General features: G+C 41.3%; 8 protein-coding genes and 2 pseudogenes across 9 annotated transcripts; all 10 read left to right on the top strand.

Moving 5' to 3' along the window:
• Positions 1 to 1,789: 1,789 nt before the first annotated feature.
• Positions 1,790 to 3,023, top strand: LOC145430528 (sushi, nidogen and EGF-like domain-containing protein 1; the record flags this gene model as incomplete). Its single annotated transcript, XM_080305749.1, has 2 exons — positions 1,790 to 2,179; positions 2,564 to 3,023. Coding segments are annotated over 2 exons (525 nt in total), but the record flags the coding sequence as incomplete, so codon positions are not given.
• A 28,739-nt stretch (positions 3,024 to 31,762) lies between these two features.
• LOC113019363 (sushi, nidogen and EGF-like domain-containing protein 1) lies at positions 31,763 to 42,062 on the top strand. The gene is made up of 5 exons (XM_080305748.1): positions 31,763 to 32,210; positions 32,501 to 32,779; positions 33,192 to 33,287; positions 33,387 to 33,552; positions 41,992 to 42,062. The coding sequence occupies exons 1-5, from the start codon at positions 32,010 to 32,012 to the stop codon at positions 42,060 to 42,062; spliced, it is 813 nt and encodes a 270-aa protein (XP_080161874.1). The 5' UTR covers positions 31,763 to 32,009.
• A 231-nt stretch (positions 42,063 to 42,293) lies between these two features.
• Positions 42,294 to 52,132, top strand: LOC113019365 (IgGFc-binding protein-like; the record flags this gene model as incomplete). The annotated part of the gene is made up of 11 exons (XM_080305747.1): positions 42,294 to 42,942; positions 43,041 to 43,624; positions 43,741 to 44,293; positions 44,386 to 44,984; positions 45,157 to 45,314; positions 45,465 to 45,865; positions 46,038 to 46,234; positions 50,537 to 50,932; positions 51,030 to 51,313; positions 51,389 to 51,663; positions 51,751 to 52,132. Coding segments are annotated over 11 exons (4,227 nt in total), but the record flags the coding sequence as incomplete, so codon positions are not given.
• Positions 52,008 to 63,919, top strand: LOC145419383 (IgGFc-binding protein-like; annotated as a pseudogene).
• Positions 63,920 to 67,596: 3,677 nt separating this feature from the next.
• Positions 67,597 to 72,230, top strand: LOC145430526 (alpha-tectorin-like; annotated as a pseudogene). Its single transcript, XR_013911105.1, has 7 exons — positions 67,597 to 68,052; positions 68,139 to 68,715; positions 68,813 to 69,396; positions 69,514 to 70,066; positions 70,159 to 70,757; positions 70,930 to 71,087; positions 71,238 to 72,230. The product of XR_013911105.1 is annotated as an alpha-tectorin-like (transcript).
• Positions 72,231 to 79,515: 7,285 nt separating this feature from the next.
• LOC145430525 (IgGFc-binding protein-like) lies at positions 79,516 to 87,358 on the top strand (the record flags this gene model as incomplete). Its single annotated transcript, XM_080305746.1, has 9 exons — positions 79,516 to 80,152; positions 80,245 to 80,828; positions 80,946 to 81,498; positions 81,591 to 82,189; positions 82,362 to 82,519; positions 82,670 to 83,145; positions 83,243 to 83,439; positions 84,800 to 84,965; positions 87,288 to 87,358. Coding segments are annotated over 9 exons (3,441 nt in total), but the record flags the coding sequence as incomplete, so codon positions are not given.
• Positions 87,359 to 87,601: 243 nt separating this feature from the next.
• LOC145430524 (IgGFc-binding protein-like) lies at positions 87,602 to 95,444 on the top strand (the record flags this gene model as incomplete). Its single annotated transcript, XM_080305745.1, has 9 exons — positions 87,602 to 88,238; positions 88,331 to 88,914; positions 89,032 to 89,584; positions 89,677 to 90,275; positions 90,448 to 90,605; positions 90,756 to 91,231; positions 91,329 to 91,525; positions 92,886 to 93,051; positions 95,374 to 95,444. Coding segments are annotated over 9 exons (3,441 nt in total), but the record flags the coding sequence as incomplete, so codon positions are not given.
• A 243-nt stretch (positions 95,445 to 95,687) lies between these two features.
• LOC145430523 (IgGFc-binding protein-like) lies at positions 95,688 to 103,536 on the top strand (the record flags this gene model as incomplete). Its single annotated transcript, XM_080305744.1, has 9 exons — positions 95,688 to 96,324; positions 96,423 to 97,006; positions 97,124 to 97,676; positions 97,769 to 98,367; positions 98,540 to 98,697; positions 98,848 to 99,323; positions 99,421 to 99,617; positions 100,978 to 101,143; positions 103,466 to 103,536. Coding segments are annotated over 9 exons (3,441 nt in total), but the record flags the coding sequence as incomplete, so codon positions are not given.
• Positions 103,537 to 103,779: 243 nt separating this feature from the next.
• LOC145430522 (IgGFc-binding protein-like) lies at positions 103,780 to 111,627 on the top strand (the record flags this gene model as incomplete). Its single annotated transcript, XM_080305743.1, has 9 exons — positions 103,780 to 104,416; positions 104,514 to 105,097; positions 105,215 to 105,767; positions 105,860 to 106,458; positions 106,631 to 106,788; positions 106,939 to 107,414; positions 107,512 to 107,708; positions 109,069 to 109,234; positions 111,557 to 111,627. Coding segments are annotated over 9 exons (3,441 nt in total), but the record flags the coding sequence as incomplete, so codon positions are not given.
• A 243-nt stretch (positions 111,628 to 111,870) lies between these two features.
• Positions 111,871 to 139,125, top strand: LOC145430521 (alpha-tectorin-like; the record flags this gene model as incomplete). The annotated part of the gene is made up of 19 exons (XM_080305742.1): positions 111,871 to 112,507; positions 112,605 to 113,188; positions 113,306 to 113,858; positions 113,951 to 114,549; positions 114,722 to 114,879; positions 115,030 to 115,430; positions 115,603 to 115,799; positions 117,576 to 117,971; positions 118,069 to 118,352; positions 118,428 to 118,702; positions 118,790 to 118,909; positions 119,080 to 119,264; positions 119,353 to 119,513; positions 122,358 to 122,609; positions 122,740 to 122,899; positions 123,000 to 123,093; positions 124,586 to 124,757; positions 124,869 to 124,928; positions 138,981 to 139,125. Coding segments are annotated over 19 exons (5,433 nt in total), but the record flags the coding sequence as incomplete, so codon positions are not given.
• Between the last annotated feature and the right edge of the window lie 5,054 nt (positions 139,126 to 144,179).

Genomic DNA, 144,179 nt, shown 5'->3' with positions numbered 1-144,179 from the left:
AGGAAAGGAGAACGAGAGTCCACACCAGACTGCAGAGACAAAAAACATAAGGAGGGGAACATGGGAACAGATAGAGACAAAACACAAAGACATGACTAAGACATGGAGAGCGACAGAGAGGGAAATGAAACACAGACGGACCACTACGACACAAAGGGCGAGAGACACAAACCGGAAAACATACACAGAGGACATGATGGACTCTCATAGGACACATAAATAGGAGACAAAGACAAGAAAACATAAACCAGAAATACAAATGACCTCAGAAACATGAAAAAGAACTAAACTCAAGACTAAACTGTATAAACTTATTAAACATAACAATAAACCAAAGAAAGAACCAAATACAGAATAACTTAAAATGCTGGGTTGATGAACCAGATCCTTGACAGGGCAGGTATTGGCAGTGTGAGTCTTGCCTGCAAAAGGGTCATCTCTATATAAGGAGGTGCAGAAGAAGAAATGTGAGGTGATATCAGACATCAGTCCACCCACAATTGATTCTAAGAATTTAATAAGTGTTAACATTCATTTTTTGTAACCCGCAAGTGTTGACTGCCTGGGTGCAGCAGCTTTTGCCTCTGCTGTTATTTGGATGAAATTTTCCTCAAGTAAAATGAGAAATATCTGACATTACAGAATAGCTGCAGTTACAAACACTACAGCTGGAGTTTCTGTTTTGTATAGTCAACATGGACAAGAAGATGCCAGAGCTTCTCGATTTTCTTCATGCACCAAATTTAATGAGGAAAAAACATTTTTTCTTCCTTCACTCCCTCTTCCTGACTGTAAACACTGTGTTTATCATCACTAATAGTTTGAGAATGATTTACTGTGTCAGCAGTAAACCCTTTGTCTGAGATCTGTATCTATCGTTGTTAAAGTTACTGCTTGACTATTAACCATGGTGACGGTAACTGACATCATTCTTCTCTAAATATCCTTTGATGGAGTATTTGATTACATTTCCTAGGTAAATATCCCCAACTATATAAAGCCTTATGTGTCCCCTGCAGTCTCAAATGAGCATGAGAGACTCACAACTAATATTACATCAAGATTCAACAGATTCATCTGAATTTAGCTCTGCACTTAGGTTATAAATTAAATTTTTTTTTTCCCTTTTTAATGAAGAGATCTGATTTGACAAAATGACGGGTCAAATCGTGCTTTTTGTGCTGTTTTTGGGAATGACAGGTTAGTAATTGTATTTATGTTCCTTTAATCCATTTTATGGTGTGTTTATTTTTGCCTAAGTGATGACTTGAATTTTTTGGATCAGAAATAAAATCTTACAATCTTAAAAAACTTGTCATAATTTTATTTATCCGTGTTTTGTTTCATGTACAGGTGTAGTGACTGCTCAGGCTGTCAGTAAGTATCTTTTCAAAACTCTAAAGATTTGACTTTTAATGCTTTATCCTCAATTTATATCAGCCTCACATTTCACAGAGGAGTAAAGACTGAAAGCCTGTGATGAATATGTTTTATATTTATGTTTGCAGAATATTAACCATACAGGCCTTTTCTATCTTTTTGTCATGATCTACCTAATTGCTTATTAGGACCTCTTTACCCAACATCTGGAACTGTAAGCTCTGCGGTAGATGATGGAAGTTCTCCACCGATTACCCTGCTAAGACCTTTTTTCTATTTTGGGAGGACATATAACAGCATTTATGTATGTAAAATTAACAGGAACAATTCATTTACTACATTTGTACCATAAAAATATTTAGCTGTCTAATTAAACTTCCTGCCACTAATTACAATATAAAATGTGGTTTGCAAAACAAAATCCAAATCTGTTCATCTAGATGTTGTGACAGGAAATCTTTTTCTTTTCTATTTTTTTCAGGTCAATCATAATGGACACCTAACATTTACTGGTCCACTAAGGGACTTTACAAGTCAGAGGTTCCCACAACGTATCAGAGACATCACCGCTCCATTCTGGACAGATTTAGACAACAGAGGAAATGGTCAGATCTACTACAAACAATACACCAGTGGCAGTGTTCTCCAGCAAGCTACACAAGACATCAATCAATACTTTCCAGGACTGAACTTTAATGCCAACTGGGTCTTTGTTGCAACTTGGTTTGAGGTGGCCTATTATCCCACAAGTGGAACAGTAAGTCAGCTTCCAAAATTTGGAATCAAATTATGTGCTTATGTGTGATGTGTACGTGAAAGTCTGTTGCCTACTTTACTAATTCAGGAACAGTAGGTTAGTGTAATCTAGTGTCACCTTCCAGACATAAAGACATAAATTCATGTGATATATTTCATACAAAGATTATTTTTGAATATTGAGCTTTTTTTTTTTTTTAAAGTGATACCAGAAGATTACATAAAGCATTTCATACTAACAAACTAAGGTAGTTAATAGTATTTATCTGAAATCTAGATCATTCTAACCGAAGCACAACTTAATGTCTTATGAACTAATACATTTGATAAAGTGATACATGAAAAGTGTATCATAACAAAATTAGGTGTAAATCCAGCAGAACACTGATCAAACAGAACATATAATAACTGAATTCATATTTTCCAGCGCACTACTGTCCAAGCTGTGCTGATCTCTGGAGGCCACTATTCATTTGTGCTGATGAACTACGGTATAATAGCCTCAACAACACTGAGAATTCAGGTCAGACCTACTATAGTCAATACTCTGCATATTTACTAATGAAAAAACATTCATTATTTCTAAATGCAATAATCATATTTTTGTGACTCACATTTGCAGGCTGGTTATGATACAATCGACTCCACTCACTATTATGTCCTCCCTGGATCATTCACCAGTGCTGCATCAGGGAGTAACTCAAATTTTCGCCTTGGCAGCAACGTCAATGAACCAGGTCGCTGGGCCTTCCGGACAGACCATGGATCAACAGGCTGCACTTTTAATGGTAAGACTGCAGGATACAGGAGGCAACTGCTTCTGCAGCCTTTGTATTATATAACATTATAGTGATGTGCATCTGTGAAAGGCAAGGCAAGAATTCTAATCACAGTGCATTAAGAGTACAGTAAAGCAATGAGGTTGAGGTTATTAACGTTAAAGTGACTGTTGTTGGAATCAAGAACTAATGAAGGAATTTCAAATTGTTAGTTGGATGCTTAAAAACATTCGTCCTACCTGCTTAATAAAAACATTATTCTAATGTGCTCATTTTTTTGTACACCCACTCTGTCACCTTAATTTGTTTTGATCATTTCCAATTACTATCTGCAATATGTTCTAATTGGTGGTTGAACACTTTTATATGTAATTTCTTCTAGGCTGTATCACCCTATCTTTGTACTGCTGTTTATAATAAATTTACTTAAGAGTTAGAGTGCTTTTCTATTAATGCATTAATTGTGTATTTCCCTCATTTGTGTTACATATTTATGTATATATTTTGCTACAAACTGCACACACACCTGACCGCTTTATGAATTCCAAATCCTGAAAACATCTTGTTTTATCATGTTTTCCTGTAGCATTGTGAACAAGAGACTTCCATCTGGTCTGGGCCATTATCATTTGAGGATGATACCCTACCGGGACCCTGGCTTCCACTTCCCTTTGACCAGAAACAGAAATTTAGAAATGGAATTAGATGAGAGGTTATACATTGAGGTTCAGACGCAGGGAATCGATGAGCGGCAGATCTCCACTATCCTGGACTCTTGCTGGGCAACGCCTGTTAATGATGCCAGCTACCCCGTGCGCTGGGATCTGATCACCACACAGTAAAGACATTGCCTTAACTTTTCTTTTCTGATGGGTGAACTTAATCATCTTCTTATCATAACTAAGTTGTTTGCACATTAACACTGCAACTTTCACATTATGCTGTTACCTAGGTGTCCTAATCCAGCAGATGGCACAGTAGAGCTGCTTCAGAACGGCGTCTCCACCGTAGCCCGTTTCTCATTCAGGATGTTCACCTTTACCAACTTTTCATCTATCTACCTGCACTGCCAGGTCCACCTGTGTCTTTTGAGACACAATAACTGCACAGCTGTACGTACTATTTATAACGATTTGTATTAACACTGGGAAAAAATCTTTCATACCACTTATTGGATTCCTTCATCTGCTGAAATCACTCTGCTTTCCACAGCACTGCTACCCAGGTTACCATGCAAGAGTGGTGAGGGCTATTTCCTACCATGACAGTGAAGGCATCTCATTGGGACCGCTAGTATTGAACACAGGTAACATTTGTACAACATTGGCAGTCTTGTAGATGATACAGCTGCATAATCAGTGGATTGTGACAATTGGATTCATGAGCCAAGTTTCAATTCACTGTAGATTTTGGTTGTTTTCTAACAGAAAGAAGAATGAAAGCAAGCAGCTCTCCAGGCCTCTTGACATCTCTGGTGACCCTGATAATCTGTTTGCTGACTGCAAATATTCTGATCTAGAGAAATCAAGTTGATGCACAAATTACAGCAAACTCAGCAATCATATAATAACTTAGTATAGATTTGATTAATAAAAGCACTGAAAATAGAATCAGAAGACTTTTTTATATGCACAGAGGAATAGTGATGGTTTGAAAAGTGGATGTTACTGAATATTTGACATCTATTAAAATACTTCTTATTTGCTCTGAGCACTCCTATTTGTAATTTCTGCAGTTTTTCTTTGCAACACTGGAGGGCAGCATCTGATCAAAAACATATTTGTATGCTTCTGTTTCCAGTTCATGAGTTTTACCTTCAGGTCATTCAGGATTGTTTTAACATCGTTACATCATGATTTATTTTGTGGTATTCATCCATTCATTAGCAAATATAAAAATAATGAAGAATAAATGTATGTTTGAAATATTAATGCCTTGTAAACTGTGTCAAAATACAGTCTGAGTTGATTGATGGTCTTGCTTTCTTTTTCTGTTTCTTTTTTTTAAAAAAATAAAAATGTTACTACATTGCTTTTGAGTCATGTGGGATTATAATATTACCTATGCCATGTTAGACCCCTAATTAAAGATTGTGAATTATTATGTAGTTTTAGTTTGCATTATTCTCCTGAATTAGAAGAAGGTGATAACTATTACATTTGTTAAACTGATTTGCATTACATTAGACTGCTGATTTATTGTGAATGAATGATATTGTTTTACGATGCATTATACTGCTGAGTTATAAGAAATACTGTTCGCAGAAAGTCATCGCCTTATTTGTCTGATTAGAAAAGAACAGAGCATACCGGAGAGGTTTTCTGCCCCATCTCAGCAGGAGCAGATAAACAGGGAGCCAAGGTCGTAGCTTAGGCGCCGTGTGAGAGAAAGAATGTCAATGTTTAGGCTTTTATGATTAGGTGGGGGCCACTAGAGGCTATAAGAGTTTGATCAACGCTCCACCATTTTGATATCTGATGCTGTCTGCGTACGGTGTCCATCTCCCACGCGTGTACATTAAAATCATCGTTTGACTCAACCCGGCCAGACCAGTGTTGTTATTTTGGTTTTCCTCTTGTATCCATCCCCAATATTTGAATCCGTAACAGTTTGGGGGCTCGTCCTGTGGTATTGGGGTGGAAGTTGGAGGTTTAGACGGTCCGAGGTTGTCGAACGGACAGGCACAAGCCAGTGGTCTGACGTGAGTGGGCATAAGCCGGCTTATACAAAGGTAAGGCACTACCTGTTGAATCATTTCCTTTTTTTTTTTTTTTTTTTTTTTTTTTTTGTGTCCCGTTTGGATCTTTAGCCATCAGAATTGTTGTCTTAAGGCCAAGAAAGATGCCAAGCGGATTTATTTTACCAAGTGGATCATCATGGCCTTGCCATATTGGTCCATTTGATTGACCTTTATTATAATTATGAATTTATTTTGTTTTCAGTTGCTACAAATGGGACAGACATGACTGGGGGATAGGACAGGGAGAAAGAATGAAAGAAAGAGAGGGAGAGAAAGAAAACCAAAGGGGAGAAGAGACGGTGAGAAGGGGGGGAAGAAAGAAAAAAAAACAAACAAACAAAAAAAACAAAACACCTGGGTCACCTGTATGGAGAAACAAAACAGAAGAGAAAGCAAACAACAAAGAGCAACATAATAAAAAAAACAGCACCATCACAATAAACTAGCTAGCAGTAGATATCAGTAGATACTAAATAATAAATGATATTGTGCAGCACGCAAGATAGACAGCGCACAATGTGCTTTGAGGCAGCAGCCAAGAAAGCTGTAGTCCGCGTCTGTGAATACCCGTGTGTACACCTGTGTGCATACCTGTGTGGATCAGCATGCTTGCATTCCAAAGGTTTCTCCATGTAACGATCTGCTAGGGAGTGTGGGGAGCCACAGCCCCGTCCTCCAGGGTATGAAGCAGGTATGGAGGAGATCAAAACTCCAGACATCCAGAGGCCCCCAGAACACAAGAGACCAAGGAAGACCAACAGAGGGGCAGCTGCGCCACTGTCCCAGTAAGAGCTGAGGAGAGTCCCAGATGAGGGCTCACTCAGCAGCCGCGGAGCAGAAGCCAAGGGGAGTTGCAGTGACGCGCCCGTGAGCTCCGCCGGCAGCCAGCTGTGCCTGAGTGACCGAGCCCCAGGCCGAGAGGCCGGGGGCACCCCACCTCCGAAGTGGCCCGAGCGAGCCCCAGGCTCCAGGCCCCGATAAGCGGCTGCCAAGGAGTGAGCCGGTGTGTACCCGGACGCCCACCCCCAGACACAAAGAACCACCAACGCACCGACACCTGAGGGAGTCCGCCACTGGCAGGGGAAGTGGTGGTGGGTGGAGATAGGCCTCCAAACCTTGGAGGGCCTGAGATGTCCCCAGAGAGGTGGCGTCTGATACCCAACCTGACATATAGACACAGACATACAGGCACACACAGACACAAACATCCATTCCCAACCTCATGCTCTCATATGCACTTACTCCACACTCAACCAATGTGGAGACAGACATAAAGAGACGCTGTACACACGATCACACTCCCCAAGCGTACTCTACGAACCGGGTCTAGGTACCCTTGCCCCTGGAGGGGGGAACTGCACCCAGACCCAGGTGGTGTTACCCTTTTCCCTGCGGTGGGGAGAGGCAGACCGCCCCGACTCCGCAGCAGCAGGGAGGCCCCACACTCCAGACCGCAGTCGGACGGCCAACTCCTCCTAGCCCCCCCACTCCAGCAGGCCGCAGAGAACGGGGGTGAGAGAAGACTCCAAACCTCCCTCCACCCGCTCATTGTAGTGTTGATGCATGTGTGTTCTAAGGTGCAATTAAAACCCAGGAGGGCATGGAGCTACCTGCCAGAGAGTAGCAGGTAAGCGCATGGTCCCTCCTGATAGCCCTCAATGTCTACGTGTATTCAAAATTGAGAGGTGGGCAACGACGCCAGGGGTGAGGTGTACACCCTGATGGTAATTTGGACTCCGTGTATCGTGCCCACCCCCGAGATCCTATATGTATGTGTAATGAGAGTGTGAGTAACGTGAATGTCTAAGTTGTGGGATAAAATTGAGGCAGAGGCAGCCAGAAGGGGACGGGGGGGGGGGGTAGCCTCCCCTGCACCCTGGTGACATACCCCTACTCCAAGGCCCTGCATGTGTGGGTGGTTGTGGTGGAGCGGGAAGAGGGAGGCAGCTGGAGATGGGGAGGGAAAGAAGGGAGGGGCAGGTGACCCCTCCCTGGGGCCAGCTCCCCCGCTGACCCCAGTAGGCACTCCCATACTCCGCGACCCGCCAGGGAAAGGGGGCCCAGGCGCAGCAGCGCCCCCCGGCCCCATAGAGCCCGGGACAGTCCACCCAACCCCACCATCCACTCATCTTCCAGACTACATGAGACAATAGACGCCCAGGCTGAGATCTTCCTCCACCTCTCCTGTATCTCCCCCTCCTGCAGAAAGTTCCTGAGGAGAGGAAAGCTCCTGCAAGATGTTGAATTATTTCCAAAGTGTGCAAAATTGGACATGATAAAATTAAAGTCTACTCACTGAAATTACTGGTAGATGTCTGTTTTGATTTTGATGAAAAAATCTCATGAGAATTGAAAGTTGAAGTAATGATAATGGAAGTTTGTAAGTTACAGTACTGGGTTAGAGGCCCAAGGAAAAGGAAAACAGTGAAATTGGGTTAGAGGCCCAAGTAGTTTGATAGGGAATTGGTTATTTTGTGGGTTAGAGGCCCCATTGGTCATAAGGTTGGACCTGAGTTGGTCATTTTGTGGGTTAAAGGCCCCATTGGTCATAAGGTTGGACCTGCGTCAGTCATACTCTTGTTTTGGGGTGTTGACTGTTGTTTCAAAGTATTATAAATTATTATAGAACGGCGGTGGGACCGCTAAGAAGCGCAGTGCTCAGAGGTAACACTTGCCAAGGCCGGGGACGCCTAGGCCTTGTCCTCTTTGAGGGATGGTCAGTTGGTCACTGTGGAGCTTGGGGCACTCCAGAATAACTAGTGGTTGGACCACTTTACCGTTTGGAATGGTATCTGTGATTTTTTGGGCAGCAAAGGTTGGACCTTGGGTGTCGGACACTTTTAAATTGAGTTAGGGACTTTAGAGATGAGGCCAGAAACTGTTGGACAGATACTGGTTAATTGATTACAAAAAAGTTGGACTTTCTTCGGTTGGACCCGTTAACTTAAATTTGTCAAAATTGTGTAGGCGCTAAAGCTGTCAGGCCTGAGAGTGATTGTAAATATAAGACGTCTTTGTAATATAAAATAATAGAGTTGGGTGTGAAACGAGGCTATTTTTAGACGGTGTGTGAACATGCAAATGAGGTGGCTGCTGTGAAGCACACAGAGGACTTTCACTTCCTGTTTAGCGTGTTATTGAGTTTTATAATTATGATTTGCAAACAATGATACATGCCTGTAATTAAGATGCTGATTTTGCTGATTATAATATTACAAATAAAGTTTTGAATGACTATGGTGAATGTTTGATGTTTGGCTGGGTTTTGATATAGAAGAGACAAATCGTGCATGATTTAGACCGGCACTTCAGTCAGCAGGGTAAGATTGAGTAATAAATACGGGGGTGATTTGTTTCAGTTTTGTGGTGTGAAGCAGAATTTATAAGATTTTTAAGTGGTTCTTGTTTCAGTTCAATAATATCAGTGTCATGTTTGGCTGTGTCACAGGCAAGCAGAAGTGGAGGACCCAAAATAGCAGGACTCTTGGAGATGGGAATAAACTGAAAACGCAGCTTTATTGCTGGAGGAATGATTCACGAAATAAAACTTACAAAAACAAAACTCTAAACCGAGGTGCTGGAGGACAGGACATTACAAACACACAGCAAGTTGAGGGTACGACGCGACACTGACACAGAGAAACACAGGGCTTAAATACACAGATGGCAGTAATCAAGGGATGAGAGACAGGAGGGGAACACACCTGGGAGAAATCACAGCTGGGAAACGTAAACTGAGCACACTCACATACGACACAGACCTTCACAATAAAACAGGAAACTCAGACACATGGAACCAGACAAGACATTGAACTAAACAAACAGATTTACAAACAGACGGGGTGACACCATAGACAGACAGATACAGACGCAGACTCAGAGGCAGACCGAATATAACACGTAGAACTCAAACAATAATAATAATGATAATAAATTGGAAAATGATAATAATAAACTTAAAGCGCTGGGTCACCGACCCAGGACCATGTCAAAAAGCAGTTACATTTGATTTACTTTTGGTTTTATCATAATATAGGGTGTGATCAAGCACGAATTTCAGCACTAGATGTGGTGCAGTAATTTCATTTTACTTAGATAAAAGGCATGCTTATTTCAGGGTCGTGCCGAATTGAAATTTCACATACAGGGGATCTTCTTTACATGAATTGCATTTGTCGCAGTGAGTATGAATAAATGACTAAATACAGTGAATTTTCTTGAGGGCGTGTTTTTAGGGATAATTATTACTGGTTTTATACATTCATATTGAGGACGGAGGATTGTGGCTAAGAGTGTGGAGAGAGGACGTGAAGACGGCTTTGCAGCTGCTGGGGGTGAGTAGCTGTGTGTGTGTGACAGGAACTTTGCATGCCCATAAAAGGCAACTGCCTGACTGTGTGAAGTATGCACCCAGAGAGAGAGACAGAGTAAAATCTAGGCAGATGAAGTGAATGGATGTTTTCAGGAAAGAAATAGTAAGTGGATGTTTTCAGAAAAGAAATACTAAGTGAATGTTTTAGTGTGTTAATACACGTGGATTTCTCTCAACCTGGAAACCTGAGTACAGCGGCAAAAGGATAGATTAACAGAATTGGGATGACAGACAGGCCAAGCTTTGGCTCAAAATTTTACAGCTTGACCTCTCACTTTGTCCCCACTTTGTGACATGTTTTCTGCTGATTGATTAATACAAGTGATTAGTGAATGAAAGAAAATTCCTTTTTTGGGCTTTTAAACATGATGATAAGAATTTTAACATGTACCTGTGTTGTCCTGTCAACTTGGTGGGTTATGAGTTGATTATATGGTGAGAAAAAACAAAAAAAGGGGGAGAGAAGGCTGACACAGGGCCTGGTCCCGTTGTTTCTCCCCTCTCTGAATAACACAGCCAAAACAACATCATTTTCCTGTTCGTCTGTTTTTGTTTTGTTTTTGTTTTTTCTCTTTATGCTTGATTACAGGTTGCTCTGAAAGCCGAGGCTGACCTGGACTCCTGCTCTCCCCTCTACCATCTTTGATGTGACCCTGACCAAATGCTACAGCAGCTGGACCCACAACAACAACCTGAAAATGTCAACAGTGCTGCAGGAAAACGATCTCATGCAGCGGAGACGGAGAGCGTTAAATCCAAGGCCCGTTTCACTACACGAGGGAGATTTCCAGACAGCTTCAGCTAACAGAGCTGTGACAAGACGCCCATTAAGCCCGGATGAAAAGTGAGGGCGAGCAAAAGAATGCTGACCTTAACAACTCTGTATTAAAACTGTGCAGGACAGTGACGGACCAACACGGATGATTGGGCAGCAAAAAGGGCGTGCCAGAGACAGGAGGAGTAACTGAGGTCAGGAGGCACCTCAGAATGGACAAAAGCACCAGAAGAAAATAAGCTGAAGGCACAGGTGTCGGGGCTTGGCCAGGAGCTGACCTCTGAGAAGAGCCGGACAGCAGAGCTGCAGAAGGCCGTGGAGCAAAGCAAGGAAAACATCAATAAACTTCAATCTGATGTGTACGGAAAAGACTCTGAGGTTTCTGCCCTCAGTCAGAGCTCAAGGCATCAGAGCAGAAACTGAGCATGGCTCAGGAGGAGCTGGCTGCTAATCGAACCCATCAGTCAGGCTTGGAGTCCCAGATACTGGACTTGAAATCAGGCCGGAGCTTGCTGGAGCAGGAGGTCACCAAACGGAACGAGAAGCTCCAACAGCAGGAGCAAGCCCTGAAGGAGCTACAGAAGCAAAAGGGTCAAGTTAAGGAGGAGCTGGACAAGGAGAAGATGCAGGACACTGGAGAAAAGGACTGCCTCAATTGGGGCCAGAACCAGTATGGACAGAACTTTGAGCAGCAGCACCAATGAACGCAAAGGGACTGAAAAGGAGGAGGGCAGGACCCCAGGGCCCGCTTCAGGCCGTGGTTTACCCAGAACACCAGAACAGGAAAGTGATGAACACAAACACACACGAACACACACGAACACACACATCTACATACACTGACTCAGAATGAAGAGAAACACATATGAACACATATGCACTCGTTGATTGAGTGAGAAATGACACACACACACCCGCACACAAATCGAAATGCTGATTCAATTCACTGAGAAGTGATCCACACACACATGCACACGCTTGTGCAATGAGAAGTGATCCACACACACACACATGCACACGTTTGTGCAATGAAGAGTGATACACACACACACTGATGCAATGAAGAATGCTTTACTAACAAATGCTGCACACAAACATCCAAATACAGAATCTGTTACAACAACAAGAAGCCATTGATTGTTTATTGGCTAAATGCAGTTCATATCACCCAGAGGGCATTTGTGTAGATTTAAGGGACAAGGTCTAGAGCAGTTTGGTTATGAAAACAATGTCTGTGCGTGATGTCTGTTTATGGCTTAAGGCCTCGACTGAATTGTTTACTGTTCTTCACACAGCCTGGTAAGGAGCAGTGGTACAGAGTGAAAATGATGAATTAACGATGTGAGTTTTTCGGAGCGCCACATTTTTGTGATTGAGATTTAATTGAAGGAGGAACACACTGAAAAAAAAAAGAAAAAAGGGGCCAGCCCTCTGATTTACGTAAGCATCTCGCGTGTATTTAACACAATTGCCTCAGGCTTTAAAGATCTGTACGAAATTCTGGTTTCCAGTGTGAAAGAAAAAGTCATGCAGTTATTAGAGCTAGGTTAATTGATGATTCTAAATTATCCGTGAATGTAAGTGTAAATGGTTGTTTGTTTCTATGTGATAGACTGGTGAGCTGTCCAGGGTGTACCCTGCCTCGTAACCTATCACTTCAGGGTTATTTCCCAGCCCTCCTGCAACCATAGGAGGATGGTAGTTGTTGTAGACCCATTCAATTTTTATGGTAACCAGGATCTAGACTTTGTTGAACCGTATGTAATATGAAGACAACATGTAGTATTTAAGTGACCAAGTAGTATTTGGATAAAAGTTATTGAATAGTGTTGAAGCTACGTGTGCCCCTACGTGTGCAGCTACGTGTGCCCCTGCACACGTAGCTGACGGCTACGTGTGCAGGGGCAGGTCTAGCAAAGTTTTGCCAGGGGGCCAGGTAGGGCATTAACAGGGAAAGGGGGGCACAAAGAAATACTTTTCTTTCTTATTCTTATTTAAAATGTCTAGCTTTAATAAATAATTATCTGAATCTTCCAACCAAAGTTTTCATCTGATGTAAAATGTATAGAAGTCCATTATTGTATTCAGTAAATATTAAGTCTAGTATACACCCTAGTAAGTTATAGTATTCTTTCCTTTGGGAAGGTACCATCTGTGCAGTCTGCAATTCTGTTGAAGAAAGATGTTGAATCTATTTAATTACTGGAGAAAAATAATAGATTTCTGTGCATTTGTTTTATACGTGCATTAAATTAAAATTGGTTTTGTCAATTAAGCATCTTGAGGCAGAGGGTACGGGAGTGGTTCCTTTTTTTTTTCTTTTCTTTTTTTGCTGGGAGTTGGCAACCCTATTAGTTAGGTATATGTAATTATTAATTAGGTTGTTTTATATTTTTACTAAGTACTGTTTAGAATACCAGAATAGGGAGGATGGTGTAGGTTTAAGTTTGTTATAAAAGCTTTATGGCTTTTATGATTTTTTTGTCCCAATCCATCCCTGCCTGAGACACAATTCAAAAAACCAAGACATGAATAGGAATGTCTTCCAAGCTACTTTATTTTTAAATAAATAAAACAGAAAAAGAAAAACTACTGTTAAAAAAGTGGTCAGTACCATCAGTGGTGTGAGGGAGTACATGGGTGGAAAAATGGTGCATGTAATGGTGTTAAAAGCAAAAGCCAAACCAAACGCAGCCAGAGTCTAACATGGTGTCTCAGGGAAATGAGCCAAAAAACAACTATGCCCTAAAGGCTTTTTTATGGAGCCCTGGCACGCTGGCCCAGGTGTTACCAGTGTCACTGATTGTAAATGGGAACTCTGCCTCTCCAACGTCTGCAAACAAGACACACATAAGCCAAAAGGAAGGCAGGGTGCAATAGGTCGTCACAGTGCCCAAGAACAACAAGTCCTCATGCCTGAATGACTACCAGTTGCACTGACTTCGGTGGTAATGAAGGTGTTGGAGAAGCTGTTGAAAAACATCATCACCTCCTCCATCCCAAACACCACAGATCCGCTCCGACCCAACAGATCCACTGATGACCCCATGGCCCATGTCCTGCACACCACCCTTAGCCATGTTGACAAGAAACAGGCTAACTATGTGAGATTGCTGTTTGTTGATTACAGTTCAGAGTTCAACACAATACTGCCCGGCTGACTGTTCACAAAGCTGAGGGATCTAGGACTCAACAGCAGTCTGTGTGCATGGGTGCTGGACTTCCTCACTGGCAGAACTCAGGTTGGGAGGGTGGGTAGGTGCGTCTCTGACAGCATCGCCATCAACACGGGAGCGCCACAGGCGTGTGTATTCTCATCACTGCTCTACAACTTCTGTACTTCAGACTGCGTGGCCACGCATGGCTCCAATACCATTGTGAAGTTTGCTGATGACACAGTGTTGTTGGACGCCATCTCCAACAATGATGAGGCGGCCTACTTGGACAAAGTGAAGAATCTGGCATCGTGGTGCCAGGATAACCACCTCCAGCTGAACGTCGGCAAGACCAAGGAGCTGGTGGTGGACTTCAGAAGGAGTAAGCACAGCGAATACAAGCCCATTGTCATTAATGGAGCTCCAGTGGAGAGGGTGCAGTCCTTCAAGTATCTCGGTGTCCACATCTCCTCAAACCTGACATGGTCTGCCCACATTCAGGTCCAGTCCAAAAAGGCTAGGCAGCGCCTGTATCATCTCTGACAACTGAGGAAGTTCGGGGTCTCTCCAGTGATCCTCAGGACTTTCTATACAGGTGCTGTGGAGAGCATCCTCACAGAACGTCACATCCCGGTATGTTAAGGACCAAAAAGCTCTTCAGAGAGTGATCCATACAGGAGAATGCTGCTGCAGGACTGATCTCCCCTCCCTACAGGACATTTACACCAGGAGATGCTGGTCCAGAGCAGCTCAGATATTGAAGGACCCATCCCATCCCAGCAATAAACTGTTCCAACTTCTGCAATCAGGCAGAAAGTTCCGCACCATGCGGGCGAAAACAGAGAGGCTCAACGGGAGCTTCTATCCTCAGGCCGTCCATGTGTTAAATCAGGACTTTCAGCATTAAACACTTTGTTTTTCTGTTCTGAAAGGGCCCGTTGCCTGTGAATGTGTGGTTAATTCTTCGTCCACATATGTGGACATCACATTTTGGGTTGTCTAGACCACAGTACTAAATTTTAGTCTACATGGGCCTGCTATCCACTTACAAGGGCATTATACTGCCACTGCTCTATCCAAATTTAAAACGAATGTCCTCATATGTGGAGCAAAATCAGGTAAAAAAAAAAAAATATATATATATTTTTTTACATTCATCAGGTCCCAATCAGCCCAAATAAATTGTGTACTGTTGATAAATTCTAGAAAGTGTCGCAGAGCCATACGTGGACAGTGTTGGGGAATAACGGAATACGTGTACTGCCGTTACGTATTTAAAATACAAAATATGAGTAACTGTGTTCCGTTACAGTTACCGTTTAAAAAGGTGGTTGTCAGGGTTCCTGGGTCAACGACCCAGATTAGCTGAACTGTCCCCTGCCCAGGCACCAGCCTTACTAGCCCAAGCCGTAATTTTATCTCCGTCACTAGCTCAATCTGTAGCTCAGCCATTAGCCACACCCACCTCAGCTCCGTCGTCAGCCTCACCTACCCCTGTTCATCCCTTAGCATCTCCACTCCAGTCAGTTCCCTCACCTGCTGTTCAGCTTCCACTCCAGTCAGTTCCCTCACCTGCTGTTCAGCCTTCACTCCAGTCTGCTCCTGTCCAGTCTGTAGTCCAGTCTGTAGTCCAGTCAGCTCCTGTCCAGTCCGTAGTCCAGTCTGTAGTCCAGTCAGCTCCTGTCCAGTCCGTAGTCCAGTCTCCCCCTGCCCTCCAGTCTGCTCCTGTCCAGCCTGTAGTCCAGTCGCCTCCTGTCTCCCAGTCGCCCGTCCACCATCCTGTTCAGTTCCCGGACCTGCAGCCACAGCACCCAGAGCCAGCTGTGAGCTGTCCTGCTCCTCAGCCAGGGGTTTTCGCACCCGCTGGCCCGGCCGCTCTTCAGCCAGGGGTTTCCGCACCCGCTGGCCCGGCCGCTCTTCAGCCAGCGGTTTCCGCGCCGAGCTGGCCCGGCCGCTCTTCAGCCAGGGGTTTCCGCGCCTGCTGGCCCTGCCTGTCTCCAGCCAGAGGCTTCCGCGCCTACTGGCCCTGCCTGTCTCCAGCCAGAGGCTTCCGCGCCGCCTGGTCCGGCATCAGACTCAGCCGCTGCCTCGCCTGGTCCGGCCTCAGCTTCGCCTGGTGAGGCCTCAGCTTCGCCTGGTCCGGCCTCGGCTTCTGCTTCGCCTGGTCCGGCCTCGGCCTCAGCTTCTGCTTCGCCTGGTCCGGCCTCGGCTTCTGCTTCGCCTGGTCCGGCCTCGGTCTCGACCTCTGCCTCGCCTGGTCCGGCCTCGGACTCTGCCTCGCCTGGTCCGGCCTCGGACTCGGACTCTGCCTCGCCTGGTCCGGCCTCGGACTCTGCCTCGCCTGGTCCAGCTTCAGCCTCCGCCTCGCCTGGTCCAGCTTCAGCCTCCGCTTCGCCTGGTCCAGCTTCAGCCTCCGCTTCGCCTGGTCCAGCTTCAGCTTCCACTTCGCCTGGTCCAGCTTCAGCTTCTGCTTCGCCTGGTCCTGCGGCCGCCACGCCGTCGCCCACTGGACCCGTCTCGTCTCGGCCGCCGCCGCCTTCCTCGCGGCTGCCCGCCGGACCTGCTCAGTGGCCGCCGCCGCCTTCCTCGCGGCCGTCCGCCTGAACTGTCTCATCTCGGCCTTGGGCCACGTGGCCGCCCGCCTGAACTGTCTCTGTGTGGACTCCGTCCCTCCGTCCTGGGCCCCCTCCGCCCGCCCTGTTCTGGTTTTTTTTCTTTTGGCCGTCGGGTGCCGGCCTTTGAAGGGGGGGGGGGGGGTACTGTCAGGGTTCCTGGGTCAACGACCCAGTGATTTCAGTTTGTTCATGTTCAGTTTAGTTCGCCACATTAATGTTCTCACTTCCTGTTTTTTCCCCGTGTCAGCTTGTCTCTCGTGTCATTAGTCAGATTATGTTCAGCCCTGTACTACTCACCTGTTTCCAATCATTGTCAACATTCAACCTGTGTATTTAAGCCCTCTGTTTCTATTCGTTCACTGTCGTGTCATTGATGTACATCTGATGTTAATGTCGTCTGTATGTTCAGTTAGTCAGCCAGCCAGCCAGTCGGTCCTTTGTTCGTTCATTCAGTCAGCCAGCCATTTCCTCCCTCTGTACTGTTTGCTCACTCCATCGGCAATAAACATCCACCTTCACCTACCTGTCTGTGAGTCCAGCGTTTGGGTCCTCCTTCTCTCATCCATAACACTACTCCTGACAGTGGTATTCAGAATACAGTTACTTTGTTGAAATGAATGGATTACACGGCAGTATTTTCCCGTTTCATATGTTAGGCTATGCCCTCTCTATTTTTAGTTTCCATGCAGGTGGAAACCCAAACAAAACATGCATTAAGAGGCTCTAATGTCTGTGTCTCAATCTTGCGGCCCATGTCACCTCTACTTGCGGCATAATAACGTGAAGAAATATTTTATAAAATTATTCACAAAAATTATTTAATATGAAGGCAATAGGCAGAGTGTTACAGGCATTGCCTTAAATAATGTAGCCTCATGGGCAGTGTAGTCTGTGCTGCAGGGAGAATGGACTGCCATACCCGTTATGCGTCTGTGAGCACCAGGAAGGGAGAAAAAGAGTAGAAAAGTACGAGCTGTCACTGAGCAGAAATGGGAGATGGAAGCATGTAAATATAATAATAACCACTGCAGCCAAAAAGAGTGCCCGACGAGCCAAGTTGTAAGCAAGCTATTAAGACTCGACTGTACACTGTGTTCGTGTTTTCCTCCGAAACAATAAGTTCCGTTGGAGCAGCCTTTCAACGCCTCTCTCTGTCTCTCGCTAGCAAAGTTGACCATGACGGCAAAGTAAAGCTAGTTTTCAGCTATGAGCCCGACACGAACCCCGAAGTATTAGCCAGAGGTCCCTTTACGGTTTTACGCCTTTACGGTTCGGAGCCGCGAACCTGTTTTACAGGTGCGGAATAGTTTTCTATAGGAGATAGCTGCAAAAAGTGCAGCCTTACCTAATGCCAACCTACTGTTACTCATTTTATATTAAGATTTAAAATCTAGTTGGTATTGGTATGGTAAATAACCTTCAGTAAAAGTAATAAGTCACATAGTAATAGTACATTCATGTAGTTGTAAAAAGCATGATAACATATTAAGTAATCCAAAGTATTCAGAATACGTTACTCTCATTGAGTAACGTAATGGAATACGTTACAAAATACATTTTGGGGCATGTATTCTGTAATCTGTAGTGGAATACATTTTAAAAGTAACCTTCCCAACACTGTACGTGGATAACGTCATAACTGAAGGAGATTTTGAGTGTGTGTTTCCCATCTAACCACTGGCTACCTGACTGGCCAAATATGAAATGATCTGCCACTATGTCAGCTGTGAAAAAAAACCCCAAATTGGCAAGTTTTGCTTTGTTATAGTTGTAACACTGCTTACTTGCATTGATTCACAGGGAAAGCAAGTTATTTGCACGCAATGTACCATCTCTGCTGTCACGTTTCACAATCAGTGAACATGTGAGTGACTCCTCTGGTAAAATGTTGGTTCATACTGATCATAAACCACACCTGTGCTCATTTTTCTGGTAGTTAAAGAAATGCATCATTAGTGACATGATAAAATGTAGCTTCTCTGTAAGAAGAAATTACATATCTGTAATACATAGTGTGCAATAATATATCATATTAAAATGTCAGCCACCACTGCACTCGTTTACTGGAAAAGTGGAACCTTTAACAAAGTCCGCAGACCTGGTCAGCTGCAGTCAACACTCTATCATGCACATGAGAGAGAGTACACACAGCAAGGTGCCGTCATGCAACGTCTGAAACAGAAGTGGAGCTCTCCTTTATGCATTACCAAGAAAAGGGAGGAAGTCACAAACTGATACCACACATCACTTGGCCAACATGAAACCTAACTAAACAATGGTAATGCTGTTTTGTGCCCTTGGTGTTATCAACACCTGCAAAAGGAGTTGTTGTTTTGTTCTACTTTTGAGGCTGAAGTAAGTTCATCTAGTTTTAGACTGTTCAGTGGACGTTTCCATTGCAGTGTCACAACTAAGCAAATGCACAAGCACTTAAACACTTTCATTGAGAAGAACGGAAAATTTCCATCACACTATGATATCTGTGACAATTCATTATGATACACAGAGAGCAATAATATTTAATGCAATTATCACAACTGCTACTATTGTTCACATAAATCACATTATTACTGTAATCCCGAGTGGATTCACAGAGGACTTGAAATTAACAATAAACTCAGATGATTCAGTTATTATATTATATTATATTATATGAATATTCATATAATATAATATAATGAATATGCCATTCAATCAGTTTTATAAATCCCTTATCAGTGCCTAAATTTGGCCAAACACCTAACGGTTAAAATGCAATGTCTATTCATTTTATTTTTTAAATGAATAAAGATGCTTCTTTCAGAGCTACACTGATGATGAGTTGAAAACCAATGCTTACTGTCTTCCTGTACTGTGCCATAATGTGATATATAATACAGCAAATGCCTGAAATCTAATCAAAAGCAGAGAGCACAAGGAAGTACCACTGGATTTAACCACTGGAAACCCCCATTATGAAAACACATTATCTTTCTAAAAGCATCCACCAGAAGATTAGTAGACTGTAGTTATACAGGCATGAACATGATCAGCATTGGTGTTTAAATAATGCTCTCTGGACCCAAACCTGTCATGTTGATGAGGCCCTCAAATGCAGTCCAAAACATGGGTGTGTCACGAACTGACGAGACAAGAGGCAAAACTAGATAAAAAAAAGAAAAAAAAAGCATGGATTTATTATATCCGATAACAAAACTAAAAAGTAAATATATTAAACTTGGAATGCCTGGAAATCCCTGAACACTTGAGACATGGAGACACATCGACAAGGGAAAAGCGGGAAACTGACACAATGGCTGTGTCCAAATTCAGGGGTAGCATGCTTCGAAGGACCCGCCCTATGTGGGTCGGGTCCTTCGAAGGCTGGGAAGGCCCGGAAGTGAGCAGCTGTGAATTTGGACAGTCTTCTAGCCTTTGTTCAAGTCCGCCCTTACTTCTGCATTTTTTACAGTCACTAGCACCACAGCGCAAGAACTTTAGAATGGACCTAAAAATGTCACTCCGTTATTTTGTACATTTTTAATTCTCGAGGAGCTAGAAAAACTTGGACCTTTTGTCATGGTCCTTTTATATAGTCTGGGGTTTCTTCTTGGTTCATGTTTACTAGTGTTTTTGTTTTGTATTTCTTGTTCTTAGGTTTTGGTCCCTGTGCTCCTCATGTTACTCTGTGCTCCTTCCATTTAGTGTCCAGTTATCCCTGCCCGTGTGTGCCTTCCGTACTCTGTCAGTGTCTCTGAGTTCAGTCAGTGTATTTCCTGTTTTACTTTGAAGGTCCGTGTCTGATAACAGTGTGTTCTGTTTGCGTGCTCCGTCTCGTCACGTTAATTAGGTTTGTCTCCCTCCTGTGTGCAGTTTCCCCATTTCCCTCTTTGTATATTTAATGTGTTCTCCTGTGTTCGTTGTCAGTCCGTCTGCATATACATGTGTTTCATTCTCCGTGTGCATAGATGGATGATATTTCTGCATAGATGTAAAAATATCACAAAGCTGAAAACAGGGTTATTTTTGAGTTAACAAAAAAGCTTAGTTACACAGATGAAGTGTATAAAAATTAAGTCCTTTCACAGTGTATTAGTATAGTTTACTTAAGCTTAATAATCAGAATAATGCTTTGATGTCATAAAATAAATTAAATCATACCTTTCTACTAAAACTGTTTGTTGTTCTCCACCTTTTCTTTAACCAAACCAGACCATTGTACTGCAGGATTGACCTGAGTGTCCAAGTCCTGGACCGTTTTTTTTTTTTTTAAATCAGGAGGATCCTAAGCATGATTTTTGATGTATTATAAATATTCTTGTTTCATTGTTATTGTTTCTTTATTCTCATTAAATAAACATCCATTTAAAATTGTTCAAAGTTAGCGTTATGTTCATACATGTTAAAAATACTTGTAAATATTTTTGTTCAGTGACAATTACTGTTTGTTTTAATCAATTTATTCATACCATAAAACTTTTATTTTTTATTTTTTTTGTGTCCCGTTTGGATCTTTAGCCATCAGAATTGTTGTCTTAAGGCCAAGAAAGATGCCAAGCGGATTTATTTTACCAAGTGGATCATCATGGCCTTGCCATATTGGTCCATTTGATTGACCTTTATTATAATTATGAATTTATTTTATTTTCAGTTGCTACAAACGGGACAGACATGACTGGGGGATAGGACAGGGAGAAAGAATGAAAGAAAGAGAGGGAGAGAAAGAAAACCAAAGGGGAGAAGAGACGGTGAGAAGGGGGGAAGAAAGAAAAAAAAACAAACAACAAAAAAAAAATAAAACACCTGGGTCACCTGTATGGAGAAAAAAAACAGAAGAGAAAGCAAACAACAAAGAGCAACATAATAAAAAAAAAATGGCACCATCACAATAAACTAGCTAGCAGTAGATATCAGTAGATACTAAATAATAAATGATATTGTGCAGCACGCAAGATAGACAGCGCACAATGTGCTTTGAGGCAGCAGCCAAGAAAGCTGTAGTCCGCGTCTGTGAATACCCGTGTGTACACCTGTGTGCATACCTGTGTGGATCAGCATGCTTGCATTCCAAAGGTTTCTCCATGTAACGATCTGCTAGGGAGTGTGGGGAGCCACAGCCCCGTCCTCCAGGGTATGAAGCAGGTATGGAGGAGATCAAAACTCCAGACATCCAGAGGCCCCCAGAACACAAGAGACCAAGGAAGACTAACAGAGGGGCAGCCGCGCCACTGTCCCAGTAAGAGCTGAGGAGAGTCCCAGATGAGGGCTCACTCAGCAGCCGCGGAGCAGAAGCCAGGGGGAGTTGCAGTGACGCGCCCGTGAGCTCCGCCGGCAGCCAGCTGTGCCTGAGTGACCACCCCACCCCACCATAAAACTTTTAAACTAATGCAATACATATTATAACATAAATATATTCAAATACATAAATTTCTTAATGCATTTCTCATTTTGGAACAAATGAGGTGAATATAAACAACGCAACAACTCTTAGAAATTGCACATTTATTAACTTGTGTTCTTAAGAATTATCTTCTTGATAACACACGTACATACTTTTTTTTAAGTAATCCCATTTCTTTCTGGCCTGCAAAGGGGTGACTTTCCCCTGCAGGCCCATCTTCTCCAGTATTGTCCTTATCACACACGAAAAATAAGAGATGAGAGAAAAACATGACAACTATGTTTCTCCTCTCGTTTTAGTAAATTGAGCCATTTGGCCTTTGTTCCCTAAAGCATATCACAAAAAGGTTAATTCGAAAACATCTAAATTAGCTGTATGTAAGCAGCAATACATGACAAAACGGGACCCACCATACAAGCTCATTAACAGGCAATTTTTACGAAGATTTTTTTAATAAACAAAAAACATGTCTATACAAATGCCCAAAGCCTAACAACACAACCGCTATAAAAATGTAACTTTTGTACCACCAGATTTTCATATACTTTAATTTAAAAGTGTTTTTCTCTCCTGCATAAACCACGATTGTTATTAGAATAAAATTCTCCTGTATGGCCCGCACTAAATCCTGGGATATGTTGGGCCACAAAAGATGTGCCTGACCCGTCCTTCAAATCTGGGGAAAACTAGGACGCATTTGTTGCTGCATTTGGAGGAAACTTTGAATTTGGACAGCTTTGTTGCGTCGCTGCGACGTAATTGCTACAAATGCGGCCATCAAAGCATGCTACCACTGAATTTGGACATAGCAAATGTATATGCATGAGGAGAGTAAGTGGAAACACATGGGGAACACAGCAGGAATGAATTAGACATGACAAGACAGGGGAAGCAAAACTGAACACACCGAACGCAGGATGAGACTGTCAAAATAAAACACGAAGTAAAACAATGAGACCATGACTAAGACATAGGAACTTGACACAGGAAGAGGCGCACGGGAACGCACATCAGACTGCAGTGACAAAAAACACAAGCAGGGGAACATGGAAACAGATAGAGTCAAACACAAAGACATGACTAAGACATGGAAAATGGAAGTTGTTGAACCAGACCCTTGACAGGGCAGGTCATGGTGATGGGAGTGTTGCCAGCAAAAGGGTCATCGCTATTGTTGTGGAATTTTTAAATAAACTGCAAACACCTGGTGAGCGTCTTTTTGAAGTAGGTTTAATTACATACTGCAATATGGAAAGAAACATTCTGATGAAACGCCAAATTGGTCTCTAACAATGGCCACCGCCCTGATCTCTTATATTAACACACAGACAAAAACATTCCACAACACATCACGTGAGTCTATACCTTCAGTTTAGCTCATCCTTAAAACCTTCTCTTCAAAGAATTACGGCCATGCCGTCACCTCCCTACCTCCCAGAGACAAACACCAGGACCCCACTACCTATCAGTCCAACACCCCTGCACATACGGCACCTGGATGTCTCTGGCTTGCTCACAATGGCCCCACTGTTGTGTATGGAAACTTAAGACATAGATGTGACGGTATCCCAAGTGACAAAGTGATATTACTATTATTATTGCTAAAGTGATAGTGTTATAATATGTGATCAATGCATAGAATAAAGAAATTTTCCACTACAGTTCCACCCTTTGTGATTACCCAAAAATAACATAAAAATATGGGAATTTATTTTCTAGCTCCCCTACATCATTACACGCTCAAGGAATTTTCACAATGTGCATTCTCACTACAGTCAGAAGGAAAAAAAACAATTTCACTCTTTAATTTTTATCCTCACCCTCACTATCCTCTCCTCTGAGTCTGAATCTCCACCCTTTGGTCATTTCCAATCATCTTCATAGTCTAACCTTCATATGCAAAAGATAACAGTAATAATACAAAAAAAAAAACTTCACAAAAAAATATGAAACAGCATTAGTTGTTCATCTGCTAAAACAAAGCTTCAAGTTACCTTACATCAAGTTGTTCACTCATGAGAATCTGAAGCAATTCAGTGTGAGACATGTTTCTCCTCTTTATCATTAGATCCATCAACCCATGGATGTTTGCCATCTGGACAGGGCATGTTCCAAGTTTGTGTATAGATGCACCTATCTATAGATGCACAAACATAACATTTTCAGATATTTTGGTTTACAAGTTTACAAAACTCTGTTCACAACTACGCATTCTGATTTACAAGTACAAAATATTTATGACCACAATTTGAGCTCATACATGTCATCAGCCCTTCACAGTCCCCTCACGTGTATCATTGCTGATAGTGGAGCCTCTCACGCAGCATATTTAAGTATCCACTGAGACCAATATGACGTCATATCAAAAAACAAAAAACACAAATCTTTATGACTTTGGAATGGATTGACCCGCTGCAATCCTTTTAGACAAAGGGACTCACCATTCTATGTTATCTGTGGCCCAGATAGGTGAATTTCCCCGAAGCCCATTGTAATCTGGAGAAGCTCACATTACATTTGCTCTCAGTAAGATATTTTATAGCGCTTTTAGTTTCAGCCTTGCAGGCTTGCTTAAAAGAGAGCTGATAATAAAATTCTCAACACAAAATATCATCCCCTGGAGGGATGACACCTGACAGGTTTTCCTTTCAGCGCACTGTAAAAAAAAAAAAAAAAAAAAATTCGGCCTAGTTTAAGACATGTCCAAGCATAACTTTTCTCTGACGCTATCCCAAGCGATAACCCGCAATAAAAGTGTTGACATCCTGGGTGCGACAGAATTGCCTCTGCAGCTATTTAGACAAAACTTTTCTCAAGGAAAATGACAAATATCTGACATTAAAGAATAGCTGCAGTTATAAGCACTACCCCAATCGGGCCAGGAGTGACATGTTTAGCCGCACGTTCTCCTTAAATTGTTGGCTGTCTGAGTTGTGTCCAAAAACGATGTGGGCTTTATATATAATTGGGAAACTTTCTGGAGGAAACCTGGTCTTGTTAGGAGAGATGGCATCCATCTCACTTTGGATGGAGCAGCTCTCATTTCTAGAAATCTGGCCAAATGTATTAAACCCCCCAAATGACTATCCAGAGTTGGGACCAGGAAGCGGAGTTGCAGTCTTACACGTCTCACTGTAGCTTCTCTCCTCCTGTTATCCCCCAAAACCCCATCCCCTTAGAGACTGTGTCAGCTCCCAAACAGACAAAAAACAAACAAACTAAAAACCAGCAAAAAAAAAAGACTTAAAAGACAAAAAAAATCGCAAAGAAAGAACAATACAGTATCCACATCTAGGTCTCTCTCCTCCAAGTCTCTGTTAGTACATGACTTAATAATTGACCAACAAATCGATTTACTCTGCCTTACAGAAACTGGTTGCTGCAGGATGATTATTTTAGTTTAAATGAATCAACACCCCCGAGTCAGTCTAACTATCAGAAACCTCGAAGCACAGGCCGAGGGGGTGGTGTGGCAGCAATTTTTCACACCAGCCTATTAATCAACCAAAGACCAAGACAGACGTTTAATTCATTTGAAAGCCTGATGCTTAGCCTTGTCCACCCCAGCTGTAAAACTCAAAAACCAGTCTTATTTGTTATCATCTATCGTCCACCTGGCTACAAATGACTGAAAGATTAATAGGCTCTGTTTTGAGTTTTGTTCAAAAAACAATGACTTCAAATAGGGAAAAATATATATCACATATGCAGGACACCTTAAACTACTTTTTTAATTAAGCAGCAAGGCAGAACAAAGTCAGGGCTGTATCAAGACACGAGTACTAAACCCCAATTCAACCAGACCCAGAACCGATCCGGAATTAAAACAGGACTACAACAGTTCAAAATCAGGACTACTGAGGACTTAACCAAGACAGAACCAGAATCAGAACTAGATGATAGTAGCACTAAAAATCATCATAGACCTGCACTACACTTATTTTTTTAATTCTACCAAAGTCCACTATTTAGATTGAAAAAAGTTTATATAATTATTTAGCCTTGTTGTGCAAACAAGCCTGCATAACTTAATAAATGTAGAATTTGAAAAATAGCAAACCTAAAAAGAAACACTAGGTACGAGATACATGAGAACCTATGATACGGTGATACTTTTGGTAAACAACCATTTGACTAACATGTGTGTCTCACCTGCTCTTGTTCCCTCTCTGTTCCTCTCTCTCCCTCTTTGTGCTGACAATCATCAAATATACAGTTGAAACCAGATATTTATGTACTCTTCAGATAAAAACACAAACACTTTTTTAATTGTAACATCAAATCAGACTAAATGTTTATTTTTTTAGATTGATAAATATAAAAAACATATTTGTTAACTTTAAGAGTAAAGAGATAAACTATCTGTATTTCTTAATTGTAAATGGCACCAAATTGTATTCAAAATTGAGCCACACTTATGGAGCTCCACAATTCTTTTTCTGGTGTTTTGGTTGACATCTCTTGATTTTCCCATTTCAAAGAAACAGGCTCTGTGTTTTGCCTTATATGCATCCACAGCTGTGCCACCAATTTGCTCACATGGACTCTACTAACCTATCAGAAGCTTCTTCAGCTCAGAATGGAATCGTCTGGAGTTTTCTTATTAATTAACAATAAACTTAGTTTACATGTACTCCTAAATTTGATGAAAGTGATAAAAAAACAGACAGCTCTCTCTTTATTCTGACATTTAACTAATTCAAAAGATATTTCAATATTTATTTATCCAAAACAAAACAAGTTTACTCTAAATTGATGTTGTACAGTAAAAAGATGTTCTTGTGTTTTCCATAAAGTGTATGTAAATATCTGGTTTCAACTGTGGATATACTGCTATGTATTGAAGTTCCTCTTGTTTTGCATAGAAATATACTGAACAACAACTGAAAATATGAAATAAACACACATGTAAGCTAAGACTCTCTAAAGAAACAGCATTGTTGTTGTTCGGCTTTTCATTTCGCCATTTGTTGATTCACTTGAAGAGCAAGTAACGTAATATGGGTCAAGTGATCAGTTTGATATCAATCTTTCGTGATACACCGTCATATTTACATTATTTGTACAGTACGAATGATTTGCTTTGGTACCTGGTCGAACTTCAGTTCTCCTCTGTCTGCCTAGCTCCATTTCTCCAACAGCGCACTCATAGGCAGCAGCTGCCCCGCCCCGCTTAGTGCCTGAGCTCGGATCATACCAATATTAGGGGGGATTTAAGGTAACTTACCCAACACTGCTTGTAGTTATGGAACGCCAGGACTGCCATAATGAATTAATTAAATACACCATTAAATAATTAATTAAATGTGGCAATAATTAATTAAAATTGGAATTAATTAATTAAATAAATAGTTATGACACATGTAATTAATTAATTATTGACACATTTAATTAATTATTTATGTATTTCACATTTTAATTAATTATTGACACATTTAATTAATTATTTAATGATATATTTATTTATTTCATTTTGGCAGTCCTGGCGCCTGGCTCTCATCATGAAATAATTTTATCTGTCAGCCAAACCCATCAAACTCAGGAGGCGGGGTTAACGCTGCCCATGCAGCTTCTCTAACATTTGATTGGTTGCTGTGCAAAGTAAGTCAAAACAGGTCGATCCTAGATAATCGATTGCTTGTGTAGACTTGGGGCAGCCAGGTATCCCAGAATGCAGATCAAATCACAGGCAGCAATGGTGGTGGTGTAGTTTTAAAATACCCCGTTTTTCTGTCACCAGCTACACTTTTAACAGTGTTTTAGCCGCGAATGTCGCGCCGTATGTCTGGTCAGGTTGTCAACATAGAATATGTTTGCAAAAGTGCTCAGATGTTTTCAGAGATTTCACTAGCTCTGCTAACAATTAGCATGCAGAGTGCACCGAGGGGGTTACGTTAACCGGTTTGTTTACATATTCCACTCTCCGTGTTCCACATGTTGCATTCGCAGATTCTCATTTTCACCGAACGATCGTCTCTTTCCGCCTGGTCTTGTGTCTCTGTGCTTCTGTAACATAAATAACGAGCTGACATTTTTCTCACGAAACCAGCGATCAGCTCAACAGACCCTCAGTTTACCTGCATGCATTCTCCTCCTCATCTGTCAGCTGTTTAACACCTGCTGCTAATTCAAGAAACACGCCTACGTTACCTGGTGATAGTCACAGTTTAACTGGGCAGCCGGTGCTCGATATAAAGCAATGTCAGCGCATTTTTCTGCACAAGATAAGTAAATATAGTGTTTTCCCCGAGCGCAGAGCTGCTGGAGCTTGTTTCCTTACAGAGCACTTTATAGGCGAACAGCTTCATCAGCGGCTGATGTCCAATCACCGGCACACAGCTTTGAAACCTCAGCTGAGTTTTAGCTCTCAGTGGTTAAACGCTGGACTTCATTCACTCAGGTTCTGTCTGTCGGGTCACGTTTACTTCGCTGTTTTATTTACAACTGAGCAAATCGGTTTGGCTGAGGTTAAAGTTACGTTTCATAACTGCATAGTTTCACAGACGTTTAATGGTTCACTGGCACATGTGTTAGACTGAACTATCATCTAAATATCATCTGTTTTTTAATAGTTATTCAACTGTATTCTAAGCACCAGCTGTCTGTTAGAATGTGATTTTTTTTCTCTCTCTGTTGGCAGAGGTATAAAAATGCGCAGGAAAATCTGACGTGCATGGCGAACTTCACCGACGATATTTAGGGAGGAATAAACACACATCAAACATAAATGAACCATTTGCCTGTCTCCATAATTGAGAGCATTTTCTCTTCTTATGTCAACTCTCTCTCTCTCTTTTTTTTTTTTTTTTTTTTGCTTTTTCGGTCATGTTATGTTTACCTGTCAAAGGCTTGTTACAAACTATGAAACACATCGTGCAGACTTCTGGATGTTAGAAGAAAACTAATACTGCTCATGAATGAGACTAAAGGCAGGAAGGTGTCCTTTAAAACTAAACATGTTAATAGGACCTCCCTATTTATATCATAGTTTATGATATAGCACGTGTATTTCAGTAATAGCTGAGGCCACTATACGTGCTGGCCTCATATCAAATGTGAAGGCAGACTGAGTCTATGTTTTTTATATCTAATCTTCCTTTTCAAACATTTAAACAGCAGCGAGTCTGCAGCTGAGGGAATACAAACTCAAATTGTCGGAACAGGTTTGCTCGTTTCTTGGATTCATTTGGTGATTTATTAAATCTATAACTGTTATTCTAATCTGCTGCTGAGTCTCTTACACTTTTCTTTATGCTGTATATTTTCACATCTCTGGAATAGTTGGAAGTTAGATAGTCAGGTGGGAAACTTTGTGTTAACTCATGGAGCTGAGGATATCGTGGATATCGTGGACATGCTGACCTCGCTGCGTGGTGTACAGAGCGAGGTCAGCATGATTAATATTCACAATAAAAATATTAGCCGAACATCATGAAGTCTGTATGTGTTTCATAGTGTCGAACAACCTTTGTACAGTTAAAGCCAGCAGTTACTACATGACGGAAACACCAACGTTATCTCTTTTATGCGTTTATACACAGGTCACGCTGATTACTGAACAAAAACCCAAAGATCAGATGTTAAACAGATTTATTTGCTCTCTCTCCTCCTTAAACATGTTTTTAATGTTAGTTATAATTCAGAATTGGCGACTGAAACACGTAGGACACATAAGAACATCAGGAAATAAAACACCGATAAATATAACCTCAGTAAAAGAAGTCAGCGGGGGTTACTACAGCTGTGTACCGGGGCCTGCGCTTTGTCGGTGGGATTGCTTGCGAGGCGAGCGGGTCTATCCCACGCTTTGCCGTGAGACTGGGCAGACATCTCCGAAATCATCGAAACACTTTTGCAAAGAGGCTGTATCTTGACAAACCGACCAGACACATGAAGATTAAACCACTACATTCTTGGCTAAAAAAATATTAAAACGGTATTTGGTGACACACAAACAGGGTTTTTCAAAGCTCAGTTCTGTTAGCTTCCACATGCCGGTTGTTGTGTGCTAGAAACAATGGCCACCAGGCCAAAACAATGGTTTTGACTCGATCAGCGTTAACCCCGCCCCCTGAGTTTGATGGGTGAGGCTGACAGATAAAATTATTTCATGATGAGAGCCAGGCGTCAGGACTGCCAAAATGAAATAAATAAATATATCATTAAATAATTAATTAAATGTGTCAATAATTAATTAAATGTGTCAATAATTAATTAAAATGTGAAATACATAAATAATTAATTAAATGTGTCAATAATTAATTAATTAAATGTGTCAATAATTAATTAAAATGTGAAATACATAAATAATTAATTAAATGTGTCAATAATTAATTAATTACATGTGTCATAACTATTTATTTATTTAATTAATTCCAATTTTAATTAATTATTGCCACAATTATTGTTGGTTTAAAATGGAGCACTGTAACAAAAAATAATTTCCCCCAGGGATCAATAAAGTATTCTGATTCTGATTCTGATTTAATTAATTATTTAATGGTGTATTTAATTAATTCATTATGGCAGTCCTGGCGTTCCATATGTAGTGCCATATCACCACATTAGTGCACTTCGCTCTCGCACTGCAGGCTTACCTGTTGTTGCTAGAGTATTTAAAAGTAGAATCGGAGGCAGAGCCTTCAGTTTTCAGGCCCCTCTTCTATGGAACCAGCTTCCAATTTGGATTCAGGAGACAGACATTATCTCTACTTTTAAGATTAGGCTTAAAACTTTCCTTTTGCTAAATCATATAGTTAGGGCTGGATCAGGTGACCCTGAATCCTCCCTTAGTTATTCTGCCTGTGATTCTTCTTCAGTCACCTTTCTTACTCACTATGTATTAATAGACCTCTCTGTGTTGACTCATACTTGCTGTTAAACTTTGGCTCTCTTCCACAGCATGTCCTTTGTTCTGTCTTCCTTCTCTCTCCCTAACCCGTTGCAGCAGATGGCCGTCCCTCTCTAAGCCTGGTTCTGCTGGACGTTTCTTCTTGTTAAAAGGGAGTTTTTCCTTCCCGCTGTCGCCAAAGTGCTTGCTCATAGGGGGGTCATTTGATTGTTTGTTTTTTTTCTGTATGTATTATTGTAGGGTCTACCTTACAATATAAAGCACCTTGAGGCAGCTGGTGCTTTTGATTTGGCACTGTATAAATATAATTTAATTTAACTGGAGTCCACTACTTGACTTGATGAATTTCAGTGTTTCAGTGTGCAGAAGACACCCATACATTTTTTTTTCTGTCATGTAGAGTCAGCATGGACAAGAAAAAGCCAGAGCTTCTCAATTTACTTAATGCAGCAAAACTGATGAGGCAAAAACATTTTGTCTTCCTCCACTCCTTCCTCCTGACTGTAAGTACAGTATTTACCATCACTTGTATTTTGAGAATGGTTTACTGTGTCAGCAGTAAACCCTTTGTCCGGGATCTGTTCTATGGTTGCTAAAGTTACTGCTTGACTATTAACCATGGTAACGGTATCTGATATCATTCTTCTTGAATATCCTTTGATAGAGTATTAGATTACATTTCTTAGGTAAATATCCCCAACTATATAAAGCCTTGTGTGTCCCCTGCAGTCTCAAATGAGCGTGAGAGACTCACAACTAATATTACATCAAGATTCAACAGATTCATCTGAATTTAGCTCTGCACTTAGGTTATAAATTAAACAAAAAATAAATTTTCCCTTTTAAATGAAGAGATCTGATTTGACTGAATGGCAGGTCCAATCATGTTTTTTGTGCTGCTTTTTGGAATGACAGGTTAGTAATTGTATTTATGTTCCTTTAATCCATTTTATGGTGTGTTTATTTTTTCCTAAGTGATCACTCAAAGTTTTTGGATCAGAAATAAAATCTTGCAATCTTGGAAAACATAATTTTCTGCTTTGCATTTTATTTATTTGTGTTTTTTTCATGTATAGGTGTGACTGCTCAGGTTGTCAGTAAGTTTGTGTCTTCTCAAAACCTTCTCTAAAGATTTGACTTTCATCAGTTTATCCTCAATTTATATCACATTTACACATACATAGGAGTAAAGACTGAAAGCCAGCGATGAATGTTTTATATTTATGTTTCCAGAATATTAACCATATAGGCCTTTTCTGTCTTTTTCATGGTCTACCTAATTGCTTCTTAGGACCTCTTTACCCAACATCTGGAACTGCAAGCTCTGCGATAGATGATGGAAGTTCTCCAAAGATTACCCTGCTAAGACCTTTTTTCTATTTTGGGAGGACATATAACAGCATTTACGTATGTAAAATTAACAGTAACAATTCATTTACTACATTTGTACCATAAAAATATTTAGCTGTCTAATTAAACTTCCTGCCACTAATTACAATATAAAACCTGGTTTGCAAAACAAAATCTGAATCTGTTTATCTAGATGTTGTGACAGGAAATATTCTTTTCTTTTCAATTTTTTTTTAGGTCAATCATAATGGACACCTAACATTTACTGGTCCACTAAGTGAATTTATAAGTCAGAGGTTCCCACAACGTATTTGCAAGAATGTTTTTATTTTCCCTTTTTTTTTCAGGTCAATCACAATGGACACCTGACCTTTGACGCACCATGGTATAGCTATGTACCCCAACTGATTCCAATGCATGGATTAAGAGACATCATCGCTCCATTCTGGACAGATTTAGACAACAGAGGAAATGGTCAGATCTACTACAACCAATACACCAGTGGCAGTGTTCTCCAGCAAGCTACACGGGACATCAATCAATACTTTCCAGGACTGAACTTTAATGCCAACTGGGTCTTTGTTGCAACTTGGTTTGAGGTGGCCTATTATCCCACAAGCGGAACAGTAAGTCAGCTTCCAAAATTTGGAATTAAATTATGTGCTTATGTGTGATGTGTACGTGAAAGTCTGTTGCCTACTAACTCAGGAACAGTAGGTTAGTGTAATCTAGTGTCATCTTCCAGACATAAAGACATGAATTCCTGTGACAGATTTCATACAAAGATTATTTTTCAATATTGTGCTTTTTTATAAAAAAAGTGATACCTGAAGATTACCTAAAGCATTTCATATTAAGAAACTAAGGTGGTTAATAGTAATTATCTGAAATCTAGACCATTGAAATTGAAGCACAAATTATGAATTAATACATTTGATACGGTGATACATGAAAAGTGTATCATAACAAAATTAGGTGTAAATCCAGCAGAACACTGATCAAACAGAACATATAGTAAACTGAATTCATATTTTCCAGCGCACTACTGTCCAAGCTGTGCTGATCTCTGGAGGCCAATATTCATTTGTGCTGATGAACTACGGTATAATAGCCTCAACAACACTGAGAATTCAGGTCAGACCTACTATAGTCAATGCTCTGCATAGTCACTAATGAAAAAACATTCATTATTTCTAAATGCATTAATCATATTCTTGTGACTCACATTTGTAGGCTGGTTATGATACAATTGGCTCCACTCACTATTATGTCCTCCCTGGATCATTCACCAGTGCTGCATCAGGGAGTAACTCAAATTTTCGCCTTAGCAGCAACGTCAATGAACCAGGTCGCTGGGCCTTCCGGACAGACCATGGATCAACAGGCTGCACTTTTAATGGTAAGACCGCAGGATACAGAAGGCAACTGCTTCTGCAGCCTTTATGTTAGATATCATTACAGTCATGTGCAACTGTAAAAGGCAAGGCAACAATTCTAACCACAATGCATTCAGGTGCAATGAGGTTGAGGTTATTAACATCAAAGTCTCTGACTGTTTTTCCCTAATGTTGTTGCAATCAATAATTCATGAAGGAATTTCAAAGAGAAATCAGCTTTGAAATTATTAGTTGGAGGCTAAAAAACATTCTTTTTACCTGCTTAAAGGATGTTTAGCCCATGAATTCCGAGGTTTTGAAAGATTTTCAATGGCAACATATGGCAAGCAAAGAATAAAGAATGCTAGAGAGAGAAGCCATTCCCAACAAAGTGACTTATCCTAAGGCAGACCTACCCAAAGTGTGGGACCCGCCCCCTAGGGGGGGCGTAGAGCCATTGCAGGGGGGGGGGGCAGTGTTGCCAACTTAGCGACTTTGTCGCTATATTTATATATATAGTTTTCAGACCCCTTAGCGACTTTTTTTCTAAAAAAAGTTGCTAAAAAAAGACGTGAAAGCGCGTATCGCTTTTACTCTCAAAAAGCAGCGGGTGCTGTAACGCAGTCAGTTCTTCTTTTACTCTTTTACTCTTATGCTGTTTTGTGGATCACAAGGTTTAAAACTACTTATAAACACACACACAAAGTAACTCCACCAGAGTGCCTATTTCGTGTCACTTTTGCCGGTCCAAGCCCGGGTAAAGGAGCAGGGTTGGAATTGTGACATTAAAAAAAACAATAATTGCTAAAAGAAATTTCATTTGTAGTTCTAAATAAACTCTAAATCCATTTAGGACGTTTTTTACTCACTTTATGTCTCTTCCACGATGTTATTTCTCTCTCCAACAACATAGGTTACAATTAGATTAGCATGACCAATTATGCAGATTAGGCGATGACGTCATTTAGCGACTTCTAGCGACTTTTAGGACAGCCAATAGCGATTTTCCTTACTAAGGAGTTGGCAACACTGGGGGGGGCACGGTATGAAAAGGGGGAAAAACACCCAAAACGCTTGGACACTGCTAGCACGGGGCGCCAACACAAACGCAAAGCAGGAGATGAAGCATCGCTGAATATGTTTCCAAACCAACTTCATTCTAAGCCAAAGACTAGAAAATATGGTGAAGCATATCTTCCCTTTGGCTTCACCTGCACAAGTGCCAAGGTAGGTCTCCCCTGCATAACTGGTTTTCCCTTCGTCGGGAGCACGCGCTGGGCTCTCCAAATCACGGACAAACAGTATCCCACATTCTTGATTTTTATTTCACAAACACTTGTTGTAATGACTAACTACTCCTGACATTTTGGAGATGTTAGCTCTTTATACAGTAAAGTTACAGCGGGATAAAAATAATATCAGGCTGATCCTGCCACAATTTGTCCCCCGGTTCAAATTACGAACAAACAGTATTCCACAGTTGTTTATGTTTTTGAACCCATTTTTCACAGAGAGGCATTTTTTGAAAAATGTATTGATAGCAATGTTGAATATTATTACACAGGAAAAAAACAGCTACACGTAAAATAATTACACCATGACGCCTCTGCCTTTCTAAATGGAGGGACAGTAACTGCATGTGTATATGTAAGCGTGTAAAACCTGAAGATAGTCAGATTAACAGTAACAGTATTAGTACAGTAGTAGTACAGCGTGACGTGAAAGAAGGCACATACCTTTGACGTTGCGTGACAAACTCTGTATTCATCGTCCACACTTAAATGCAAAAAAGGAGTTTTAAAAATCTCAGTTTTTGGTGATTCGAAACGCCGTTTACGTGTGAACGAAAGGCCCAAACGCACAGAAAGAGCTGCGTTTTCAAAAATACCCGTGTAGGTGTGGACGTAGCGTAAAAGAGTTAGTAGGTTTTTTTTTTATTACTACCTGTAATTTATTGCAGCTTACTTGTATTTGCTTAATTGTTTACTAAATGTTTGAGGTGTGAAATAAACAACAATGGAGCAAAATATGGCGGGGGGGGGGGGGGGGGGGGGCAGACATTTTTCTTGTAAAACACAGGGGGGCCTAGCAAAAAAGGTTTGGGAACCACTGTCCTAAGGCAAGATTCACATGGACACATTGCTTAACACAGATTACCTATCACAGTTGTTACCGTATTTTCACAACCATAAGGCGCACTTAAAAGTCTTAGATTTTCTTCAAAAAGTGCGGCGCGCCCTATAGCACAGTGCGCCCTGTGTGTTGTAAGGAGGACGTAGTAGAGAACACCATGAGAACGCTAAAGGGTGAAGTGTGTGCGTTGACTTTATTGCACATACCTGTATAAAAGAACAGGTATGTGCGTTATGCAGGACATCGTTGTTTTAACAACCCTGAAAATGGCAAAGAGACACGCTTACGAAGCACAGTTTAAACTGAAGGCCATCAGCTACGCGGAGGAACATGGAAATCGAGCAGCGGCGAGAGAATTTAAGATTAATGAATCGATGGTTCGCAAGTGGAGGAAGCTGGAAAACAAGCTCCAGCAGGTCAAGAAGACGCAGCTGAGTTTCCGCGGACATAAGGCGATCATCGAGCAAAGAACGAGCGGGAGAAGCGTTTCCACGGTCACCATTCGGCTAAAAGCAGTTTCACTTTCACTTTTTATGAAACGGTGCCATTTTTCCCTCCGGACCAGGACTACGGTAGCGCAGCAACTTCCAGCGGATTATAAGGAAAAGCTGGCCATCTTCCGCTCCTACTGCAGCAAACACATCGGCGACAAACACATCCAGCGATGGATGACCGATGGAGACCACAGTTTAACCAAGAGTGGAAACCAGCGCCGGGCGAGTTACGCCACAATTTGCCAATGGATTGTAGATGCTTGGGCTAACATGTCTGCTGGCACTGTTGTTCGAGCTTTCGCAAAAGCCGGCATCATTTCCGAGGAGCCGCACGGCACGGAAAGTGACTCTGACAGTGAAGAAAGTGAACCTGGCATGTTTGATGAAGATTTAGCGCAGCTGTTCAATTCAGACACAGAGGATGAGGACTTCGATGGGTTTGATTGATGATAAAAATGTGAGTACCAAACTTTGTTTTGCTCCTGCTTTATTTTTAAATACGCACACTTGTATGCTTGTGTGTTGTTGATGATGACGATTACTGGTAATAAAAATGTGAGTAAGGTACCGAACTCAGGTTTGCTCCCGCTTTATTTTTAAATACGCATACGGTACTTGTATGCGCCCTATAATCCAGTGCGCCTTATGTGTGTGTTAAATACAGTAATGGCACACATAACTGAGACTGCGCCTTTTAGCACAGTGCGTCTTATGGTCGTGAAAATACGGTAACTTCTTCATTTTGGTGCCAAACTGCATAAGGAACTATCTCTCTCACTCAGGATTTCCGCTGATAATGTGATCTGATTCGGTGGCGCCTGCGCTGGTGTTTGAAAAGTTTCATATTTCAACACAAGCACTGCATGCAAAGCAGATGACAAAAACTGAAGTGGATGCGGTTTCTCAGTACATTAGAGTTGGAGCCTTTCATGCATGAATTATGACAACCTCAATCGGGATTTTTACTTTTCTTAAGTATTTTTATTCATATTTAGGCATGAAAAAAAAGATTTTTGAACTAGCATGTTCATTTTGAACTTCATTTTTTTAAACATACGTTTTTCATGTTTTTTAAACATGGCAGGGTATGGACTGACACATCAGTGTCCAATGTAGTGGTTTATGTGCAAGTATACCATCAACACTGACACAAATACAAGAAAAAAACCTTTGAATAGCTGTCCACTGTAGTGACCACCAATGTTCCCTCTAATTTTTCATGTGTCTGAGTGAACACACAAACTCCCTGAGCAGTCCCTTGGACCACTGTGAGCAACAGCAGATGTGTGCACTGTGGTCACGCCAGCATCTAATCTATCCAAGTTACATGGTTAATTAAAAGAATCAAATTACAGCTTTTACATTTATGTTAGACTACTTTTAATTGACTGCTTTAGCCCACTTACAATGAAAATTAAAATAAAATCTTGTTCATGACCTGTGTAGTATGTTAACACTATTGGAAGTAAAAAATAACTTGAACTCCAATTTTGAAAACACAACTTTCCTTTTTTTTTTTTCTTTCTTTCTTTTCTTTTTTTTTAATATAAAGCTCTGACTTATATTATGAGTATGAGTCTGTGGTCTGGGAGAGAGTCCTGTAACTCTGTCTGCAAAATACAGGATATAATGACCAATGTTGGGCAATTAATTATATAGTTGCTTCTTCAAAAAAGTAACTGAGTTATGCAAACAAGACATTTTTTTAAAATAAACATTTCAAATTATTTACAGAACTATCAGGTGTTCTGCATCAAATTTGATGCCACACAAATTATTTGTGCCACTCCAAAAAATAATTTCTGTCCACTATGAGATAAAGGAGAACATCACAAGCCTGATACCTGCAGGCCTGACAACAGGAGATGTATCACTCCTGTAACAGCTGTAACATTTAGCAGTCGCTTCATTGTTCTGACACACACAAGAAAACTATTGACTACACTACACTACACAAGATTTGCGCTAAACTTTGCAAATCTCTCACATCTCAAAACACCGCCATCACTCCTAAAACTTCCCCCCTTCCTAAACAACTAAATGCCATGTTGCCATATCATCTTTTGATTGGTTGACATGGTACATTTTTCGACCAATAGGAAAGGGTGGGTTTTTAATTTTTTTTTATTTTATTAGTATTTTCCTTAAATGTGTCAAATATATATTTTCTCATGTAAATGTCCACTGAGCTGTGAGCCTGGGGGCAGTAATGCACCTTAACATTGGTTGCCAACCAAGAAGAAGAAGAAGCTGTGAGCCATGAGGGAGAGGGTGAGTGAGTGAGTGGGTGTATCCCAATTCAGGGTCTGCAGCCTTAAAGTACGCAGCCTCAACGGTCCTCAAGGGCCGTGTACTCAAAGACCGTGTACTCAAAGACCGCTAAGGCCGGAAGTGTGAGGCTTGTGAAATGGGACGGTCTAGCCTCCGTCGCGCTGCCCAGGTTGCCTAGCAACCATGATAGCGTGAAACGTGTGGTTGACAGAAATGAAGGAGAACATATTTTGTATATTTGTTTGTTTGTTTCTACACAAGCTTTGTGTGATTTAATAAGTATCTGAGGCTGAGACCACAGGACTGTAAAACATGATTGTTGGGCTTCATATCTGTACTGAACAGTCATATAAGATTAGCTAGTAAATAACAAATAGTTAATGTTGTTCATGAGGCTAAAGTCAGTGTAAATATGAGATGGCCAATATTATAGTTATTATATTAATCATTATTAGTTATTACAGCAGTGAGTTTGAACTCTCAAATCAAATCACTTCTATTGTCACATCACATTTGCAGGTACACTGGTACAGCACATGTGAGTGAACTCTGTGTCTAATACTGAGCTTCAGTAAAGATTCAAGTTGCAGCTATTCATATGTCCTATCATCTTAAACCTTCACTCAAAGACACTCAAGTATCTTTGACAGTGTATATATAGATGTATTATATATAAGAGACAAATGTTGTTCCTTCAGTATGTTGGCATTACTAAATTTGGCTCATTGCTTACATATATGTGTAAAAAGCAAATGTACAAGCTGTGATAACTGTTTCTGATAAAAATGAAGAGTAGACTGAAATATTAAATATTCCTTTATTGGGTGAGAAAATCACACCATGTCTGTTGGGCTACAAAGTCTACACTGCCACTGCCTTAAAATTCAGGGAAATGAAGGACGCATTTCAGGGCCGCATTTCAAGCAGCCTTTGAATTGGGACAGCCTTCGGCGAGCCACTGTGACGTAATCGGCCTTAAAATGCAGCCTTTAAGGCTGCAGACCCTGAATTGGGATACAGCCAGTGAGTGATTGTTCCTCTATGATTCAGCACAGGAGGGAGGGGGTGAGCGAGTCCTGAGTGATTCGCTTACGCTTACGATTCAGCACAGGAGGGAGGGGGCGAGCCATACAGCTCGCTCTATGGCTGTATCCCAATTCAGGGTCTGCAGCCTTAAAGTACGCAGCCTCAACGATCCTCAAGGGCCGCGTACTCAAAGACCGCTAAGGCCGGAAGTGCGAGGCTTGTGTAATGGGACAGTCTAGCCTCCGTTGCGCTGCCCAGGTTGCCTAGCAACCATGATACTAACCACTGGAAACGTGTCATAGCTTTGTTTGACAGAAATGAAGGAGAAAATCTTTTGTTCATTTGTTTGTTTCTACATGAGCTTTGATCATTCTCTGTAAGATTAAGCTCAGCTATTGAACGGCGTATATTTTAAAGTAAAGGCTTTAAAACCAAGTTAGTACAAATGTCACTAATGTCACATAACTTTGCCGACATGTGGCCAACAGTAATGTTTAATGTTCTTCGTTATTAAACATTTGCACATAAATAAGTGACATAATATTCAGTACTTAAAGTGTACTCTTCGGCCGCCCCTCATTCGCCGTTTTTTTCTGCAAATTTATCCACACCCATCGCCGCGCTATGCATTCTGGGATATGTTGGGCCACAAAGTCTACACTGCCACAGCCTTAAAATTCAGGGAAATGAAGGATGCATTTCATGGCCGCATTTCGAGCAGCCTTTGAATTGGGACAGCCTTTGGTGCGCCGCTGTGACGTAATCGGCCTTGAAATGCGTACTTTAAGGCTGCAGACCCTGAATTGGGATACAGCCTATGATTCAGCACAGGAGGGAGGGGATTAGTGAGTCCTGAGTGATTCGTTCGCTCTACGATTCAGCACAGTAGGAAGGGGGTGAGTAGCTCAAATGTGCTGTTAGCATGTTAGCAGAGCGATACTACTGTGAACCGAGGAGCTATTGTCTTGATGTGAGCTTCTACTCAGGGTTTTTTCTTCCACTTCAGAACAGAAATTTTTTTGTTAAGATACTGGATGTTGTGTTTTTCTCCACAATTTTAATTATAAGCTAGATATATTGCTGCTGACAGCAACAGGGATGAGTCAGTGAGTCATTTGGGCTTATGATTCATGAGTCAGTAAAGTGATTCTCCAGTATTGAACGATTCGTTCATGATTCGCGCATCACTAATGCAGATGATCTCCAGCTCTGTCAATGAAACCATAAGACTAAACTGTAGGAATGTCTTAAAGACATAAAGACATGGATGATCTTCAATTTTCTGCTTCAAATTCAGATAAAGATAAGATTATTGTACTCAGCTATAAAACTCTTACAAACATGATGTCTAACTAGATGCACACTCGGACTGGGATTACAGTGGCCTCCAGTAACACTAAGAGAAATGTTTGAGTTGTTTTTGACCAGGTTATGTCCTTCGGTGCTCATATTAAACAAATAATTAGAATGGCTTTCTTGCATTTATGCAGTATTTCTAAAATGGGAAAAATCCTATTTCAGAGTGACGCTAAAAAATTTGTTCATGCATTTATTACTTAAAGTCTGGCCCACTGTGATTCGTTATTATCCAACATGTTCTCACTCCTAAAGCGTAACATTTTATGCTAGGTGACAAATCGTCAACATATTACGTTTTCGGACACCCAACACGTTCCTAAATGACGAGATTGGAAAAATGAGGGAATATGAGAACCGTTTGGTCTCAATCTACAAATGTTTGCTTGGGAAAACACTATTTCATGCCATTAAAGTACTGGTTAAGATTAGGAATAACGTTATGGTTAGGGATAAGGTTAGGTTTAGGGCTGGAATACAGGGCTGGAATGTCTATTACCGCAGGACCGTTATTCCACTTGATTTCATCCATAACCCGGCGCGTACCATAAGAACACGGAAGGTCACCTTTCGCGCTCCTCAGGAACGCCGTGGGACGTGACAAAACATTGGGATGTTACGCCTCGGGAGTAAGAACGGTCTGTATTATCAGATTTTCCCAAAAACTCACTGAAAAGCATTGAGTTGATCCAAAATGCTGCAGTACGGACAGGGACTAAAAAGAAAGAACATATTTCTCCTATACTACCTTCCCTTCTTTTGCTCCCTGTTAAAGCCAGATTCAAATGTAAAATTATTGTCCTCATATAGGTCTTGAACAATCAGGCCTCATCTTATCTTAATGAAATCATAGTGCCGTATCCTCCCAACAGAGCACATCTCAGACTGCTGTTAGGCATTGTTGGATTGTTGCAGTGGTCTCTCTGTTATTTGAGGGTCTTTAGTTTACAATATAAAGTGCCTTGAGGCAATTCCTGCTGTTATTTGACAGTACATGAAAAAAATGTAAGATAAATGTCTGGACATTTAACACAAGGCATAAGGGACATTTCATTTTATTCTTTTTAAGGTGAATTAGTGCAGCTGGGTGCTTCATTCTGGAGTGACAGGACCTGTGCACAGAAGTGCACATGTACCTCAACAGGCCTGCAATGCCGCAATGAGCCATGCTCCTTTTCACAGATCTGCAAGCCAGCTTCCTTCCAGTTCTCCTGTCAGACAGTGCCAAGAGGAACCTGCACCATAAGCGGTGATCCCCATTACTACACCTTTGATAACACAGTGTTTCACTTTCAAGGCACTTGCACGTATGTTCTCTCTGAGCAATGTAATAGTGGACGGCCCTACTACAGAGTAGAAGGCAAAAATGAGCACAGAGGCAGTACTCAAGTCTCTTGGACACGACTGGTGAAAGTGCATGTCTACAATGACACAATTGAGCTTGTCAAAGGACGCCGTGGTCAGGCTAAGGTTGGTCATTTTGATTCTGGATAAATTCTACACTTTATGACCAGATATACTTTTCTCACTTGATATATTTGCTGGTTTTTTTACAGGTTAACGGGAACTTTGCATCCACTCCATTCTCCCTTAGCAATGGCACCGTGCAGGTTTATGATTCAGGTTTTTCTGTGTTTGTCAGCACTGACTTTGGTTTAGTGGTGTCTTATGACACAAATCATTATGTCCAGATCAGCTTGCCATACACTTACCAGAATGGTACATGCGGTCTTTGTGGAAACTTCAATGGCATTCGTAGAGATGACTTTCAAACTCGTGACGGTGAGGTTGTGAGCTCTGATGTGGTTTTTGCTAACAGCTGGCAAGCATTTGGAGATGATAAGCCTGGCTGTGGGCCACAGTGCGGAGGTCTGGACTGTGCTGTTTGCACTGTAGAAGAGACAGCATTGTACAGCAACACTGACCACTGTGGTATCCTCAGCAGTAGTTCTGGACCTTTCACGGCTTGCCATCAGCAACTTCCTCCACAGTCCTTTGTGGAGAGTTGTGTGTATGATCTGTGTGTAGGAGGAGGGTACCGACCTATTCTCTGTCAAGCCCTAAGTGTGTATGCAAGTCAGTGTCAACAAAGTGGTATTCGACTACCAAGTTGGAGGACACCTGGCTTTTGTGGTATGTTAATCACTTTTTTTTTTTTTTGCATTATTTCAAAATATCATTGTATTAAAATTCCACCGATGTAAATATCGATGTTGTTGTCTTATTCCTAGAAATCCCATGTCCAGCCAACAGTCACTTTGAGTCTGAAGGCACAGGATGTCCACCTACCTGTGTTAATCCCAACTCTACCCATAACTGCCCTCTACCTCCCCAGGAAAGCTGCATCTGTGATTCAGGCTACATCCTCAGTGGTGGGGTCTGCGTCCCTCATGCTGAGTGTGGCTGCAGCTTTGAGGGCCGTTACTACCGCTCTGGACAAACTGTAATATTAGACAAAAACTGTGGGAGACGTTGTAGCTGCAGTTATGGCTCCATGACTTGCCACTCTCATGGTTGTGGCCCACTTGAATCATGCAGGGTGCAGGATGGAGAAAGAGGATGCAGACCAAATAGCTATGAAACATGCTGGATCAGAGGCCCAGGGTCATATCAGACATTTGATGGACTGACATACCAATATCCTGGGGCGTGTCGATTGACACTTGCCAAAGTTATGGGACTGTCCAGTCACCCACACTTCATGGTGACAGCAGAAAAAGTGCCAAGAGGCCAGCATGGTTTTGCACGAATTCTGCATTTTGAAGCAGAGGGGATACACGTATCTATTGAGATGGCAAGGAACAGTAAAGTGAAGGTAAGTGAATGGAACACTTACTTAAAATTATGTTCTTCCTTTAATATTTATTTATGTGTACACGGACACAATACTGCTTAAGTCTTGTTAACTGCAAAAACTGGATGATCCTGCAGGTTAACGGTCAGCTGATCAGGCTACCTTTCAGCACTACATCCAACCGAATCCAGATCTTCCACAGCAGCATTTACAGTGTCATCATTCGCACCTCCTTTGGTGTAACTGTGCAGACAGTCTGGCCTCACTTTGTCCGTGTCACTGCTCCTGGTGTCTACAATGGTTCACTGGGTGGACTCTGTGGTAATTACAATGGTCATCCACATGATGACTTCAATACACCCAACGGTGTCCTGATCAACAGTTCTCAGGACTTTGGAGACAGTTGGCGAGATGGCTCTCTGGCTGCTCACTGCGTGGAAAGCATGAACCAAAATTCTACAACTAATTACAATTCTACTGAGTACTGTGGCATTCTCAGCTCACCAGATGGGCCATTTGTACCCTGTTGGTCTGTGGTTGACCCGAGCCAGCAGGTGGATGTATGTGTGGAGATCATGGGGGGCTCTAACAATCCAGCATCAACTCTGTGTGGCGTCCTACGAGATTATGCACTAATGTGTCAACAGAAGGGTGTTGCCTTAGGACAATGGAGAAATGCAACTGGCTGTTGTAAGCATTCAACTGTTTTTGAATTAATTCTAGCCATGATCTCCAAATGTTTAAAAATGCTTTTTTATGTTAACCTGTTTGTTTTTCTCCAGCACTAACCTGCCCATCAAACAGCCATTATGAACTCTGTGGAACCTCTTGTCCTTCTGCTTGCCCCAGCCTTTCTTTCCCCTTCACCTGTGATACTGTGTGCCAGGAGGGCTGTCAGTGTAACAGTGGTTTTATCCTCAATGGTGACCAGTGCGTTCCACCAACATCTTGTGGATGCTATCATCAAGGACGCTATCACCAAGGTGGTGAGCAGTTCTGGGATGGTGAAGAATGTCAGAGCTTGTGTACCTGTAACGGCACTACAGGGAACGTCCACTGTACTCCCAACTCCTGTGGGCCCCAGGAGTCCTGCCGTGTGGTGGAGGGCGAGTTTGGCTGCCATCCCAACCTTCATGGCACCTGCTCTGCCTCTGGAGACCCTCACTATATCACCTTTGATCGCAAGGCCTATGACTTCCAAGGAACCTGCCGCTATGTTCTGGTGACCCTCTGTAATGCCACTGATGAGCTCAATCAGTTTTCCGTGGAAGCTAAGAATGAGGCATTGAATGGGCTTCCACTTTCAATAGTAGCTGAAGTTTTTGTGAATGTCTGGGGCTACGACGTGCATATGTCAAGGGACAGAAGAGGTTTGGTACAAGTAAGTAGTTAGTGATAGTTCTCATTCGATGATTGTTATGAACAATTTCAGGTGTATGAAGTAAATGGCAGCTACATATATTTTAGGGATATTTTTACTGCTGTGAATGAAAAAAATAACAATTAAAAAGTAGAAAAACTACCCACTGATTTTCTTTGCATATCTCTTCTAGGTGAATGGAGTAACTAGAAATTTACCTATTGTCTTGAATGAAGGTAATGTGTCTATCTATGCAACAGGATCTCGTATACTTGTCAGCACTAATTTTGGCTTGAGTGTTACCTATAATGGATATAGTGCAGTGTTTATCTCCGTACCACCAAATTACAGGTACAATTCCCACCCATGAAAGCTGAAGTAATTTTTGTTTGACATGCTTTAAAAAACAGGATAATCCCAGCTATATAAATAATTTATTTACTAATAATTTATCCTTATGAAACTAACACAAGGACTATTGCTAACTGTTGTCATCAACAGAGAAAAAATATGTGGACTTTGTGGAAATTTCAATGGAAATCCAAATGATGACTTTCACACACCATCTGGAACGATAGTCACATCTCCAGATGAGTTTGGGAGAGCCTGGAAGGTGCCAGGCAACTACACGTGCAATGATGGCTGTGGCTCCTCCTGTCCACAGTGTGCCAATGAACAGCCTGCTAGAGATCAGTGTGAGGTGATACAGGCAGCTGATGGGCCCTTCAGTTTCTGCCACGAGGAGGTGGACCCGGCGCCATATTTCAACGACTGCGTGTTTGATGTATGTTTGTCAGGAAATCAAGGCCACGATCTCTTGTGCAGTGCCATTGAATCATATGTCAGTGCCTGTCAGTCTGCTAATGTTCGAATCTATCCCTGGAGAGAGAACACCACCTGCAGTGAGTCAACATGTCATTATATTTTATTTATATCTAAATGTACAAGAAATTTGCTAACCACTTCAGAAATAAAATGTCCAATAATTTTACAATACTCACTGTATCCACACTGTATTACATTAAAAGTGGTATGTCTGACTAGTGCCATTTGTCACGTTTCTCACTTATTAAGCACTGGACTGTCCAGCCAACAGCCATTATGAGCTGTGCGGTACTGACTGTGGCCACACCTGTGCCAGTAGCATTGATGAAACCTGTGAGCAGTTCTGCTCTGAGGGATGTTTCTGTGATGAAGGCTTCATCAAGAGTGGGACCAGGTGTGTCCCAGTGGAAAGCTGTGGCTGCCAGTATGATGGATTCTACTATGATGTAAGACATATTAAAGTCAATAGTAAATACTCTTTGAAGTAATTCCCTTCAAATCAGCAGAATCAGCAGACTTTCCCTTCTTACATTTAGAAAGCTTCGTGAAGTGTTTTGGACTGTGACAAAGCTTAAAATTCAGAAATATATATTAAACAAACAACAGAGTCTATTACAGCTCAGTAATAATGTGGTAATATTGAGGTAACAAGGTGGAAACAGGAAGATAAAAACTAGATATATAGCAAATAATTGCCACTTCATTTCCAGAGTAATAACCAAGTGATCTAGTGAGTACTATTGCATTTAAATCTATGTAATAACAGACCATAAATTATAAGTGATAATATGGATACAAATGTATGTACATGAGCTTAAAAAAACAATTAGTAATAGTATAGTCACAATCACTAGCAATAAAACACATTTTTATATATACTAACCTCATAATAATAGGGTAACAAGATACTAATATGATTTTAAGTTTTAATGTTTTGGGATACCATTACCATATTGCCATAATGCTGGAATGAATCCTGCCTCATCCACCAACATTCTTTTTTGTTTGACAACAGTATCACCGTAAATATTATGTTTAAATCTGATATCTGGTTTTCACTGCCGTATGCATAGCCAAGAAAACAGTCCTCATGAACTGGAAAAATAAAAACAATCTTAATTCTAACCAATATAGAAATTATCTATTAGATTACATTAGTCTTGACACAGCCTCTGCCACCACATCAGATCAATTGCTCTGGGCTCCTTTGATCAGCTCCATCACCTAGTGGGGGTCGGGGGTCATAGTTTGGTCCCGCCTTCACTGTTGTGATTGGTGTGGGGGTAGGGACAGGCTTAGGGCGTCGGGGGGTTCCCCGGAGGCATCTTCCTTGGGGGGCTCAACCCGGGGTAGCGGTCATGTCCGGTTGGGGGCTCTTTTGGCTCTCGTGTGACTGTTTCCTCGTGGCTGCGTGCAGCGGGGCTAGGGGAGGGTCTGTGCTGACGGACGTGGGTTACTGACCTGGTAGCCTGTCTGCCCCTGGGTGGGTCCGGGATGGGCGTGAGGTTCTGGGGGCGCTCCGTCCCTGGGCTGGGGCCCTGGCCGGGCCTCGGGGCCTTGGGTCCAGGTTTGTGTGTTGCCGGGGTTGTGGGCAGGTGGGTGCATGGGGGCCCATCCCTGGCGCAGGGTGTCGCCGGTGCGTCGAGCCACCTGGGGGGCTCTTCAACTGGTGGGGGAGATTGTCACATCTTGCAGGAGCTTTCCTCTCCTCAGGAACTCTCTGCAGGAGGGGGAGATACAGGAGAGGTGGAGGAAGATCTCAGCCTGGGCGTCTATTGTCTCATGTAGTCTGGAAGATGAGTGGATGGTGGGGTGGGTGCAGTTTTCTCTGTGGTGGGGTTGGGTGGACTGTCCCGGGCTCTGTGGGGCCGGGGGGCGCTGCTGCGCTGGCCCCCGGTCTGGATGGGCCTGGGCCCCCTTTCAATGGCGGGTTGCGGAGTATGGGAGTGCCTACTGGGTTCAGCGGGGGAGCTGGCCCCAGGGAGGGGTCACCTGCCCCTCCCTTCCTTCCCTCCCCATCTCCAGCTGCCTCCCTCTTCCCGCTCCACCACAACCACCCACACATGCAGGGCCTTGGAGTAGGGGTATGTCACCAGGGTGCAGAGGAGGCTACCCCCCCCCCCCCCCCCCCCCCTCTGTCCCCTTCTGGCTGCCTCTGCCTCAATTTTATCCCACAACTTAGACATTCACGTTACTCACACTCTCATTACACATACATATAGGATCTTGGGGGTGGGCACGATACACGGAGTCCAAAAGACCATCAGGGTGTACACCTCACCCCTGGCGTCGTTGCCCACCTCTCAATTTTAAATACACGTAGACATTGAGGGCTAGCAGGAGGGACTATGCGCTTACCTGCTGCTCTCTGGCAGATAGCTCCATGCCCTCCTGGGTTTTAAATGCACCTTAGAACACACATGCATCAACACTACAATGAGCGGGTGGAGGGAGGTTTGGAGTCTTCTCTCACCCCCATTCTCTGCGGCCTGCTGGAGCGGGGGGGCTAGGAGGAGTTGGCCGTCCGACTGCGGTCTTGAGTGTGGGGCCTCCCTGCTGCTGCGGAGTCGGGGCGATCTGCCTCTCCCCACCGCAGGGAAAAGGGTAACACCACCTGGGTCTGGGTGCAGTTCCCCCCTCCAGGGGCAAGGGTACCTAGACCCGGTTCGTAGAGTACGCTTGGGGAGTGTGATCGTGTGTACAGTGTCTCTTTATGTCTGTCTCCACGTTGGTTGAGTGTGGAGTAAGTGTATATGAGAGCATGAGGGTGGGAATGGATGTTTGTGTCTGTGTGTGCCTGTATGTCTGTGTCTATATGTCAGGTTGGGTATCAGACGCCACCTCTCTGGGGACATCTCAGGCCCTCCAAGGTTTGGAGGCCTATCTCCACCCACCACCACTTCCCCTGCCAGTGACGGACTCCCTCAGGTGTCGGTGCGTTGGTGGTTCTTTGTGTCTCAGGGTGGGCGTCTGGGTACACACTGGCTCACTCCTTGGCGGCCGCTTATCGGGGCCTGGAGCCTGGGGCTCGCTCGGGCCACTTCGGAGGTGGGGTGCCCCCGGCCTCTCGGCCTGGGGCTCAGTCACTCAGGCACAGCTAGCTGCCGGCGGAGCTCACGGGCGCGTCACTGCAACTCCCCCTGGCTTCTGCTCTGCGGCTGCTGAGTGAGCCCTCATCTGGGACTCTCCTCAGCTCTTACTGGGACAGTGGCGCGGCTGCCCCTCTGTTGGTCTTCCTTGGTCTCTTGTGTTCTGGGGGCCTCTGGATGTCTGGAGTTTTGATCTCCTCCATACCTGCTTCATACCCTGGAGGACGGGGCTGTGGCTCCCCACACTCCCTAGCAGATCGCTACATGGAGAAACCTTTGGAATGCAAGCATGCTGATCCACACAGGTATGCACACAGGTGTACACACGGGTATTCACAGACGCGGACTACAGCTTTCTTGGCTGCTGCCTCAAAGCACATTGTGCGCTGTCTATCTTGCGTGCTGCACAATATCGTTTATTATTTAGTATCTACTGATATCTACTGCTAGCTAGTTTATTGTGATGGTGCTATTTTTTTATTATGTTGCTCTTTGTTGTTTGCTTTCTCTTCTGTTTTTTTTCTCCCTACAGGTGACCCAGGTGTTTTGTTTTTTTGTTTGTTTGTTTTTTCTTTCTTCCCCCCCCTTCTCACCGTCTCTTCTCCCCTTTGGTTTTCTTTCTCTCCCTCTCTTTCTTTCATTCTTTCTCCCTGTCCTATCCCCCAGTCATGTCTGTCCCGTTTGTAGCAACTGAAAATAAAATAAATTCATAATTATAATAAAGGTCAATCAAATGGACCAATATGGCAAGGCCATGATGATCCACTTGGTAAAATAAATCCGCTTGGCATCTTTCTTGGCCTTAAGACAACAATTCTGATGGCTAAAGATCCAAACGGGACACAAAAAAGAAAAAGAAAAAAAAAATCTGATATCTTACCTGGAATCAATGTTGGTTTCTGTTCAATAACCAAGAAACAAGGCTACAAAATGCAAATTGACGTTACCTGGAAACATGTGGTAGTTTAGGTCTAATAACCAGGAATCAGGGCTGCAACATGGAAAAAGTGTTAGTTCCATGTTAATAACCAAATAAAATCCAAACCAAATGAAAAATTTCAGGAAGCATGATGAATACCTGGAAACGTGGTAGTTTCTATGAAATAGCAAATAATAGGGGTTGCAAAATGCAAAACTACAGTTTATAGTTTCATATAACTGAAATCTTAGGATCACAAAAAAGGTCTTCATTTGCTATCATATATTCAGCATAGCTATTATGACTGTTTTATATTACACCACTAAAAAGAAAATAATTAATATGTAGCTATACAAGCAGAATGATGCTCTAACTCTTTAAACTGCAGTTTAAATAAATAAATAAAAATCTGTCGCTAAATAAATAAATGCATTAAACAATCAGTTGAAGATTATACAGCTACATCAGAACGATTAAAAACCTTTTTCATGCAGCTCTGTTCCACATATTTCTTGAAATTGTGGCATTTAGCATCTGTCCTCTCTGTGGGAGAAAGTTCAAAAGTTGTCAAACTAGTTGTCAAAATATTTATTATATTATTAGTTGCAGTTTGCAGTAATCTAGCAATTACTGCACTAAATCACCTACAATTAATGAAAACAAAACCCTTCAAAATGGTATTTTAAGAACTATATTTGTTGTATCAATTTGGCTATGATTTGGTGTGGTGTGGTTCACAGGCTGGCGAGTCCTTCTGGACAGACGGTTGCTCCCAGAGATGTGAATGTCACGCTCCAAATGACCTACGATGTTCTGCCTCGTCTTGCACTCCTGAACAGCAGTGCTCCATCAGAGACGGCCAGCTGGGCTGTTATGATGCCATGTCCACCTGCACTGTGTGGGGGGATCCACACTACATCACCTTTGATGGAGCAGTGGCTCATTTCCAGGGAACTTGCTCCTACATCATCACTGAGAGCACAAACCACGGCACTAACGAAACACAGTTTCAGGTGATAGCCACCAACAATCACCGTGGAAACAACCGTGTGTCATTTGTGTCTGCAGTGGACATATATCTCTCAAATCATCCAGAAAGTGTGTACATCAGGATCGGACCCAATAAAAGAGTAACGGTAAACTATCTATCACTTTTAAGATGAACAGCATTCTACTTTGTCTAATCTGCACAAAAGTAACAACACACACTTATTGCATCTCTTGTCCTCTCAGGTAAATGGAAATTATGCTTCTCTTCCCACCACAGTGGGAATCTTAGCTCAGGTGGTAAGGCAGGGAAGCTACATAGTGGTTGATGCCTCTGACTTGCTAGTCCAGTTTGATGGTCAGAGCACTTTGCTGGTCAGACTGGGCCAAAACCGTCATGACAGAGTCACAGGGATGTGTGGAAACTCTAACAATAATCCTTCAGATGACAAAGTCTTACCCAATGGCACACTGGCACAAAATGATAATTATTTTGGACACAGCTGGAAGTCACCCACCAGCCAACCAGGGTGAGTTGCAATGGAAATCACTATTGATGCTTCAACAAGGCAGTAGCTGATGGCAGTATGATTTGTCTTTTCCAGATGTGGCTCCACTGATGAAGATGATGATGGACTGAATGACTGTACCTTTAGAGAAGAATATTCCCAACTCTGCAGTGTCATCACCAACACCACCGGCCCATTCAGCACCTGCCACCTGCACTCTGACCCCCAGCCATTTTTCTCTTCCTGTGTCTACGACCTCTGCCTCTACACTCCAGCCAATGGCATGCTGTGTTCCGCTGTCTCCGCCTATGAGAAAACCTGCTCTGTTCTAGGGCTAGACATCCCTGACTGGCGCTCTGCTTTGCATTGTGGTATGTTTGCACTGCTCAAATTAGACATTTAATAAAAATTTAAATCATTGCCATTCATCACTGATGATCCTTTCTCTGTGTCTGCAGAGGAGTCAGACCCCTGTGAAAAGCTGGACTGCACAGAGCACGAGTGGTGTGGTGAGAAGGACGGTGTCTATGGCTGCTTCTGTAATGAGCACCACCATCGGCCAAACAATGAGAGCTTCGGTGCGGGCTAACTAAAACCTTCAGCAGTATCTGTAGTGTATTTATTGCATTAGTCAGCCTTTATATTAAGCAGTCAAGTCAACAAATGTCTTTCAAATCAGTATTGATGACTCAGCTTTAAAAAATATCATGCCATAATGGGTCAGATTGTGTTTCTCTCTCCTTCTTAGACGCGTCCATCACTTGTGTCAGTAGTTCTGGCACCATATCTCTGTCCCGCTGTCAGCTGTTTGAGGCCGGCTTCCACTCTGATGCCCTCCATCTTCGAGATGAAACCTGCAACGGGACTCTTGAGGATGGTCGACTGGTTTTCCACTTCAACAGTGATGACCAGCTTTGTGGGACAATGCTGAGGGTACAATTAGTACATTGAAGGAATCTTTTTGATTCTTTCACTGTACTAGCATTTCATTCATTGTAGAGCATTTTTGATGGCAACCTAAACTATGCTTAAACTCTTTTGTCTTCTTACTCTTAAGAGCAACGGGACCCATTTCAGTTATGAGAACACTATCAGCGGGGATGTGGACCCTCATGATGGCCTTATAAGTCTTGAGAAGAGCATCCACCTGTACTTCTCCTGTGACTATCCTCTGACCCAGAACCTGTCTATGGAAGTTGGCATCAACCCTGTAGAAAGGTGATAACCAAAACACCATCTGGCTTACATTGTTTTGTTTTTTACTTTTTCGTCATATGACATTGTGGTTGTTGCTCTTCCAAATAAACATAGCTGTGTGAGCTTTATAGAACTTTATATCACTGTTCGATTGTCTTCATAACAATCTGACCATGTGAATGACCATCGTTTTATTCTGTTTTGTTTAATACCAACATTGTTCTAATGCGTTCATTTTTTGTACACCCACACTGATACCTCATGTTGTTTTGATTTCCAAGGGTCTGTGTTCCTCACGCTGAGTGTGGCTGCAGCTTAGAGGGCCGTTACTACCGCTCTGGACAAACTGTAATATTAGACAAAAACTGTGGGAGACGTTGTAGCTGCAGTTATGGCTCCATAACTTTCCACTCTCAAGGTTGTGGCCCATTTGAATCATGCAGGCTGGAGAATGGAGAAGGAAGATGCAGACCAAATAGCTATGAAACATGCTGGATCAGAGGCCCAGGGTCATATCAGACATTTGATGGACTGACATACCAATATCCTGGGGCGTGTCGATTGACACTTGCCAAAGTTATGGGACTGTCCAGTCACCCACACTTCATGGTGACAGCAGAAAAAGTGCCAAGAGGCCAGCAAGGTTTTACACGAATTCTGCATTTTGAAGCAGAGGGGATACACGTATCTATTGAGATGGCAAGGAACAGTAAAGTGAAGGTAAGTGAATGGAACACTTACTTAAAATTATGTTCTTCCTTTAATATTTATTTATGTGTACACAGACTCAATACTGTTTAAGTCTTGTTAACTGCAAAAAACTGGATGATCCTGCAGGTTAACGGTCAGCTGATCAGGCTACCTTTCAGCACTACATCCAACCGAATCCAGATCTTCCACAGCAGCATTTACAGTGTCATCATTCGCACCTCCTTTGGTGTAACTGTGCAGACAGTCTGGCCTCACTTTGTCCGTGTCACTGCTCCTGGTGTCTACAATGGTTCACTGGGTGGACTCTGTGGTAATTACAATGGTCATCCACATGATGACTTCAATACACCCAACGGTGTCCTGGTCAACAGTTCTCAGGACTTTGGAGACAGTTGGCGAGATGGCTCTCTGGCTGCTGACTGCGTTCAAAGCATGAACCAAAATTCTACAACTAATTACAATTCTACTGAGTACTGTGGCATTCTCAGCTCACCAGATGGGCCATTTGTACCCTGTTGGTCTGTGGTTGACCCGAGCCAGCAGGTGGATGTATGTGTGGAGATCATGGGGGGCTCTAACAATCCAGCATCAACCCTGTGTGGCGTCCTACGAGATTATGCACTAATGTGTCAACAGAAGGGTGTTGCCTTAGGACAATGGAGAAATGCAACTGGCTGTGGTAAGCATTCAACTGTTTTTGAATTAATTCTAGCCATGATCTCCAAATGTTTAAAAATGCTTTTTTATGTTAACCTGTTTGTTTTTCTCCAGCACTAACCTGCCCATCAAACAGCCATTATGAACTCTGTGGAAGCTCTTGTCCTTCTGCTTGCCCCAGCCTCTCTTTCCCCTTCACCTGTGATACTGTGTGCCAGGAGGGCTGTCAGTGTAACAATGGTTTTATCCTCAATGGTGACCAGTGCGTTCCACCAACATCTTGTGGATGCTATCATCAAGGACGCTATCACCAAGGTGGTGAGCAGTTCTGGGATGGTGAAGAATGTCAGAGCTTGTGTACCTGTAACGGCACTACAGGGAACGTCCACTGTACTCCCAACTCCTGTGGGCCCCAGGAGTCCTGCCGTGTGGTGGAGGGCGAGTTTGGCTGCCATCCCAACCCTCATGGCACCTGCTCTGCTACTGGAGGCCCTCACTACATCACCTTTGATCGTAAGGCCTATGACTTCCAAGGAACCTGCCGCTATGTTCTGGTGACCCTCTGTAATGCCACTGATGAGCTCAATCAGTTTTCCGTGGAAACTAAGAATGAGGCATTGAATGGGCGTCCACTTTCAATACTAGCTGAAGTTTTTGTGAATGTCTGGGGCTACGACGTGCATATGTCAAGGGACAGAAGAGGTTTGGTACAAGTAAGTAGTTAGTGATAGTTCTCATTCGATGATTGTTATGAACAATTTCAGGTGTATGAAGTAAATGGCAGCTACATATATTTTAGGGATATTTTTACTGCTGTGAAAGAAAAACAATAACAATTAAAAAGTAGAAAAACTACCCACTGATTTTCTTTGCATATCTCTTCTAGGTGAATGGAGTAACTAGAAATTTACCTATTATCTTGAATGAAGGTAATGTGTCTATCTATGCAACAGGATCTCGTATACTTGTCAGCACTCATTTTGGCTTGAGTGTTACCTATAATGGATATAGTGCAGTGTTTATCTCCGTACCACCAAATTACAGGTACAATTCCCACCCATCAAAGCTGAAGTAATTTTTGTTTGACATGCTTTAAAAAACAGGATAATCCCAGCTATATAAATAATTTATTTACTAATAATTTATCCTTATGAAACTAACACAAGGACTATTGCTAACTGTTGTCATCAACAGAGAAAAAATATGTGGACTTTGTGGAAATTTCAATGGAAATCCAAATGATGACTTTCACACACCATCTGGAACGATAGTCACATCTCCAGATGAGTTTGGGAGAGCCTGGAAGGTGCCAGGCAACTACACGTGCAATGATGGCTGTGGCTCCTCCTGTCCACAGTGTGCCAATGAACAGCCTGCTAGAGATCAGTGTGAGGTGATACAGGCAGCTGATGGGCCCTTCAGTTTCTGCCACGAGGAGGTGGACCCGGCGCCATATTTCAACGACTGCGTGTTTGATGTATGTTTGTCAGGAAATCAAGGCCACGATCTCTTGTGCAGTGCCATTGAATCATATGTCAGTGCCTGTCAGTCTGCTAATGTTCGAATCTATCCTTGGAGAGAGAACACCACCTGCAGTGAGTCAACATGTCATTATATTTTATTTATATCTAAATGTACAAGAAATTTGCTAACCACTTCAGAAATAAAAAGTCCAACAATTTTACAATACTCACTGTATCCACACTGTATTACATTAAAAGTGGTATGTCTGACTAGTGCCATTTGTCACGTTTCTCACTTATTAAGCACTGGACTGTCCAGCCAACAGCCATTATGAGCTGTGCGGTACTGACTGTGGCCACACCTGTTCCAGTCACATTGATGAAACCTGTGAGCAGTTCTGCTCTGAGGGATGTTTCTGTGATGAAGGCTTCATCAAGAGTGGGACCAGGTGTGTCCCAGTGGAAAGCTGTGGCTGCCAGTATGACGGATTCTACTATGATGTAAGACATATTAAAGTCAATAGTAAATATTCTTTGAAGTAATTCCCTTCAAATCAGCAGAATCAGCAGACTTGCCCTTCTTACATTTAGAAAGCTTCGTGAAGTGTTTTGGACTGTGACAAAGCTTAAAATTCAGAAATATATATTAAAGAAACAACAGAGTCTATTATAGCTCAGTAATAATGTGGTAATATTGAGGTAACAAGGTAGAAACAGGAAGATAAAAACAAGATATATAGCAAATAATTGCCACTTCATTTCCAGAGTAATAACCAAGTGATCTAGTGAGTACTATTACATTTAAATCTATGTAATAACAGACCATAAATTATAAGTGATAATATGGATACAAATGTATGTACATGAGCTTAAAAAAACCCAATTAGTAATAGTATAGTCACATTTACTAACAAGTAAATACATTTTTATATATACTAACCTCATAATAATAGGGTAATAAGATACTAATATGATTTTAAGTTTTAATGTTTTGGGATACCATTACCATATTGCCATAATGCTGGAATGAATCCTGCCTCATTCACCAACATTCTTTTTTGTTTGACAACAGTATCACCGTAAATATTATGTTTAAATCTGATATCTTACCTGGAATCAATGTTGGTTTCTGTTCAATAACCAAGAAACAAGGCTACAAAATGCAAACTGACATTACCTGGAAACATGTGGTAGTTTAGGTCTAATAACCAGGAATCAGGGCTGCAACATGGAAAAAATGTTAGTTCCATGTTAATAACCGAATAAAATCCAAACCAAATGAAAAATTTCAGGAAGCATGATGAATACCTGGAAATGTGGTAGTTTCTATGAAATAGCAAATAATAGGGGTTGCAAAATGCAAAACTACAGTTTATAGTTTCATATAACTGAAATCTTAGGATCACAAAAAAAGGTCTTCATTTGCTATCATATATTCAGCATAGCTATTATGACTGTTTTATATTACACCACTAAAAAGAAAATAATTAATATGTAGCTATACAAGCAGAATGATGCTCTAACTCTTTAAACTGCAGAATTTTGGGGGGGAACAAATCTGTCCCTAAATAAATGAATGCATTAAAACAATCAGTTGAAGATTATACAGCTACATCAGAACAGAACAATTTCTTGAAATTGTGGCATTTAGCATCTGTCCTTTCTGTGGGAGAAAGATCAACAGATATGAGTAGTTGCTCTGTCACAATATTTAGTACATTAATAGTTGCAGTTTGCAGTGATCTAGCAATTACTGCACTAAATCACCTACAATTAATGAAAACAAAATCCTTCAAAATGGTATTTTAAGAACTATATTTGTTGTATCAATTTGGCTATGATTTGGTGTGGTGTGGTTCACAGGCTGGCGAGTCCTTCTGGACAGACGGTTGCTCCCAGAGATGTGAATGTCACGCTCCAAATGACCTGCGATGTTCTGCCTCGTCTTGCACTCCTGAACAGCAGTGCTCCATCAGAGACGGCCAGCTGGGCTGTTACAATGCTACCACCTGCACAGTATCTTTCAAAGGTATCGTGTACATTTTCCCTGCTATGCAGATGATCTCCAGCTCTGTCAATGAAACTATGAGACTAAACTGTAGGAATGTCTTAAAGACATAAAGACATGGATGATCTTTAATTTTCTGCTTCAAATTCAGATAAAGATAAGATTATTGTACTCAGCTATAAAACTCTTATAAACATGATGTCTAACCAGATGCACACTCGGATTGGGATTACCATGGCCTCCAGTAACACTAAGAGAAATGTTTGCATTGTTTTTGACCAGGTTATGTCCTTCAGTGCTCATATTAAACAAATAATTAGAATGGCTTTCTTGCATTTTAATTAGAAAAATCCTATTTCAGAGTGACGCCAAAAAATTAGTTCATGCATTTATTACTTAACCCTTTAAAGCCGGTCGGAGCGGGCACGCTCTGTGTTGCATAACTATCTTTAAATCCCGGTAGCACTGCAACCACATAAGCTAGCACAATAATTTTTTTTGCATATGAAACCGGAGGAGTTGTACTTACATCTTATACCACCAGCTTGTCCTAAGTCACAGTTTCCTTCCACATATAGCTTTGCAAAAACTGCATAAAAAGCACTTGCAGCAACAAAAACATAATATTCCAGAAACACGCTTTGCTGATTCGATCAGCTGTTTGTAACACTTCCTACGTCCATCAGCGCGAACTATCGCATGTCCGCCATATCCTGCCCAAAACCGGAAGTGATGTCATTTTCCGGAAATGTAGTTTTTTACCATCAGGGCCTTATGAGCCTATACTGGTGTTTTTAAAAGTTATGTTTGACTCTATGACTTTCTGTGTCGTTTCTGGGACGCTTAGGACTCATATTGCACTGCTGGAAATAGTTTATTTTGATGCATATGCTGTTTTTTTGCAAATTTGCACTATAATATTTATTTTCGTTTTCCTGCAGTATATAAAAATTGGTGTATTTCAAAAATAAAACTATAAAGACACTCAAAATAAATTTCCTGTGGTGGGAAACTATTTTGTGCAACTTTTTTGTATTTAAAGTTTTGAGGGATAAGCCTCTTAAATTTCTCTAACTAGAAATATATGTTAAAAAAACAAAAACGATTTATTTTTTGTAGTTTATTGCACTTTTTTGCAATTTATGTAATTACTATGCACTTAATGCAGACATATTATTAAAATTTGGGCTATAATGGTTGTATTGATGTATATCAAATTGAAATGCTCCCAAAAATGGCACTACAGCATGTAAAAATATAAAGTAAGCTCTGGCGGACTTGGTTCTATGGTAGTTCTTAAAGGGTTAAAGTCTGGCCTACTGTGATTCGTTATTATCCAACACGTTCTCACTCTCAAAGCGTAACATTTTATGCTAGGTGACAAATTGTCAACATATTACGTTTTTGGACACCCAACACGTTCCTAAATGACGAGATCGGAAAAATGAGGGAATATGAGAACCGTTTGGTCTCAATCTACAAATGTTTGCTCTTTTTCTCAACATCGCTTGGGAAAACACTATTTCATGCCATTAAAGTACTGGTTACGATTAGGAATAACGTTATGGTTAGGGTTAGGGATAAGGTTAGGTTTAGGGCTGGAATACAGGGCTGGAACGTCTATTACCGCAGGACCGTCATTCCACTTGATTTCATCCATAACCCGGCGCGTACCATAAGAACGCGGAAGGTCACCTTTCGCGTTCCTCAGGAACGCCATGGGACGTGACAAAACGTCGGGATGTTACGCCTCGGGAGTGAGAACGGTCTGTATTATCAGATTTTCCCAAAAACTCACTGAAAAGCATTGAGTTGATCCAAAATGCTGCAGTACGGACAGGGACTAAAAAGAAAGAACATATTTCTCCTATCCTAGCTTCCCTTCTTTTGCTCCCTGTTAAAGCCAGATTCAAATGTAAAATTATTTTCCTCATATAGGTCTTGAACAATCAGGCCTCATCTTATCTTAATGAAATCATAGTGCCGTATCCTCCCAACAGAGCACATCTCAGACTGCTGTTAGGCATTGTTGGATTGTTGCAGTGGTCTCTCTGTTATTTGAGGGTCTTTAGTTTACAATATAAAGTGCCTTGAGGCAATTCCTGCTGTTATTTGACAGTACATGAAAAAAATGTAAGGTTTGAAAGTTTTTTCCTAAAGCTTTATGAATGTAAATGTCTGGACATTTAACACAAGGCATAAGGGACATTTCCTTTTATTCTTTTTAAGGTGAATTAGTGCAGCTGGGTGCTTCATTCTGGAGTGACAGGACCTGTGCACAGAAGTGCACATGTACCTCAACAGGCCTGCAGTGCCGCAATGAGCCGTGCTCCTTTTCACAGATCTGCAAGCCAGCTTCCTTCCAGTTCTCCTGTCAGACAGTGCCAAGAGGAACCTGCACCATAAGTGGTGATCCCCATTACTACACCTTTGATAACACAGTGTTTCACTTTCAAGGCACTTGCACGTATGTTCTCTCTGAGCAATGTAATAGTGGACGGCCCTACTACAGAGTAGAAGGCAAAAATGAGCACAGAGGCAGTACTCGAGTCTCTTGGACACGACTGGTGAAAGTGCATGTCTACAATGACACAATTGAGCTTGTCAAAGGACGTCGTGGTCAGGCTAAGGTTGGTCATTTTGATTCTGGATAAATTCTACACTTTATGACCAGATATACTTTTCTCACTTGATATATTTGCTGGTTTTTTTACAGGTTAACGGGAACTTTGCATTCACTCCATTCTCCCTTAGCAATGGCACCGTGCAGGTTTATGAGTCAGGTTTTTCTGTGTTTGTCAGCACTGACTTTGGTTTAGTGGTGTCTTATGACACAATTCATCATGTTCAGATCAGCTTGCCCTACACTTACCAGAATGGTACATGCGGTCTTTGTGGAAACTTCAATGGCATTCGTAGAGATGACTTTCAAACTCGTGACGGTGAGGTTGTGAGCTCTGATGTGGTTTTTGCTAACAGCTGGCAAGCATCTGGGGATGATGAGCCTGGCTGTGGGCCACAGTGCGGAGGTCTGGACTGTGCTGTTTGCACTGTAGAAGAGACAGCATTGTATAGCAACACTGACCACTGTGGTATCCTCAGCAGTAGTTCTGGACCTTTCACGGCTTGCCATCAGCAACTTCCTCCACAGTCCTTTGTGGAGAGTTGTGTGTATGATCTGTGTGTAGGAGGAGGGTACCGACCTATTCTCTGTCAAGCCCTAAGTGTGTATGCAAGTCAGTGTCAACAAAGTGGTATTCGGCTACCAAGTTGGAGGACACCTGGCTTTTGTGGTATGTTAATCACTTTTTTTTTTTTTTGCATTATTTCAAAATATTATTGTATTAAAATTCCACCGATGTAAATATCGATGTTGTTCTCTTATGCCTAGAAATCCCATGTCCAGCCAACAGCCACTTTGAGTCTGAAGGCACAGGATGTCCACCTACCTGTGTTAATCCCAACTCTACCCATAACTGCCCTCTACCTCCCCAGGAAAGCTGCATCTGTGATTCAGGCTACATCCTCAGTGGTGGGGTCTGCGTCCCTCATGCTGAGTGTGGCTGCAGCTTTGAGGGCCGTTACTACCGCTCTGGACAAACTGTAATACTAGACGGAGACTGTGGGAGACGTTGTAGCTGCAGTTATGGCTCCATGACTTGCCACTCTCATGGTTGTGGCCCACTTGAATCATGCAGGGTGGAGGATGGAGAAAGAGGATGCAGACCAAATAGCTATGAAACATGCTGGATCAGAGGCCCAGGGTCATATCAGACATTTGATGGACTGACATACCAATATCCTGGGGCGTGTCGATTGACACTTGCCAAAGTTATGGGACTGTCCAGTCACCCACACTTCATGGTGACAGCAGAAAAAGTGCCAAGAGGCCAGCAAGGTTTTACACGAATTCTGCATTTTGAAGCAGAGGGGATACACATATCTATTGAGATGGCAAGGAACAGTAAAGTGAAGGTAAGTGAATGGAACACTTACTTAAAATTATGTTCTTCCTTTAATATTTATTTATGTGTACACGGACACAATACTGCTTAAGTCTTGTTAACTGCAAAAAACTGGATGATCCTGCAGGTTAACGGTCAGCTGATCAGGCTACCTTTCAGCACTACATCCAACCGAATCCAGATCTTCCACAGCAGCATTTACAGTGTCATCATTCGCACCTCCTTTGGTGTAACTGTGCAGACAGTCTGGCCTCACTTTGTCCGTGTCACTGCTCCTGGTGTCTACAATGGTTCACTGGGTGGACTCTGTGGTAATTACAATGGTCATCCACATGATGACTTCAATACACCCAACGGTGTCCTGGTCAACAGTTCTCAGGACTTTGGAGACAGTTGGCGAGATGGCTCTCTGGCTGCTGACTGCGTTCAAAGCATGAACCAAAATTCTACAACTAATTACAATTCTACTGAGTACTGTGGCATTCTCAGCTCACCAGATGGGCCATTTGTACCCTGTTGGTCTGTGGTTGACCCGAGCCAGCAGGTGGATGTATGTGTGGAGATCATGGGGGGCTCTAACAATCCAGCATCAACCCTGTGTGGCGTCCTACGAGATTATGCACTAATGTGTCAACAGAAGGGTGTTGCCTTAGGACAATGGAGAAATGCAACTGGCTGTGGTAAGCATTCAACTGTTTTTGAATTAATTCTAGCCATGATCTCCAAATGTTTAAAAATGCTTTTTTATGTTAACCTGTTTGTTTTTCTCCAGCACTAACCTGCCCATCAAACAGCCATTATGAACTCTGTGGAAGCTCTTGTCCTTCTGCTTGCCCCAGCCTCTCTTTCCCCTTCACCTGTGATACTGTGTGCCAGGAGGGCTGTCAGTGTAACAATGGTTTTATCCTCAATGGTGACCAGTGCGTTCCACCAACATCTTGTGGATGCTATCATCAAGGACGCTATCACCAAGGTGGTGAGCAGTTCTGGGATGGTGAAGAATGTCAGAGCTTGTGTACCTGTAACGGCACTACAGGGAACGTCCACTGTACTCCCAACTCCTGTGGGCCCCAGGAGTCCTGCCGTGTGGTGGAGGGCGAGTTTGGCTGCCATCCCAACCCTCATGGCACCTGCTCTGCTACTGGAGGCCCTCACTACATCACCTTTGATCGTAAGGCCTATGACTTCCAAGGAACCTGCCGCTATGTTCTGGTGACCCTCTGTAATGCCACTGATGAGCTCAATCAGTTTTCCGTGGAAACTAAGAATGAGGCATTGAATGGGCGTCCACTTTCAATACTAGCTGAAGTTTTTGTGAATGTCTGGGGCTACGACGTGCATATGTCAAGGGACAGAAGAGGTTTGGTACAAGTAAGTAGTTAGTGATAGTTCTCATTCGATGATTGTTATGAACAATTTCAGGTGTATGAAGTAAATGGCAGCTACATATATTTTAGGGATATTTTTACTGCTGTGAAAGAAAAACAATAACAATTAAAAAGTAGAAAAACTACCCACTGATTTTCTTTGCATATCTCTTCTAGGTGAATGGAGTAACTAGAAATTTACCTATTATCTTGAATGAAGGTAATGTGTCTATCTATGCAACAGGATCTCGTATACTTGTCAGCACTAATTTTGGCTTGAGTGTTACCTATAATGGATATAGTGCAGTGTTTATCTCCGTACCACCAAATTACAGGTACAATTCCCACCCATCAAAGCTGAAGTAATTTTTGTTTGACATGCTTTAAAAAACAGGATAATCCCAGCTATATAAATAATTTATTTACTAATAATTTATCCTTATGAAACTAACACAAGGACTATTGCTAACTGTTGTCATCAACAGAGAAAAAATATGTGGACTTTGTGGAAATTTCAATGGAAATCCAAATGATGACTTTCACACACCATCTGGAACGATAGTCACATCTCCAGATGAGTTTGGGAGAGCCTGGAAGGTGCCAGGCAACTACACGTGCAATGATGGCTGTGGCTCCTCCTGTCCACAGTGTGCCAATGAACAGCCTGCTAGAGATCAGTGTGAGGTGATACAGGCAGCTGATGGGCCCTTCAGTTTCTGCCACGAGGAGGTGGACCCGGCGCCATATTTCAACGACTGCGTGTTTGATGTATGTTTGTCAGGAAATCAAGGCCACGATCTCTTGTGCAGTGCCATTGAATCATATGTCAGTGCCTGTCAGTCTGCTAATGTTCGAATCTATCCTTGGAGAGAGAACACCACCTGCAGTGAGTCAACATGTCATTATATTTTATTTATATCTAAATGTACAAGAAATTTGCTAACCACTTCAGAAATAAAAAGTCCAACAATTTTACAATACTCACTGTATCCACACTGTATTACATTAAAAGTGGTATGTCTGACTAGTGCCATTTGTCACGTTTCTCACTTATTAAGCACTGGACTGTCCAGCCAACAGCCATTATGAGCTGTGCGGTACTGACTGTGGCCACACCTGTTCCAGTCACATTGATGAAACCTGTGAGCAGTTCTGCTCTGAGGGATGTTTCTGTGATGAAGGCTTCATCAAGAGTGGGACCAGGTGTGTCCCAGTGGAAAGCTGTGGCTGCCAGTATGACGGATTCTACTATGATGTAAGACATATTAAAGTCAATAGTAAATATTCTTTGAAGTAATTCCCTTCAAATCAGCAGAATCAGCAGACTTGCCCTTCTTACATTTAGAAAGCTTCGTGAAGTGTTTTGGACTGTGACAAAGCTTAAAATTCAGAAATATATATTAAAGAAACAACAGAGTCTATTATAGCTCAGTAATAATGTGGTAATATTGAGGTAACAAGGTAGAAACAGGAAGATAAAAACAAGATATATAGCAAATAATTGCCACTTCATTTCCAGAGTAATAACCAAGTGATCTAGTGAGTACTATTACATTTAAATCTATGTAATAACAGACCATAAATTATAAGTGATAATATGGATACAAATGTATGTACATGAGCTTAAAAAAACCCAATTAGTAATAGTATAGTCACATTTACTAACAAGTAAATACATTTTTATATATACTAACCTCATAATAATAGGGTAATAAGATACTAATATGATTTTAAGTTTTAATGTTTTGGGATACCATTACCATATTGCCATAATGCTGGAATGAATCCTGCCTCATTCACCAACATTCTTTTTTGTTTGACAACAGTATCACCGTAAATATTATGTTTAAATCTGATATCTTACCTGGAATCAATGTTGGTTTCTGTTCAATAACCAAGAAACAAGGCTACAAAATGCAAACTGACATTACCTGGAAACATGTGGTAGTTTAGGTCTAATAACCAGGAATCAGGGCTGCAACATGGAAAAAATGTTAGTTCCATGTTAATAACCGAATAAAATCCAAACCAAATGAAAAATTTCAGGAAGCATGATGAATACCTGGAAATGTGGTAGTTTCTATGAAATAGCAAATAATAGGGGTTGCAAAATGCAAAACTACAGTTTATAGTTTCATATAACTGAAATCTTAGGATCACAAAAAAAGGTCTTCATTTGCTATCATATATTCAGCATAGCTATTATGACTGTTTTATATTACACCACTAAAAAGAAAATAATTAATATGTAGCTATACAAGCAGAATGATGCTCTAACTCTTTAAACTGCAGAATTTTGGGGGGGAACAAATCTGTCCCTAAATAAATGAATGCATTAAAACAATCAGTTGAAGATTATACAGCTACATCAGAACAGAACAATTTCTTGAAATTGTGGCATTTAGCATCTGTCCTTTCTGTGGGAGAAAGATCAACAGATATGAGTAGTTGCTCTGTCACAATATTTAGTACATTAATAGTTGCAGTTTGCAGTGATCTAGCAATTACTGCACTAAATCACCTACAATTAATGAAAACAAAATCCTTCAAAATGGTATTTTAAGAACTATATTTGTTGTATCAATTTGGCTATGATTTGGTGTGGTGTGGTTCACAGGCTGGCGAGTCCTTCTGGACAGACGGTTGCTCCCAGAGATGTGAATGTCACGCTCCAAATGACCTGCGATGTTCTGCCTCGTCTTGCACTCCTGAACAGCAGTGCTCCATCAGAGACGGCCAGCTGGGCTGTTACAATGCTACCACCTGCACAGTATCTTTCAAAGGTATCGTGTACATTTTCCCTGCTATGCAGATGATCTCCAGCTCTGTCAATGAAACTATGAGACTAAACTGTAGGAATGTCTTAAAGACATAAAGACATGGATGATCTTTAATTTTCTGCTTCAAATTCAGATAAAGATAAGATTATTGTACTCAGCTATAAAACTCTTATAAACATGATGTCTAACCAGATGCACACTCGGATTGGGATTACCATGGCCTCCAGTAACACTAAGAGAAATGTTTGCATTGTTTTTGACCAGGTTATGTCCTTCAGTGCTCATATTAAACAAATAATTAGAATGGCTTTCTTGCATTTTAATTAGAAAAATCCTATTTCAGAGTGACGCCAAAAAATTAGTTCATGCATTTATTACTTAACCCTTTAAAGCCGGTCGGAGCGGGCACGCTCTGTGTTGCATAACTATCTTTAAATCCCGGTAGCACTGCAACCACATAAGCTAGCACAATAATTTTTTTTGCATATGAAACCGGAGGAGTTGTACTTACATCTTATACCACCAGCTTGTCCTAAGTCACAGTTTCCTTCCACATATAGCTTTGCAAAAACTGCATAAAAAGCACTTGCAGCAACAAAAACATAATATTCCAGAAACACGCTTTGCTGATTCGATCAGCTGTTTGTAACACTTCCTACGTCCATCAGCGCGAACTATCGCATGTCCGCCATATCCTGCCCAAAACCGGAAGTGATGTCATTTTCCGGAAATGTAGTTTTTTACCATCAGGGCCTTATGAGCCTATACTGGTGTTTTTAAAAGTTATGTTTGACTCTATGACTTTCTGTGTCGTTTCTGGGACGCTTAGGACTCATATTGCACTGCTGGAAATAGTTTATTTTGATGCATATGCTGTTTTTTTGCAAATTTGCACTATAATATTTATTTTCGTTTTCCTGCAGTATATAAAAATTGGTGTATTTCAAAAATAAAACTATAAAGACACTCAAAATAAATTTCCTGTGGTGGGAAACTATTTTGTGCAACTTTTTTGTATTTAAAGTTTTGAGGGATAAGCCTCTTAAATTTCTCTAACTAGAAATATATGTTAAAAAAACAAAAACGATTTATTTTTTGTAGTTTATTGCACTTTTTTGCAATTTATGTAATTACTATGCACTTAATGCAGACATATTATTAAAATTTGGGCTATAATGGTTGTATTGATGTATATCAAATTGAAATGCTCCCAAAAATGGCACTACAGCATGTAAAAATATAAAGTAAGCTCTGGCGGACTTGGTTCTATGGTAGTTCTTAAAGGGTTAAAGTCTGGCCTACTGTGATTCGTTATTATCCAACACGTTCTCACTCTCAAAGCGTAACATTTTATGCTAGGTGACAAATTGTCAACATATTACGTTTTTGGACACCCAACACGTTCCTAAATGACGAGATCGGAAAAATGAGGGAATATGAGAACCGTTTGGTCTCAATCTACAAATGTTTGCTCTTTTTCTCAACATCGCTTGGGAAAACACTATTTCATGCCATTAAAGTACTGGTTACGATTAGGAATAACGTTATGGTTAGGGTTAGGGATAAGGTTAGGTTTAGGGCTGGAATACAGGGCTGGAACGTCTATTACCGCAGGACCGTCATTCCACTTGATTTCATCCATAACCCGGCGCGTACCATAAGAACGCGGAAGGTCACCTTTCGCGTTCCTCAGGAACGCCATGGGACGTGACAAAACGTCGGGATGTTACGCCTCGGGAGTGAGAACGGTCTGTATTATCAGATTTTCCCAAAAACTCACTGAAAAGCATTGAGTTGATCCAAAATGCTGCAGTACGGACAGGGACTAAAAAGAAAGAACATATTTCTCCTATCCTAGCTTCCCTTCTTTTGCTCCCTGTTAAAGCCAGATTCAAATGTAAAATTATTTTCCTCATATAGGTCTTGAACAATCAGGCGTCATCTTATCTTAATGAAATCATAGTGCCGTATCCTCCCAACAGAGCACATCTCAGACTGCTGTTAGGCATTGTTGGATTGTTGCAGTGGTCTCTCTGTTATTTGAGGGTCTTTAGTTTACAATATAAAGTGCCTTGAGGCAATTCCTGCTGTTATTTGACAGTACATGAAAAAAATGTAAGGTTTGAAAGTTTTTTCCTAAAGCTTTATGAATGTAAATGTCTGGACATTTAACACAAGGCATAAGGGACATTTCCTTTTATTCTTTTTAAGGTGAATTAGTGCAGCTGGGTGCTTCATTCTGGAGTGACAGGACCTGTGCACAGAAGTGCACATGTACCTCAACAGGCCTGCAGTGCCGCAATGAGCCGTGCTCCTTTTCACAGATCTGCAAGCCAGCTTCCTTCCAGTTCTCCTGTCAGACAGTGCCAAGAGGAACCTGCACCATAAGTGGTGATCCCCATTACTACACCTTTGATAACACAGTGTTTCACTTTCAAGGCACTTGCACGTATGTTCTCTCTGAGCAATGTAATAGTGGACGGCCCTACTACAGAGTAGAAGGCAAAAATGAGCACAGAGGCAGTACTCGAGTCTCTTGGACACGACTGGTGAAAGTGCATGTCTACAATGACACAATTGAGCTTGTCAAAGGACGTCGTGGTCAGGCTAAGGTTGGTCATTTTGATTCTGGATAAATTCTACACTTTATGACCAGATATACTTTTCTCACTTGATATATTTGCTGGTTTTTTTACAGGTTAACGGGAACTTTGCATTCACTCCATTCTCCCTTAGCAATGGCACCGTGCAGGTTTATGAGTCAGGTTTTTCTGTGTTTGTCAGCACTGACTTTGGTTTAGTGGTGTCTTATGACACAATTCATCATGTTCAGATCAGCTTGCCCTACACTTACCAGAATGGTACATGCGGTCTTTGTGGAAACTTCAATGGCATTCGTAGAGATGACTTTCAAACTCGTGACGGTGAGGTTGTGAGCTCTGATGTGGTTTTTGCTAACAGCTGGCAAGCATCTGGGGATGATGAGCCTGGCTGTGGGCCACAGTGCGGAGGTCTGGACTGTGCTGTTTGCACTGTAGAAGAGACAGCATTGTATAGCAACACTGACCACTGTGGTATCCTCAGCAGTAGTTCTGGACCTTTCACGGCTTGCCATCAGCAACTTCCTCCACAGTCCTTTGTGGAGAGTTGTGTGTATGATCTGTGTGTAGGAGGAGGGTACCGACCTATTCTCTGTCAAGCCCTAAGTGTGTATGCAAGTCAGTGTCAACAAAGTGGTATTCGGCTACCAAGTTGGAGGACACCTGGCTTTTGTGGTATGTTAATCACTTTTTTTTTTTTTGCATTATTTCAAAATATTATTGTATTAAAATTCCACCGATGTAAATATCGATGTTGTTCTCTTATGCCTAGAAATCCCATGTCCAGCCAACAGCCACTTTGAGTCTGAAGGCACAGGATGTCCACCTACCTGTGTTAATCCCAACTCTACCCATAACTGCCCTCTACCTCCCCAGGAAAGCTGCATCTGTGATTCAGGCTACATCCTCAGTGGTGGGGTCTGCGTCCCTCATGCTGAGTGTGGCTGCAGCTTTGAGGGCCGTTACTACCGCTCTGGACAAACTGTAATACTAGACGGAGACTGTGGGAGACGTTGTAGCTGCAGTTATGGCTCCATGACTTGCCACTCTCATGGTTGTGGCCCACTTGAATCATGCAGGGTGGAGGATGGAGAAAGAGGATGCAGACCAAATAGCTATGAAACATGCTGGATCAGAGGCCCAGGGTCATATCAGACATTTGATGGACTGACATACCAATATCCTGGGGCGTGTCGATTGACACTTGCCAAAGTTATGGGACTGTCCAGTCACCCACACTTCATGGTGACAGCAGAAAAAGTGCCAAGAGGCCAGCAAGGTTTTACACGAATTCTGCATTTTGAAGCAGAGGGGATACACATATCTATTGAGATGGCAAGGAACAGTAAAGTGAAGGTAAGTGAATGGAACACTTACTTAAAATTATGTTCTTCCTTTAATATTTATTTATGTGTACACGGACACAATACTGCTTAAGTCTTGTTAACTGCAAAAAACTGGATGATCCTGCAGGTTAACGGTCAGCTGATCAGGCTACCTTTCAGCACTACATCCAACCGAATCCAGATCTTCCACAGCAGCATTTACAGTGTCATCATTCGCACCTCCTTTGGTGTAACTGTGCAGACAGTCTGGCCTCACTTTGTCCGTGTCACTGCTCCTGGTGTCTACAATGGTTCACTGGGTGGACTCTGTGGTAATTACAATGGTCATCCACATGATGACTTCAATACACCCAACGGTGTTCTGGTCAACAGTTCTCAGGACTTTGGAGACAGTTGGCGAGATGGCTCTCTGGCTGCTCACTGTGTGGAAAGCATGAACCAAAATTCTACAACTAATTACAATTCTACTGAGTACTGTGGCATTCTCAGCTCACCAGATGGGCCATTTGTACCCTGTTGGTCTGTGGTTAACCCAAGGCATCAGGTGGATGTATGTGTGGAGATCATGGGGGGCTCTAACAATCCAGCATCAACCCTGTGTGGCGTCCTACGAGATTATGCACTAATGTGTCAACAGAAGGGTGTTGCCTTAGGACAATGGAGAAATGCAACTGGCTGTGGTAAGCATTCAACTGTTTTTGAATTAATTCTAGCCATGATCTCCAAATGTTTAAAAATGCTTTTTTATGTTAACCTGTTTGTTTTTCTCCAGCACTAACCTGCCCATCAAACAGCCATTATGAACTCTGTGGAACCTCTTGTCCTTCTGCTTGCCCCAGCCTTTCTTTCCCCTTCACCTGTGATACTGTGTGCCAGGAGGGCTGTCAGTGTAACAGTGGTTTTATCCTCAATGGTGACCAGTGCGTTCCACCAACATCTTGTGGATGCTATCATCAAGGACGCTATCACCAAGGTGGTGAGCAGTTCTGGGATGGTGAAGAATGTCAGAGCTTGTGTACCTGTAACGGCACTACAGGGAACGTCCACTGTACTCCCAACTCATGTGGGCCCCAGGAGTCCTGCCGTGTGGTGGAGGGCGAGTTTGGCTGCCATCCCAACCTTCATGGCACCTGCTCTGCCTCTGGAGACCCTCACTACATCACCTTTGATCGTAAGGCCTATGACTTCCAAGGAACCTGCCGCTATGTTCTGGTGACCCTCTGTAATGCCACTGATGAGCTCAATCAGTTTTCCGTGGAAGCTAAGAATGAGGCATTGAATGGGCTTCCACTTTCAATAGTAGCTGAAGTTTTTGTGAATGTCTGGGGCTACGACATGCATATGTCAAGGGACAGAAGAGGTTTGGTACAAGTAAGTAGTTAGTGATAGTTCTCATTCGATGATTGTTATGAACAATTTCAGGTGTATGAAGTAAATGGCAGCTACATATATTTTAGGGATATTTTTACTGCTGTGAATGAAAAAAATAACAATTAAAAAGTAGAAAAACTACCCACTGATTTTCTTTGCATATCTCTTCTAGGTGAATGGAGTAACTAGAAATTTACCTATTGTCTTGAATGAAGGTAATGTGTCTATCTATGCAACAGGATCTCGTATACTTGTCAGCACTAATTTTGGCTTGAGTGTTACCTATAATGGATATAGTGCAGTGTTTATCTCCGTACCACCAAATTACAGGTACAATTCCCACCCATCAAAGCTGAAGTAATTTTTGTTTGACATGCTTTAAAAAACAGGATAATCCCAGCTATATAAATAATTTATTTACTAATAATTTATCCTTATGAAACTAACACAAGGACTATTGCTAACTGTTGTCATCAACAGAGAAAAAATATGTGGACTTTGTGGAAATTTCAATGGAAATCCAAATGATGACTTTCACACACCATCTGGAACGATAGTCACATCTCCAGATGAGTTTGGGAGAGCCTGGAAGGTGCCAGGCAACTACACGTGCAATGATGGCTGTGGCTCCTCCTGTCCACAGTGTGCCAATGAACAGCCTGCTAGAGATCAGTGTGAGGTGATACAGGCAGCTGATGGGCCCTTCAGTTTCTGCCACGAGGAGGTGGACCCGGCGCCATATTTCAACGACTGCGTGTTTGATGTATGTTTGTCAGGAAATCAAGGCCACGATCTCTTGTGCAGTGCCATTGAATCATATGTCAGTGCCTGTCAGTCTGCTAATGTTCGAATCTATCCTTGGAGAGAGAACACCACCTGCAGTGAGTCAACATGTCATTATATTTTATTTATATCTAAATGTACAAGAAATTTGCTAACCACTTCAGAAATAAAAAGTCCAACAATTTTACAATACTCACTGTATCCACACTGTATTACATTAAAAGTGGTATGTCTGACTAGTGCCATTTGTCACGTTTCTCACTTATTAAGCACTGGACTGTCCAGCCAACAGCCATTATGAGCTGTGCGGTACTGACTGTGGCCACACCTGTGCCAGTAGCATTGATGAAACCTGTGAGCAGTTCTGCTCTGAGGGATGTTTCTGTGATGAAGGCTTCATCAAGAGTGGGACCAGGTGTGTCCCAGTGGAAAGCTGTGGCTGCCAGTATGACGGATTCTACTATGATGTAAGACATATTAAAGTCAATAGTAAATACTCTTTGAAGTAATTCCCTTCAAATCAGCAGAATCAGCAGACTTGCCCTTCTTACATTTAGAAAGCTTCGTGAAGTGTTTTGGACTGTGACAAAGCTTAAAATTCAGAAATATATATTAAAGAAACAACAGAGTCTATTATAGCTCAGTAATAATGTGGTAATATTGAGGTAACAAGGTAGAAACAGGAAGATAAAAACAAGATATATAGCAAATAATTGCCACTTCATTTCCAGAGTAATAACCAAGTGATCTAGTGAGTACTATTACATTTAAATCTATGTAATAACAGACCATAAATTATAAGTGATAATATGGATACAAATGTATGTACATGAGCTTAATCAGAATCAGAATCAGAATCAGAATCAGAATGGGTTTATTGCCAGATGTTGAGGTTTACAACATTAGGAATTTGCTGCGGTGCTTCAGTGCAAACAATAAGAATAAGAATTAAAGTGCTATGTAGAAAGAAAGATATGTGCATGAGATATACATGAGATATATACATGAGAATAAGAATTAAGAGTGCTACGTAGAAGGATATATACATGAGTGCAGGTGGTGATCAGTGCCAGACATGAAATGATGCAGTGACACAGCGTAGGGTCATGTGTGAGTGGCGGGGACAGTCATGTGGTTATTGTTCATGTGTCCAACAGCAGAGGGGAAGAAACTGTTCTTGTGGCGAGAGGTTCTGGTGCGAATGGACCGGAGCCTCCTGCCTGAGGGGAGCAGGTCAAACAGACTGTGTCCAGGGTGAGAAGGGTCAGCTGAGATCCAGGCTGCACGCCGCAGTGTCCTGCGGGTGTACAGGTCCTGCAGAGATGGGAGTCTGCAGCCAATCACCTTCTCAGCAGAGCGCACAACACGCTGCAGTCTCTGTTTGTCCCTGATAGTGGCTCCAGCGTACCACACGGTGATGGAGGAGGTGAGGATGGACTCGATGATTGCAGTGTAGAATTGCATCATCGTCCGTGTTGGCAGGTTGAATTTCTTCAGCTGCCTCAGGAAGTACATCCTCTGCTGGGCTTTCTTGATGACGGAGGTGATGGTGGGCTCCCACTTCAGGTCCTGGGTGATGGTGGTACCCAGGAAGCGGAATGAGTCCACAGAGGTGATGGGGGTGTCAGTCAGGATGATGGGGGGGAGTGGGGCTGTGTGCTTCCTGAAGTCCACAATAATCTCCACTGTCTTCTGGGCATTCAGCACCAGGTTGTTGTGGCTGCACCAGGACACCAGACGTTCAACCTCCCTCCTGTAGGCAGACTCATCCCCGTCAGAGATGAGCCCAATGACGGTGGTGTCATCTGCGAACTTGATTAGCTTGACAGACTGGTGGGTGGAGGTGCAGCAGTTGGTGTACAGGGAGAAGAGCAGAGGAGAAAGAACACAGCCCTGAGGGGAGCCGGTGCTGATGGTCCGGGAGTCCGAGACATTCTTCCCCAGCCTCACGTGCTGCTTCCTGTCCGTCAGGAAGTCAGTGATCCACCGGCAGATGGGATCAGGCACATTCATCTGGGAAAGCTTGCCTCGGAGATGGTCTGGAAGGATGGTGTTGAAGGCAGAGCTGAAGTCCACAAACAGGATCCTGGCGTAGGTTCCTGGGGAGTCCAGATGCTGCAGGATGAAGTGTAGGGCCATGTTGATGGCGTCGTCTACAGACCTGTTGGCTCTATATGCAAACTGCAGGGGGTCCAGGAGGGGGGCCGTGAGGGTCTTGAGATGGGAGAGAACTAGGCGCTCAAATGACTTCATGACCACAGATGTCAGAGCCACGGGTCTGTAGTCATTTAGTCCAGTGATCCTAGGTTTCTTGGGGACAGGGATTATGGTAGAGGACTTGAAGCAGGCAGGCACATGACATGCCTGCAGTGAGGAGTTGAAAATGCCAGAAAACACTGGGGCCAGCTCGTTTGCACAGTGTCTGAGGGTGGCAGGAGACACACCGTCTGGGCCGGGAGCTTTCCGAGCATTCAGATTCTTAAACTGCTTCCTCACATCTGCTTCATGAATATGAAGAGTTGTGGTCGGAGGAGGTGGTGTGAAATCCTCTTTTGTGTGGGGTGAGGAGGGGGGTGTTGTAGGTGAACAGTTTGAAGGTGGTGATGACTCTATGGAGGGGGGAGAGGTGGGGGAATGAGTGTCCAAAGTGTCTCTATTGTTGGGGTCGTTGGAGGTGTGAAGGCTGCCTGATGGCTCGTCAAAACGACAGTAGAAGTCGTTGAGGGTGTTGGCCAAGAGCAAGTCGTCAGTGGAGTGGGGGGTTTTAGGCTTGTAGTTTGTAATATTCCTAAAACCTTTCCACACAGAGGCCGAGTCATTCTCTGAGATCTGCTGCTGCATCTTCTCAGAGTGCTGATGTTTGGCAATGTCCACTTCCTTAGTGAACTTGTACTTGGCCTCTCTGTAGCAGTCCCTGTCTCCGCTTCTGAACGCCTTACTCTTTTCCAGCCACAGCTTTTTGAGTTTAGGGGTAAACCAGGGTTTGTCATTGTTATAACTCACCCTGGTGCGTGATGGCACAATGCTGTCCTCACAGAAGTGGATATAGGAGGTGACAGTGTCCGTAAACTCGTCCAAGCTGTTAGAAGCAGCCTTCAATGTGTCCCAGTCTGTGGTCTCCAAACACGTGCGAAGCTCCTCCACAGCCTCGTTGCTCCACAGTTTTTTGGTCCTCACGACAGGTTTGGAGAGCTTCAGCCTCTGTCTGTACGCGGGGATTAGGTGGATCATGACGTGGTCAGAAAGTCCGAGTGAAGCGCGGGGCACCGCACGATAGGCCCCGCTGATCGTGCTGTAACAGTGGTCTAATGTCCTCTCCTCTCTGGTCGGGCATTTAATATACTGCTTGTATTTCGGAAGCTCATGGCTCAGATTGGCTTTGTTAAAGTCCCCAAGAGCAATGATGAGAGAGTCCGGGAATGTCCGCTCCATGTGGAGAATCTGCTCTGCGAGTGCGCACTGAGCTGCTCGCGCATCCGCGTCTGGCGGGATATAAACAGCGGCCAGGATGAATGAAGCAAACTCCCGCGGAGAATAAAACGGTTTGCAGTGAATAAAAAGATATTCCAGAGAGGGAGAGCAGTGCTGAGCAATCACTGTTACATCTGTGCACCAGCCACTATTGATGTAGAAGCAGACACCTCCACCTTTGGTTTTACCGGAGAGAGCGGCCTGCCGGTCCGCGCGCAGCAGATGAAAGCCCTCCAGCTTGAGCGCGCAGTCCGGGATGTCCTCGCTGAGCCACGACTCCGTAAAACATAAGACACAGGAGGAGGCAAAGTCTCTGTTCATGCTTCTCATCAGGGCCAGTTCGTCTATCTTATTCCAGAGTGAGCGTACATTAGAAAGGAAGATCCCAGGAAGGGCCGTTCTCAGTCCGCGTTTCCTCAAACGCACGAGTACGCCGGCTCGCTTACCTCTCTTTCGACGTCTCACTTTCCTGATCAGAGTCAGCAGTAAATCTGCCGCAGATGCGACAAATATTGGAAATAAATCCACAGGCGTTGTAGTCCTGCAGTTAAGGAGCTCTTCTCTGGTGTAAGAATATCCAGAGGAGTGCCCAGACACAGAAGAAATGCACAAAAACAAGACAAAAGTAACGCACTGAAGCACCAGGGCATCCATACGCGGCGCCATCTTGGATAAAAAACCCAATTAGTAATAGTATAGTCACATTTACTAACAATTAAACACATTTTATATATATATATATATACTAACCTCATAATAATAGGGTAACAAGATACTAATATGATTTTAAGTTTTAATGTTTTGGGATACCATTACCATATTGCCATAATGCTGGAATGAATCCTGCCTCATTCACCAACATTCTTTTTTGTTTGACAACAGTATCACCGTAAATATTATGTTTAAATCTGATATCTTACCTGGAATCAATGTTGGTTTCTGTTCAATAACCAAGAAACAAGGCTACAAAATGCAAATTGACGTTACCTGGAAACATGTGGTAGTTTAGGTCTAATAACCAGGAATCAGGGCTGCAACATGGAAAAAATGTTAGTTCCATGTTAATAACCGAATAAAATCCAAACCAAATGAAAAATTTCAGGAAGCATGATGAATACCTGGAAATGTGGTAGTTTCTATGAAATAGCAAATAATAGGGGTTGCAAAATGCAAAACTACAGTTTATAGTTTCATATAACTGAAATCTTAGGATCACAAAAAAGGTCTTCATTTGCTATCATATATTCAGCATAGCTATTATGACTGTTTTATATTACACCACTAAAAAGAAAATAATTAATATGTAGCTATACAAGCAGAATGATGCTCTAACTCTTTAAACTGCAGAATTTTGGGGGGGAAAAAATCTGTCGCTAAATAAATGAATGCATTAAACAATCAGTTGAAGATTATACAGCTACATCAGAACAATTAAATACTTTTTTTCATGCAGCTCTGTTCCACATATTTCTTGAAATTGTGGCATTTAGCATCTGTCCTTTCTGTGGGAGAAAGATCAACAGATACGACTAGTTGCTCTGTCACAATATTTAGTACATTAATAGTTGCAGTTTGCAGTGATCTAGCAATTACTGCACTAAATCACCTACAATTAATGAAAACAAAATCCTTCAAAATGGTATTTTAAGAACTGTATTTGTTGTATCAATTTGGCTATGATTTGGTGTGGTGTGGTTCACAGGCTGGCGAGTCCTTCTGGACAGATGGTTGCTCCCAGAGATGTGAATGTCACGCTCCAAATGACCTGCAATGTTCTGCCTCGTCGTGCACTCCTGAACAGCAGTGCTCCATCAGAGACGGCCAGCTGGGCTGTTACAATGCTACCACCTGCACAGTATCTTTCAAAGGTATCGTGTACATTTTCCCTGCTATGCAGATGATCTCCAGCTCTGTCAATGAAACCATGAGACTAAACTGTAGGAATGTCTTAAAGACATAAAGACATGGATGATCTTTAATTTTCTGCTTCAAATTCAGATAAAGATACGATTATTGTACTCAGCTATAAAACTCTTACAAACATGATGTCTAACCAGATGCACACTCGGACTGGGATTACCGTGGCCTCCAGTAACACTAAGAGAAATGTTTGCATTGTTTTTGACCAGGTTGTGTCCTTCAGTGCTAATATTAAACAAATAATTAGAATGGCTTTCTTGCATTTTAATTAGAAAAATCCTATTTGAGAGTGACGCCAAAAAATTAGTTCATGCATTCATTACTTAACCCTTTAAAGCCGGTCGGAGCGGGCACGCTCTGTGTTGCATAACTATCTTTAAATCCTGGTAGCATTGCAACCACATAAGCTAGCACAATAATTTTTTTTGCATATGAAACCGGAGGAGTTGTACTTACATCTTATGCCACCAGCTTGTCCTAAGTCACAGTTTCCTTCCACATATAGCTTTGCAAAAACTGCATAAAAAGCACTTGCAGCAACAAAAACATAATATTCCAGAAACACGCTTTGCTGATTCGATCAGCTGTTTGTAACACTTCCTACATCCATCAGCGTGAACTATCGCATGTCCGCCATGTCCTGCCCAAAACCGGAAGTGATGTCATTTTCCGGAAATGTAGTTTTTTACCATCAGGGCCTCATGAGCCTACACTGGTGTTTTTAAAAGTTATGTTTGACTCTATGACTTTCTGTGTCGTTTCTGGGATGCTTAGGACTCATATTGCACTGCTGGAAATAGTTTATTTTGATGCATATGCTGTTTTTTTGCAAATTTGCACTATAATATTTATTTTCGTTTTTCCTGCAGTATATAAAAATTGGTGTATTTCAAAAATAAAACTATAAAGACACTCAAAATAAATTTCCTGTGGTGGGAAACTATTTTGTGCAACTTTTTTGTATTTAAAGTTTTGAGGGATAAGCCTCTTAAATTTCTCTAACTAGAAATATATGTTAAAAAAACAAAAACGATTTATTTTTTGTAGTTTATTGCACTTTTTTGCAATTTATGTAATTACTATGCACTTAATGCAGACATATTATTAAAATTTGGGCTATAATGGTTGTATTGATGTATATCAACTTGAAATGCTCCCAAAAATGGCACTACAGCATGTAAAAATATAAAGTAAGCTCTGGCGGACTTGGTTCTATGGTAGGTCTTAAAGGGTTAAAGTCTGGCCTACTGTGATTCGTTATTATCCAACACGTTCTCACTCTCAAAGTGTAACATTTTATGCTAGGTGACAAATTGTCAACATATTATGTTTTTGGACACCCAACATGTTCCTAAATGACGAGATCGGAAAAATGAGGGAATATGAGAACCGTTTGGTCTCAATCTACAAATGTTTGCTCTTTTTCTCAACATCGCTTGGGAAAACACTATTTCATGCCATTAAAGTACTGGTTACGATTAGGAATAACGTTATGGTTAGGGTTAGGAATAAGGTTAGGTTTAGGGCTGGAATACAGGGCTGGAACCTCTATTACCGCAGGACCGTCATTCCACTTGATTTCATCCATAACCCGGCGCGTACCATAAGAACGCGGAAGGTCACCTTTCGCGTTCCTCAGGAACGCCATGGGACGTGACAAAACGTCGGGATGTTACGCCTCGGGAGTGAGAACGGTCTGTATTATCAGATTTTCCCAAAAACTCACTGAAAAGCATTGAGTTGATCCAAAATGCTGCAGTACGGACAGGGACTAAAAAGAAAGAACATATTTCTCCTATCCTAGCTTCCCTTCTTTTGCTCCCTGTTAAAGCCAGATTCAAATGTAAAATTATTTTCCTCATATAGGTCTTGAACAATCAGGCCTCATCTTATCTTAATGAAATCATAGTGCCGTATCCTCCCAACAGAGCACATCTCAGACTGCTGTTAGGCATTGTTGGATTGTTGCAGTGGTCTCTCTGTTATTTGAGGGTCTTTAGTTTACAATATAAAGTGCCTTGAGGCAATTCCTGCTGTTATTTGACAGTACATGAAAAAAATGTAAGGTTTGAAAGTTTTTTCCTAAAGCTTTATGAATGTAAATGTCTGGACATTTAACACAAGGCATAAGGGACATTTCCTTTTATTCTTTTTAAGGTGAATTAGTGCAGCTGGGTGCTTCATTCTGGAGTGACAGGACCTGTGCACAGAAGTGCACATGTACCTCAACAGGCTTGCAGTGCCGCAATGAGCCATGCTCCTTTTCACAGATCTGCAAGCCAGCTTCCTTCCAGTTCTCCTGTCAGACAGTGCCAAGAGGAACCTGCACCATAAGCGGTGATCCCCATTACGACACCTTTGATAACACAGTGTTTCACTTTCAAGGCACTTGCACGTATGTTCTCTCTGAGCAATGTAATAGTGGACGGCCCTACTACAGAGTAGAAGGCAAAAATGAGCACAGAGGCAGTACTCAAGTCTCTTGGACACGACTGGTGAAAGTGCATGTCTACAATGACACAATTGAGCTTGTCAAAGGACGCCATGGTCAGGCTAAGGTTGGTCATTTTGATTCTGGATAAATTCTACACTTTATGACCAGATATACTTTTCTCACTTGATATATTTGCTGGTTTTTTTACAGGTTAACGGGAACTTTGCATTCACTCCATTCTCCCTTAGCAATGGCACCGTGCAGGTTTATGAGTCAGGTTTTTCTGTGTTTGTCAGCACTGACTTTGGTTTAGTGGTGTCTTATGACACAATTCATCATGTTCAGATCAGCTTGCCCTACACTTACCAGAATGGTACATGCGGTCTTTGTGGAAACTTCAATGGCATTCGTAGAGATGACTTTCAAACTCGTGACGGTGAGGTTGTGAGCTCTGATGTGGTTTTTGCTAACAGCTGGCAAGCATCTGGGGATGATGAGCCTGGCTGTGGGCCACAGTGCGGAGGTCTGGACTGTGCTGTTTGCACTGTAGAAGAGACAGCATTGTATAGCAACACTGACCACTGTGGTATCCTCAGCAGTAGTTCTGGACCTTTCACGGCTTGCCATCAGCAACTTCCTCCACAGTCCTTTGTGGAGAGTTGTGTGTATGATCTGTGTGTAGGAGGAGGGTACCGACCTATTCTCTGTCAAGCCCTAAGTGTGTATGCAAGTCAGTGTCAACAAAGTGGTATTCGGCTACCAAGTTGGAGGACACCTGGCTTTTGTGGTATGTTAATCACTTTTTTTTGCATTATTTCAAAATATTATTGTATTAAAATTCCACCGATGTAAATATCGATGTTGTTCTCTTATGCCTAGAAATCCCATGTCCAGCCAACAGCCACTTTGAGTCTGAAGGCACAGGATGTCCACCTACCTGTGTTAATCCCAACTCTACCCATAACTGCCCTCTACCTCCCCAGGAAAGCTGCATCTGTGATTCAGGCTACATCCTCAGTGGTGGGGTCTGCGTCCCTCATGCTGAGTGTGGCTGCAGCTTTGAGGGCCGTTACTACCGCTCTGGACAAACTGTAATACTAGACGGAGACTGTGGGAGACGTTGTAGCTGCAGTTATGGCTCCATGACTTGCCACTCTCATGGTTGTGGCCCACTTGAATCATGCAGGGTGGAGGATGGAGAAAGAGGATGCAGACCAAATAGCTATGAAACATGCTGGATCAGAGGCCCAGGGTCATATCAGACATTTGATGGACTGACATACCAATATCCTGGGGCGTGTCGATTGACACTTGCCAAAGTTATGGGACTGTCCAGTCACCCACACTTCATGGTGACAGCAGAAAAAGTGCCAAGAGGCCAGCAAGGTTTTACACGAATTCTGCATTTTGAAGCAGAGGGGATACACATATCTATTGAGATGGCAAGGAACAGTAAAGTGAAGGTAAGTGAATGGAACACTTACTTAAAATTATGTTCTTCCTTTAATATTTATTTATGTGTACATGGACACAATACTGCTTAAGTCTTGTTAACTGCAAAAAACTGGATGATCCTGCAGGTTAACGGTCAGCTGATCAGGCTACCTTTCAGCACTACATCCAACCGAATCCAGATCTTCCACAGCAGCATTTACAGTGTCATCATTCGCACCTCCTTTGGTGTAACTGTGCAGACAGTCTGGCCTCACTTTGTCCGTGTCACTGCTCCTGGTGTCTACAATGGTTCACTGGGTGGACTCTGTGGTAATTACAATGGTCATCCACATGATGACTTCAATACACCCAACGGTGTTCTGGTCAACAGTTCTCAGGACTTTGGAGACAGTTGGCGAGATGGCTCTCTGGCTGCTCACTGTGTGGAAAGCATGAACCAAAATTCTACAACTAATTACAATTCTACTGAGTACTGTGGCATTCTCAGCTCACCAGATGGGCCATTTGTACCCTGTTGGTCTGTGGTTAACCCAAGGCATCAGGTGGATGTATGTGTGGAGATCATGGGGGGCTCTAACAATCCAGCATCAACCCTGTGTGGCGTCCTACGAGATTATGCACTAATGTGTCAACAGAAGGGTGTTGCCTTAGGACAATGGAGAAATGCAACTGGCTGTGGTAAGCATTCAACTGTTTTTGAATTAATTCTAGCCATGATCTCCAAATGTTTAAAAATGCTTTTTTATGTTAACCTGTTTGTTTTTCTCCAGCACTAACCTGCCCATCAAACAGCCATTATGAACTCTGTGGAACCTCTTGTCCTTCTGCTTGCCCCAGCCTTTCTTTCCCCTTCACCTGTGATACTGTGTGCCAGGAGGGCTGTCAGTGTAACAGTGGTTTTATCCTCAATGGTGACCAGTGCGTTCCACCAACATCTTGTGGATGCTATCATCAAGGACGCTATCACCAAGGTGGTGAGCAGTTCTGGGATGGTGAAGAATGTCAGAGCTTGTGTACCTGTAACGGCACTACAGGGAACGTCCACTGTACTCCCAACTCCTGTGGGCCCCAGGAGTCCTGCCGTGTGGTGGAGGGCGAGTTTGGCTGCCATCCCAACCTTCATGGCACCTGCTCTGCCTCTGGAGACCCTCACTACATCACCTTTGATCGTAAGGCCTATGACTTCCAAGGAACCTGCCGCTATGTTCTGGTGACCCTCTGTAATGCCACTGATGAGCTCAATCAGTTTTCCGTGGAAGCTAAGAATGAGGCATTGAATGGGCTTCCACTTTCAATAGTAGCTGAAGTTTTTGTGAATGTCTGGGGCTACGACATGCATATGTCAAGGGACAGAAGAGGTTTGGTACAAGTAAGTAGTTAGTGATAGTTCTCATTCGATGATTGTTATGAACAATTTCAGGTGTATGAAGTAAATGGCAGCTACATATATTTTAGGGATATTTTTACTGCTGTGAATGAAAAAAATAACAATTAAAAAGTAGAAAAACTACCCACTGATTTTCTTTGCATATCTCTTCTAGGTGAATGGAGTAACTAGAAATTTACCTATTGTCTTGAATGAAGGTAATGTGTCTATCTATGCAACAGGATCTCGTATACTTGTCAGCACTAATTTTGGCTTGAGTGTTACCTATAATGGATATAGTGCAGTGTTTATCTCCGTACCACCAAATTACAGGTACAATTCCCACCCATCAAAGCTGAAGTAATTTTTGTTTGACATGCTTTAAAAAACAGGATAATCCCAGCTATATAAATAATTTATTTACTAATAATTTATCCTTATGAAACTAACACAAGGACTATTGCTAACTGTTGTCATCAACAGAGAAAAAATATGTGGACTTTGTGGAAATTTCAATGGAAATCCAAATGATGACTTTCACACACCATCTGGAACGATAGTCACATCTCCAGATGAGTTTGGGAGAGCCTGGAAGGTGCCAGGCAACTACACGTGCAATGATGGCTGTGGCTCCTCCTGTCCACAGTGTGCCAATGAACAGCCTGCTAGAGATCAGTGTGAGGTGATACAGGCAGCTGATGGGCCCTTCAGTTTCTGCCACGAGGAGGTGGACCCGGCGCCATATTTCAACGACTGCGTGTTTGATGTATGTTTGTCAGGAAATCAAGGCCACGATCTCTTGTGCAGTGCCATTGAATCATATGTCAGTGCCTGTCAGTCTGCTAATGTTCGAATCTATCCCTGGAGAGAGAACACCACCTGCAGTGAGTCAACATGTCATTATATTTTATTTATATCTAAATGTACAAGAAATTTGCTAACCACTTCAGAAATAAAATGTCCAACAATTTTACAATACTCACTGTATCCACACTGTATTACATTAAAAGTGGTATGTCTGACTAGTGCCATTTGTCACGTTTCTCACTTATTAAGCACTGGACTGTCCAGCCAACAGCCATTATGAGCTGTGCGGTACTGACTGTGGCCACACCTGTGCCAGTAGCATTGATGAAACCTGTGAGCAGTTCTGCTCTGAGGGATGTTTCTGTGATGAAGGCTTCATCAAGAGTGGGACCAGGTGTGTCCCAGTGGAAAGCTGTGGCTGCCAGTATGACGGATTCTACTATGATGTAAGACATATTAAAGTCAATAGTAAATATTCTTTGAAGTAATTCCCTTCAAATCAGCAGAATCAGCAGACTTGCCCTTCTTACATTTAGAAAGCTTCGTGAAGTGTTTTGGACTGTGACAAAGCTTAAAATTCAGAAATATATATTAAAGAAACAACAGAGTCTATTATAGCTCAGTAATAATGTGGTAATATTGAGGTAACAAGGTGGAAACAGGAAGATAAAAACTAGATATATAGCAAATAATTGCCACTTCATTTCCAGAGTAATAACCAAGTGATCTAGTGAGTACTATTGCATTTAAATCTATCTAATAACAGACCATAAATTATAAGTGATAATATGGATACAAATGTATGTACATGAGCTTAAAAAAACAATTAGTAATAGTATAGTCACAATCACTAGCAATAAAACACATTTTTATATATACTAACCTCATAATAATAGGGTAACAAGATACTAATATGATTTTAAGTTTTAATGTTTTGGGATACCATTACCATATTGCCATAATGCTGGAATGAATCCTGCCTCATTCACCAACATTCTTTTTTGTTTGACAACAGTATCACCGTAAATATTATGTTTAAATCTGATATCTTACCTGGAATCAATGTTGGTTTCTGTTCAATAACCAAGAAACAAGGCTACAAAATGCAAACTGACATTACCTGGAAACATGTGGTAGTTTAGGTCTAATAACCAGGAATCAGGGCTGCAACATGGAAAAAATGTTAGTTCCATGTTAATAACCGAATAAAATCCAAACCAAATGAAAAATTTCAGGAAGCATGATGAATACCTGGAAATGTGGTAGTTTCTATGAAATAGCAAATAATAGGGGTTGCAAAATGCAAAACTACAGTTTATAGTTTCATATAACTGAAATCTTAGGATCACAAAAAAAGGTCTTCATTTGCTATCATATATTCAGCATAGCTATTATGACTGTTTTATATTACACCACTAAAAAGAAAATAATTAATATGTAGCTATACAAGCAGAATGATGCTCTAACTCTTTAAACTGCAGAATTTTGGGGGGGAAAAAATCTGTCCCTAAATAAATGAATGCATTAAAACAATCAGTTGAAGATTATACAGCTACATCAGAACAGAACAATTTCTTGAAATTGTGGCATTTAGCATCTGTCCTTTCTGTGGGAGAAAGATCAACAGATATGAGTAGTTGCTCTGTCACAATATTTAGTACATTAATAGTTGCAGTTTGCAGTGATCTAGCAATTACTGCACTAAATCACCTACAATTAATGAAAACAAAATCCTTCAAAATGGTATTTTAAGAACTGTATTTGTTGTATCAATTTGGCTATGATTTGGTGTGGTGTGGTTCACAGGCTGGCGAGTCCTTCTGGACAGATGGTTGCTCCCAGAGATGTGAATGTCACGCTCCAAATGACCTGCGATGTTCTGCCTCGTCGTGCACTCCTGAACAGCAGTGCTCCATCAGAGACGGCCAGCTGGGCTGTTACAATGCTACCACCTGCACAGTATCTTTCAAAGGTATCGTGTACATTTTCCCTGCTATGCAGATGATCTCCAGCTCTGTCAATGAAACCATGAGACTAAACTGTAGGAATGTCTTAAAGACATAAAGACATGGATGATCTTTAATTTTCTGCTTCAAATTCAGATAAAGATACGATTATTGTACTCAGCTATAAAACTCTTACAAACATGATGTCTAACCAGATGCACACTCGGACTGGGATTACCGTGGCCTCCAGTAACACTAAGAGAAATGTTTGCATTGTTTTTGACCAGGTTGTGTCCTTCAGTGCTAATATTAAACAAATAATTAGAATGGCTTTCTTGCATTTTAATTAGAAAAATCCTATTTGAGAGTGACGCCAAAAAATTAGTTCATGCATTCATTACTTAACCCTTTAAAGCCGGTCGGAGCGGGCACGCTCTGTGTTGCATAACTATCTTTAAATCCTGGTAGCATTGCAACCACATAAGCTAGCACAATAATTTTTTTTGCATATGAAACCGGAGGAGTTGTACTTACATCTTATGCCACCAGCTTGTCCTAAGTCACAGTTTCCTTCCACATATAGCTTTGCAAAAACTGCATAAAAAGCACTTGCAGCAACAAAAACATAATATTCCAGAAACACGCTTTGCTGATTCGATCAGCTGTTTGTAACACTTCCTACATCCATCAGCGTGAACTATCGCATGTCCGCCATGTCCTGCCCAAAACCGGAAGTGATGTCATTTTCCGGAAATGTAGTTTTTTACCATCAGGGCCTCATGAGCCTACACTGGTGTTTTTAAAAGTTATGTTTGACTCTATGACTTTCTGTGTCGTTTCTGGGATGCTTAGGACTCATATTGCACTGCTGGAAATAGTTTATTTTGATGCATATGCTGTTTTTTTGCAAATTTGCACTATAATATTTATTTTCGTTTTTCCTGCAGTATATAAAAATTGGTGTATTTCAAAAATAAAACTATAAAGACACTCAAAATAAATTTCCTGTGGTGGGAAACTATTTTGTGCAACTTTTTTGTATTTAAAGTTTTGAGGGATAAGCCTCTTAAATTTCTCTAACTAGAAATATATGTTAAAAAAACAAAAACGATTTATTTTTTGTAGTTTATTGCACTTTTTTGCAATTTATGTAATTACTATGCACTTAATGCAGACATATTATTAAAATTTGGGCTATAATGGTTGTATTGATGTATATCAACTTGAAATGCTCCCAAAAATGGCACTACAGCATGTAAAAATATAAAGTAAGCTCTGGCGGACTTGGTTCTATGGTAGGTCTTAAAGGGTTAAAGTCTGGCCTACTGTGATTCGTTATTATCCAACACGTTCTCACTCTCAAAGTGTAACATTTTATGCTAGGTGACAAATTGTCAACATATTATGTTTTTGGACACCCAACATGTTCCTAAATGACGAGATCGGAAAAATGAGGGAATATGAGAACCGTTTGGTCTCAATCTACAAATGTTTGCTCTTTTTCTCAACATCGCTTGGGAAAACACTATTTCATGCCATTAAAGTACTGGTTACGATTAGGAATAACGTTATGGTTAGGGTTAGGAATAAGGTTAGGTTTAGGGCTGGAATACAGGGCTGGAACCTCTATTACCGCAGGACCGTCATTCCACTTGATTTCATCCATAACCCGGCGCGTACCATAAGAACGCGGAAGGTCACCTTTCGCGTTCCCCAGGAACGCCATGGGACGTGACAAAACGTCGGGATGTTACGCCTCGGGAGTGAGAACGGTCTGTATTATCAGATTTTCCCAAAAACTCACTGAAAAGCATTGAGTTGATCCAAAATGCTGCAGTACGGACAGGGACTAAGAAGAAAGAACATATTTCTCCTATCCTAGCTTCCCTTCTTTTGCTCCCTGTTAAAGCCAGATTCAAATGTAAAATTATTTTCCTCATATAGGTCTTGAACAATCAGGCCTCATCTTATCTTAATGAAATCATAGTGCCGTATCCTCCCAACAGAGCACATCTCAGACTGCTGTTAGGCATTGTTGGATTGTTGCAGTGGTCTCTCTGTTATTTGAGGGTCTTTAGTTTACAATATAAAGTGCCTTGAGGCAATTCCTGCTGTTATTTGACAGTACATGAAAAAAATGTAAGGTTTGAAAGTTTTTTCCTAAAGCTTTATGAATGTAAATGTCTGGACATTTAACACAAGGCATAAGGGACATTTCCTTTTATTCTTTTTAAGGTGAATTAGTGCAGCTGGGTGCTTCATTCTGGAGTGACAGGACCTGTGCACAGAAGTGCACATGTACCTCAACAGGCTTGCAGTGCCGCAATGAGCCATGCTCCTTTTCACAGATCTGCAAGCCAGCTTCCTTCCAGTTCTCCTGTCAGACAGTGCCAAGAGGAACCTGCACCATAAGCGGTGATCCCCATTACGACACCTTTGATAACACAGTGTTTCACTTTCAAGGCACTTGCACGTATGTTCTCTCTGAGCAATGTAATAGTGGACGGCCCTACTACAGAGTAGAAGGCAAAAATGAGCACAGAGGCAGTACTCAAGTCTCTTGGACACGACTGGTGAAAGTGCATGTCTACAATGACACAATTGAGCTTGTCAAAGGACGCCATGGTCAGGCTAAGGTTGGTCATTTTGATTCTGGATAAATTCTACACTTTATGACCAGATATACTTTTCTCACTTGATATATTTGCTGGTTTTTTTACAGGTTAACGGGAACTTTGCATTCACTCCATTCTCCCTTAGCAATGGCACCGTGCAGGTTTATGAGTCAGGTTTTTCTGTGTTTGTCAGCACTGACTTTGGTTTAGTGGTGTCTTATGACACAATTCATCATGTTCAGATCAGCTTGCCCTACACTTACCAGAATGGTACATGCGGTCTTTGTGGAAACTTCAATGGCATTCGTAGAGATGACTTTCAAACTCGTGACGGTGAGGTTGTGAGCTCTGATGTGGTTTTTGCTAACAGCTGGCAAGCATCTGGGGATGATGAGCCTGGCTGTGGGCCACAGTGCGGAGGTCTGGACTGTGCTGTTTGCACTGTAGAAGAGACAGCATTGTATAGCAACACTGACCACTGTGGTATCCTCAGCAGTAGTTCTGGACCTTTCACGGCTTGCCATCAGCAACTTCCTCCACAGTCCTTTGTGGAGAGTTGTGTGTATGATCTGTGTGTAGGAGGAGGGTACCGACCTATTCTCTGTCAAGCCCTAAGTGTGTATGCAAGTCAGTGTCAACAAAGTGGTATTCGGCTACCAAGTTGGAGGACACCTGGCTTTTGTGGTATGTTAATCACTTTTTTTTGCATTATTTCAAAATATTATTGTATTAAAATTCCACCGATGTAAATATCGATGTTGTTCTCTTATGCCTAGAAATCCCATGTCCAGCCAACAGCCACTTTGAGTCTGAAGGCACAGGATGTCCACCTACCTGTGTTAATCCCAACTCTACCCATAACTGCCCTCTACCTCCCCAGGAAAGCTGCATCTGTGATTCAGGCTACATCCTCAGTGGTGGGGTCTGCGTCCCTCATGCTGAGTGTGGCTGCAGCTTTGAGGGCCGTTACTACCGCTCTGGACAAACTGTAATACTAGACGGAGACTGTGGGAGACGTTGTAGCTGCAGTTATGGCTCCATGACTTGCCACTCTCATGGTTGTGGCCCACTTGAATCATGCAGGGTGGAGGATGGAGAAAGAGGATGCAGACCAAATAGCTATGAAACATGCTGGATCAGAGGCCCAGGGTCATATCAGACATTTGATGGACTGACATACCAATATCCTGGGGCGTGTCGATTGACACTTGCCAAAGTTATGGGACTGTCCAGTCACCCACACTTCATGGTGACAGCAGAAAAAGTGCCAAGAGGCCAGCATGGTTTTGCACGAATTCTGCATTTTGAAGCAGAGGGGATACACGTATCTATTGAGATGGCAAGGAACAGTAAAGTGAAGGTAAGTGAATGGAACACTTACTTAAAATTATGTTCTTCCTTTAATATTTATTTATGTGTACATGGACACAATACTGTTTAAGTCTTGTTAACTGCAAAAAACTGGATGATCCTGCAGGTTAACGGTCAGCTGATCAGGCTACCTTTCAGCACTACATCCAACCGAATCCAGATCTTCCACAGCAGCATTTACAGTGTCATCATTCGCACCTCCTTTGGTGTAACTGTGCAGACAGTCTGGCCTCACTTTGTCCGTGTCACTGCTCCTGGTGTCTACAATGGTTCACTGGGTGGACTCTGTGGTAATTACAATGGTCATCCACATGATGACTTCAATACACCCAACGGTGTCCTGATCAACAGTTCTCAGGACTTTGGAGACAGTTGGCGAGATGGCTCTCTGGCTGCTCACTGCGTGGAAAGCATGAACCAAAATTCTACAACTAATTACAATTCTACTGAGTACTGTGGCATTCTCAGCTCACCAGATGGGCCATTTGTACCCTGTTGGTCTGTGGTTGACCCGAGCCAGCAGGTGGATGTATGTGTGGAGATCATGGGGGGCTCTAACAATCCAGCATCAACTCTGTGTGGTGTCCTACGAGATTATGCACTAATGTGTCAACAGAAGGGTGTTGCCTTAGGACAATGGAGAAATGCAACTGGCTGTTGTAAGCATTCAACTGTTTTTGAATTAATTCTAGCCATGATCTCCAAATGTTTAAAAATGCTTTTTTATGTTAACCTGTTTGTTTTTCTCCAGCACTAACCTGCCCATCAAACAGCCATTATGAACTCTGTGGAACCTCTTGTCCTTCTGCTTGCCCCAGCCTTTCTTTCCCCTTCACCTGTGATACTGTGTGCCAGGAGGGCTGTCAGTGTAACAGTGGTTTTATCCTCAATGGTGACCAGTGCGTTCCACCAACATCTTGTGGATGCTATCATCAAGGACGCTATCACCAAGGTGGTGAGCAGTTCTGGGATGGTGAAGAATGTCAGAGCTTGTGTACCTGTAACGGCACTACAGGGAACGTCCACTGTACTCCCAACTCCTGTGGGCCCCAGGAGTCCTGCCGTGTGGTGGAGGGCGAGTTTGGCTGCCATCCCAACCTTCATGGCACCTGCTCTGCCTCTGGAGACCCTCACTACATCACCTTTGATCGTAAGGCCTATGACTTCCAAGGAACCTGCCGCTATGTTCTGGTGACCCTCTGTAATGCCACTGATGAGCTCAATCAGTTTTCCGTGGAAGCTAAGAATGAGGCATTGAATGGGCTTCCACTTTCAATAGTAGCTGAAGTTTTTGTGAATGTCTGGGGCTACGACGTGCATATGTCAAGGGACAGAAGAGGTTTGGTACAAGTAAGTAGTTAGTGATAGTTCTCATTCGATGATTGTTATGAACAATTTCAGGTGTATGAAGTAAATGGCAGCTACATATATTTTAGGGATATTTTTACTGCTGTGAATGAAAAAAATAACAATTAAAAAGTAGAAAAACTACCCACTGATTTTCTTTGCATATCTCTTCTAGGTGAATGGAGTAACTAGAAATTTACCTATTGTCTTGAATGAAGGTAATGTGTCTATCTATGCAACAGGATCTCGTATACTTGTCAGCACTAATTTTGGCTTGAGTGTTACCTATAATGGATATAGTGCAGTGTTTATCTCCGTACCACCAAATTACAGGTACAATTCCCACCCATCAAAGCTGAAGTAATTTTTGTTTGACATGCTTTAAAAAACAGGATAATCCCAGCTATATAAATAATTTATTTACTAATAATTTATCCTTATGAAACTAACACAAGGACTATTGCTAACTGTTGTCATCAACAGAGAAAAAATATGTGGACTTTGTGGAAATTTCAATGGAAATCCAAATGATGACTTTCACACACCATCTGGAACGATAGTCACATCTCCAGATGAGTTTGGGAGAGCCTGGAAGGTGCCAGGCAACTACACGTGCAATGATGGCTGTGGCTCCTCCTGTCCACAGTGTGCCAATGAACAGCCTGCTAGAGATCAGTGTGAGGTGATACAGGCAGCTGATGGGCCCTTCAGTTTCTGCCACGAGGAGGTGGACCCGGCGCCATATTTCAACGACTGCGTGTTTGATGTATGTTTGTCAGGAAATCAAGGCCACGATCTCTTGTGCAGTGCCATTGAATCATATGTCAGTGCCTGTCAGTCTGCTAATGTTCGAATCTATCCCTGGAGAGAGAACACCACCTGCAGTGAGTCAACATGTCATTATATTTTATTTATATCTAAATGTACAAGAAATTTGCTAACCACTTCAGAAATAAAATGTCCAATAATTTTACAATACTCACTGTATCCACACTGTATTACATTAAAAGTGGTATGTCTGACTAGTGCCATTTGTCACGTTTCTCACTTATTAAGCACTGGACTGTCCAGCCAACAGCCATTATGAGCTGTGCGGTACTGACTGTGGCCACACCTGTGCCAGTAGCATTGATGAAACCTGTGAGCAGTTCTGCTCTGAGGGATGTTTCTGTGATGAAGGCTTCATCAAGAGTGGGACCAGGTGTGTCCCAGTGGAAAGCTGTGGCTGCCAGTATGACGGATTCTACTATGATGTAAGACATATTAAAGTCAATAGTAAATACTCTTTGAAGTAATTCCCTTCAAATCAGCAGAATCAGCAGACTTGCCCTTCTTACATTTAGAAAGCTTCGTGAAGTGTTTTGGACTGTGACAAAGCTTAAAATTCAGAAATATATATTAAAGAAACAACAGAGTCTATTATAGCTCAGTAATAATGTGGTAATATTGAGGTAACAAGGTAGAAACAGGAAGATAAAAACAAGATATATAGCAAATAATTGCCACTTCATTTCCAGAGTAATAACCAAGTGATCTAGTGAGTACTATTACATTTAAATCTATGTAATAACAGACCATAAATTATAAGTGATAATATGGATACAAATGTATGTACATGAGCTTAAAAAAACAATTAGTAATAGTATAGTCACATTTACTAACAATTAAACACATTTTTATATATACTAACCTCATAATAATAGGGTAACAAGATACTAATATGATTTTAAGTTTTAATGTTTTGGGATACCATTACCATATTGCCATAATGCTGGAATGAATCCTGCCTCATTCACCAACATTCTTTTTTGTTTGACAACAGTATCACCGTAAATATTATGTTTAAATCTGATATCTTACCTGGAATCAATGTTGGTTTCTGTTCAATAACCAAGAAACAAGGCTACAAAATGCAAACTGACATTACCTGGAAACATGTGGTAGTTTAGGTCTAATAACCAGGAATCAGGGCTGCAACATGGAAAAAATGTTAGTTCCATGTTAATAACCGAATAAAATCCAAACCAAATGAAAAATTTCAGGAAGCATGATGAATACCTGGAAATGTGGTAGTTTCTATGAAATAGCAAATAATAGGGGTTGCAAAATGCAAAACTACAGTTTATAGTTTCATATAACTGAAATCTTAGGATCACAAAAAAAGGTCTTCATTTGCTATCATATATTCAGCATAGCTATTATGACTGTTTTATATTACACCACTAAAAAGAAAATAATTAATATGTAGCTATACAAGCAGAATGATGCTCTAACTCTTTAAACTGCAGAATTTTGGGGGGGAAAAAATCTGTCCCTAAATAAATGAATGCATTAAAACAATCAGTTGAAGATTATACAGCTACATCAGAACAGAACAATTTCTTGAAATTGTGGCATTTAGCATCTGTCCTTTCTGTGGGAGAAAGATCAACAGATATGAGTAGTTGCTCTGTCACAATATTTAGTACATTAATAGTTGCAGTTTGCAGTGATCTAGCAATTACTGCACTAAATCACCTACAATTAATGAAAACAAAATCCTTCAAAATGGTATTTTAAGAACTGTATTTGTTGTATCAATTTGGCTATGATTTGGTGTGGTGTGGTTCACAGGCTGGCGAGTCCTTCTGGACAGATGGTTGCTCACAGAGATGTGAATGTCACGCTCCAAATGACCTGCGATGTTCTGCCTCGTCTTGCACTCCTGAACAGCAGTGCTCCATCAGAGACGGCCAGCTGGGCTGTTACAATGCTACCACCTGCACAGTATCTTTCAAAGGTATCGTGTACATTTTCCCTGCTATGCAGATGATCTCCAGCTCTGTCAATGAAACCATGAGACTAAACTGTAGGAATGTCTTAAAGACATAAAGACATGGATGATCTTTAATTTTCTGCTTCAAATTCAGATAAAGATACGATTATTGTACTCAGCTATAAAACTCTTACAAACATGATGTCTAACCAGATGCACACTCGGACTGGGATTACCGTGGCCTCCAGTAACACTAAGAGAAATGTTTGCATTGTTTTTGACCAGGTTGTGTCCTTCAGTGCTAATATTAAACAAATAATTAGAATGGCTTTCTTGCATTTTAATTAGAAAAATCCTATTTGAGAGTGACGCCAAAAAATTAGTTCATGCATTCATTACTTAACCCTTTAAAGCCGGTCGGAGCGGGCACGCTCTGTGTTGCATAACTATCTTTAAATCCTGGTAGCATTGCAACCACATAAGCTAGCACAATAATTTTTTTTGCATATGAAACCGGAGGAGTTGTACTTACATCTTATGCCACCAGCTTGTCCTAAGTCACAGTTTCCTTCCACATATAGCTTTGCAAAAACTGCATAAAAAGCACTTGCAGCAACAAAAACATAATATTCCAGAAACACGCTTTGCTGATTCGATCAGCTGTTTGTAACACTTCCTACATCCATCAGCGTGAACTATCGCATGTCCGCCATGTCCTGCCCAAAACCGGAAGTGATGTCATTTTCCGGAAATGTAGTTTTTTACCATCAGGGCCTCATGAGCCTACACTGGTGTTTTTAAAAGTTATGTTTGACTCTATGACTTTCTGTGTCGTTTCTGGGATGCTTAGGACTCATATTGCACTGCTGGAAATAGTTTATTTTGATGCATATGCTGTTTTTTTGCAAATTTGCACTATAATATTTATTTTCGTTTTTCCTGCAGTATATAAAAATTGGTGTATTTCAAAAATAAAACTATAAAGACACTCAAAATAAATTTCCTGTGGTGGGAAACTATTTTGTGCAACTTTTTTGTATTTAAAGTTTTGAGGGATAAGCCTCTTAAATTTCTCTAACTAGAAATATATGTTAAAAAAACAAAAACGATTTATTTTTTGTAGTTTATTGCACTTTTTTGCAATTTATGTAATTACTATGCACTTAATGCAGACATATTATTAAAATTTGGGCTATAATGGTTGTATTGATGTATATCAACTTGAAATGCTCCCAAAAATGGCACTACAGCATGTAAAAATATAAAGTAAGCTCTGGCGGACTTGGTTCTATGGTAGGTCTTAAAGGGTTAAAGTCTGGCCTACTGTGATTCGTTATTATCCAACACGTTCTCACTCTCAAAGTGTAACATTTTATGCTAGGTGACAAATTGTCAACATATTATGTTTTTGGACACCCAACATGTTCCTAAATGACGAGATCGGAAAAATGAGGGAATATGAGAACCGTTTGGTCTCAATCTACAAATGTTTGCTCTTTTTCTCAACATCGCTTGGGAAAACACTATTTCATGCCATTAAAGTACTGGTTACGATTAGGAATAACGTTATGGTTAGGGTTAGGAATAAGGTTAGGTTTAGGGCTGGAATACAGGGCTGGAACCTCTATTACCGCAGGACCATCATTCCACTTGATTTCATCCATAACCTGGCGCGTACCATAAGAACGCGGAAGGTCACCTTTCGCGTTCCTCAGGAACGCCATGGGACGTGACAAAACGTCGGGATGTTACGCCTCGGGAGTGAGAACGGTCTGTATTATCAGATTTTCCCAAAAACTCACTGAAAAGCATTGAGTTGATCCAAAATGCTGCAGTACGGACAGGGACTAAAAAGAAAGAACATATTTCTCCTATCCTAGCTTCCCTTCTTTTGCTCCCTGTTAAAGCCAGATTCAAATGTAAAATTATTTTCCTCATATAGGTCTTGAACAATCAGGCCTCATCTTATCTTAATGAAATCATAGTGCCGTATCCTCCCAACAGAGCACATCTCAGACTGCTGTTAGGCATTGTTGGATTGTTGCAGTGGTCTCTCTGTTATTTGAGGGTCTTTAGTTTACAATATAAAGTGCCTTGAGGCAATTCCTGCTGTTATTTGACAGTACATGAAAAAAATGTAAGGTTTGAAAGTTTTTTCCTAAAGCTTTATGAATGTAAATGTCTGGACATTTAACACAAGGCATAAGGGACATTTCCTTTTATTCTTTTTAAGGTGAATTAGTGCAGCTGGGTGCTTCATTCTGGAGTGACAGGACCTGTGCACAGAAGTGCACATGTACCTCAACAGGCTTGCAGTGCCGCAATGAGCCATGCTCCTTTTCACAGATCTGCAAGCCAGCTTCCTTCCAGTTCTCCTGTCAGACAGTGCCAAGAGGAACCTGCACCATAAGCGGTGATCCCCATTACGACACCTTTGATAACACAGTGTTTCACTTTCAAGGCACTTGCACGTATGTTCTCTCTGAGCAATGTAATAGTGGACGGCCCTACTACAGAGTAGAAGGCAAAAATGAGCACAGAGGCAGTACTCAAGTCTCTTGGACACGACTGGTGAAAGTGCATGTCTACAATGACACAATTGAGCTTGTCAAAGGACGCCATGGTCAGGCTAAGGTTGGTCATTTTGATTCTGGATAAATTCTACACTTTATGACCAGATATACTTTTCTCACTTGATATATTTGCTGGTTTTTTTACAGGTTAACGGGAACTTTGCATTCACTCCATTCTCCCTTAGCAATGGCACCGTGCAGGTTTATGAGTCAGGTTTTTCTGTGTTTGTCAGCACTGACTTTGGTTTAGTGGTGTCTTATGACACAATTCATCATGTTCAGATCAGCTTGCCCTACACTTACCAGAATGGTACATGCGGTCTTTGTGGAAACTTCAATGGCATTCGTAGAGATGACTTTCAAACTCGTGACGGTGAGGTTGTGAGCTCTGATGTGGTTTTTGCTAACAGCTGGCAAGCATCTGGGGATGATGAGCCTGGCTGTGGGCCACAGTGCGGAGGTCTGGACTGTGCTGTTTGCACTGTAGAAGAGACAGCATTGTATAGCAACACTGACCACTGTGGTATCCTCAGCAGTAGTTCTGGACCTTTCACGGCTTGCCATCAGCAACTTCCTCCACAGTCCTTTGTGGAGAGTTGTGTGTATGATCTGTGTGTAGGAGGAGGGTACCGACCTATTCTCTGTCAAGCCCTAAGTGTGTATGCAAGTCAGTGTCAACAAAGTGGTATTCGGCTACCAAGTTGGAGGACACCTGGCTTTTGTGGTATGTTAATCACTTTTTTTTTTTTTTGCATTATTTCAAAATATTATTGTATTAAAATTCCACCGATGTAAATATCGATGTTGTTCTCTTATGCCTAGAAATCCCATGTCCAGCCAACAGCCACTTTGAGTCTGAAGGCACAGGATGTCCACCTACCTGTGTTAATCCCAACTCTACCCATAACTGCCCTCTACCTCCCCAGGAAAGCTGCATCTGTGATTTAGGCTACATCCTCAGTGGTGGGGTCTGCGTCCCTCATGCTGAGTGTGGCTGCAGCTTTGAGGGCCGTTACTACCGCTCTGGACAAACTGTAATACTAGACGGAGACTGTGGGAGACGTTGTAGCTGCAGTTATGGCTCCATGACTTGCCACTCTCATGGTTGTGGCCCACTTGAATCATGCAGGGTGGAGGATGGAGAAAGAGGATGCAGACCAAATAGCTATGAAACATGCTGGATCAGAGGCCCAGGGTCATATCAGACATTTGATGGACTGACATACCAATATCCTGGGGCGTGTCGATTGACACTTGCCAAAGTTATGGGACTGTCCAGTCACCCACACTTCATGGTGACAGCAGAAAAAGTGCCAAGAGGCCAGCAAGGTTTTACACGAATTCTGCATTTTGAAGCAGAGGGGATACACATATCTATTGAGATGGCAAGGAACAGTAAAGTGAAGGTAAGTGAATGGAACACTTACTTAAAATTATGTTCTTCCTTTAATATTTATTTATGTGTACACGGACACAATACTGCTTAAGTCTTGTTAACTGCAAAAAACTGGATGATCCTGCAGGTTAACGGTCAGCTGATCAGGCTACCTTTCAGCACTACATCCAACCGAATCCAGATCTTCCACAGCAGCATTTACAGTGTCATCATTCGCACCTCCTTTGGTGTAACTGTGCAGACAGTCTGGCCTCACTTTGTCCGTGTCACTGCTCCTGGTGTCTACAATGGTTCACTGGGTGGACTCTGTGGTAATTACAATGGTCATCCACATGATGACTTCAATACACCCAACGGTGTTCTGGTCAACAGTTCTCAGGACTTTGGAGACAGTTGGCGAGATGGCTCTCTGGCTGCTCACTGTGTGGAAAGCATGAACCAAAATTCTACAACTAATTACAATTCTACTGAGTACTGTGGCATTCTCAGCTCACCAGATGGGCCATTTGTACCCTGTTGGTCTGTGGTTGACCCAAGCCAGCAGGTGGATGTATGTGTGGAGATCATAGGGGGCTCTAACAATCCAGCATCAACCCTGTGTGGCGTCCTACGAGATTATGCACTAATGTGTCAACAGAAGGGTGTTGCCTTAGGACAATGGAGAAATGCAACTGGCTGTGGTAAGCATTCAACTGTTTTTGAATTAATTCTAGCCATGATCTCCAAATGTTTAAAAATGCTTTTTTATGTTAACCTGTTTGTTTTTCTCCAGCACTAACCTGCCCATCAAACAGCCATTATGAACTCTGTGGAACCTCTTGTCCTTCTGCTTGCCCCAGCCTCTCTTTCCCCTTCACCTGTGATACTGTGTGCCAGGAGGGCTGTCAGTGTAACAGTGGTTTTATCCTCAATGGTGACCAGTGCGTTCCACCAACATCTTGTGGATGCTATCATCAAGGACGCTATCACCAAGGTGGTGAGCAGTTCTGGGATGGTGAAGAATGTCAGAGCTTGTGTACCTGTAATGGCACTACAGGGAACGTCCACTGTACTCCCAACTCCTGTGGGCCCCAGGAGTCCTGCCGTGTGGTGGAGGGCGAGTTTGGCTGCCATCCCAACCTTCATGGCACCTGCTCTGCCTCTGGAGACCCTCACTACATCACCTTTGATCGTAAGGCCTATGACTTCCAAGGAACCTGCCGCTATGTTCTGGTGACCCTCTGTAATGCCACTGATGAGCTCAATCAGTTTTCCGTGGAAGCTAAGAATGAGGCATTGAATGGGCTTCCACTTTCAATAGTAGCTGAAGTTTTTGTGAATGTCTGGGGCTACGACATGCATATGTCAAGGGACAGAAGAGGTTTGGTACAAGTAAGTAGTTAGTGATAGTTCTCATTCGATGATTGTTATGAACAATTTCAGGTGTATGAAGTAAATGGCAGCTACATATATTTTAGGGATATTTTTACTGCTGTGAATGAAAAAAATAACAATTAAAAAGTAGAAAAACTACCCACTGATTTTCTTTGCATATCTCTTCTAGGTGAATGGAGTAACTAGAAATTTACCTATTGTCTTGAATGAAGGTAATGTGTCTATCTATGCAACAGGATCTCGTATACTTGTCAGCACTAATTTTGGCTTGAGTGTTACCTATAATGGATATAGTGCAGTGTTTATCTCCGTACCACCAAATTACAGGTACAATTCCCACCCATCAAAGCTGAAGTAATTTTTGTTTGACATGCTTTAAAAAACAGGATAATCCCAGCTATATAAATAATTTATTTACTAATAATTTATCCTTATGAAACTAACACAAGGACTATTGCTAACTGTTGTCATCAACAGAGAAAAAATATGTGGACTTTGTGGAAATTTCAATGGAAATCCAAATGATGACTTTCACACACCATCTGGAACGATAGTCACATCTCCAGATGAGTTTGGGAGAGCCTGGAAGGTGCCAGGCAACTACACGTGCAATGATGGCTGTGGCTCCTCCTGTCCACAGTGTGCCAATGAACAGCCTGCTAGAGATCAGTGTGAGGTGATACAGGCAGCTGATGGGCCCTTCAGTTTCTGCCACGAAGAGGTGGACCCGGCGCCATATTTCAACGACTGCGTGTTTGATGTATGTTTGTCAGGAAATCAAGGCCACGATCTCTTGTGCAGTGCCATTGAATCATATGTCAGTGCCTGTCAGTCTGCTAATGTTCGAATCTATCCCTGGAGAGAGAACACCACCTGCAGTGAGTCAACATGTCATTATATTTTATTTATATCTAAATGTACAAGAAATTTGCTAACCACTTCAGAAATAAAATGTCCAATAATTTTACAATACTCACTGTATCCACACTGTATTACATTAAAAGTGGTATGTCTGACTAGTGCCATTTGTCACGTTTCTCACTTATTAAGCACTGGACTGTCCAGCCAACAGCCATTATGAGCTGTGCGGTACTGACTGTGGCCACACCTGTGCCAGTAGCATTGATGAAACCTGTGAGCAGTTCTGCTCTGAGGGATGTTTCTGTGATGAAGGCTTCATCAAGAGTGGGACCAGGTGTGTCCCAGTGGAAAGCTGTGGCTGCCAGTATGACGGATTCTACTATGATGTAAGACATATTAAAGTCAATAGTAAATACTCTTTGAAGTAATTCCCTTCAAATCAGCAGAATCAGCAGACTTGCCCTTCTTACATTTAGAAAGCTTCGTGAAGTGTTTTGGACTGTGACAAAGCTTAAAATTCAGAAATATATATTAAAGAAACAACAGAGTCTATTATAGCTCAGTAATAATGTGGTAATATTGAGGTAACAAGGTAGAAACAGGAAGATAAAAACAAGATATATAGCAAATAATTGCCACTTCATTTCCAGAGTAATAACCAAGTGATCTAGTGAGTACTATTACATTTAAATCTATGTAATAACAGACCATAAATTATAAGTGATAATATGGATACAAATGTATGTACATGAGCTTAAAAAAACAATTAGTAATAGTATAGTCACATTTACTAACAATTAAACACATTTTTATATATACTAACCTCATAATAATAGGGTAACAAGATACTAATATGATTTTAAGTTTTAATGTTTTGGGATACCATTACCATATTGCCATAATGCTGGAATGAATCCTGCCTCATTCACCAACATTCTTTTTTGTTTGACAACAGTATCACCGTAAATATTATGTTTAAATCTGATATCTTACCTGGAATCAATGTTGGTTTCTGTTCAATAACCAAGAAACAAGGCTACAAAATGCAAACTGACATTACCTGGAAACATGTGGTAGTTTAGGTCTAATAACCAGGAATCAGGGCTGCAACATGGAAAAAATGTTAGTTCCATGTTAATAACCGAATAAAATCCAAACCAAATGAAAAATTTCAGGAAGCATGATGAATACCTGGAAATGTGGTAGTTTCTATGAAATAGCAAATAATAGGGGTTGCAAAATGCAAAACTACAGTTTATAGTTTCATATAACTGAAATCTTAGGATCACAAAAAAAGGTCTTCATTTGCTATCATATATTCAGCATAGCTATTATGACTGTTTTATATTACACCACTAAAAAGAAAATAATTAATATGTAGCTATACAAGCAGAATGATGCTCTAACTCTTTAAACTGCAGAATTTTGGGGGGGAAAAAATCTGTCCCTAAATAAATGAATGCATTAAAACAATCAGTTGAAGATTATACAGCTACATCAGAACAGAACAATTTCTTGAAATTGTGGCATTTAGCATCTGTCCTTTCTGTGGGAGAAAGATCAACAGATATGAGTAGTTGCTCTGTCACAATATTTAGTACATTAATAGTTGCAGTTTGCAGTGATCTAGCAATTACTGCACTAAATCACCTACAATTAATGAAAACAAAATCCTTCAAAATGGTATTTTAAGAACTGTATTTGTTGTATCAATTTGGCTATGATTTGGTGTGGTGTGGTTCACAGGCTGGCGAGTCCTTCTGGACAGATGGTTGCTCCCAGAGATGTGAATGTCACGCTCCAAATGACCTGCGATGTTCTGCCTCGTCGTGCACTCCTGAACAGCAGTGCTCCATCAGAGACGGCCAGCTGGGCTGTTACAATGCTACCACCTGCACAGTATCTTTCAAAGGTATCGTGTACATTTTCCCTGCTATGCAGATGATCTCCAGCTCTGTCAATGAAACCATGAGACTAAACTGTAGGAATGTCTTAAAGACATAAAGACATGGATGATCTTTAATTTTCTGCTTCAAATTCAGATAAAGATACGATTATTGTACTCAGCTATAAAACTCTTACAAACATGATGTCTAACCAGATGCACACTCGGACTGGGATTACCGTGGCCTCCAGTAACACTAAGAGAAATGTTTGCATTGTTTTTGACCAGGTTGTGTCCTTCAGTGCTAATATTAAACAAATAATTAGAATGGCTTTCTTGCATTTTAATTAGAAAAATCCTATTTGAGAGTGACGCCAAAAAATTAGTTCATGCATTCATTACTTAACCCTTTAAAGCCGGTCGGAGCGGGCACGCTCTGTGTTGCATAACTATCTTTAAATCCTGGTAGCATTGCAACCACATAAGCTAGCACAATAATTTTTTTTGCATATGAAACCGGAGGAGTTGTACTTACATCTTATGCCACCAGCTTGTCCTAAGTCACAGTTTCCTTCCACATATAGCTTTGCAAAAACTGCATAAAAAGCACTTGCAGCAACAAAAACATAATATTCCAGAAACACGCTTTGCTGATTCGATCAGCTGTTTGTAACACTTCCTACATCCATCAGCGTGAACTATCGCATGTCCGCCATGTCCTGCCCAAAACCGGAAGTGATGTCATTTTCCGGAAATGTAGTTTTTTACCATCAGGGCCTCATGAGCCTACACTGGTGTTTTTAAAAGTTATGTTTGACTCTATGACTTTCTGTGTCGTTTCTGGGATGCTTAGGACTCATATTGCACTGCTGGAAATAGTTTATTTTGATGCATATGCTGTTTTTTTGCAAATTTGCACTATAATATTTATTTTCGTTTTTCCTGCAGTATATAAAAATTGGTGTATTTCAAAAATAAAACTATAAAGACACTCAAAATAAATTTCCTGTGGTGGGAAACTATTTTGTGCAACTTTTTTGTATTTAAAGTTTTGAGGGATAAGCCTCTTAAATTTCTCTAACTAGAAATATATGTTAAAAAAACAAAAACGATTTATTTTTTGTAGTTTATTGCACTTTTTTGCAATTTATGTAATTACTATGCACTTAATGCAGACATATTATTAAAATTTGGGCTATAATGGTTGTATTGATGTATATCAACTTGAAATGCTCCCAAAAATGGCACTACAGCATGTAAAAATATAAAGTAAGCTCTGGCGGACTTGGTTCTATGGTAGGTCTTAAAGGGTTAAAGTCTGGCCTACTGTGATTCGTTATTATCCAACACGTTCTCACTCTCAAAGTGTAACATTTTATGCTAGGTGACAAATTGTCAACATATTATGTTTTTGGACACCCAACATGTTCCTAAATGACGAGATCGGAAAAATGAGGGAATATGAGAACCGTTTGGTCTCAATCTACAAATGTTTGCTCTTTTTCTCAACATCGCTTGGGAAAACACTATTTCATGCCATTAAAGTACTGGTTACGATTAGGAATAACGTTATGGTTAGGGTTAGGAATAAGGTTAGGTTTAGGGCTGGAATACAGGGCTGGAACCTCTATTACCGCAGGACCATCATTCCACTTGATTTCATCCATAACCCGGCGCGTACCATAAGAACGCGGAAGGTCACCTTTCGCGTTCCTCAGGAACGCCATGGGACGTGACAAAACGTCGGGATGTTACGCCTCGGGAGTGAGAACGGTCTGTATTATCAGATTTTCCCAAAAACTCACTGAAAAGCATTGAGTTGATCCAAAATGCTGCAGTACGGACAGGGACTAAAAAGAAAGAACATATTTCTCCTATCCTAGCTTCCCTTCTTTTGCTCCCTGTTAAAGCCAGATTCAAATGTAAAATTATTTTCCTCATATAGGTCTTGAACAATCAGGCCTCATCTTATCTTAATGAAATCATAGTGCCGTATCCTCCCAACAGAGCACATCTCAGACTGCTGTTAGGCATTGTTGGATTGTTGCAGTGGTCTCTCTGTTATTTGAGGGTCTTTAGTTTACAATATAAAGTGCCTTGAGGCAATTCCTGCTGTTATTTGACAGTACATGAAAAAAATGTAAGGTTTGAAAGTTTTTTCCTAAAGCTTTATGAATGTAAATGTCTGGACATTTAACACAAGGCATAAGGGACATTTCCTTTTATTCTTTTTAAGGTGAATTAGTGCAGCTGGGTGCTTCATTCTGGAGTGACAGGACCTGTGCACAGAAGTGCACATGTACCTCAACAGGCTTGCAGTGCCGCAATGAGCCATGCTCCTTTTCACAGATCTGCAAGCCAGCTTCCTTCCAGTTCTCCTGTCAGACAGTGCCAAGAGGAACCTGCACCATAAGCGGTGATCCCCATTACGACACCTTTGATAACACAGTGTTTCACTTTCAAGGCACTTGCACGTATGTTCTCTCTGAGCAATGTAATAGTGGACGGCCCTACTACAGAGTAGAAGGCAAAAATGAGCACAGAGGCAGTACTCAAGTCTCTTGGACACGACTGGTGAAAGTGCATGTCTACAATGACACAATTGAGCTTGTCAAAGGACGCCATGGTCAGGCTAAGGTTGGTCATTTTGATTCTGGATAAATTCTACACTTTATGACCAGATATACTTTTCTCACTTGATATATTTGCTGGTTTTTTTACAGGTTAACGGGAACTTTGCATTCACTCCATTCTCCCTTAGCAATGGCACCGTGCAGGTTTATGAGTCAGGTTTTTCTGTGTTTGTCAGCACTGACTTTGGTTTAGTGGTGTCTTATGACACAATTCATCATGTTCAGATCAGCTTGCCCTACACTTACCAGAATGGTACATGCGGTCTTTGTGGAAACTTCAATGGCATTCGTAGAGATGACTTTCAAACTCGTGACGGTGAGGTTGTGAGCTCTGATGTGGTTTTTGCTAACAGCTGGCAAGCATCTGGGGATGATGAGCCTGGCTGTGGGCCACAGTGCGGAGGTCTGGACTGTGCTGTTTGCACTGTAGAAGAGACAGCATTGTATAGCAACACTGACCACTGTGGTATCCTCAGCAGTAGTTCTGGACCTTTCACGGCTTGCCATCAGCAACTTCCTCCACAGTCCTTTGTGGAGAGTTGTGTGTATGATCTGTGTGTAGGAGGAGGGTACCGACCTATTCTCTGTCAAGCCCTAAGTGTGTATGCAAGTCAGTGTCAACAAAGTGGTATTCGGCTACCAAGTTGGAGGACACCTGGCTTTTGTGGTATGTTAATCACTTTTTTTTTTTTTGCATTATTTCAAAATATTATTGTATTAAAATTCCACCGAGGTAAATATCGATGTTGTTCTCTTATGCCTAGAAATCCCATGTCCAGCCAACAGCCACTTTGAGTCTGAAGGCACAGGATGTCCACCTACCTGTGTTAATCCCAACTCTACCCATAACTGCCCTCTACCTCCCCAGGAAAGCTGCATCTGTGATTCAGGCTACATCCTCAGTGGTGGGGTCTGCGTCCCTCATGCTGAGTGTGGCTGCAGCTTTGAGGGCCGTTACTACCGCTCTGGACAAACTGTAATACTAGACGGAGACTGTGGGAGACGTTGTAGCTGCAGTTATGGCTCCATGACTTGCCACTCTCATGGTTGTGGCCCACTTGAATCATGCAGGGTGGAGGATGGAGAAAGAGGATGCAGACCAAATAGCTATGAAACATGCTGGATCAGAGGCCCAGGGTCATATCAGACATTTGATGGACTGACATACCAATATCCTGGGGCGTGTCGATTGACACTTGCCAAAGTTATGGGACTGTCCAGTCACCCACACTTCATGGTGACAGCAGAAAAAGTGCCAAGAGGCCAGCAAGGTTTTACACGAATTCTGCATTTTGAAGCAGAGGGGATACACATATCTATTGAGATGGCAAGGAACAGTAAAGTGAAGGTAAGTGAATGGAACACTTACTTAAAATTATGTTCTTCCTTTAATATTTATTTATGTGTACACGGACACAATACTGCTTAAGTCTTGTTAACTGCAAAAAACTGGATGATCCTGCAGGTTAACGGTCAGCTGATCAGGCTACCTTTCAGCACTACATCCAACCGAATCCAGATCTTCCACAGCAGCATTTACAGTGTCATCATTCGCACCTCCTTTGGTGTAACTGTGCAGACAGTCTGGCCTCACTTTGTCCGTGTCACTGCTCCTGGTGTCTACAATGGTTCACTGGGTGGACTCTGTGGTAATTACAATGGTCATCCACATGATGACTTCAATACACCCAACGGTGTTCTGGTCAACAGTTCTCAGGACTTTGGAGACAGTTGGCGAGATGGCTCTCTGGCTGCTCACTGTGTGGAAAGCATGAACCAAAATTCTACAACTAATTACAATTCTACTGAGTACTGTGGCATTCTCAGCTCACCAGATGGGCCATTTGTACCCTGTTGGTCTGTGGTTGACCCAAGCCAGCAGGTGGATGTATGTGTGGAGATCATAGGGGGCTCTAACAATCCAGCATCAACCCTGTGTGGCGTCCTACGAGATTATGCACTAATGTGTCAACAGAAGGGTGTTGCCTTAGGACAATGGAGAAATGCAACTGGCTGTGGTAAGCATTCAACTGTTTTTGAATTAATTCTAGCCATGATCTCCAAATGTTTAAAAATGCTTTTTTATGTTAACCTGTTTGTTTTTCTCCAGCACTAACCTGCCCATCAAACAGCCATTATGAACTCTGTGGAACCTCTTGTCCTTCTGCTTGCCCCAGCCTCTCTTTCCCCTTCACCTGTGATACTGTGTGCCAGGAGGGCTGTCAGTGTAACAGTGGTTTTATCCTCAATGGTGACCAGTGCGTTCCACCAACATCTTGTGGATGCTATCATCAAGGACGCTATCACCAAGGTGGTGAGCAGTTCTGGGATGGTGAAGAATGTCAGAGCTTGTGTACCTGTAATGGCACTACAGGGAACGTCCACTGTACTCCCAACTCCTGTGGGCCCCAGGAGTCCTGCCGTGTGGTGGAGGGCGAGTTTGGCTGCCATCCCAACCTTCATGGCACCTGCTCTGCCTCTGGAGACCCTCACTACATCACCTTTGATCGTAAGGCCTATGACTTCCAAGGAACCTGCCGCTATGTTCTGGTGACCCTCTGTAATGCCACTGATGAGCTCAATCAGTTTTCCGTGGAAGCTAAGAATGAGGCATTGAATGGGCTTCCACTTTCAATAGTAGCTGAAGTTTTTGTGAATGTCTGGGGCTACGACATGCATATGTCAAGGGACAGAAGAGGTTTGGTACAAGTAAGTAGTTAGTGATAGTTCTCATTCGATGATTGTTATGAACAATTTCAGGTGTATGAAGTAAATGGCAGCTACATATATTTTAGGGATATTTTTACTGCTGTGAATGAAAAAAATAACAATTAAAAAGTAGAAAAACTACCCACTGATTTTCTTTGCATATCTCTTCTAGGTGAATGGAGTAACTAGAAATTTACCTATTGTCTTGAATGAAGGTAATGTGTCTATCTATGCAACAGGATCTCGTATACTTGTCAGCACTAATTTTGGCTTGAGTGTTACCTATAATGGATATAGTGCAGTGTTTATCTCCGTACCACCAAATTACAGGTACAATTCCCACCCATCAAAGCTGAAGTAATTTTTGTTTGACATGCTTTAAAAAACAGGATAATCCCAGCTATATAAATAATTTATTTACTAATAATTTATCCTTATGAAACTAACACAAGGACTATTGCTAACTGTTGTCATCAACAGAGAAAAAATATGTGGACTTTGTGGAAATTTCAATGGAAATCCAAATGATGACTTTCACACACCATCTGGAACGATAGTCACATCTCCAGATGAGTTTGGGAGAGCCTGGAAGGTGCCAGGCAACTACACGTGCAATGATGGCTGTGGCTCCTCCTGTCCACAGTGTGCCAATGAACAGCCTGCTAGAGATCAGTGTGAGGTGATACAGGCAGCTGATGGGCCCTTCAGTTTCTGCCACGAAGAGGTGGACCCGGCGCCATATTTCAACGACTGCGTGTTTGATGTATGTTTGTCAGGAAATCAAGGCCACGATCTCTTGTGCAGTGCCATTGAATCATATGTCAGTGCCTGTCAGTCTGCTAATGTTCGAATCTATCCCTGGAGAGAGAACACCACCTGCAGTGAGTCAACATGTCATTATATTTTATTTATATCTAAATGTACAAGAAATTTGCTAACCACTTCAGAAATAAAATGTCCAATAATTTTACAATACTCACTGTATCCACACTGTATTACATTAAAAGTGGTATGTCTGACTAGTGCCATTTGTCACGTTTCTCACTTATTAAGCACTGGACTGTCCAGCCAACAGCCATTATGAGCTGTGCGGTACTGACTGTGGCCACACCTGTGCCAGTAGCATTGATGAAACCTGTGAGCAGTTCTGCTCTGAGGGATGTTTCTGTGATGAAGGCTTCATCAAGAGTGGGACCAGGTGTGTCCCAGTGGAAAGCTGTGGCTGCCAGTATGACGGATTCTACTATGATGTAAGACATATTAAAGTCAATAGTAAATACTCTTTGAAGTAATTCCCTTCAAATCAGCAGAATCAGCAGACTTGCCCTTCTTACATTTAGAAAGCTTCGTGAAGTGTTTTGGACTGTGACAAAGCTTAAAATTCAGAAATATATATTAAAGAAACAACAGAGTCTATTATAGCTCAGTAATAATGTGGTAATATTGAGGTAACAAGGTAGAAACAGGAAGATAAAAACAAGATATATAGCAAATAATTGCCACTTCATTTCCAGAGTAATAACCAAGTGATCTAGTGAGTACTATTACATTTAAATCTATGTAATAACAGACCATAAATTATAAGTGATAATATGGATACAAATGTATGTACATGAGCTTAAAAAAACAATTAGTAATAGTATAGTCACATTTACTAACAATTAAACACATTTTTATATATACTAACCTCATAATAATAGGGTAACAAGATACTAATATGATTTTAAGTTTTAATGTTTTGGGATACCATTACCATATTGCCATAATGCTGGAATGAATCCTGCCTCATTCACCAACATTCTTTTTTGTTTGACAACAGTATCACCGTAAATATTATGTTTAAATCTGATATCTTACCTGGAATCAATGTTGGTTTCTGTTCAATAACCAAGAAACAAGGCTACAAAATGCAAACTGACATTACCTGGAAACATGTGGTAGTTTAGGTCTAATAACCAGGAATCAGGGCTGCAACATGGAAAAAATGTTAGTTCCATGTTAATAACCGAATAAAATCCAAACCAAATGAAAAATTTCAGGAAGCATGATGAATACCTGGAAATGTGGTAGTTTCTATGAAATAGCAAATAATAGGGGTTGCAAAATGCAAAACTACAGTTTATAGTTTCATATAACTGAAATCTTAGGATCACAAAAAAAGGTCTTCATTTGCTATCATATATTCAGCATAGCTATTATGACTGTTTTATATTACACCACTAAAAAGAAAATAATTAATATGTAGCTATACAAGCAGAATGATGCTCTAACTCTTTAAACTGCAGAATTTTGGGGGGGAAAAAATCTGTCCCTAAATAAATGAATGCATTAAAACAATCAGTTGAAGATTATACAGCTACATCAGAACAGAACAATTTCTTGAAATTGTGGCATTTAGCATCTGTCCTTTCTGTGGGAGAAAGATCAACAGATATGAGTAGTTGCTCTGTCACAATATTTAGTACATTAATAGTTGCAGTTTGCAGTGATCTAGCAATTACTGCACTAAATCACCTACAATTAATGAAAACAAAATCCTTCAAAATGGTATTTTAAGAACTGTATTTGTTGTATCAATTTGGCTATGATTTGGTGTGGTGTGGTTCACAGGCTGGCGAGTCCTTCTGGACAGATGGTTGCTCCCAGAGATGTGAATGTCACGCTCCAAATGACCTGCGATGTTCTGCCTCGTCGTGCACTCCTGAACAGCAGTGCTCCATCAGAGACGGCCAGCTGGGCTGTTACAATGCTACCACCTGCACAGTATCTTTCAAAGGTATCGTGTACATTTTCCCTGCTATGCAGATGATCTCCAGCTCTGTCAATGAAACCATGAGACTAAACTGTAGGAATGTCTTAAAGACATAAAGACATGGATGATCTTTAATTTTCTGCTTCAAATTCAGATAAAGATACGATTATTGTACTCAGCTATAAAACTCTTACAAACATGATGTCTAACCAGATGCACACTCGGACTGGGATTACCGTGGCCTCCAGTAACACTAAGAGAAATGTTTGCATTGTTTTTGACCAGGTTGTGTCCTTCAGTGCTAATATTAAACAAATAATTAGAATGGCTTTCTTGCATTTTAATTAGAAAAATCCTATTTGAGAGTGACGCCAAAAAATTAGTTCATGCATTCATTACTTAACCCTTTAAAGCCGGTCGGAGCGGGCACGCTCTGTGTTGCATAACTATCTTTAAATCCTGGTAGCATTGCAACCACATAAGCTAGCACAATAATTTTTTTTGCATATGAAACCGGAGGAGTTGTACTTACATCTTATGCCACCAGCTTGTCCTAAGTCACAGTTTCCTTCCACATATAGCTTTGCAAAAACTGCATAAAAAGCACTTGCAGCAACAAAAACATAATATTCCAGAAACACGCTTTGCTGATTCGATCAGCTGTTTGTAACACTTCCTACATCCATCAGCGTGAACTATCGCATGTCCGCCATGTCCTGCCCAAAACCGGAAGTGATGTCATTTTCCGGAAATGTAGTTTTTTACCATCAGGGCCTCATGAGCCTACACTGGTGTTTTTAAAAGTTATGTTTGACTCTATGACTTTCTGTGTCGTTTCTGGGATGCTTAGGACTCATATTGCACTGCTGGAAATAGTTTATTTTGATGCATATGCTGTTTTTTTGCAAATTTGCACTATAATATTTATTTTCGTTTTTCCTGCAGTATATAAAAATTGGTGTATTTCAAAAATAAAACTATAAAGACACTCAAAATAAATTTCCTGTGGTGGGAAACTATTTTGTGCAACTTTTTTGTATTTAAAGTTTTGAGGGATAAGCCTCTTAAATTTCTCTAACTAGAAATATATGTTAAAAAAACAAAAACGATTTATTTTTTGTAGTTTATTGCACTTTTTTGCAATTTATGTAATTACTATGCACTTAATGCAGACATATTATTAAAATTTGGGCTATAATGGTTGTATTGATGTATATCAACTTGAAATGCTCCCAAAAATGGCACTACAGCATGTAAAAATATAAAGTAAGCTCTGGCGGACTTGGTTCTATGGTAGGTCTTAAAGGGTTAAAGTCTGGCCTACTGTGATTCGTTATTATCCAACACGTTCTCACTCTCAAAGTGTAACATTTTATGCTAGGTGACAAATTGTCAACATATTATGTTTTTGGACACCCAACATGTTCCTAAATGACGAGATCGGAAAAATGAGGGAATATGAGAACCGTTTGGTCTCAATCTACAAATGTTTGCTCTTTTTCTCAACATCGCTTGGGAAAACACTATTTCATGCCATTAAAGTACTGGTTACGATTAGGAATAACGTTATGGTTAGGGTTAGGAATAAGGTTAGGTTTAGGGCTGGAATACAGGGCTGGAACCTCTATTACCGCAGGACCATCATTCCACTTGATTTCATCCATAACCCGGCGCGTACCATAAGAACGCGGAAGGTCACCTTTCGCGTTCCTCAGGAACGCCATGGGACGTGACAAAACGTCGGGATGTTACGCCTCGGGAGTGAGAACGGTCTGTATTATCAGATTTTCCCAAAAACTCACTGAAAAGCATTGAGTTGATCCAAAATGCTGCAGTACGGACAGGGACTAAAAAGAAAGAACATATTTCTCCTATCCTAGCTTCCCTTCTTTTGCTCCCTGTTAAAGCCAGATTCAAATGTAAAATTATTTTCCTCATATAGGTCTTGAACAATCAGGCCTCATCTTATCTTAATGAAATCATAGTGCCGTATCCTCCCAACAGAGCACATCTCAGACTGCTGTTAGGCATTGTTGGATTGTTGCAGTGGTCTCTCTGTTATTTGAGGGTCTTTAGTTTACAATATAAAGTGCCTTGAGGCAATTCCTGCTGTTATTTGACAGTACATGAAAAAAATGTAAGGTTTGAAAGTTTTTTCCTAAAGCTTTATGAATGTAAATGTCTGGACATTTAACACAAGGCATAAGGGACATTTCCTTTTATTCTTTTTAAGGTGAATTAGTGCAGCTGGGTGCTTCATTCTGGAGTGACAGGACCTGTGCACAGAAGTGCACATGTACCTCAACAGGCTTGCAGTGCCGCAATGAGCCATGCTCCTTTTCACAGATCTGCAAGCCAGCTTCCTTCCAGTTCTCCTGTCAGACAGTGCCAAGAGGAACCTGCACCATAAGCGGTGATCCCCATTACGACACCTTTGATAACACAGTGTTTCACTTTCAAGGCACTTGCACGTATGTTCTCTCTGAGCAATGTAATAGTGGACGGCCCTACTACAGAGTAGAAGGCAAAAATGAGCACAGAGGCAGTACTCAAGTCTCTTGGACACGACTGGTGAAAGTGCATGTCTACAATGACACAATTGAGCTTGTCAAAGGACGCCATGGTCAGGCTAAGGTTGGTCATTTTGATTCTGGATAAATTCTACACTTTATGACCAGATATACTTTTCTCACTTGATATATTTGCTGGTTTTTTTACAGGTTAACGGGAACTTTGCATTCACTCCATTCTCCCTTAGCAATGGCACCGTGCAGGTTTATGAGTCAGGTTTTTCTGTGTTTGTCAGCACTGACTTTGGTTTAGTGGTGTCTTATGACACAATTCATCATGTTCAGATCAGCTTGCCCTACACTTACCAGAATGGTACATGCGGTCTTTGTGGAAACTTCAATGGCATTCGTAGAGATGACTTTCAAACTCGTGACGGTGAGGTTGTGAGCTCTGATGTGGTTTTTGCTAACAGCTGGCAAGCATCTGGGGATGATGAGCCTGGCTGTGGGCCACAGTGCGGAGGTCTGGACTGTGCTGTTTGCACTGTAGAAGAGACAGCATTGTATAGCAACACTGACCACTGTGGTATCCTCAGCAGTAGTTCTGGACCTTTCACGGCTTGCCATCAGCAACTTCCTCCACAGTCCTTTGTGGAGAGTTGTGTGTATGATCTGTGTGTAGGAGGAGGGTACCGACCTATTCTCTGTCAAGCCCTAAGTGTGTATGCAAGTCAGTGTCAACAAAGTGGTATTCGGCTACCAAGTTGGAGGACACCTGGCTTTTGTGGTATGTTAATCACTTTTTTTTTTTTTGCATTATTTCAAAATATTATTGTATTAAAATTCCACCGAGGTAAATATCGATGTTGTTCTCTTATGCCTAGAAATCCCATGTCCAGCCAACAGCCACTTTGAGTCTGAAGGCACAGGATGTCCACCTACCTGTGTTAATCCCAACTCTACCCATAACTGCCCTCTACCTCCCCAGGAAAGCTGCATCTGTGATTCAGGCTACATCCTCAGTGGTGGGGTCTGCGTCCCTCATGCTGAGTGTGGCTGCAGCTTTGAGGGCCGTTACTACCGCTCTGGACAAACTGTAATACTAGACGGAGACTGTGGGAGACGTTGTAGCTGCAGTTATGGCTCCATGACTTGCCACTCTCATGGTTGTGGCCCACTTGAATCATGCAGGGTGGAGGATGGAGAAAGAGGATGCAGACCAAATAGCTATGAAACATGCTGGATCAGAGGCCCAGGGTCATATCAGACATTTGATGGACTGACATACCAATATCCTGGGGCGTGTCGATTGACACTTGCCAAAGTTATGGGACTGTCCAGTCACCCACACTTCATGGTGACAGCAGAAAAAGTGCCAAGAGGCCAGCAAGGTTTTACACGAATTCTGCATTTTGAAGCAGAGGGGATACACATATCTATTGAGATGGCAAGGAACAGTAAAGTGAAGGTAAGTGAATGGAACACTTACTTAAAATTATGTTCTTCCTTTAATATTTATTTATGTGTACACGGACACAATACTGCTTAAGTCTTGTTAACTGCAAAAAACTGGATGATCCTGCAGGTTAACGGTCAGCTGATCAGGCTACCTTTCAGCACTACATCCAACCGAATCCAGATCTTCCACAGCAGCATTTACAGTGTCATCATTCGCACCTCCTTTGGTGTAACTGTGCAGACAGTCTGGCCTCACTTTGTCCGTGTCACTGCTCCTGGTGTCTACAATGGTTCACTGGGTGGACTCTGTGGTAATTACAATGGTCATCCACATGATGACTTCAATACACCCAACGGTGTTCTGGTCAACAGTTCTCAGGACTTTGGAGACAGTTGGCGAGATGGCTCTCTGGCTGCTCACTGTGTGGAAAGCATGAACCAAAATTCTACAACTAATTACAATTCTACTGAGTACTGTGGCATTCTCAGCTCACCAGATGGGCCATTTGTACCCTGTTGGTCTGTGGTTAACCCAAGGCATCAGGTGGATGTATGTGTGGAGATCATGGGGGGCTCTAACAATCCAGCATCAACCCTGTGTGGCGTCCTACGAGATTATGCACTAATGTGTCAACAGAAGGGTGTTGCCTTAGGACAATGGAGAAATGCAACTGGCTGTGGTAAGCATTCAACTGTTTTTGAATTAATTCTAGCCATGATCTCCAAATGTTTAAAAATGCTTTTTTATGTTAACCTGTTTGTTTTTCTCCAGCACTAACCTGCCCATCAAACAGCCATTATGAACTCTGTGGAACCTCTTGTCCTTCTGCTTGCCCCAGCCTTTCTTTCCCCTTCACCTGTGATACTGTGTGCCAGGAGGGCTGTCAGTGTAACAGTGGTTTTATCCTCAATGGTGACCAGTGCGTTCCACCAACATCTTGTGGATGCTATCATCAAGGACGCTATCACCAAGGTGGTGAGCAGTTCTGGGATGGTGAAGAATGTCAGAGCTTGTGTACCTGTAACGGCACTACAGGGAACGTCCACTGTACTCCCAACTCCTGTGGGCCCCAGGAGTCCTGCCGTGTGGTGGAGGGCGAGTTTGGCTGCCATCCCAACCTTCATGGCACCTGCTCTGCCTCTGGAGACCCTCACTACATCACCTTTGATCGTAAGGCCTATGACTTCCAAGGAACCTGCCGCTATGTTCTGGTGACCCTCTGTAATGCCACTGATGAGCTCAATCAGTTTTCCGTGGAAGCTAAGAATGAGGCATTGAATGGGCTTCCACTTTCAATAGTAGCTGAAGTTTTTGTGAATGTCTGGGGCTACGACATGCATATGTCAAGGGACAGAAGAGGTTTGGTACAAGTAAGTAGTTAGTGATAGTTCTCATTCGATGATTGTTATGAACAATTTCAGGTGTATGAAGTAAATGGCAGCTACATATATTTTAGGGATATTTTTACTGCTGTGAATGAAAAAAATAACAATTAAAAAGTAGAAAAACTACCCACTGATTTTCTTTGCATATCTCTTCTAGGTGAATGGAGTAACTAGAAATTTACCTATTGTCTTGAATGAAGGTAATGTGTCTATCTATGCAACAGGATCTCGTATACTTGTCAGCACTAATTTTGGCTTGAGTGTTACCTATAATGGATATAGTGCAGTGTTTATCTCCGTACCACCAAATTACAGGTACAATTCCCACCCATCAAAGCTGAAGTAATTTTTGTTTGACATGCTTTAAAAAACAGGATAATCCCAGCTATATAAATAATTTATTTACTAATAATTTATCCTTATGAAACTAACACAAGGACTATTGCTAACTGTTGTCATCAACAGAGAAAAAATATGTGGACTTTGTGGAAATTTCAATGGAAATCCAAATGATGACTTTCACACACCATCTGGAACGATAGTCACATCTCCAGATGAGTTTGGGAGAGCCTGGAAGGTGCCAGGCAACTACACGTGCAATGATGGCTGTGGCTCCTCCTGTCCACAGTGTGCCAATGAACAGCCTGCTAGAGATCAGTGTGAGGTGATACAGGCAGCTGATGGGCCCTTCAGTTTCTGCCACGAGGAGGTGGACCCGGCGCCATATTTCAACGACTGCATGTTTGATGTATGTTTGTCAGGAAATCAAGGCCACGATCTCTTGTGCAGTGCCATTGAATCATATGTCAGTGCCTGTCAGTCTGCTAATGTTCGAATCTATCCCTGGAGAGAGAACACCACCTGCAGTGAGTCAACATGTCATTATATTTTATTTATATCTAAATGTACAAGAAATTTGCTAACCACTTCAGAAATAAAATGTCCAACAATTTTACAATACTCACTGTATCCACACTGTATTACATTAAAAGTGGTATGTCTGACTAGTGCCATTTGTCACGTTTCTCACTTATTAAGCACTGGACTGTCCAGCCAACAGCCATTATGAGCTGTGCGGTACTGACTGTGGCCACACCTGTGCCAGTAGCATTGATGAAACCTGTGAGCAGTTCTGCTCTGAGGGATGTTTCTGTGATGAAGGCTTCATCAAGAGTGGGACCAGGTGTGTCCCAGTGGAAAGCTGTGGCTGCCAGTATGACGGATTCTACTATGATGTAAGACATATTAAAGTCAATAGTAAATATTCTTTGAAGTAATTCCCTTCAAATCAGCAGAATCAGCAGACTTTCCCTTCTTACATTTAGAAAGCTTCGTGAAGTGTTTTGGACTGTGACAAAGCTTAAAATTCAGAAATATATATTAAAGAAACAACAGAGTCTATTATAGCTCAGTAATAATGTGGTAATATTGAGGTAACAAGGTGGAAACAGGAAGATAAAAACTAGATATATAGCAAATAATTGCCACTTCATTTCCAGAGTAATAACCAAGTGATCTAGTGAGTACTATTGCATTTAAATCTATCTAATAACAGACCATAAATTATAAGTGATAATATGGATACAAATGTATGTACATGAGCTTAAAAAAACAATTAGTAATAGTATAGTCACAATCACTAGCAATAAAACACATTTTTATATATACTAACCTCATAATAATAGGGTAACAAGATACTAATATGATTTTAAGTTTTAATGTTTTGGGATACCATTACCATATTGCCATAATGCTGGAATGAATCCTACCTCATCCACCAACATTCTTTTTTGTTTGACAACAGTATCACCGTAAATATTATGTTTAAATCTGATATCTTACCTGGAATCAATGTTGGTTTCTGTTCAATAACCAAGAAACAAGGCTACAAAATGCAAATTGACGTTACCTGGAAACATGTGGTAGTTTAGGTCTAATAACCAGGAATCAGGGCTGCAACATGGAAAAAATGTTAGTTCCATGTTAATAACCAAATAAAATCCAAACCAAATGAAAAATTTCAGGAAGCATGATGAATACCTGGAAATGTGGTAGTTTCTATGAAATAGCAAATAATAGGGGTTGCAAAATGCAAAACTACAGTTTATAGTTTCATATAACTGAAATCTTAGGATCACAAAAAAGGTCTTCATTTGCTATCATATATTCAGCATAGCTATTATGACTGTTTTATATTACACCACTAAAAAGAAAATAATTAATATGTAGCTATACAGGCAGAATGATGCTCTAACTCTTTAAACTGCAGAATTTGGGGGGGAAAAAATCTGTCGCTAAATAAATGAATGCATTAAACAATCAGTTGAAGATTATACAGCTACATCAGAACAATTAAATACTTTTTTTCATGCAGCTCTGTTCCACATATTTCTTGAAATTGTGGCATTTAGCATCTGTCCTTTCTGTGGGAGAAAGATCAACAGATACGACTAGTTGCTCTGTCACAATATTTAGTACATTAATAGTTGCAGTTTGCAGTGATCTAGCAATTACTGCACTAAATCACCTACAATTAATTAATTTGCTATCATATATTCAGCATAGCTATTATGACTGTTTTATATTACACCACTAAAAAGAAAATAATTAATATGTAGCTATACAAGCAGAATGATGCTCTAACTCTTTAAACTGCATTTTAAATAAATAAATAAAAATCTGTCCCTAAATAAATGAATGCATTAAACAATCAGTTGAAGATTATACAGCTACATCAGAACAATTAAATACTTTTTTTCATGCAGCTCTGTTCCACATATTTCTTGAAATTGTGGCATTTAGCATCTGTCCTCTCTGTGGGAGAAAGATCAAAAGTTGTCAAACTAGTTGTCAAAATATTTATTATATTATTAGTTGCAGTTTGCAGTAATCTAGCAATTATTGCACTAAATCACCTACAATTAATGAAAACAAAACCCTTCAAAATGGTATTTTAAGAACTATATTTGTTGTATCAATTTGGCTAAGATTTGGTGTGGTGTGGTTCACAGGCTGGCGAGTCCTTCTGGACAGACGGTTGCTCCCAGAGATGTGAATGTCACGCTCCAAATGACCTACGATGTTCTGCCTCGTCTTGCACTCCTGAACAGCAGTGCTCCATCAGAGACGGCCAGCTGGGCTGTTATGATGCCATGTCCACCTGCACTGTGTGGGGGGATCCACACTACATCACCTTTGATGGAGCAGTGGCTCATTTCCAGGGAACTTGCTCCTACATCATCGCTGAGAGCACAAACCATGGCACTAACGAAACACAGTTTCAGGTGATAGCCACCAACAATCACCGTGGTAACAACCGTGTGTCATTTGTGTCTGCAGTGGACATATATCTCTCAAATCATCCAGAAAGTGTGTACATCAGGATCGGACCCAATAAAAGAGTAACGGTAAACTATCTATCACTTTTAAGATGAACAGCATTCTACTTTGTCTAATCTGCACAAAAGTAACAACACACACTTATTGCATCTCTTGTCCTCTCAGGTAAATGGAAATTATGCTTCTCTTCCCACCACAGTGGGAATCTTAGCTCAGGTGGTAAGGCAGGGAAGCTACATAGTGGTTGATGCCTCTGACTTGCAAGTCCAGTTTGATGGTCAGAGCACTTTGCTGGTCAGACTGGGCCAAAACCGTCATGACAGAGTCACAGGGATGTGTGGAAACTCTAACAATAATCCTTCAGATGACAAAGTCTTACCCAATGGCACACTGGCACAAAATGATAATTATTTTGGACACAGCTGGAAGTCACCCACCAGCCAACCAGGGTGAGTTGCAATGGAAATCACTATTGATGCTTCAACAAGGCAGTAGCTGATGGCAGTATGATTTGTCTTTTCCAGATGTGGCTCCACTGATGAAGATGATGATGGACTGAATGACTGTACCTTTAGAGAAGAATATTCCCAACTCTGCAGTGTCATCACCAACACCACCGGCCCATTCAGCACCTGCCACCTGCACTCTGACCCCCAGCCATTTTTCTCTTCCTGTGTCTATGACCTCTGCCTCTACACTCCAGCCAATGGCATGCTGTGTTCCGCTGTCTCCGCCTATGAGAAAACCTGCTCTGTTCTAGGGCTAGACATCCCTGACTGGCGCTCTGCTTTGCATTGTGGTATGTTTGTACTGCTCAAATAAGACATTTAATACAAATTTAAATCATTGCCATTCATCACTGATGATCCTTTCTCTGTGTCTGCAGATGAGTCAGACCCCTGTGAAAAGCTGGACTGCACAGAGCACGAGTGGTGTGGTGAGAAGGACGGTGTCTATGGCTGCTTCTGTAATGAGCACCACCATCGGCCAAACAATGAGAGCTACGGTGCGGGCTAACTAAAACCTTCAGCAGTATCTGTAGTGTATTTATTGCATTAGTCAGCCTTTATATTAAGCAGTCAAGTCAACAAATGTCTTTCAAATCAGTATTGATGACTCAGCTTTAAAAAATATCATGCTATAACGAGTCAGATTGTGTTTCTCTCTCCTTCTTAGACTCGTCCATCACTTGTGTCAGTAGTTCTGGCACCATATCTCTGTCCCGCTGTCAGCTGTTTGAGGCCGGCTTCCACTCTGATGCCCTCCATCTCCGAGATGAATCCTGCAACGGGACTCTTGAGGATGGTCGACTGGTTTTCCACTTCAACAATGATGACCAGCTTTGTGGGACAATGCTGAGGGTACAATTAGTACATTGAATGAATCTTCTGGGCAGCATTTTTAATTTTTGAAAATATGCTTAAAATCTTTTGTCTTCTTACTCTTAAGAGCAACGGGACCCACTTCAGTTATGAGAACACCATCAGCGGGGATGTGGACCCTCATGATGGCCTCCAAAGTCATGAGAAGAGCATCCACCTGCACTTCTCCTGTGACTATGCTCTGACCCAGGCACTGTCTATGGATGTTGGCATCAAACCTGTAGCAAGGTGATAACCACAACACCATCTGGCTTACATTTTTTGTTTTTTACTTTTTGGTTATATGACATTGTGGTTGCTGCTCTTCCAAAGGTACATAGCTCGCTGAGCTTTATAGAAATTTCAGTTTTTGATTGTCTTCATGACTATATGACCATGTGAATCACCATCATTTTACCCTGTTTTTGTTTAATACAAACATTGTTCTAATGTATGGAACGCCAGGTCTGCCATAATGAATTAATTAAATACACTATTAAATAATTTATTAATGTGGCAATAATTAATTGGAATTGATATTATTTAATTAAATAAATATTTTTGACACATTTAATCAATTAATTATTGCCACATTTAAATAATTATTTAATGATGTATTTAATTCATTCATTTTGGCACAGTTGACTCCTTTAGGTCTCACAATGAATTTATTTTATCTGTCAACCGCATCCACCAATCTCAAGGGGCGGGGTTAATGCTGATAGAGTCCAAATCATTGCTTCGGCCTGGTGGCCATTATTTTTAGCACACCAACAACCGGCATGTGGAAACTAACAGAACTGAACTTTGAAAAATCCTGTTTGTGTGTCACCAAATACCGTTTTAATATTTTTTAGCCGAGAATGTATTGGTTTAATCTTCAATATCTGGTCGGTTTGTCAAGATATAGCCTCTTTACAAAAGTGTTTTGTTGATTTCTGAGATGTCTGCCCAGCCCAGTCTCACGGCAAAGCGTGGGCTAGACCCACTCGCCTCGCAAGCAATCGAGCTGTTATTACCGCCGAAAAAGCGCAGGTCTCGGTACACAGCTGCCATAAACCCCCGCACTACACTGACTTCGGGTTTTTTACTTCCTGATGTTCTTATGTGTCTTACTTGTTTCAGTTGCCAATTCTGAATTATAACTAACATTAAAAATCATGTTTGAGGAGGAGAGAGAACAAATAAATCCGATTAACATCTGATCTTTGTGCTTTTTGTGCAATAATCAGCGTCACCTGTGTAAAACACATAAACTTTATTAAAAGAAATAATGTTGGTGTTTCCGTCATGTGGTAACTGCTATACTGTACAAAGGTTGTTCGACACTATGAAACACATACAGACTTCATGATGTTTGGCTAATATTTTTATTGTGAATATTAATGATGAGGGTAAACGGCCCTGTACTCCACGGAGCGAGGTCAGCATATCCACGATATCTTCAGCTCTCTGAGTTAACCCAGAGTTTCCCAGCTGACTAATCTAACGGTCATCTATGAATAATTCACAGGTCATATCAATATGATTTAACAGAAAATCTTCCTTATTACTGCCAATTCCAGAGACGTGAAAAATCTACAGCATAAAGAACACAAAAATATAGCAGTCTAACGCAACACTGTTGTAATAGAGATGAACCATCAGTTTGTCTCTGTGTTATCTGCATTTTCATCAGCGTAAGAGACTCAGCAGCAGATTAGAATAACATGAATACATTTAATAAATCACCAAATTAATACACGCAGGAAACGATCAAACCTGTTTCGACAATTCACTGTTAAAAATCCCAAACACACCAGATAAAGAAAAGCAAATGGTTCGGTCTAACACATGTGCCAGTGAACCATTAAACTTCAGTAAAACTATGCAGTTATGAAACGTAACTTTAAAGTCAGCCAAACCGATTTGCTCAGTTGTAAATAAAACAGCGAAATAAACGTGACCGACAGACAGAACCTGAGTGAATCAAGTCCAGTGTTTAACCACTGAGAGCCAAAACTCAGGTGAGGTTTCAAAGCTGTGTGCCAATGATTGGACATCAGCTGCTGATAAAGTGGGTTCGCCTATAAAGTGCTCTGTAGTGAAACAAGCTCCAGCAGCTGTGCGCTCAGAAAAAAAATACTAGATTTACTTATTTTGTGCAGAAAAATGCGCTGACATTGCATTATATAGAGCACCAACTGCCCAGTTAAACTGTAACTATCACCAGGTAACGTGGGCGTGTTTCTTAAATTAGCAGCAGGTGTTAAACATCTGACAGGTGAGGAGGAGGATGCATGCAGGTAAACTGAAGGCCTGTTGATCGCTGGTGTCATGAGAAAAATGTCAGCTCGTTCTTCATGTTACAGAAGCAAAGAGATAGAAGAGAGAATCTGCAAATGCAACATGTGGAACACGGAGAGTGGAATATGTAAACAAACCAGTTAACCCCCCTTGCCCCCAAAAAACAAACAAACAAACATAAAAAACAGTTAAGATGGAGCTCGCTGCACTCTTTCAGCTGACTGTTAGTAGAGCTAGTGACATCTCTGAAAACATGTTCTATGTTGACATCCTGACCAGACATGTGAAGATTACGCCACAACATTCGCAGCTAAAACACTATTAAAAGTGTAGTTGGTGACAGAAAAACGGGGTATTTTAAAGCTTTACACCACTACCATTGCTGCCTGTGATTTGAAATGCATTCTGGGATACCTGGCTGCCCCAAGTCCACACAAGCAATCGATTATCTAGGATCGACCTGTCTTGACTTACTTTGCACCGCAACCAATCAAATGTTAGCGAAGCTGCAGTGGCAGCGTTAACCCCGCCCCCTTAGTTTGATGGGTGATTTCAAGGTGAGACATGGGGACAATAGTGCCAAAGTGAATTAAATATATACATCATTAAATAATGAATTCAATTAATTAATTAAATGTGTTGTGAATATTTAATAAATTAATTATTTCCAATTGTAATTAATTGTTGCCACATTTAATTATTATTAATTATTAATTGTATATATTTTGCTACAAAATGCACACACACCTGACCACTTTATGAATTCCAAATCCTGAAAACATCTTGTTTTATCATGTTTACCTGTAGCATTGTGAACAAGAGACATCCATCTGGTCTGGGCCATTATCATTTGAGGATGATACCCTACCGGGACCCTGGCTTCCACTTCCCTTTGACCAGAAACAGAAATTTAGAAATGGAAATAGATGAGAGGTTATACATTGAGGTTCAGACGCAGGGAATCGATGAGCGGCAGATCTCCACTATCCTGGACTCTTGCTGGGCAACGCCTGTTAATGATCCCAGCTACCCTGTGCGCTGGGATCTGATCACCACACAGTAAAGACATTGCCTTAACTTTTCTTTTCTTTTTTTGTCTTTTGTGATGGGTGAACTTTAATTATCTTCTTATCATAACTAAGTTGTTTGCACATTAACACTGCAACTTTCACATTATGCTGTTACCTAGGTGTCCTAATCCAGCAGATGGCACAGTAGAGCTGCTTCAGAACGGCGTCTCCACCGTAGCCCGTTTCTCATTCAGGATGTTCACCTTTACCAACTTTTCATCTATCTACCTGCACTGCCAGGTCCATCTGTGTCTTTTGAGACACAATTACTGCACAGCTGTACGTACTATTTATAACGATTTGTATTAACACTGGGAAAAAATCTTTCATACCACTTATTGGATTCCTTCATCTGCTGAAATCACTCTGCTTTCCACAGCACTGCTACCCAGGTCACCATGCAAGAGTGGTGAGGGCTATTTCCTACCATGACAGTGAAGGCATCTCATTGGGACCGCTAGTATTGAACACAGGTAACATTTGTACAACATTGGCAGTCTTGTAGATGATACAGCTGCATAATCAGTGGATTGTGATAATTGGATTCATGAGCCAAGTTTCAATTCACTGTAGATTTTGGTTGTTTTCTAACAGAAAGAAGAATGAAAGCAAGCAGCTCTCCAGGCCTCTTGACATCTCTGGTGACCCTGATAATCTGTTTGCTGACTGCAAATATTCTGATCTAGAGAAATCAAGTTGATGCACAAATTACAGCAAACTCAGCAGTCATATAATAACTTAGTATAGATTTGATTAATAAAAGCACAGAAAATAGAATCAGAAGACTTTTTTATATGCACAGAGGAATAGTGATGGTTTGAAAAGTGGATGTTACTGAATATTTGACATCTATTAAAATACTTCTTATTTGCTCTGAGCACTCCTATTTGTAATTTCTGCAGTTTTTCTTTGCAACACTGGAGGGCAGCATCTGATCAAAAACATATTTGTATGCTTCTGTTTCCAGTTCATGAGTTTTACCTTCAGGTCATTCAGGATTGTTTTAACATCGTTACATCATGATTTATTTTGTGGTATTCATCCATTCATTAGCAAATATAAAAATAATGAAGAATAAATGTATGTTTGAAATATTAATGCCTTGTAAACTGTGTCAAAATACAGTCTGAGTTGATTGATGGTCTTGCTTTCTTTTTCTGTTTCTTTTTTTTAAAAAATAAAAATGTTACTACATTGCTTTTGAGTCATGTGGGATTATAATATTACCTATGCCATGTTAGACCCCTAATTAAAGATTGTGAATTATTATGTAGTTTTAGTTTGCATTATTCTCCTGAATTAGAAGAAGGTGATAACTATTACATTTGTTAAACTGATTTGCATTACATTAGACTGCTGATTTATTGTGAATGAATGATATTGTTTAATGATGCATTATACTGCTGAGTTATAAGAAATACTGTTCGCAGAAAGTCATCGCCTTATTTGTCTGCTTAGAAGAGAACAGAGCATACCGGAGAGGTTTTCTGCCCCATCTCAGCAGGAGCAGATAAACAGGGAGCCAAGGTCGTAGCTTAGGCGCCGTGTGAGAGAAAGAATGTGAATGTTTAGGCTTTTATGATTAGGTGGGGGCCACTAGAGGCTATAAGAGTTTGATCAATGCTCCACCATTTTGAGATCTGATGCTGTCTGCGTACGGTGTCCATCTCCCACGCGTGTACATTAAAATCATTGTTTGACTCAACCCAGCCGGACCAGTGTTGTTATTTTGGTTTTCCAATATTTGAATCCGTGACAGTCACTTTTTCAATTTACAAAGAGGGCTCTTCATGTAACTGTAACAAAGGAGGAAAACTCCATTTTAGAATCACAATACATAAATGAACTGAATCATTTCTATAACAGATTTGATTCCACGCCCCCTCCCGCCATGACAGTAGGCCAAGCAAAGCACACGGAAGCGTCAGCTATGCTTTGTACGTGCTGTGTTGTCGGTTGCAACAGTAGATCACACGACAGGGAAGGCAAGAAGCTGGAAAATGGACTCTCTTTTCATCGTTTCCCCTCCTGGAGGCAACGGGAGTAGAGGAGTCCTTCTGCAGAGGAGTCCAACCCCTGTTAACAGCTGGACAGTACAGAGTATGATCGGCGTAGTACTCCTGAGGATGGACGACTGGTTTTCCACTTTGAAAATGACAACCATCTTTGTGGGACAGCACTCAGACAAAAATATTATGGATATTCACTCTTATTGAACATATTCAACTTGTACTATTTTGCGTTTCAGCTGTGAATACCCCCTGAATCTGGCCCTGTCTATGGCTGTGGGCATCAACCCCATAGAAAGGTAACAAAACATCTCTTGTGTATTATATACAATATTTTGTCAAGTTGGCTTTTTTAGTACCAGTGTTGGGGTTGTTACAAAAAAACTAAAAAACAAAGTAAAAATAAAAGTAATTATCTTTTGAAATTTCATAAATAACTTCAGCATTTTCCTCCTCTGCTACACAAACACAAATCCTCAAACTGGAGCAAAGAAACAAAGAAACAAAACATTGTTTTAATTGTTTGTTTCTATCCGTCTGTCTCGAAGATACAGCCACAATCAAAAGCTTAAGACTACTTGAAAAATGGCACAAAAAAAATCATACTTTGCATGGTTGGATCTTAACAAGGTTCCAAGTTGAGCTTCAACATGCAACAAGAAGAAATGGGAATGAGACAACACATTTGTTAAGACTTGTTAAAATCCAAACATGCCAAATATGATTTTTTTTTTTCAAGTGGTCTTCAGCTTTTGGTTGAACTGTAATTGCAAAACCTCTGCAACACAAGCAGTGGCATAATTGTAACTGTACAGTAACACTTTACATTAGGGCATTACTAAAAATTGCAATTATTATTACAGTGACACGTCACTTTGAAGCTCTTTACACTTACACATACACTACTTCAAACATACATTATTTTAGCTCTTTCTAGTTTGAATGCATATTTTTGTTTACAATGTCAATGTCTCATGGAGTACTATACGAGTAACTCAAAGTGGGTAAAATGTGTGGAACACTGTATGGTTGCTAGACTACATAGCAGCAGGGGAGAGACCACCAGCAAGGAGTTTTTAGGGAGGGTGTGGCTCAAGTGGTTGCATGGGTTTTCCAACAGTTGGAAGGCTATTGAATCCCAGATTCCTCCACTCCACATCCCAAAGTATCCTTGGGCAAGATACTAAATCCCAAGTTACTCCTCATGCATCCATTGTTGTCTGAGCCTGTGAATGTTTGAAAGCACATAGGCATCGATAAAATGTGCTGTATGAATGAATTAATGTGTGGGTGATTGGGTGAATGAAACAGAAACAGATTTGAGTGCCTAACTGAGTAAAAGATGCAACTACCGGTCCATTTACTATTTGTTAAAAAAGCTGCAGTTTTCTGAGAGGGGTGGGGGTTGTCAGACATCAGTGCTACATATTATGATGTTCATGCATGTTAAATACAATACAATACAACTTTATTTGTATAGCACATTTAAAAGACCAGTGGTACACCAAAGTGCTTTACAATAAAAACAGGAAAATTAAGACAATAAATAAAAGACTATTAACAAAGTACCACATATGTCATCAGGTTAAGGGCACTAATTATACAACAATAAAAGGGAATATAAGAACAAAGTTACTAAGAACAGATATAGCTAAAAGATAAAGTACATAAATAAGAAATTGTAAATATCTGCAGCTATCACAGCATTCACAGCTAAATGCTGCTGTTCTCATCCTCACTAAAAGTACAACGTGCCATGCTCCGTCTGAGATAACGCACTACATTGTAAGCTCGTAGTTTACACCTGTAGAAAAGGAAGTGAACTGGATTCAGTGTTAAAATGTTACATTTTTATTATTGAGAAGCTCTTGAGGTGAAACTTATTTACAATCATTTGGTAATCAACTCACTTGTAGTATTGTTATTATTATTGTTGTTTTTTGTAGCATCATTAGGAAGAAGATTACAACTGCCATGGACAGTAGCACATTTGAATGATCCCCTTCCAGGACCCTGGCTTCTGTTTCCCCTTCAGCTGTGGCACAAACATAGAAATGGAAATAGATCAGAGGTTATATGTCGAGGTGCGAACAGGAAGAGTGGATCAGCATCTGATCTCCACTGTTCTGGACTCCTGCTGGGCCACGCCAGTCAACATGCCAAATTACCTTGTCCGCCCATCTTATTACTGCAGAGTAAGAGAATTTTTGCAACTTCACCTTGTCTTAGCATTCTTTATTAAAAACTTGAAAGAGTCAGACCCAGACAGACCTCTCCTCGGTTTTCCACCAATTCTTCCTCATAATGAATTTTGCTACTTTGCTTTATAATCTGGGATATTTAAATGTCTTCCAGGGGTCCCAATGAAGCTGATGGAACAGTAGAGCTGATTCAGAACGGCATCTCCACTGAAGGCCCGATTCTCCTTCAGGATGTTCACTTTTACCAACTATTCATCCATTTACCTTCACTGACGGACCCACCTGGGTCTTTTGAGACACAACAATTGCACAGCATTATTGTTTTTCATTCTTATGTTATAAATTAGAAACAGTTAAATCAGCAGAAGCTTCTAAACATAACAGTTAAGAAATGCAACATTGGTGACATGATAAACTATATCTTCTGTTTAAGAAGAAACTCTACATATCAGTGATAACTGCTAGAGTCACAGTTGAGTATGATACACAGTGTGCAATAACTTATCACAATGAAATGTCAGCCACCCCTGCACCAATTCATTTACAGGAAAACTGGAACCTTTATGACATAATGACTTTATCTGAGAACAAGACAAGGAAGATAGCGCTTGCATTTTGATAAAATGCCCAGCTTTTACAGGTCCAGGGTGTTTTCCTTCTCTTCCTGAACAATAACAAGAAGTTATTGTATCATAAACCCTGAAAATAATACGCCCATAAAACTAAGAAGAAATCTAAAAAAAAAAAATAACATAAAACTATAAAATATAAGTAATAAAACAATACAACATTTGTGACATGACAAAAATGTAGCTTCTGTTTGAAAGGATGCACAACAACTGTCATGTTATATAATTGTCACATTTCATACTGATACACAGTGTGCAATAATATTAAATGTAGTTGTCACGATTGCTACTTTATGAGATTATCACTGTAGTCCTGAGTGGATTCACAAAGGACTTATTGTTATTTAACTAACAATAAACTCAGATGACTGTTTGGTAGTAGTATTAGTTAATGATATTGCTCATTAGATCATTGTTATGAATAATTTAATTTCAGATTTATCAAGTAAATGGCAGCTACATATATTTTAGGGATATTTTTTACTGCTGTGAAAGAAAAAAATAACAATTAAGCGCAAAAACTAACCTCTGATTTTCTTTTCTTTCTTTTTTTCTTTTCTCTTCGTGAATGGAGTAACTAGAAATTTACCTATGGTCTTGAATGAAGGCAATGTGTCTATCTATTCAACAGGACCTCGAATACTTGTCAGCACTATTTTCAGCTACAGTGTCACTTATAATGGATACAGTGCAGTGTTTATTTGTGTACCACCAAATGACAGGTACACTTCCCACCCATCAAAGCTACACTCATTTTTATTTGACATGCTTTAAAAACCAGGATAATCAAATCTACGTAACCCATTTATTTACTATTTATCCTTATGAAACTAACACAACGATCGTTGTTAACTGTTGTCATCAACACTGAGAAAAAATATGTGGACTTTGTGGAAATTCCAATGGAAATCCAAATGATGACTTTCACACACCATCTGGAACGATAGTCACATCTCCAGATGAGTTTGGGAGAGCCTGGAAGGTACCAGGTGCAATGATGGCTGTGGCTCCTCCTGTCCACAGTGTGCCAATGAACAGCCTGCTAGAGATCAGTGTGAAGTGATCCAGGCAGCTGATGGGCCCTTCAGTTTCTGCTAAGGAGATAGGCCCGGCACCATATTTCAATGGCTGCATGTTTGATTTTTGCTTGTCAGTTTGGTTCTTTAATATATTAGGGTACCATTACCATATTGACACAATACTGGAATTAATCCCGCCTCATCCCCCAGCACTCTTTGTTGTTTGAACAGTGTAAATATTATGTCTAAATCTGATATCTTACCTGGATTTTTTTTTTTTTTTTTATTATTGAGCAAGTGCAAGATGCTGTAGCTCTGATCAGACATCTGTCAGGGTTCCTGGGTCGTTGACCCAGTGTTTTCCGTTTTGTCATGTTCAGTTTATTTTCACATCTATGTTTTCTGTGCCAGCATACCGCCTGCGTATTGTGTTCCAGTTATTTCCATGTATCATTAGTCAGACTAAGTTCAGCTGCGTAATCACCGGTTTCTAATCATTCATCACCCAGCATGTATTTAAGTCCTCAGTTCCATCCGATCGTTGTCGTGTCATTGATGTTATGTTGTTGTTTCCGCCTGCGTTCAGTCAGCCAGCCATTCAGTCTTTGAGTCAGTCCTTCAGTCAGTCGTCCAGCCAGCCAGCCATTTCCTACCTCTGTTCTGTTCATCCACTCCTTATAATAAACCTTCACCAGTCTTCACCTACCTGCGAGTCCTGCGTTTGGGTTCCTTCTTCCTCGCCTCCACACAACGCCTGACAACATCACTAACACCAACGTGTCATCCATCTGTCTGCACTGCCACCTGTAAGTATTTGCATTCACACTGTGGAAAAAGTAATTAGTTACCAATTGCTGATTAGTTCTCAGCAAAGTAATCCCATTACTTTACTGATTACTTATTTTTTAAAGTCATTAGTTACTTACTTATTACTTAGTTACACAATAAAGCAATAGATCTTTCAGCCCATTTCAATATTTTCTGCATAATCAATCATATTAAATTAAATCAAATGAAAAAGTCTCACAAACAAATTCACAGTTTAGTAACACACTGTGCTTATGGGAAAGTATCAGTAATCCAATTACTATTTTGCAATAGTAATCCCTTACATTACTTTACTGGATTCCTTCATCTGCTGAAATCAGTTTCCACAGCATTGCTACCCAGGTTACCAAGCAAGAGTTGTGAGGGCTATTTCCTACCATGACAGTGAAGGCATTCACATTAGGACTGCTAGTATTGAACACAGGTAACATGTTTACAACACTGGCAGTCTTGTAGATAATACAGCTGCGTAATCAGGGGATTGTGATAATTGGATTCATGAACCAAATTTGAATTCACTGTCGATCTTGGTTGTTTTCTTACAGAAAGAAGAATGAAAGCAAGCAGCTCTCCAGGACTCTTGACATCTCTGGTGACCCTGATAGTCTGCTTGCTGACTGCAAATATTCTGATCTAGAGAAATCAAGTTAATGCACACACAACAAACTCAGCAGTCATATAATAACTTAGTATAAATTTGATAAGTAAAAGAACCAAAAATAGAATCAGAAGACTTTTTTTAAATACACAGAGAAATAGTGATGGTTTGAAAAGTGGATGTTACTGAATATCTGACATCTGTGAAAATGCTTCTTATTTGCTCTGAGCACTCGTTTGTAATAGCTGCCATTTGTCTTTGCAACACTGGAGGGCAGCACCTGATCAAAAACATATGTTTCTGTTTCCAGTTCATGAGTTTTACCTTCAGGTCATTCAGGGTCGTTTTAATACCATTACATAATGATTTATCTTGTGTTATTCATCATTAGCAAGGACTGAAATAATGACTTAGAAATGTATGTGTGAAATATGTCTTGTACACTGGATCAGAATACAGTCTGGGTTGACTGACAGTTTTGCTTTGGAAAAACCAGGCCCTTCTTTTCTTTTTTAAAATAAAAACTGCTTTTGAATCACTTTTTGAATTTACAAAGAAGCATCTTCATATAACTGTAACAAAGGAGGGAAACTCCATTATAGAATCACAATAAATTTTGCACGGAACAAGTAAACAATAACCACAATCCAATCCAAACGGTCACTACAAGAAGGTTTCCGTTTCACATCAAAGAAACTATCCGTGATACAAGAGGTCAGGTTTCTCTTTTGTGCTGAACCTCTTTTGTTGTTCTGAGTGTGAAGATTCAGTAAGCTTCCTCTGGCTTTGATGGGGGGGGGGGGTGAAATGTATCATTGTTAGCCGATATGTCGTCAGCGTTGTGGGATGACACCTACAGCAGACATAACACCGGTTAACACATATGCACAACATTTAATTTATTATTGGTGTTGTGGTACAAGTGCTCAAAGAAGAGCATTATGTCAAATACCTGGTAAGATGTGTAGAGCTGTTATAGCTCATATTTCATGTCTGTTAATTCTAATGTTGTTAATTACTTCTCATAGACCAAAAGTATGCCCATGTGATTGGTACTTAAGAACTGTATTTCTCATATAACTACTTTCCTTCTTTGACAGTGAGTACTGGGAGGTTAATTGTGTGGCTTATGTGGTATTAAAGTCAATGAGCGAACATGAATGAGAGAGTAAAACAAAGAATCACAACAAACAATGTAAAGGTCGCACTGGAACTGATATCCTGCAGTCATTATTTGGCAGACATCTCTTCTTTTCTCTCAGTATTATAAAATGTAATGTAATGCGTTGGCTATTCAGACCATGTAACTTTCTATGGGATAACAAGACAGGTTTGAAAGTGCATTACATTTCAGGTATCTACAAATATCTGAAGGCAATGAGAACACACAGTTTGAAATATAACTTAAAGTCATGCTGGCAGCTGTGATTAAAGCAAAATTAGAAAGAAAGGGTTATGAGTGGGGCTGAGGTGATGTGTGTGATCCTTCAAAAAGAATATTGCATAGAGCTGGCGACAGTGGCTAAAAGTCCAGTCTCAATCTAAATATCTAAGTCTCAGGCCCTCAAAATGCATCCTGCTGGTATGCTTGAATCTCTTTAATCCTTTCCTGGTTGTTCTCATATCTTCTTTTGCAGCCCATTTATCCCTCTTCTTCTTTATGCAATCTGCCCTGTACCTAACCGAATTAACCAAATGCAGTTTTTGGAACAGATTAAGCCCCACCTACATATGTCAAACTTAACAACATCCATGTGTGGTGAGTCATATCTTATCTTTGATTTGCAAACTGTCATACAATCACTTTAAAGGGCTCTCCTTGATCTAGGGCATGGGTGTCATACATAAGGCCTGTGAGCCAGAAGCGACCAGGCAGAAAGACCCCAATCAGAGTTTTAGAACATTTGAAAAAGGGCATAGATTTTGGGCTTTTAACTATATTTTTAATAGGCTTTACAGTTTTTCGTGCTGATAATGACCTCCCCCATGGTTATTAATACTACACCAACTTTTTCTGTAATTTTACACATTCATTTCTTACAACTTAAGAAGAGTTACACTAACAGATACATTTACTACAGCAACATTTCTTTATCATGTGAAAAACTGAGGCGTACCGTTGAAAAATTTTTTATTTATTAATATGTCTAAGAGATTACATGTGCAATTTACTTCTTCACACTGACACACAGAGAAGCTTCACTGGTCTGGCCTACGTAAATTCATAGAGGGCTGTATGTTATTGACAATGTAAGATGAGTCTGACAATCCTGATTTTGAGAGTTCCTACACACACACACAAAGGAAGCTGTTGGACTTTGCTAAAACAGAGGAGTGTGCATTTATTTCTGTATTTAAACCAATTAAGACTTCCTGCAGGAAATGCAAGTGAAGTGCAAGTGAGATGGTGAGAGGAAAAGAGCCCGTGGATGAGAGATGAAGGAAAATATGAGTGACAGCTTGTTGACTTTTACAAGTTGCAGTGGGCTCAGTGGGAGTAAATTGGATTCCCTTGTTAAATCCCCTGCGTGGTGTGTTGGAGGGGTCAGCTAGGGTCTCATCTGATGTTTGACCTCCTTTCATGGCACTAGCAGTGACAACTCATGCACCGTAGCTCACAGAATAATTACATCTGTTCTGGAGTCTGTTTGGGCACTTTGACCCATTTTTGGTTTTCATATTTGTAGTTTCCAAAATTCTTGCAACAAGTATGCTCATATGGCTCTTAACTTTTTATCAATTTGTTTGATTCTGAATAAATATTCCAATTTGTTGTTAACGTGTTCCGGATAAATAAACAAAAATATTTCATTTGGAAGCTCTGTGCATTCTTCTGTCCAATCAGAAATTAGAGGAAGTTGTAGTTTTCTTCTTGTTTAGAAACTTTTTGTTTTGGAAAAACCTTTCTTGTAAAAGAAATATCCGCCTGTTTCTACCCAGAGTAATTAGGTTTCGCCGGTGAACTCTATACTCCTGAGAAGGCTGGACAGTCCTGGGACTGAAGTCATGAAACTCGATGGAGCAAACCATGTGTGAAAAATCAACGCTTTGTAAAGTAAAATATATATACCGTGACTTTATCCATGCTGTGTTATCTGTAGATTTACTATGACATCTTTACTGTCCTGAAAATTAGTCACAAGTGTGTAATGATATTTTTATAGTATTTCCCAGCACTCTTCTTTATTAACAATATCATGTCCAAATATAACTCAAACATAAAAAAGCAAATATCACCAAAACGCAAACTAGTCATTGTTTACTTGCCTTTCTTTCCTTTTTTTTTTTTTTTTTTTTCTTTTTTTCTTTTTTGCCTGTCCCGTTTGGCTCTTTTGCCATCAGAATTGTTGTCTAAAGGCAAAGAAAGATGCCCAACGGATTTACTTTACCAAACTGACCATCCCAGCCTTGCCGTAATGGTCCATTTGATTCACCTTTTATTGTTTATTTTATTTTCACTTAATGAATACGGGACAGACTTGACTGGGGGAAAGAAGGGGAGAAAGAAAGAGGGAAAGAGAAACAGCTGAGAAGAGGGACGGGGGAGAAGGGCAAAAGACAAAAACCAACAGAACGGGCAGAGAAAAAAAAATGCATATATCAATCACCTGGATCACCTGCTGAGAAAGAAAAAAGAAAGCAAACAGAAGAGAACAAGAGTAATAGAATAAACAACATCACAATGATATATGGGAATATGACAGTAAATACTAAATGTTAAACATTATTGTGCAGCACATAAGATCAACAGAACACAGTGTGCTTTGAGGTAGGAGCCAAAAAGGGTGTAGTTTGTGGGTGTGATCACCCGTGTGTACACCTGTGAGCATGGACGCGCTTGTTTTTTGTTTTTTTAAAAGGTTCCTTCATGTAATAATCTGCTAGAGGGTGTGGGGGGGCCACAGCCCCGTCCTCCAGGGCGTGAAGCAGGTGTGGAGGAGATCAAAACTCCAGACATCCAGAGGCCCCCAGAACACAAGAGACCAAGGAAGACCAACAGAGGGGCAGCTGCGCCACTGTCCCGGAAAGAGCTGAGGAGAGTCCCAGATGAGGGCTCACTCAGCAGCCGCGGAGCAGAAGCCAGGGGGAGTTGCAGTGACGCGCCCGTGAGCTCCGCCGGCAGCCAGCTGCGCCTGAGTGACCGAGCCCCAGGCCGAGAGGCCGGGGGCACCCCACCTCCGAAGTGGCCCGAGCGAGCCCCAGGCTCCAGGCCCCGATAAGCGGCCGCCAAGGAGTGAGCCGGTGTGTACCTGGACGCCCATCCCCGGACACAAAGAACCACCAACGCACCGATGTCTGAGGGGGTCCGCCACTGGCAGGGGAAGTGGTGGTAGGGGGAGATAGGCCTCCAAACCTTGGAGGGCCTGAGATGTCCCCAGAGAGGTGGCGCCTGACACCCAACCTGACATATAGACATAGACATACAGGCACACACAGATACAAACATCCATTCCCACCCTCATGCTCTCATATGCACTTACTCCACACTCAACCAACGTGGAGGCAGACATAAAGAGACGTTGTACACACGATCACACTCCCCAAGCGTACTCTACAAACCGGGTCTAGGTGCCCCCGCCCCTGGAGGGGGGAACTGCACCCAGATCCAGGTGGTGTTTCCCTTTTCCCTGCGGTGGGGGGAGGCAGACCGCCCCGACTCCGCAGCAGCAGGAAGGCTCCACACTCCAGACCGCAGTCGGACGGCCAACTCCTCCTCCTAGTCCTAGCCCCCCTGCTCCAGCAGGTCGCAGAGAACGGGGGTGAGAGAAGACTCCGAACCTCCCTCCACCCGCTCATTGTAATGTTGATGCATGTGTGTTCTAAGGTGCATTTAAAACCCAGGAGGGCATGGAGCTACCTGCCAGAGAGCAGCAGGTAAGCGCATGGTCCCTCCTGCTAGCCCTCAATGTCTACGTGTATTTAAAATTGAGAGGTGGGCAACGATGCCAGGGGTGGGGTGTACACCCTGATGGTACTTTGGACTCCGTGTATCGTGCCCACCCCCAAGATCCTATATGTATGTGTAATGAGAGTGTGAGTAATGTGAATGTCTAAGTTGTGGGATAAAATTGAGGCAGAGGCAGCCAGAAGGGGACAGAGGGGGGGGGGTAGCCTCCTCTGCACCCTGGTGACATACCCCTACTCCAAGGCCCTGCATGTGTGGGTGGTTGTGGTGGAGCGGGAAGAGGGAGGCAGCTGGAGATGGGGAGGGAAGGAAGGGAGGGGCAAGTGACCCCTCCCTGGGGCCAGCTCCCCCGCTGACCCCCAGTACTCCGCGACCCGCCAGGGAAAGGGGGCCCAGGCCCATCCAGACCGGGCCCAGTGCAGGGGCGCCGCCCGGCCCCACAGAGCCCGGGACAGTCCACCCAACCCCACCACAGAGAAAACTGCACCCACCCCACCATCCACTCATCTTCCAGACTACATAAGACAATAAACACCCAGGCTGAGATCTTCCTCCACCTCTCCTGTATCTCCCCCTCCTGCAGAGAGAGTTCCTGAGGAGAGGAAAGCTCCTGCAAGATGTGACAATCTCCCCCACCAGTTGAAGAGCCCCCCAGGTGGCTCGACGCGCCGGTGGCACCCTGCTCCAGGGCTGGGCCCCCATGCACCCACCCGCCCACAACCCCGGCAACACACCAACCAGGACCCAAGCCCCCGAGGCCCGGTCTTTCCTACTGTTGTTCCACTATTACATCATGTCATGTTCATCTACTGATGAATGTTACAAAAATCCATTAGACAGAAAATGTAATGACTGTAAATTATTTTGTCTATGACAAGCCGTTTCCACCAGGCTTTCATTTGAAATATTAGATCAGGGGTTTACCAGAGGGCTTCCACTTACCATCTGGTTTTGCTGTCAACTCATGACTGCGTCCTTTACAGTTTAAACCTGTACCAATTTGTGTCTTGCTAAAGATTTAAACATTTTTTATAGGGCATTACCTTTCGGTGTCACCAATAGTAATAAATTAAATCTTTTAGTGTAAAATTTCTATTTTTTTTTCTTTGAGAAACTCCTACCTACTCCCACATCTTCTCACATCTTGCTTTTTGATGCACCTCAGTGTTCTATATCCCAGTAATGTTCAGTACTTGGACAGCAGTTCTACATCATTGCATCTGGCTGCTGGAATTGTATCCTTAGTGGGTAAAAGCAGTATGAATAGCTTATTTGTATGACAGCTTCCCAAAAGTGAAGGCAAAATATTTTGATTAAGTCATGTGACTAGCTGCAGTGCAGGTCAGAAACCCCACCTGCTCTCCAACAAAGTGAACTAACTGACTTCATTTGTCAGAGAGTTTGTTGTACTTTTTATAGTTAGTTAAGATCATTAGTATTAATTCTATTAGACAACAAGCATTCTAACATTAGCTACTTGGGGGGGAAAGCAGCTACAATAATGTCAAAAACTAAGTACACTCCTACTGCTTCCACAGAAACTAAGAGGGTGAGTAGCAGTTAGGTTTAGCTTATAAAATGTACATGCTAAACCGGCACAAGCTTGATGCTGCTATGTTAGCTAATTATAGGCATATTTCTCATCTTCCTTTTATCTCAAAAATGCTTGAAAGAGTAGTTGTAAAACAGCTAACAGATCATCTGCAGAGGAATGGCTAATTTAAAGAGCTTCAGTCAGATTTCAGAGCTCATCAAGGTGCAAAAACAGCTTTAGTGAAGGTTAGAAATGATCTTATGGCCTCTGACAGTGGACTCATCTCTGTGCTTGTCCTGTTAGACCTCAGTGCAGTGTTCGATTCTGCTGACCATTATATTTTATTACAGCGATTATTAAAGCGATTAGTGCATGCTGTAGGTATTACAGGTACCGCACTACAGTGGTTTGAATCATATCTACCTATTAGTCTCCAATTTGTTCATGTAAATGGAGAGTTCTCTTCACACATTAAGATTAATTATGGAGTCCCACATGGTTATGTACTAGGGCCAGTTCTGTTTACATTATACATGCTTCCCTAGGCAGCATCATTAGAAGGCATAGCATACATTTTCACTGCTATGCAGATGATACCTAATGTTATCTATCCATAAAGCCGGATAACACACACCAATTAGCCAAACTGCAGGAACATCCTAAAGGCATAAAGACCCACATCACCTCTAATTTTCTACTTCTAAATTCAGATAAAACTGATGTTATTGTAATTGGCCACAAAGATCTTACAAATATGTTATCTAGTCCGATGGATGGTATGACACAGGTAACACTGTGAGGAATCCTGGAGTTGTTTTTGACCAGAATATGTCCTTCAATACGCAAATTTAAGAAATAGAAAAGACTACTTTCTTTTATCTCAAAAAATTCTCTAAAATTAGAAACATCCTGTCTCAGAATCACGGCGAAAAACTAGTTCATGCATTTATTACTTCTAGGCTGGACTATCATAATTCGTTATTTTCAGGCTGTCCTGAAAGCTCCCTGAAAAGCCTTGAGCTGATTTGAAATGCTGCAGCAAGAATACTGACAGGAACTAAAAAGAGAGAACATATTTATATGTATTTCTACGTCTTTCAAATGTATATAAATTAGGTTTCCATATGTGTAAATATTTAAAGTTTACCTTTATCATTCTCTCGCCATAAATCAAATTGTTCCTAGGCAATGAAATCTTTCTGATTTGTCATAAAAAAAATTTTCATTAAAAACCTTAATTAGGTTTAATAGGTGAATAGGTTTTAATAGGTGTAAAATATTGAAATATATCTAAATGTAAAAACAGTTAATCACAGTCAATTTAACTTTAAGAATATGTGTGTGGTGTTAAAAATTAAAATACTCTTTCAAAATTTCAAGTCATTTAAACACATTATATACAGTTTTCTGGGCATTTTCCATTTATTTAAAATGCTTTTAGCTAATTTGCCTACATACTTTGATAATTAAGTTTACAGCAGGAATTAGGCCAGAAGCTCATGGAATGAGTGATGGACTTGATGAAGGATAATGACAACGCTCCTGCTTTCTTTTTCCACTGTGTCACCATGTTTGCTTTCCTCCGTCTCGCCCCACTCCAACACACTTCACTCCCTCCAACAGTGACCATGGGCTGTTTATCGACTTGCTTCTTCTTCCTGTTTGTGGTACTAAGAGGATGAAATTAGATCTGCATCAGCGAGGATTTGAGATAAATTGGGCAGCGGATCGGTCCAAATTCGATTTGCTCTAGGTTTCGGGGGGTGGGGGCAGTTCTCCATTGTAGACTTGATAAGAACACTAGTCTGACACTGACAAAGACTGAGTGAATGCAGTTCTTTTAAGGTGTGGTGCAATTAATCAGTCCATGTATTTGGATAAGACAGAACATATGCATGCAAAGATTCAGAGTTTTGAGGTCACTTAAAGTCATGCATGTGACCCTGCTACCAGGATTAGTGATTGGTTGCCTTTGCCCTCACTGCATGCTGTCCTCTCCTGTAGTGCCATTGGATGGGCCCAAATGGCTGCGGCACACGGGGGTAAACTCCCGCTCCCATTACAGCTCCCGGGAGAGAGAGGTTTGCTCCTTAGCTGCATTGTATGTTTGGGAGATAAGGTGTGGATCTCACTCTTTTCACCGTCCCACTTTGATCTGACTCCAATTCAAGACAGCTGATACCGCAGATGAACTTGACACTCAACTGTTGCCTCTGTAGAAATCTGGAATGGAAAGCGGAGAATGGGATTGAGAGGAATGAGCCTAAAAGCCAGTGTATCTGCTGTTTTGTGTGCCAGACAGACGCAATGACCCTCTTGGTTAAACTCAGCTGAAAAGGTCACAGCTCGTACTGAACAAGAGAAAAGCCCAGAGGGTAAACAAATGTCTCTGCATTTTTATTATGTCATTTTTTTGTCACAGTCCTCTGTAAATCTATATAAATTTGTATCAGCATCCTGATTATCAAACTATGATATGGAGGAGAGGATGTCTTAACATTCATTTAAGGCTTTAACAACATTATTTCAATATAATTTTTAATGGACACTGAGAAAGTGTCCATTAAAAAAAAACAAAAAAAAAAACATGAATGTAAATGAGAAACGTCTATTCTGTGTTTTCATCTTTCATTCAGAGGTTTAATGCCAAGAACTCTTGAAAGCCAAATCACAATGGAGAAGACACCGAGCTACTTTGTGACAAAAGAGACACCACACCGGATTTCTACCATGTCCCAAGACACCAAGCTCATAGAGGTGGTGCGAGACCCCGTCACTTGAGCAATATCGGACTACACTCAGACGTTATCCAAAACGCCGGACCTGCGGAGCTTCCAGGACCTGGCCTTCAGGAATCAGAGCCTGGGAATCGCTGACATGTCCTGGAACGCCATTCGGATTGGCTTGTATGCTTTGCACCTTGAAAACTGGCTCCACTACTTCCTACTTACTACTCAAAAAGTTACATATTATTAAAAGTTAACTACAAGTGAATTCAGATCTATTATTTTGAAGAAAAAAAAGTGTCTATATCTAACGTTAAAATCAAACCAATAAAAGATGAGATAGGGCTGCTTCTTCCCTCACAGTCTTCTCAATGCCTTGTGGCTAACAGATGTGTTTACTATACTATTCTATTTCATCCCATTACCATTTAGATGATGGCTTAAATGTACAAATATACAGCTCTAGAACTTGTAACACAGCATTTGATAAATAGGAGTTCAACACTAGTAACTTTAAACTGGGACTGCTAAAAGGTGTCCAGTGAAAAATGGCCGAAAATTTCCCTGTAGCTCACGTCTGTTGTGCAGTCAAGGGAAAAAGAACATTTTACACAGAACTCTGTGCAGTCTCTTTCCACAGCAGTTAAATGGTAAGGGGCAGCCAGGTGCTGCTAATGAAATGCACTTGATTAAATGATCATCTGCAAGAGTGAGCACCACTGTAAAAGCAGAGGTTGTGGCTGTTTGCTGGTATGGAGGATTCAGGTGTGTGTTAACACAATGCAACAATCTATTCAGAAGTAGACGTGCCAGCAAATTCATCCCAAGGTCAGACTGTGTGTGCTCAGGTACACTGCAAAAATCCCAAACACCAGACACTATAGGCCTTAGTTAGTATGTTAAATGATCAACTTAATAAATTATGTTAAATTAGAAACTTCATAAAGTTAAAGTAGAATTAGAGAAACACGGAACAAGTATGACTTTTCTGGTTGGCAAGAAAAATGAAAAAAGGCCATGTTTGGCCATAATCAACAGTGCCACATTTAACAAAATGGCGTTAACGCCATAACCGCATTAATGCAGCAAATCTACGCGTAGACGCCGTGCAGCCCCACACACGGGGTGATCTGAGTTAACTCGCTAACGGAGATTTGCCGCGTCAATGCAGTTGTGGCGTTAACGTCATTTTAACGAGATTAACGCTGACAGCACTAACCAAAATACAAGCACAGTAGTGGTGGGGGTGATGATTTGGGCTTGTTTTGCAGCCACATGACTTGGACACCTTGTACTCTCTGAGTTGACCATGAACTCCATTGTAGACCATCTGTCAGACAGCTGAAGCATGGCTGACAGCAGTTGTGCAACAGGACAATGATCTTAGACTTTGCATGAATAAATCTCAATGAACTGAGGCAAAATAGTAAAGAAGAGTGGTCCAAAATTCTGCCACAATGATGTGAGAGACTGGCAAGGAGAATAACTTTTCTTTTTAGTTATGGCTGCTCGAGGTGGTTCCACAAACTAATGAATCATGGCGTGGACTTGGTTTTCCACAGGACTCTCTGCAGTCCTGTGAAACTTTCATTTTCATATGACTGTATTTGTTAACTTTGATCCAGTGAACAAAGATTCAAAAACATGTTCTGTTCAAAGACTTTGTTTTGTCATGGACTGAGTTTGTCTATAGTTCTGACAGCTGTGTTTTTCCCAGAGGAATGTTTCAGAATGAATGAGATTTCGGAAACATTCAATGCTAGGTGTCCGCAGGTGTGACAAGATGGGCCCTCAAACATTTTTAGCAACGTTCTGCTATTGTGCAACTGGTTGGAGTTGATGATGTAAGTTAAATCTGAATGAAGAGCTTTCAAACATTGGATATCCCCTAAATCCAGCAGGATTCATTGGGGCGTTCAAAGACCCTTGTTTCCTGTATTTTGGTATTTCAGTCATTCTCATCTTTGTCTCTCTGTGTACATGCTTAACTAAGCTTATAAAATGTCACTCAGGTGTTTACACTTTGACTTCAGGCTTCACCCACAATTCAAAGTTTCTCAGTGTAGACTGCAAACATCACACACAGACGAGCTGCAACATATTCTGCCCCAGGTCAGCACTAAACTGTTGTTGGCCGAATGGGCTCCTGCCTGTCATCTCAGATCATGAACATACCTAAAGAATCTACTGGAAAGAAAACTATATTTGTGAGATTCCTCAATATTTAAGGTTATACTAAGTACTATCTTTGTTTTTTAGACACTGTGTTGTTTCAAAGGATGCATTCAAAACTCATTAGTTACAAATCATTTAGTACAAATGACTGATTTGACATAATTTGAATATTGTGGAATCAACGTCTCTTTTGCTTTTGTTCATATTTTAACTTTTGTTGGTTTTTGTACAGTAGTTTTCTCGATTTGCTAGTTTCTATTAAGGTTAGTATCAATATCTTCATGCGATATAAGCACAGGGATGAAGTACCAAAACCCACAGGCTATTTCTCTTTCTGGGATGTCTAGATAAATGTGAGAAAGGTCTATGTTATACTAGAGATCTGTATTATCTTTTGGAGTACAATAATCTGTTCCTGTGCCTTTTTCCCCCACATCCACAGTGCAATGTTACATCACTCCTTTATTTAGAAACCATATCAATGTGACATCATGACCATCACTCTATACCTGCATTCACCGCAGACACGGCTGGCTTGGAATGAAACTGAAGCTTGTGTATTATATGAAGTGTAGGACATCACTGCTTGTCATTGGCTATTCTGAGGACGAATCAGATTTCACAGAGCTGAATCCAGTTTCCTGTAGTTTCATACCACTTGGTTAGCAGGTTTTGGCCAAAAAGATATAATGTGTGCTAATTTTGTTGCATTCATTTTCTTTCTTACAGATGCAAGAATCACATAGTAATTACCTATCGTTACCTTATAATGACCAACGGGGGGCGATACATGCCGGTACTTCCCATTCTATAGAAGTCTATGGAAAACCTTGGACCTCATGTAATTTCTCCAATTCAATAATTTGCTTTAATGGCCCTGCAGACTGTAATATTTCAGCACGTATGTATGCATGTATGTAACCTTACCTGAAATGTGGGTTATGTTGTTCTGTTGTAATACCTATCTGTGCTCCTTGGTGCTACAATGAAATTAGCTGAAAAAGTTATCATACAAACACAGCCGACTTAAAAAAAAAATAAAAAAATAAAACTTTTTTTCTACTTTTTCTTTTTCTTCTTCCATGTATTTCTGCACATTATCCCTTTTTTATTTTGTCTGGGCTTTTTAGGGGTTTTTTTCCCATCATTTCATGCAGCATTCTCATTGTGTACTTACATTTAGGTCTCACATTATAAGATGATCGTCCTAATATTGTGATAGTGTCCCAAATGTGTCCCAAGCTATCTTTGGTGGCTGCAAGGCTAACTGTGAACCTCTCTCAAACTGTGCCAACTGAAGCCATGACCAGTTGTTTTATGTTTGTTGTGTTTCTGCATTACAAAACTGTAACAGCCTGAATAAAATCCTGATCAAGTCTTCTTCTTTGTTTGACAGAACAAGAATTTAAGGACCAACAAAAAAGGAAAATCTGGAGTTTTTACAGCTGGAATCAGGACGTTCTCTTTATGCCATAAATACTGCTGAAATATCAACCTTTAAATGTGCTTAAACCCTCACAAGTGTATAACACACAGTTGATACAAGACGTCTTATAGAGAGCTATGCTATCTTTCCTTCTCAAGTTATCTCCTCTAGTGACAGCTATTCAATTCAATTCAATTTTATTTATATAGCGCCAAATCACAACAAAAGTCGCCTCAAGGCGCTTCATAGGTACAGAGAAAAACCCAACAATCATATGACCCCCTATGAGCAAGCACTTTGGCGACAGTGGGAAGGAAAAACTCCCTTTTAACAGGAAGAAACCTCCGGCAGAACCAGGCTCAGGGAGGGGCGGCCATCTGCTGCGACCGGTTGGGGTGAGAGAAACTACTGAAATCTTTACTGGTCAGATCTGCCCTTATGCAAAAAACGTCCATTGTGTGTAACCTGTGACACACGTGCATGTAAGGAATGATGGCACAAAGCTGCAGTAAAATCCCTAAAATGGTTGATGTACTCAGAATCCTTAAGAGCAATAATGGCAGGTAACAATTTCAGCAATATTGTTCAACATAAAGAAAACACTGTGCGTTATCAAACAAAATCTATCTAAACAATCTATAAAAAGGCACTTGAAAAATATTTGGAAAGCTTCCACATGTTCAGACTGGTTTCTGTTCTACAGCACTCACGGTATCTTCATAATATGATTACTTTTAAACAGTGTTAAAAATCTGTGGAATTTTACATTTAGTAGTTGAAAGTATTAAAGTCATTCATCATTGAAATGTGCAGATAGTGTACAGTATTGCCATCAATAAACCAGGGCACCTGCACCTGTAGGTCCAGAACTCAGGTGCCACGTTGCAATTGTTACTGCGCTGCAGATCGTTTTTCCGTTGTGACATGAAGGCTCTGTTGGTTCAGTGACTCACTTGTCAGAAAGCATTAACAAATGAACCAAAGGGAGGAAACGTACAAAATATTCACATGAATGTCTGATTAGGCTAGTCAGCTCTCTGAACAATGCGCTCTGCCTGTGGCTGATGGTTTTTTGTTACAGCGACCAATAGACAGATTTCCTCTTTCAAACCAGTTTCTAATGGCACAGCTCAGTGTGGCACAAATAAAAACGTTGAGCATATGTGGCCTTACACAAAACGGGATTAAACCCGTAATGTTTTAACTATGTTTTCCACGAATTTACGTGACAAACAAATAAACCCCTTTCAATTCGCCACAAAGCCGCTTCAAGGAATACCTCCCCAGTTAAGAGTTTCTGAAAGACTTTGGATTGTGTTAGTGCTCGTTATTTTGTCACTTTCAGCTGGGCTTTATGATTAAATGAACGTGGAATGACTGTGGACAATTAAAGTTAACGCGTGTTCCCGCTTTTAAGATTTATCACCTGCTTCAAGGCCGCAGACATTTTACAGCCTCTCAGTCAACAAAGTTCTGTTTGACCTCAGAAAAAGTTAACAGGAGCTGAT

Source organism: Astatotilapia calliptera, chromosome 8 (assembly GCF_964374335.1).
Source record: "Astatotilapia calliptera chromosome 8, fAstCal68.1, whole genome shotgun sequence".
Classification (NCBI taxonomy): Eukaryota; Metazoa; Chordata; class Actinopteri; order Cichliformes; family Cichlidae; genus Astatotilapia; species Astatotilapia calliptera.
Note: the sequence above shows the minus strand (reverse complement) of the source record. Positions and strands in the feature narration are given on the sequence as shown.

What these genes read in the sequence shown, in the direction of transcription:
- LOC113019363 (XM_080305748.1), top strand. Translation starts at nt 32,010, where the DNA reads ATGAATGTTTTATATTTATGTTTCCAGAATATTAACCATATAGGCCTT. An exon ending in GGACATATAACAGCATTTAC is followed by an intron (nt 32,211 to 32,500) that starts GTATGTAAAATT and finishes TTTTTTTTTCAG; the next exon opens with GTCAATCACAATGGACACCT. An exon ending in CAACAACACTGAGAATTCAG is followed by an intron (nt 33,288 to 33,386) that starts GTCAGACCTACT and finishes TCACATTTGTAG; the next exon opens with GCTGGTTATGATACAATTGG.